We start from the raw sequence: 143,082 nt of genomic DNA on the forward strand, positions 1-143,082 counted from the left end.
TGTCCTGTCTTGGTCTAGCCACACCTCCCACCTCCAGCCACCTTCTTGCCACTCACTGTTGCCTCCTATGCCCAGACCACACCTTGGCCAAGGAACAAAAGAAAGCACCGCATCTGGAACATCTTTCCAGTGTGTATAGGGATCCCGTCACCTGCTGGGAAGTGGAGCCCAGGGGCCTGTGAGAGAGGAGACCAGCCTTTCTTTGCCAGTGACTTGCTGTGTGTCACCATGGACATTACCTTTTTGTGAATCAGAAGGAGAACATGGCTCTCAGAGGAGATAGTCCAAACAAGGCTTGTCCCACAAATTACCCTCCAGCTCCCCATCCCGGAGGCGGCCTCTAGAGGGCACTGCTGAAACCACTACACCTCAGAGACTGTAGTCACTAGAAGGAAACTCCACCCCACACATACACACTCACAAAAACACACAGAGCACTCCCTTGTCTCCACTTACCTTTCTCAAACATCCCTACCCCCAGGGTGAAGTCCAACTGCCTGTGGGATAACGGGCCCTCTCTGCTACTGATTGCAAAACAGCTTGTTCTTTCTTAATGCCGTTGAGGACACAATTCAGTTGGAATTACAACCAGATTTCCTGTGTGTGTGGTTGGAGAGAAGGAGGCGCCCCTGCAGGCTATAGAAGCTGGGGATCAGGAGGGGCAGTGACTCCTCAGACATGCCAATCGGACCCAGCACGTAGACCTTGTTCTCTGTCACCTTCAAATTTTAAAAACTAACTTTGAATTATACAAGCAACAGCTGGATATATTCTGTGTAAGATTAAAATATGACAGATTAAAGTTCCCTTTAGATGAGGTTGGAGCACCATCCCCAATTCCAGTCCCCTACCTTTATTCCTTATATACAAGCCCTGTTACCATTTTTTGTGTCTGTCCTTCCAAACCTTTTGCTTTATATTCATGCATATATATGGATCTGTGGGAAATATGTGGTTCTCTTTTTCCACATATATATGTACTTTTTTTTATTAATGGCATCACGCAATACACATTGTTCTCCAATGTGCTTCTTTCACTCAATAGCATGTCTTGGAGATCTACTCCTGTGGAGAGGACTTACTCATCATCCGGCAAGTCAATTTTGATTCATAGTGACTCCATGTGTTACAGAGTAAAACTACTACACTGGGTTTTTTTGTTTTTTTTTATTGTGCTTTTTTTTTTTTTTTAGGTAAAAGTTTGCAGAACAAATCAGTTTCTCCTTAAACAGTTAATACACAAATTGTTTTCGTGACCTTGGTTGCCATCCCCACGATGTGTCAACACCCTCCCCTTCTCCACCCTGGGTTCCCTGTTTCCATTCATCCAGTTTTCCTGTCCCTTCCTGCCTTTTCCTCTTTGCCTTTGGGCTGCTGTGCTCATTTAGTCTCGCATACATGATTGAAATACAAAGCGCGTTCCTCACGTGTGCTATTGTTTGCCCTATTGACCTGTCTAATCTTTGGCTGAAAGGTGAAGCTCAGGAGTGAATTAGGTACTGAGTTGAAAGAGTGTCCAGGGGTCATACTCATGGGGTTTCTCCAGTCTTTGTCAGACCAGCAAGTTTGGTCTTTCTTTTGTGAATTTGAATTTTGTCCTACATTTTTCTCCTGCCCTGTCTCCATAGGGTTTTCTTGGCTGTAATCATTATGGAAATAGATTGCCAGGCCTTTCTTACATGGCATTGCCGGGTGGGTTCAAATTGCCAACCTTTAGGTTAGTAGTCAAGTGTGAACTGTTTGCACCACCTAAGGACCTTCTTAGAGGACTAGCACATTCTTTTTAAATATTACCTAATGTTCCCTGGTTGGTCCATTGAGCTATACCTCCATCAAGTGGCAATTCCCCTATTGATGGATGTTGACTGAACACTGACAGTGTCTCCAAATTTTCACTATTGAAAACAATGCAGCTTATATTTTCAAGTATAAAATAAAGCACATAGGGGGCATAGTTATGGATACTTCCTAGACACAACCAAATACCTCACAGATTTGGCCTTCTGGGTTTGAGGGCTTAGGACCGCAGTCTCATGGGAGCAACTCAGTCAACTGGTATAATATAGTCCAAGACAATGTTCTTCATCCTAATTTGCTGAATAGCATCTGGGGTCTTAAATGGTTGCAAGTGGCCATCTAATATACAGCTATTGGTCTCTACTCATCTGGAGCAAAGAGAAAGAAGGAAACCAAAGACTCAAAGAATAAACTAGTCTACAAAACCAATAGTCTACTCAAACAATGATACCAACTTACCTTGATTCCAGAAGAACTAGATGGTGCCCAGCTACCACCACCAACCATTCAAACCAGGGACTCAATAGATGGTCACAAGTAGAATGGGAGAAAAATGTAGAACAAAACAAATTCCTAAAAAAAAAAAAAAAAAGACCAGACTTACTGGACCGGTAGAGACTAGATGAACCTCTGAGACTCTTACCTGGGGTATTCTTTTTTTTTAATTAACTTTTATTAAGCTTCAAGTAAACGTTTACAAATCCAATCAGTCTGTCACATATAAGTTTACATACATCTCACTCCCTACTCCCACTTGCTCTCCCCCTCTTGAGTCAGCCCTTTCAGTCTCTCCTTTCGTGACAATTTTGCCAGCTTCTCTCTCTCTCTATCCTCCCATCCCCCCTCCAGACAAGAGTTGCCAACACAATCTCCAGTGTCCACCTGATATAATTAGTTCACTCTTCATCAGCATCTCTCTCCCACCCGCTGACCAGTCCCTTTCATGCCTGATGAGTTGTCTTCGGGGATGGTTCCTGTCCTGTGCCAACAGAAGGTCTGGGGAGCATGGCCGCCGGGATTCCTCTAGTCTCAGTCAGACCATTAAGTTTGGTCTTTTTATGAGAATTTGGGGTCTGTATCCCACTGATCTCCTGCTCCCTCAGGGGTCCTGTGTTGTGCTCCCTGTCAGGGCAGTCATCAATTGTGGCCGGGCACCAACTAGTTCTTCTGGTCTCAGGATGATGTAGGTCTCTGGTTCATGTGGCCCTTTCTGTCTCTTGGGCTCTTAGTTGTCATGTGGCCTTGGTGTTCTTCATTTTCCTTTGCTCCAGGTGGGTTGAGACCAATTGATGTATCTTAGATGGCCGCTTGTTAGCATTTAAGACCCCAGACGCCACATTTCTAAGTGGGATGCAGAATGCCTGGGGTATTCTTTAACCTGGAACTTAAAACACCCCCAGAAGTCACCTTTCAGCAAAATGACTCATCGACACATAAAATAAATAGTATCACCCATGAGAACTGTGCTTCTCAAAATAATCTTCTGTGTGTTATGTGTGTGTGTTAGGTGTCATCGAATCAGTTCCTACTCATAGCGACCCTGTGTACAACAGAACAAAGCACTGCCTGGTCTTGTGCCACCCTCACAATTGTTGTTATGCTTGAGCCCGTTGTTGCAGCCACTGTGTCAATCCGTCTCATTGAGGGTCTTCCTCTTTTTCACTGACCCTTTACTTCACCAAGCATGATGTCCTTCTCCAGGGACTGGTCCCTCCTGATTACTTGTCCAAAGTATGTGAGACAATGTTTCGCCATCCTTGCTTCTTAGGAGCATTCTGGCTGTACTTCTTCCAAGACAGATTTGTTCATTCTTTCGGCAGCCCATGGTATATTCAATATTCTTCGCCAGACCATAATTCAAAGACATCAATTCTTCTTCAGTCTTCTTTATTCATTGCCCAGCTTCCACAAGAATATGAAGCAATTGAAAACACCTTGGCTTGGGTCAGGAGCACCTTAGTCTTTAAAGTGACGTCTTTGCCTTTTAACACTTTAAAGAGGTTTTTTGAAGCAGATTTGCCCAATGCAGTACATCGTTAGATTTCTTGATTGCTGCTTCCATGGGTGTTGATTGTGGATCCAAATAAAATGAAGTCACTGACAAATTCAATCTTTTCTCTGTTTATCATGATGTTGCTTACTGGTCCAGTTGTGAGGATTTTTGTTCCTTTATGTTGAGGTGCAATCCATACTGAAGGCTGTAGTCTTTGTTCTTCATCAGTAAGTCCTTCAAGTCCTCTTCACTTTCAGCAAGCAAGGTTGTGTCAACAGCATATCACATGTTTTTAATGAGTCTTCCACCAATCTTGATGCCCTGCTCTCCTTCTTATAGTCCAACTTCTCGGATTATTTGCCCAGCGTACAGATTGAATAAGTATGATGAAAGAATACAACTCTGACACACACCTTTCCTGACTTTAAATCACACAGTATCCCCTTGTTCTGTTTGAATGACTGCCTCTTGATCTATGTACAGGCTCCTCACGAGCATGATTAAGTGTTCTGGAATTCCCATTCTTTGCAATGTTATCCATAATTTGTCATGGTCCACACAGTCGAATGCCTTTGCAAAGTCAATAAAACACAGGTTAACATCTTTGTGGTATTCTCTGCTCTCAGCCAGGATCCATCTGACATCAGCAATAATACCCCTTGTTCCTTGCCCTCTTCTGAATCCAATTTGAATTTCTGGCAGTTCCCTGCCAATGTACTGCTACAACCAATTTTGAATGATCTTCAGCAAAATTTTTCTTGCATGTGATATGAATGATAATATTCAATAATTTCCACATTTGGTTGGATCACCTTTCTTTGGAATAGGCATAAATATGGATCTCTTCCACTCAGTTAACCAGGTAAGCTGTCTTCGAAATTTCTTGTCATAAATGAGTGAGCATTTCCAACGCTGCATCCATTTGTTGAAACATCTCAGTTGGTATTCTGTCAATTCCTGGAGTCTTGTTTTTTGCCAATGTCTTTAGTGCAGGTTGGACTTCTTCCTTCAGTACCATCGGTTCCTGATTGTATGCTGCCTCCTGAAATAATTGAATGTGACCAATTCTGTTTGGCACAGTGACTCTGTGTATTCCTTCCATCTTCTTTCAATGCTTCTTGCCATGTTCAGTATTTTGCCCATAGAATCCTTGACTATTACTACTCGAGGCTTAAATTTTTTCTTCAGTTCTTTCAGCTTGAGAAATATCAAGTGCGTTCTTCCCTTTTGTTTTTCTAACTCCAGGTCTTTGCACAGGTCTTTATAATACTTTAATTTGTTTTCTCGGGCCGCCCTTTGAAATCTCCCGTTCAGGTCTTTTACTTCAACATTTTTTCTGTTTGCTTTCACTACTCATTGTTCAAGAGCAAGTTTCAGAGTCTCTTCTGACATCTATTTTGGTCTTTTCTTTCTTTCCTGTCTTTTTAATGACTTCTTGCTTTCTTCATGTATGAGATCCTTGATGTCATTATACAACTCATCTTGTCTTCGGTCATTAATGTTCAACATGTCAAATCTATTCTTCAGATGGTCTCTAAATTCAGGTGGGACATACTCAAGGTCATACAAAACATAATATACAGCATGATCCAATTCATGCAAAACACAAGTATTTTATATGCATAGAAAATTCTGGGAGCAGGCACAAAAGTCTATTAACAGTGGTTGTCTCTGAGGATTGGAATCAAAAGGGCTAAGAGACTTTTCCTTTATGTTCAGCACCCTCTATTTGAATGTTTTACAATCAGAATACAATAACTTTATGATGAAAGAACTAATAATCTTCCCCTTCACCCCAATTCCCCAAAGTAGCAAATTTTGTCTCATTTTACCTAATTCATGGTTTTGGACTACATTTATATTGGTTTCTTAATATGAGGTTAACCACTAACAAAGACTGAAATGATAGAATTGACATATGTGGCTTTTGGAAGTAAGCGTTTCCTCTGTGGGAGCCTTGGGTAGTGTGGCTGATAAAAGACTAAGTATAGAATTTAAGTTTCAAATTACTTTCCCTTCTGCACTTGGAAGATATTGCTCCATTAACTTCGTTCATCCAGTATTGCTGTTAAGTTTTCTGTTACAAGGAGACTTTCAATTCCTGAAATACAGATATAACTCCTATTTCAAGCAAAGCAGAATTAACATGGGTTTCAGGATCCGTCTGCTAAACCTGACCCTGGAGATGTCATGGATGTGAGAGGGAAGTTGTTGGCCACCAGAAAACAGCAAGAACTCTGGGAAACCCCTAGGGAGGCAGAAGGAGACTGGGAACTGATCAGGAAAACAGAGTAAGAGGAGAGCCAGGTGCCTCCACAAGGGCTGGGAAACTTTCTAGTCGTGCCCTCCTCTCTGCACCACGTGGCCTTCATCACATAGGTGCCTATCCTATAATAACTGCAAAGCAGGAAAACAGCACCTCAAGGCCAATAGTAGTTTTGGGCAGGGATGTTATACAGCAGTGCTGGACTCTGGCCACGGTAAGTAGTGGAGCAACAGGTCCATTCCCCTGCCCCAAGGGCTATAATATTATGACCTACTGGAAGTTCTTGCATGGATGCGGGTACATGGAGATTCCCTAATGCATAAGATTCTCTGGTTAAGGACAGGGAGGAAATGGAAAGTGGATGGACCCAGATCATATTCTCAAAGTCTCTCCACTCTAGGGCTTGAGTTGTCCACCATCCTCACCTCCCCCATCTGCTCACCTCCCACACATTCCCCAAGTCAACAAGAGGGGCGCATGCTAGGGAATAGGCTTTCACCCTCCCAGACCCTGACCAAGTGGAATTTGTCCCAGGAAAGTAAGGTTAGTTTACCATTTGAAAATCAGTCAACAAAATTTGCCAAAACTAAGAAAAAATAATCATATGATTCCTCATTAAATTCAGAACATTTGACAAAATCCAACATCCTTTCCTGATTTAAAAAAAAAAAGTAACTACAACATACATGTACTAACTGTCTTAATGAGAAGATACTTTATTCTGTAAACCTTCATCTAAAGTACAATTAAAAAAAGAAGTAAAAACAACAAAACTCTATGCAAACAAAGAATAGAAGGGAACTTCTTCAGCTTGGTAAAGAACAACAAAAAAAAAAGAACAGCTACAAAAAAACATTGCTAACATCATACTTAACGGTGAAAGACTGAATGCTTTCCCCCTAAGATCAGGAGCAAGGCAAGAATGTTCACTCTTGCCATTTCAATTCAGATGGAGGTTGTACTGGAGGTTCTATCCAGTACAATGAGGCAAGAAAAAGAGATAAAAAAATCAAGATTTGAAAAGAAGAAGTAAAACTGTCTATTCATATATGACACTATCATACATGTAGACAATGTTAATGAATCTACAAAAAAAGTTACTAGAACTAATGAGTTAGCAAGGTTGCAGTATACAAGGTCAAAATACAAAATCATATCCTAGCAACAAACAAAAAGAAACTGATATTTAATATAATAATACTATTTACAATTGCATAAAAAATATGAAATACTAAGGAATCGATCTGACAAAAGATGTGCAAGACCTGTACTGGAAACTATAAAACATTACTAGGAAAAACTAAAGACATAAATAAATGGAGAAATACAATTTACTCACAGATCAGAAGACTCAATATTGTTAAGATGTCAATTCTCTCCAAGTTGATGGATAGATTCAATGTCATTCCAATCAAAATCCCAGTAGGGAGAGGTTCCAGTTTCAGGTGAGACAAAATAAGCACACTCCTCACTGTCTTTCCCAATGAATGCAGCTATAAACCCTGGGAAGAATGCAAGGAGCGTCTAGTTAAAGACTCTGGAAGCAAGCAAATTGAGGACAAAGAACATACATGAAGCACCAGTCATCCAGCAGTGAGTTTACCTTAATTTTTCCTTGGGCTCCCAGTAGAAAACTCTGTAGTTTGACTTGAGGACCAAGAAAGAGGTTTCCTAATGCTCTTCATCTTGACTGCATATATGATCAATTTCAGACTGCGGAAGCTGGTAAAAATCTTTAATTTCTTCATCTTTGGAATTAGTGGTTGGTGCATAAAATTTGAATAATAGTCTTATTAACTGGTCTTCCTTTCAGGCATATGGATATTATCCTATCACTGACTGTATCATATTTCAGGATCAGTCTTGAAATGTTCTTTTTGACAATGAATGTGACACTGTTCCTCTTCGGTTTGTCATTCCTGGCATAGTAGACCATTCTGATTCAAAATGGCCAATACCAGTCCACTTCAGCTCACTAATGCCTAGGCTATCGATCTTCAAGTGTTTCATTTCATGTTTGACAACTTCCAATTTTCCTTGATTCATACTTTGTACATTCCACCACCTGATTATTAATGGATGTTTGCTGCTGTTTCTTCTCATTTTGAGTCATGCCACATAAGCAAATGAAGGTCCTGAAAGCTTTGTTCCAGCCACGTCATTAAGGTTGACTCTGCTTTGAGGAGGCAGCTCTTCTCTGGTTGCATTTTGAGTGCCTTCCAATCTGAGGGGCTCATCTTCTGGCACTGTATCAGGCAGTGTTCTGCTGCTATCCATGAGATTTTCATTGGCCAATTTTTTCAGAAGTACATGACTAGGTCCTTCTTCCTAGTCTGTCTTAGTCTGGAAGCTCTGCTGAAACCCATACACCATGGGTGACGTTGCTGGTATTTGAAATACCAGTGGCATAGCTTCCAGCATCACAGCAACGTGCAAACAGCCACAATACAAAAAACTGACAGACAAGTGGTGGAGTTCATGTATGCTTAAATCAAATTAATGTTATTATGTAAAATGCCCTAGTTTTTTCAAGCAATGCCAATCTTCAGGGGCTGAAACAGGATTTGGCATTTTATTTCTATTTTGAATGTTTTGTTTTCTAAAGGGAAGTTTGAGTTGGAGCCTGTCTGGCAGGATTCCATACTTTTACCAAACCACCTGTCCTGGCAGAGACAGTGGAATCAAAAGTCAACTTCTTTACAACTGCACCCACTTTGTAAGCTCTGGCAGAAGATCTGATTTTCTTCCGTAGCCAAGCTCTACCCAGAAAACAATACTTGACACCCAAAAAGTAGGTGTATATATCCAAAAAGTGGGTACATATACCCAAAAAGGAAACCCTGATGGCGTGGTGGTTAAGTGCTATGGCTGCTAACCAAAAGGTTGGCACTTCAAATCCACCAGGCACTCCTTGGAAACTCTATGGGGCAGTTCTACTCTGTTCTATAGGGTTGCTGTGAGTCGAAATCGACTTGATGGCAATAGATTTTTTTTTTTTTGGATACCCAAAAACTTGGATGTCCCAGTTTCAGGAAAACTAGCAAATACTAAACAAGACCTAGAATTTCTTTGGGAAAAGAATATAAGGCAATGGCTTTGAGAGAGCCAAACTGTCATAGCATGACCTGCTTATCCAAAGATTATGGAAAGAGCATTGTCCATATGAGGCAATATGATGTGATGTTAAGTCCCCTACTTAACTCATTTGTTTTTGGTCAGGAGTCTAGATCCATGCTAAGATTTATCCAAACCCACTACCATAGCAATAGCTGTGAAGTTAGTCCTTCTTTATGGGAGACAGTTTATTACTGTATATACTTGAACTGCTAGAGACAGTCACAGTCCCCTGACAAGTAAATCTACCATGGCAATGAAATCAGAAAGCTATGAAACACAAAAATCTGAAAAATATTCTTCTGGAAGAAAGATCATGTAACTTAGTCCCTCACCAGAAAGAACAAGTGTTAGATGAACTGGAAAAAAAAAAGAGAGATATGATTGGGTCCACAGCTTGAGGGAAAGAAACATGGTTTTTCTACTAAAAGCTTTCCAACTGATGCAGGGACCGCTGCTTGGAAACTACTTTCTAAACTAACTGCAAAGGGATGGCTATAAACATTTCATCAACATATTATAATAAAATCCTCTAGGAAGCTGCCTTACCATCAAGGATAGAGAAAACCACAGATGCTGTGATTTCAGTTCTTCTCTTTCATTTTCTGTATTTTGTAATTTTCTCTAAAATCTAAGCTTTCATCTGATACCAAGAAGAAGGGATCTTTCTCTGATGGGAAGGTAATGCTGATGCTGTCAGCAGGTAACCTGGCGTGTCATTGCCTGTTAATGCAGTCTGCAGAAAACTGTCTCCAGATGAACAATGGCAGCAACACACTGACTTATTCAACAAAATGATGGTTGCTTTATAACATTCATTGAATGTGGACAGTGAACCTGGTGCAGTGCATGGCATGGAAGGGAACAGGCCTAGTCATCAAATCCCCACCTAAGTAAGACCAGCAGAGAAAGGAGGAGCCAAAACAACAACACGTTTTCATAGTGAGGAGACATTTGATTTGACAGTGGGCACAGATTTTTAACTGAACCAAAAATTAAAGTGAGGGACAGAAAGACGATTACGTAGGTTAAAGTTCTTAAGGACAGAGGCAGCCAACACAACTGAGGAGAGATGAACAAGCAGAACTTAACAAGAAAGCGAAGAAAATCAGATCTAACCTGATGAATTTCAGACAAGGCTGAAATAGAGGGAAAGAAGTCACTTTGTGAAAAGGTGAGACTTGAGAATTTTCTGTTAAGTGAAATTTAACTAAAATTACAAATGGAAAGGGAAGTTTGAAGGAAAAGAATAAAGAGGGGGAACTTACTAAGGCTATTCATTTTGCATGTGACCATCCTCTCAATAGGCCACATTTCAAAGGCCAGATGACTAATTTGGCTTGGGAATCTCCAAAAGCAGTTATTTTAGAGACTGGTCCAAGGTTTGCTTAGAGGAAGTAGTTTTAAAAGATTAAAAATGAGTGTTTACCCAGGACAGGAACCATTCCCGAAAACAACTCATCAGACATGAAAGGGACTGGACAGTGGGCAGGAGAGAGATGCTGATGAAGAGTGAGCTATTTGTACCAGGTGGACACTTGAGACTGTGTTGGCATCTCCTGTCTGGAGGGGGGATGGGAGGATAGAGAGAGTTGGAAGCTGGCAAAATTGTCACGAGAGACTGGAAGGGCTGACTCATTCGGGGGAGAGCAAGTGGGAGTGAGGAGTAAGGTGTATATAAACTTATATGTGACAGTTTGACTTGATTTGTAAACATTCACTTGAAGCTCAATAAAAGTCAATAATAAACCCCCCCAAAAAATGAGTGTTTAGAATATATATTGGAAATGCACATATATCCAATCTAAACATTTATTTTTTTTTAGAGTCAAATTTATTTTATTTTACTGTGCTTTAGGTAAGAGATTACAGAGCGAATAAATTTTTCATTCAAAAATTTATACACAAACTGTTTTGTGACATTGGTTGCAATCCCTGAAATATGTCAGCACTCTCCCCCTTTCCCTTTACACCACGGGTTCCTTCTCTCCAGTTCTCCTGTCCCTCCCTGTCTTCTCCTCTTTACTTTTGGGTGGGTGTTGCCCATTTGGTTTCATATATTTGATAGAACTATGAAGCATGTTACCCATGTGTGTTGTTTGTTTTATAGGCCTGTCTAATCTTTGGCTAAACGGTGGACTTTGAGAGTGGCTTCAGTTCTGAGTTAGCAGGGTGTCTGGGGGCCATGCTCCAAGGGATTCCTTCAGTCTTGGTTAGACCAGTAAGTCTGGTATTTTTTGTGTGTGCATTTGAATTTTGTTCTACATTTTTTTTCCCCACTGTGTCTGGGACCCTCTATTGTGATCCCTGTCAGAGTGTTCAGTGGTGGTAGCCAGGCACCATCTAGTTCTTCTGGGCTCAGCTGGATGGAGGCTGTGGTTTATATGGTCCATTAGTGCTTTGGACTAATATTTTCCTTGTGTCTTTGGTTTTCTTCATTCTTCTTTGCTCCAGATGGGATAGGACCAATGGATGTATCTTAGATGGCTGCTCAGAAGCTTTAAGACCCCAGATGCTACTCACCAAAGTAGGATGTAGAACATTTTCTTTGAGCACTATGTTATGCCAATTGAGCTAGATGTCTCCTGAGACCACGGCCCCCAGCCCTCAAACTTCTGTGATGTTGCCTTGGTCAAGTTGTGTTGACTTTCCCTATATTGTGTGTTGTCTTTCCCTTCATCAAAGTTAACACTTGTCTACTATCTAGTTAGTGATTTCCTCTTCCTACCTCTTCCCTCCCTCATAACCATCAATTTTTTTTTTCTGCATGTAAACCTTTTCTTGGGTTTTTAAATAGTGGTCTCATACAATATTTGTCCTTTTGTGACAGACTTATTTCACTCAGTATAAGGCTCTCCAGATTTATCCATGTTGTGAGATATTTTTCAGATGTATCATTGTTCTTTTTCATTTATCTGTTCACCTGTTGCTGGGCACTTAGGTTGTTTCCATCTTTTTTGCTGTTGTGAATAATGCTGCAATGAACATGGTTGTGCATGTATCTATTCCTGTGATGGCTCTTATTTCTCTAGGTTCTATTCCTAGGAGTGGAGTAGGATTGCTAGAGCTTATGGCATTTCTATTTCTTATTTTTGAAGGAGACACCATATCGTTTTCCATAGTGGTTGTACTGTTTTACATTCCCACCAGCAGTGCATAAGAGTTCCAATCTCCCCAGAACCTCTCTAACATTTATTATTTTCTGTTTCTTTTGTTAGAGCCAGTAATGTCAGGGTAAGATGGTGTCTCATTGTAGTTTTGATTTCCATTTCTCTCCTGTGTCTGTTAGCTACTTGAATGTCTTCTTTGGTGAAATGTCTGCTCATATCCTTTGCCCATTTTTTTATTGGATTATTTGTCTTTTTGTTGTTGAGATGCTGAAGTATTCTATAGACTTTAGAGATTAGACCCTTGCCAGATATATCATAGCCAAAAATTTTTCACAGTCCGTAGGTTCTCTTTTTACTCTCTTCGTGAAGTCTTCTGATGAGCATTAAGTGTTTAATTTTTAGGAGCTCCTATTTATCTAGTTTCTCTTCTGGTGTTTGTACATTGTTAGTTATGGTTTATATTGTATTTATGCCATGTATTAGGGCCTCTAGCATTGTCCCTATTTTTTCTTCCATGATCTTTATCATTTTAAGTTTTATATTTAGATCTTTGATCCATTTTGAGTTAGATTTTGTGTATAGTAGGAGGTATGAGTCCTGTTTCATTCTTTTACAGATAGAAATCCAGTTTTGGTAGCACTGTTTGTTAAAAAGACTGTCTTTTCTCCATTTGATGGACTTTGGTCCTTTGTCAAAGACAGTTTACCATAGATGGATAGATTTACATCTGGGTTTTGAAATCTATTCCATTGGTTTATGTGTCTGTTGTTGTACCAGTACCAGGCTGTTTTGACTACTGTGGCTATATAGTAGGTTCTGAGATCAGGTAGTGTGAGGCCTCCTACTTTCTTCTTTTTCTTCAATAATGCTTTGCTTATCTGGGGCTATGGTCCTTTCCATATAATGTTGGTGATTAGTTTTTCCTTCTCATTAAAGAATGCCATTGGATTGGAATTTGGATTGGGATTACATTGTATCTGTAGATCGCTTTGGGTAGAATTGACATTTTCACAATGTTGAGTCTTCCTATCCATGAGCATTGTATGTTTTTCCATTAATGTAGGACTCTTGGTTTCTTGCAATAGTGTTTTGTAGTTTTCTTTGTATAGTCTTTTATAGCCTGGTTAGATTTATTCCTATGTATTTTACCTTTTTAGGGGCTTTAAAAAAAAATTTTTTCTTTTTTTTTTTTTTTTTAGGGGCTATTTAAATGGTATTGTTTTCCTGATTTCCTTTTCTAAGTTCTCTTTGTTGGTGTATAGGAATCCAATTGGTTTTTGTATGTTGATCTTGTATCCCACTAATCTGCTGAAGCTTTCTATTAGTTCCAGTGGTTTTCTTGTGGAATCTTTGGGGTTCTCTATGTATAGGATCATATCATCTACGAATAGAGATGGTTTTACTGCTTCCTTCCCAATTTGGGTATTTTAATCTTTTATGGGTTCAATCCTGTGTGTTTATTCTAATCTAAACACTTATTTTCAATCCTTTATGTGTCTATACACACACACACACACACACACATACAACCATAGTAATTTCATGGTGATTGCTTTTGTATAAAACTAAGCATGTGTTGAATTGGAAAATGTTGGGTTATATATATATTTTTACAACATCAAGAGGCTAAATATGATGCTAATTTAAAATAATTTTTTATCAGTATTTGGCATGATCTATACCATTTTTTTTTTTTTTTTTTTTATACCATGCTCATCTTCAACTTCCTATTTCTTTTGGTCCTGGTGGAAAATCAAGTTTTTTTTTTTTTTTTTCCCATAGTTTACCTTCATTTGGTGAAATCTAAGCTTAGAAACAAAAAATATGCGGGTGTAGTCATGCAGAAATTGAGGTGGGACTGAAAAAAATGAACTCAATTGAAAAATTAAAGGGGAAACTTTGTGTGTGTGTGTATAAGCAAATCTTATTGTAGGACAACCACTTAAAATCTAAAATAAATAAACAGCTCATCAATTAGGATTATAAAGAATGTGCCCCCTCCCTGCTTTTTCTTAACAAAACCACACGCAAACCCCATAAATTCAAAAGGAAAAACCAGCAATATCTTACAAAAATATTTGAGGGATAATTCTATCTGATTCTCAATCAGAGATTTGTTGTTGTTGTTGTTGTTGGGTGCCATCAAGTTGGTTCCGACTCATAGTGACCCTATATACAACAGAACAAAACACTGCCTGGTCCTGCACCATCCTTATAATCGTTATTATGCTTGAGCCCATTGTTGCAGCCACTGTGTCAAGCCATCTCATTGAGGGTCTTCTGCTTTTCCGCTGACCCTGTACTTTGACAAACATGATGTCCTTCTCCAGGGACTGATCCCTCCTGGCAACACGTCCAAAGTATGTAAGACACAGTCTCGCCGTCCTTGCTTCTAAGGGGCATTCTGGTTGTACTTCTTCCAAGACAGATTTGTTCATTCTTTCGGTAGCCCATGGTATATTCAATATTCTTCACCAAGACCACAATTCAAAGACATCAGTTCTCCTGTGGTCTTCCTTATTCATTGTCCAGCTTTCACATGCATATGATGCGATTGAAAGTACCATGGCTTGGGTCAGGCGCACCTTAGTCTTCAAGGTGACATCTTTGCTGTTCAACACTTTAAGGAGGTCCTTTGCAGCAGATTTGCCCAGTGAAATGTGTCTTTTGATTTCTTGACTGCTGCTTCCATGGGTGTTGATTGTGGATCCAAGTAAAATGAAATCCTTGATACCTTTTATCTTTTCTCCATTTATCATGATGTGGCTTACTGGTCCAGTTGTGAGGATTTTTGTTTTCTTTATGTTGAGGTGTAATCCATACTGAAGGCTGTAGTCTTTGATCTTCACCAATAAGTGCTTCAAGTCCTCTTCACTTTCAGCAAGCAAGGTTGTGTCATCTGCATAACGCAGGTTGTTAATGAGTCTTTCTCCAATCCCGATGCCCTGTTCTTCTTCATATAGCCCAGCTTCTTGGATTATTTGTTCAGCATAAGGATTGAATAGGTATGTTGAAAGAATACAACCCTGCTGCACACCTTTCCTGACTTTAAACCAATCAGTATCTCCTTGTTCTGTCCAAATAACTGCCTCTTTATCTATGTACAGGTTCCTCATGACCACGATTAAGTGTTCTGAAATTCCCATTCTTCGCAGTGTTATCCATAGTTTGTTATGATCCACACAGTCGAATGCCTTTGCATAGTCAATAAAACACAGGTAAACATCTTTCTCGTATTCTCTGCTTTCAGCCAAGATCCATCTGACATCAGCAATGATGTCCCTGGTTCCACATCCTCTAAACAGGGATTAGGTTTTTTTTTTTTTCTTTTTTATCACAGTTCCTTGAATACAGAAGGCATATAAGTTTGTAATTTATTTAGCTTTCCAAGGATCAATAAGTCTTTTTAAAATCAGCCTGCACTGTTAAAACTCTTTATAAAATGTATTAGTGCACTTTCCTACCTAAGTACATTACACTAATTCATTATCTTTTATTCCTTACACTAATTAGCTTACAAACTAAGATGAAAGGCCTGGTGATCTAGTTCTAAAAATCAGCCAATGAAAATCTTATGGATCACAATAGTCCAGTGTGCATGGGGTCACCACGAGTCAGGGGCCAACTTGAGAGGAACTAACAACAATAAAAGTAAGGAATAGAATTGGGAATAAAAATTCAGATACTAATTAACCTCTTGCCACGGAGATTGCCAAACTAAAACAAGAGGGTATCTAAAGAAATCTGAACTGATTATTTTAAGCACATTCTCAGAAACTCCATCCCATAGCAATGAAGGCTAACAGCCATTCATTCTTAATATTCTATGCTTAGGGTCTCAAGACTTTGTTCAATAGCCTCAATAAATGTACAAAGATATCAAGAGCTAAAGATCAAAAAAGAAACATGAACATCAGACAAGGCTGCTGGAAGTGACACAAAACATCACATGGTAATGGTAATAATGGTGACACTGAGTGTTTATCCCTGCCGTTATTTCAAAGAGTTTCAAATGTTTTGCAGACATCTCTCACTAATCTTTATTAGGCCTTGGGAAGAAAACAGTTTTCCCCAAGAAGTACCGTCAGAGAGAAAGGACTCTTCCCAAAATCAATAAAAAGGAAAATATTTTTCCCTCTCTACCACCCCCCCCCCACACTTCTGACATCCACTGTATTGCACTTTTGACTGAAATGGCTTATAATACCACACAAGCGTTGAAAGCATAAATACGATAATTGACTTTGCTTCTAAAAGAGTTATAAGCTGTGTGTGTTTAATCATAACAGGGAACAGGTAAGTAGAAAAGATGAGGAAACCCATAATTATCTTTATCCCATTATCTCCCTATTTCAGGGTGAGATTTCAAATTGGTTAGGTCACCAGACGCTGAACGCAGACTTCCATACTGCAGAATATTAGCCTCTGAGATGGTCTTTACCTGAAAGGGACTTCAGGGCCATAAACAGTTGATAGGTGCTATTACTAAAACTCTTCTATTAGAGCTTGCTTCATTCTCACTTTGATCCAATATTCAGATGGAAACTCCGAGTCTCAGGGACTTGTAGGATAATTTCCAAGCAGGCTATAGAATCTTACTGGCTGAGCTTCAAAGAACTACATGCTAGAACCAGCACAGTACAGACTATAACGAACTGTATAAATTAGTCCCCTTTACAATCCTGAACTCCTTCCCTCCCAGACCTTAGAAACACGATTGCAAAGTTGTACACGAAGCATCACCATTTTGAACAATTGTTTAAGGGTAGCAGTACTTACATATGCCAAAATTTCAAAAAGGGGTGGTATTTAAGAGTGAGATATATGGTTCTAGGGTCATTCAGACTTTGAGAAGTAAAAACTTAGAGAGCAGCTGTTTTCTGCAAGTGATCATCTCAATGGTCACGGAAAGAAGCTAATGGATGGGCTTACCAATGTGGAGCAGCCACGTGTACAAAGGTCCAGGGAGGGCAAGTAATTCACCATGGCACAAGCAAGGCAGTAATAAGACTGAAGTTCCCAACCTAGAGCTTATACAATGTTAGTCGTTCTCTAAGCCACCAAGGCTACCTGTGCAACATTATGGCAACATTTAATCAGCCCTTTGGCTCTCAAAGTTTTTGAAGCTAAGCTTTGTCTCTTTAACTACATAAAAAATACAAGCAGCCTTGCTAAGTTGTTTTAGGCTAATATCAAATTTAATTCAAATAAGTTAACTGAGCCTAAATCAATAACCCTCACAATTAATAATATTTCTTACAGTAAGTAGGTGAATAAGGAGGTGCTTTTTTTAAGTCTAATTACTATTAATAATAATAGTACCTTATATTTACAATTTTCAAAGATTATTTCATTTCAGGGAGGCAGGCCATTTATTACTATTATTCCCATTTTTCTCATAGGGACACACATTCAAAGAGGTTAAACGGTTTTCCTTAAAGTCATAAACCTAAGAAGGATCAGAGTTGAGATTAAAATACAAATCTACTGAGATTTGGTATAAAATGATTTGAAATAATGTGATATATCATTATATCAAGGCTTTTCACTGTAGGATGTTACCACTCATTTTAGGAGGTCTTTTATGCCTCATCATTACATGTGAATACAGTGCAAAGAACACCCTTTGTTGAGCATTTTATATTCATTCATTTCATTGATGATAGAAATTATGTTCTTAGGTCAGTAGGTATCTAATTATTCATAAAGTCTGAAGATAATAAAGTAATTCTGCCCTGAAGGAGGCCAAGAAAAACTGATAATTAAAAAAAAAAAGTCCTCATCAACGAAGTAAAATTGCCTCCAAAACAACTGCCTAATCAGAGAACATTCGACCAGTGGCTTGAGTGAAACAGTATCTTCTCTCGCCCGTAAACTTTGCATAGTGATCTGACTCAGAGATGGGTTCCTGATCTCTTTTGGGCAGATCATACTCACCTTCATGATCACTGGATGTGTAATTGCACAAGGCAGCCATGAGAAATGTTTTTCAAATAATAAATAATCCAAAGATTCATTATCATTCGTAGACCCTCACAAAAGTCTTGAAAACCAGGTGAACCAGAAAGTAACATCTCCTGAATTTGATAAGCAGTAAAATAATTGCTAAACACCATGCAGAAAGATTAGCCTAGAAGTCAATGGGGTAATGTCTTAGGCTGGGTTCTCTAGAGAAACAAAACCTGTAAAGCATGTAAATATATATATTTATATCAAGGAAATGACTCATGGGACTGAAGAGGCTGGAACATCCCAAGTTTTTGGGTCCGGATAGAGGCCTCTCCTGATTCACATAGCCACAGGGGCTGGTGAACCCAAGTTTGGCAGGTCAGACAATAGGGCTTTTCCTCACAGCCTGCAAAGATTGATGAATCCCAAGATCAGCAGGCAAGATAGCAGGTAAGCTGCCAGCTCAAGTCCCAAGAACTGGAGGTCAGACAAACAGGAGCCAGCTGTAGCATCCAGAGGGAGCAAAAGCCCGAGAGCCTTGCTAGAAAGCCCACTTACAATTGATTCGGGCCACACCCCCAAGGAAACTCCCTTTCAACTGACTGGCTACTCACAACAGATTCAGTCACAGAAGTGATCACATTATATCACATCTCGTCATGGAAATGATCACATCTTCATGCGACTGCCAAACTACATCGTAATTGCCAAACCACTGAGAATTGTGGCCCAGCCAAGCTGACACATATCCTTAAGGCTCACAGATAACTAGTACTAATCCTCTTGAAACGGGACAGCCAAGTTGTGGGGTGTATGTACCCACTTTTTCGGTGCTAAGTACTATGGTTTCTGGGCAGAGTTTGGCTATGGAAAAAAATCAGCTTCTGGTAGAGCTTACAAGGCAGGTGTAATCATAAAGAACTTGATTTTTTATTCCATTGTCTCTGCCAGGACAAGTGGTTTGGCAGAGGTATAGAATCAGACTCCAACCCAAAGTTCAAACTGTGGTTGCTTGTGTGTGTGTGTGTTTTTAATAATTTTTATTGTGCTTTAAGTGAAAGTTTACAAATCAAGTCAGTCTCTCACACAAAAACCCATATACACCTTGCTACACACTCCCAATTACTCTCCCCCTAATGAGACAGCCCGCTCTCTCCCTCCACTCTTTTCGTGTCCATTTCACCAGCTTCTAGCCCCTTCCACCCTCTCATCTTCCGTCTAGGCAGGAGATGCCAACATAGTCTCAAGTGTCCACCTGATCCAAGAAGCTCACTCCTCACCAGCATCCCTCTCCAACCCATTGTCCAGTCCAATCCTTGTCTGAAGAGTTGGCTTTGGGAATGATTCCTGTCCTGGGACAACAGAAGGCCTGGGGGCCATGAGCGCTGGGGTCCCTCTAGTCTCAGTCAGACCATTAAGTCTGGGCTTATGAGAATTTGGGGTCTGCATCCCAATGCTCTCCTGCTCCCTCAGGGGTTCTCTGTTGTGTTCCCTGCCAGGGCAGTCATCGGTTGTAGCTGGGCACCATCTAGTTCTTCTGGTCTCGAGATGATGTAGTTGCTGGTTCATGTGGGCCTTTCTGTCTCTTGGGCTAGTAATCGCCTTGTGTCCTTGGTGTTCATTCTTCTTTGATCCAGGTGGGTTGAGACCAATTGATGCATCTTAGATGGCTGCTTGCTAGCATTTAAGACCCCAGATACCACTCTTTAAAGAGGGATACAGAATGTTTTCTTAATAGATTTTATTATGCCAATTGACTTAGATGTCCCCTGAAACAATGGTCCCCAGACCCCTGCCCCTGCTATGCTGGCCTTTGAAGCATTCAGTTTATTCAGGAAACTTCTTTGCTTTTGGTTTAGTCCAACTGTGCTGACCTCCCCTGTATTGTGTGCTGTCCTTCCCTTCACTTAAAGTAGTTCTTATCTACTATCTAATTAGTGAATGCCCCCTCCCACCCTCCCTCCCTCCCCCGTCTTGTAACCACGAAAGAATGCTTTCTTCTCAGTTTAAACTATTTCTCAAGTTCTTATAGTAGTGGTCTTATACAATATTTGTCCTTTTGCAACTGACTAATTTCACTCAGCATAATGCCTTCCAGGTTCCTCCATGTTATGAAATGTTTCACAGATTCCTCACTGTTCTTTATCGATGCGTAGTATTCCATTGTGTGAATATACCATAATTTATCTATTCATTCTTTGATGGGCACCTTGGTTGCTTCCATCTTTTTGCTATTGTAAACAGTGCTGCAATAAACACAGGTGTGCATATATCTGTTCGTGTAAACGCTCTTATTTCTCTAGGATATATTCCAAGGAGGGGGATTGCTGGATTGCATGGTAGTTCTATTTCTAGCTTTTTAAGAAAGTGCCAAATCGATTTCCAAAGTGGTTGTACCATTTTACATTCCCATCAGCAGTGTATAAGTGTTCCAATCTCTCCACAGCCTTTCCAACATTTATTATTTTGTGTTTTTTGGATTAATGCTAGTCTTGTTGGAGTGAGATGAAATCTCATTGTAGTTTTGATCTGCATTTCTCTAATGGCTAATGATCGTGAACATTTCCTCATATATCTGTAGCTACCTGAATGTCTTCTTTAGTGTCTATTCATGTCTTTTGCCCATTTTTTAATTGGGTTATTTGTCTTTCTGTAGTTGAGTTTTTGCAGTATCATGTAGATTTTAGAGATCAGACGCTGATCAGAAATGTCATAGCTAAAAACTTTTTCCCGATAGTCTTTTTACTGTTTTGGTGAAGTCTTTGGATGACCATAGGTGTTTGATTTTTAGGAGCTCCCAGTTATCTAGTTTTTCTTCTACATTCTTTATAATGTTTTGCATACTGTTTATGCCATGCTTTAGGGCTCCTAACGTTGTCCCTATTTTTTCTTCCATGATCTTTATCATTTTAGATTTTATATTTAGGTCTTTGATCCATTTTGAGTTAGTTTTTGTGCATGGTGTGAGGTATGGGTGTTGTTTCATTTTTTTGCAGATGGATATCCAGTTATGCCAGCACCATTTGTTAAAAAGACTGTCTTTTCCCCATTTAACTGTTTTGGGGTCTTTGTCAAATATCAGCTGCTCATATGTGGATGGATTTATGTCTGGATTCTCAATTCTGTTCCATTGGTCCATGTATCTCTTGTTGTACCAGTACCAAGCTTTTTTGACTACTGTGGCGGTATAATAAGTTCTAAAATCAGGTAAAGTAAGGCCTCCCACTTTGTTCTTCTTTTTCAGTAATGCCTTATTTATCCAGGGCCTCTTTCCCTTCCATATGAAATTGGTGATTTGTTTCTCCATCTCATTAAAGAATGTCCTTGGGATTTTGATCGGAATTGCATTAAACGTATAGATAACTTTTGGTAGAATAGACATTTTTATAATGTTTTTGATTGAAGCCTTCCTATCTGCAAGCAAGGTATGTTCTTCCACCTACGTAAGTCTCTTTTAGTGTCTTGCAGAAGTGTACTGTAGTTTTCTTGGTATAGGTCTTTTACATCTCTGGTAAGATTTATTCCGAAGTATTTTATCTTCTTGGAGGCTACTGTAAATTGCATTGATTTGGTGATTTCCTCTTCGATGTTCTTTTTGTTGGTGTAGAGGGACCCAATTGGTTTTTGTATGTTTATCTTGTATCCCGATACTCTGCTGAACTCTTCTGCTAGTTTCAGTAGTTTTCTGGAGGATTCCTTAGGGTTTTCTGTGTATAAGATCATGTCATCTGCAAATAGAGATACTTTTACTTTTTCCTTGCCAATCTGGATGCCCTTTATTTCTTTATCTGGCCTAATTGCTCTGGCTAGGACTTCCAGCACAATGTTGAAGAAGAGTGGTGATAATTCCCAATCTCAATGGGAATATTTTCAGTCTCTCTCCATTTAGGGTGATGTTGGCTGTTGGCTTTGTGTAAATGCCCTTTATTATGTTGAGGAATTTTCCTCCTATTCCTATTTTGCTGAAAGTCTTTATCATGAATGAATGTTGAACTTTGTCAAATGCCTTTTCTGCATCAGTTGATAAAATCATGTGATTCTTGTCTTTTGTTTTATTTATTTATTTATATGGTTAAAAAAAACAAAAAAATATATATGGTAGATTACATTAATTGTTCTTCTAATGTTAAACCACCCCTGCATACCTAGTATGAATTCCACTTGGTCATGGCGAATTATTTTTTTGATATGTTGTTGAATTCTATTGGCTAGAATGTTGTTGAGGATTTTTGCATCTACATTCATGAGGGATATAGGTCTATAATTTTCTTTTCTTGTGGTTTCTTTATCTGGTTTTGGTTATCAGGGATATGGTGGCTTCATAGAATGAGTTTAGTAGTATTCCATCCTTTTCTATGCTCTGAAATACCTTTAGTAGTGGTGGTGTTAACTCTCCTCTGAAAGTTTGGTAGAACTCTGCAGTGAAGCCATCCGGACAAGGGCTTTTTTTTTGTTGGGAGCTTTTTGATTACCTTTTCAATCTCTTCTTTTGTTATGGGTCTATTTAGTTGTTCTACCTCTGTGTTAGTTTAGGTAGGTAGTGTGTTTCTAGTAATTCATCCATTTCTTTTAGGTTTTCAAATTTGTTTGAGTATAGTTTTTCATAGTAATCTGATATGATTCTTTTAATTTCATTTGGGCCTATTGTAATATCGCCTATCTTATTTCTTATTTGGATTATTTGCTTCCTCTCCTGTTTTTCTTTTGTCAGTTTGGCCAGTGGTTTATCAATTTTGTTGAGTTTTTCAAAAAACTAGCTTTTGGTCTTGTTAATTCTTTCAATTGTTTTTCTATTTTCTATTTCATTTAGTTCAGCTCTAATTTTTATTATTTGTTTTCTTCTGGTGCCTGTGGGTTTCTTTTATTGCTCTCTTTCTATTTGTTCAAGTTGTAGGGATAATTCTTTGATTTTGGCCCTTTCTTCTTTTTGGATGTGTGCATTTATTGATACAAATTGGCCTCTGAGCACCTCTTTTGCTGTGTCCCAAAGGTTCTGGTAGGAAGTGTTTTCATTCTTATTGGATTCTATGAATTTCTTTGTTCCATCCTTAATGTCTTCTATAATCCAGTCTTTTTTGAGCAGGGTATTGTTCGGTTTCCAAGTGTTTGATTTCTTTTCTCTGCTTTTCCTGTTATTGATTTCCACTTTTATGGCCTTATGGTCAGAGAAGATGCTTTGTAATATTTCAATGTTTAGGATTCTGCTAAGGCTTGCTTTATGACCTAACATGTGGTCTATTCTAGAGAATGTTCCATGTGCACTAGAAAAGAAAGTATAGTTGGTTGCTGTTGGGTGGAGTGTTCTGTATATGTCTACGAGGTCAAGTTGGTTGATTGTGGCATTTAGATCTCCTGTGTCTTTATTGAGCTTCTTTCTGGATGTCCTGTCCTTCACCGAAAGTGGGGTGTTGAAGCCTCCTAGTATTATTGTGGAGCTGTCTATCTCACTTTTCAATGCTGATAGAGTTTGTTTTATGTATCTTGCAGCCCTGTCGCTGGGTGCATACATATTTTATATGCTTATATCTTCTTGGTGTATTGTCCCTTTAATCATTATATAATGTCATTCCTTATCCTTTCTGATGGATTTAACTTTGAAGTCCATTTTGTCAGAAATTAATATTGCCACTCCCGCTCTTTTTTGATTGATGTTTGCTTGATATATTTTTTTCCATCCTTTGAGTTTTAGTTTGTTTGTGTCTCTAAGTCTAAGGTATGTCTCTTGTAGGCAGCATATAGATGGATCCTGTTTTTTAATCCATCCTGCCACTCTCTGTCTCTTTATTGGTGCATTTAGTCCATTTACATTCAGGGTAATTATGGATAGGTATGAATTTATGGCTATCATCTTGACGTCTTTTTTTGTGTGTTGTTGACAGTTTCTTTTTCCCACTTGATTTTATGTGCTGAGTAGATTTTCTTTATATATTGTCCTTTCCTCATATTTGTTGTTGTTGATTTTGTTTCTGCTGAGTCTGCATTTTTCCCTTGTATTTTATTTTGATGAGTAGGATAGTTAGTCTCCTTTGTGGTTACCTTATTATTTACCCCTATTTTTCTAAATTTAAAACTAACTTTTATTTCTTTGTATCGCCGTATCTTCCTTTGCATATGGAAGATCTATGATTACATTTCTTAGTCCCTCTTTATTATTTTAATGTTGTCTTCTTTTATATAATAACATCGCTGTTACCCTGCATTGGGTGTCTTTTTTTTTTTTTTAATCTTGCTTTGTTTTTTTTTTTGGATTTCCCTGCCTGGGTTGACTTCTGGTTGCTCTGCCCAGTGTTCTAGTCTGGGTCGGTACCTGATATTATTGATTTTCTAACCAAAGAACTCCCTTTAGTATTTCCTGTAGTTTTCGTTTGGTTTTTATGAATTCCCTCAACTTGTGTTTATCTGGAAATGTCTTAATTTCACCTTCATATGTAAGAGACAGTTTTGATGGATATATGATTCTTGGCAGGCAATTTTTTTCCTTCACTTTTTTAAATATGTCATTCCATTGCCTTCTTGCCTGCCTGGTTTCTGCCAAGTAGTCCAAGCTTATTCTTATTGACTCTTCTTTGTAGGTGACTTTTTTTTTATCCCTCGCTGCTCTTATAATTGTCTCTTTATCTTTGGTTTTGGCAAGCTTGATTATAATATGTCTTGGTGACTTTCTTTTAAGATCTACCTTATGTGGAGTTCGATGAGCATCTTGGATAGATATCTTCTCATCTTTCACAATATCAGGGAAGTTTTCTGCCAACAAATCTTCAACAATTTTCTGTGTATTTTCTGTTATCTCTCCCTGTTCTGGTACTCCAATCACTTGTAGGTTTTTTCTCTTGATAGAGTCCCACATGATTCTTAAGGTTTCTTCCTTTTTTTATTTTTTTAACTGATTTTTCTTCAAATATATTAGTGCCAAGTGATTTATCTTTGAGTTCAGAAATTCTAGCTTCTGCTTGCTCAATTCTGCTCCTATGACTTTCTATTGAGTTATCTAATTGTGTAATTTTATTGTTAATCTTCTGAATTCCTGATAGCTGCTTATGGATTTTTCCAGCTTATTAAACTTTTCATTATGTGCCTGAATAATCTTTCTAATTTCTTCAGTTGCTTTATCTGTGTGTTCCTTGGCTTGTTCTATGTATTGCCTCATTTCCTTCCTGATGTCTTGAAGGGTTCTGTATATTAAACTTTTGTATTCTGCATCTGGTAATTCCAGGAATGCACTTTCATCTAGAAGATCCCTAGATTCTTTGTTTTGAGAGCCTGTCGAGGTGATCATGGTCTGTTTCTTTATCTGACTTGATATTGACTGTTGTCTCCGAGCCATCTATAAGTTATTGTATTAGTTTATGCTTGCTTACTGTGTCGTAGCTGCTTGCTTTGTTTTGTTTTGGTATACCCCTATGGGTTGCTTGAGTGAGCTAGCTTGATTATTTTCGCCTTTGGAGCTCTGACATCCTGTCCCCAGCTGGCTAGAGCTGTTATCATGTATATCAGTCTAGGAGTCCATTCAGTTTGCTTGTATGAATTCAGCTCAGGTTTCTAGGTAGCTGATATCAAGTGTGTGGTACAGGCTCTGTCCTACAGTCTTAGAGGGGCAGGGGTGACAGGCGTGTACACCAGTATCTGATTGCAGCAGGGGTGTCACGCTCTGAACAAGGCAGGGGGCTGAGAACCCACCCCCATGTGTCTCTGGGGAAAACGCGTCTCTGTTCCTTAGAGCATGCTGGTGGGTGGGTTCTGCAGAGGGACCATGGGCACTCAAAGTTTTTGGTTGTAAGGACTGGGAGGTAGCAGTTATCTCTGGACCCCTGTCGCGGGTGGCTGGGTGACCTGAGTGGAGCTACCAGTCCTTAGGTCCCTGATGTGGGTAGGTAAGGACCTTGTTTAATAGGCAAAGCAATGTCAAACATCAAACACCCACCTCTCCACCGCACAGCTGAAATGGTTGGAGTTTGCCAACAAGGGCCTATTCTCTGAAAATAGGCCCACACAGGTCCATGCAGAAGGGAAAGGTGCTGAAGGTCTACGGACGGTTTATGCCTGTACAGGAGCCGCTTCTGTCCTGAGCTCCCCTGGTTAATGGAGCTAGCAAATTATCTTTTCTCCCAACTTGCAAATTTTTTCCTTCCCTATGGCTGGGAGGATGGCTCTAGGTGCTCACCAGGGCCTATCTCAGACCCAGGGATTCAGCCACTGAAGCTGGCTTGGACGTGGGGGGACACGGTAAAATATACACAAGTACTTAGCTTTTGCCGAGAGTGCAGTTCTCCTCAGGTTCCGGAGGTGTGAGTGGGCTGTGTGGCTGGCTGCTTCTCCCTGAGGAAACTGTGGCTGAACGCTAGGAGCAGCCCGCTGCCACTACTGCTGTTGCCACTGCTCCAGGAATGGTGCCTGAGGGCTCCCCGCGACTCAGGTCCGATAACTCCTCTCCACTTCTGAATGGCCTCTTCCTACCCCTGCCCCTCAGTTCATCATCTAAGCTTGCCTTTGATGCTCAGGGCTCCCCACTTGTCACAAATATACTCGTTTCACTTGTTTTTTTTTTGGGTCTTTGTTGTAAAGAGGGCTCGCTGGAAGCGCCTATCTATTCTGCTATCTTGGCTCTGCCCACTTGTGTGTTTTTGTGGTGCTGGAAGGTATGCCACTGGTGTTTAAAATACCAGCAAGGCCACCCATGGTGGACCGGTTTCAATGGAGCTTCTAGACTAAGACAGACTGGGAAGACAGACCTAACTATCTAAAAAAAAAGCCTTTTTTCAACAACATAAACAGCAACTACACATGTGGACCTCGCTGTCTGTAATACACAGAAATCAAATGGACTACATCTGTGGAGACAGATGACAGGGAAGCTCAATATCATCAGTCAGAACAAGACCTGGAGCCAGCTGCAGAACTGACCATCAATTGTTTACAGACAAGTTCAAGATGGAGCTGAAGAAAATAAAAACAAGTCTATGAGAGCCAAACTATGACTTTGAGTATATCCCACTTGAGTCTAGAGATCATCTCAAGAACAGATTTGATGCACTGAACACTAACAACTGAAGACCAGATGAGTTGTGAGATGACGTCAAGGACATCATACAGGAAGAAAGCAATAGGTTATTAAAAAGACAGAAAAGGGAAAAAATTTAAAAGAGACCAAAATGGATGTCAAAAAAGACTCTGAAACTTGCTCTTGAAGGTAGAGTAGCTAAAGCGAAAGGAAGAAATGATGATGTAAAAGATCTGAACAGAAAATTTCAAAGGGCAGCTCAAGAAGACAAAGTAAAGTATTATAATGACATGTGCAAAGACCTGGAGTTAGAAAACCAAAAGGGAAGAACACTGTCAGCATCTCTCAAGGTGAAAGAAGTGAAGAAAAAAATTCAAGCCTCAAGTTGCAACATTGAGGGATTCTATGGGCAGAAATTTGACAACATGGGAAGCATCAAAAAAGATGGAAAGAATACACAGTCACTGTACTAAAAAGAATTGATTGATGTGCAGACATATGATCAAGAACTGATGATACTGAAGGAAGAAATCCAAGCTGCAGTGAAGGCACTGGCGAAAAGCAAGCCTCCAGGAACTGACGGAATACCAACTGATATGTTAAAACAAACAGATGCAATGCTGGAAGTGCTCATCTATGCCAAGAAATTTGGAAGACAGCTACCTGGCCAATCAACTGGAAGACATCCATATTCTTGCCCATTCCAAAGAGAGGTGACCCAACAGAATGCAGAAATTACCAAACAATATTAATATCACACACAAGTAAAATTATGGGGAAGATAATTAAAAAACGGTTGCAACAGTACTTCGACAGGGAACTGCCAGAAATTCAAACTGGGTTCAGAAGTGGATGTGGAACGAGGGATATCATTGCTGATAGAGATGGATCTTGGCTGAAAACAGAGAATACCACAAAGATGTGTACCTGTATTTTATTGACTATGTAAAGGCATACGACTGTGTGGATCATAACAAATTATGGGTAACATTGCAAAGAATGGGAATTCCAGAACACTTAATAATGCTCGTGAGGAACCTGTACATAGATCAAGAGGCAGCCTTGCAAACAGAACGAGGGTACACTGCAAGGTTTAAAATCAGTAAAGGTGCGCATCAGGGTTGTATCCTTTCACCATATTTATCCAATCTGTATGTTGAGCAAATAATCTGAGAAGTTGGACTACTTGAAGAAGAACAGGACATCAGGATTGGATTAAAACTCATTAATGACCTGTGATATGCAGATGACACAATCTTTCTTGCTGAAAGTGAAAAAGACTTGAAGCACTTACTGATGAAGATCAAAGACTACAACCTTCAGTATGGAATGCACCTCAACATAAAGAAAACAAAAATCCTCACAACTGGACCAATAAGCAACACCATGATAAACAGAGAAAATATTGAAGTTGTCAAGGATTTCGTTTTATTTGGATGCACAATCAACATCCATGGATGGAAGGAATGGTCAAGAAATCAAAAGGCGTATTGCATTGGGCAAATCTGCTGCAAAAGACCTCTTTAAAATGTTAAAAAGCAAAGATGTCACCTTGAGGGCTAAGGTGCACCTGGCCCAAGCCATTGTATTTTCAATCCCCTCATATGCATGTGGAAGCTGGACAATGAATAAGGAAGACTGAAAAAGAATTGATGTCTTTCAATTACAGTGTTGGAGAAGAATATTGAATATACCATGGACTGTTAGAAAAATGAACAAATCTGTCTCAGAAGAAGTACATTCAGAATGCTCCTTAGAATTGAGGTTGCTGAGACTTCCTCGTCTCACATACTTTGGTCATTTCGTCAGGAGGGACTAGTGCCTGGAGAAGGACATCATGCCTTGGTAAAGTAGAATGACACAGTGGCTGCAACGATGGGCTCAAACATAGCAATGACTGTGAGAATGGTGGAGGGCCGGGCAGCATTTCATTCTGTTATACATAGATAGGGTCACTATGGGTTGGAACAGACTAGACGGCACCTAACAGCATAACAACAGCAATGCTCTTCAGCTATGAACTGTATGCTTTTCACCAATATATTGAGTTCCTCTTTTTAGGATAATATTTAAAATAGTGTTTTGATGAAAGTTTATGTGTAAATTAGGTTCCCGTTTGACAATTTCTATACAAATCGTTCAACGACATTAGTTACATTTTTCACAACGTGTCAACGTTCTCTAATTTCTTTCGGGTCGTTTCATTTCCAGTAGTTCCCCTTCCCCCTTATCTTCTCATCTTTGCTTTAGAGTAAATGTTGACCTTTTGGTCTCATATAGATTTTTTTTTTTTTAGTAGAGCACCTACAGGTAATGATCTTTATTTTGACTGCAACTGTTATATTATGCTAAAAGGTGATCTCAGGGGATAGTTTCAGTGGAATGTTTAAAGCCTGTCTCAGGGTAGTGGTCTCAGGGAGTCCTCTGGTCTCAACTGGTCCAGTAAGTCTGGACTTTTTAAGAATTTGGGTTCAGTTCTGCTATACTGAGTTCGTTTTTAATGAGAATATATAATTTAAAAAATGTTTCACTATCTTGATTAGGATCTTTTTCATAGCTATTTGTTCTTGTTTCACAAATGTGATTCCTTCTTTGATCTCTCCAAGTATAATAAATAGTCATTCTTAAAGTTCTTTTCTTATGCTTTATTGACTCAGATGTATATTCATTCATTCAAGTTTGTCGTCTGTCTTGAACGGAGCTGGCTTTCCGCAAATGTTTGGTGAGGCTTAGTTGGGTCCTCACCTTAGTAGCTAAAAGTTCCTGTTGGACGGCTAGGTGGGATTGCTGCTGTAACTTGGAGGGTTTTCAGTGAGAGTGAGGTGGGGTACAATATGCTGCAATTTGGAGGCTCCTTTATTTTCACCTAGGCATTAATGCTTCTTGTTTGTGCCAGGTGTTGCCAACCATCTGAAGTACCACCTGGTCTCTGATCCAAGCTGCCACCCCCACTGTCCTCATCTAAAGGCAAATATCCCCATCTTTGCCCCTTGGTCCATGGGGAGAAAGAGAATGTGCAATGGTCAATCGACCTGGCTGCTCCCCCTTAGAAACCCAACTAATCAGAGGCCAGTACCCTCTGAGGTCTTTTCAGCTTTGTTTGCCCACCTCTAGGCATGGAGCAGGATGCAGCAGAAATCTCCTCAGTGTACCCTGCCCTGAGGTTTCCGAGTATGAGCTCCCATCTGTTTTCTGTCTTCTCTGGAATCATGTTTCTGGCCTACTGAGAATCTCCCTTGTTTTCAAGTGGAGCTATGTGTGGTGTTTATTCTGTTTTGCTTACATCTATTATACCTATGGGTTTGGTACAGGGGAAGAAAGATTGCAGTATGCATTCAATTCACCATATTGAAACAGGTGCCTTCTCTCTCACGTTTCCCCTTTCCCAGGTCTTTTTCTCTCTCCACTATTCTGCCCAAACTCCAGCCAGAGGCTCCTGCAACCAGGGGCTCAGGAAGCTGCTAAATCTTCTTCTTAGGAAAAGGAATTCAAGAGCTGCTTGGTCCTCTTGGTGTTGAATGGAGTTTGCCTCAGCTGCCCCTTGCATGTCACTTCTGGGTTCTGAAGTCGAATTCAAAGCCCAGCATGAGCCGTCCCTCCAAACAGTCCTTTGCCCCAGATAGAGTCCAGCATAGATTTTGTGAAAATAGACTTTATTATAATAAAAAGTCTTTTTAACAAATGCCCCCACCATTCCACACCCCTGGAGACCAGGGTGAAGGCAGGGGTTCAGTCAAACAATCTCCCACCATAGCGAAGGAAACATGCAGAGACACCCAGCCACAGGGTGAGGGTGGGGTGGTTAGGGTAAGGGTGGGGAACTACCTACCCCACTCTAAACAGGGAATGTATGAAAATAGCTTCATATGTCTGTCCTTCCCCACAGCCCCCGGACTCCAACAGAGGCCAGAAGAAAATGATGCAAAAGAGAACTTGAATCCAATGAGCAAAATAAGGCAAACCCAACTCCTGCTTTCTGCCCTGGGCCTTTGGGGTGGGAACACACAGGAGGCCCAGAAGCCAGGCTGGCAGGGAGGGGTGGAGCACTATGGGGCGGGGTTAGGCCCACTTTGGCATGGCCGTTCTCCTTTCCGGGCCTGTGTGGTGGAAGCAAGAAGGAGAAAGCTGGGCTGAGGCACTGAGTATGTACATATATACACGGATCTGCTCCTCCTGCCCGGTGGGGAAGTGGGGCTGGGGAGAATCCAGTGCAAACTTTCCTTCAAGGGAGGGAAGACATGATCAGGATAGCCAGAGCCATAAGAGGAAGGAGGCCCGTTCTCCCCCATGGCTCTCCACCCTGGGAATGGGAAGGGCCAAAGAAGGGCCCAGCATAGTGTGGTGGAGAAAGCACTAGACTAGGAGCCAGGAGACCTACGTCCAGTCCTGGCTCTGTGACTGAGGTCTAGAGACCTTGGCCAAGTTACTTCCTCTTTCAGGCCTCAGTTTCCCCTCCTGTAAGAGGAAGGTGCCCATCAAGAGGATCCATCCCTAAGGACCCATCAAACTCTGACCTTTACCAAGTCTCTGTGATTCCCATCCAAGTGTCAAAGTGTTAACTCTGAAGAACGGGAGGACTGGACCTTCTCTGCCCAGTTAGGGCAGATTTCTGGGGTCTCTGGGAGCCTTAGGGGGCCACTTCTGCCTGCAGGATGGGCCAGTTTCACTCCTTCTTCCCAGAGCCCAGTTTCCTGAGGAGCTGCTTCCCCTTGGAGAGGAGACCCCGCATCTTCTCATTCATACCCTGTGGCTCCTCCAGTTCAGTCCTGGAGAGGCTGCCAGGGCTGGAGGCACAAGGCCAGATTTGGAGTGCTGGGGACCCTGGTGTTGTACTGGTCCAGTCCTGGAATAGGAGAGAAAAGGGGCAAGGTCAGGGTCTGCTGGTTCCCTGAATCTTTTTCTCACCACCTCATGTGCCTGCAGGCTTCCACCGCCCAAAATCAGGCAGAGAGCCAGCGGACCCTCCCCCACCCCGCCACTGCCCCTACACAGAGCACAGACAGGGGAAATGGTGGGATAAGCCCAGGGAGCCCTGCACTGGGAGCTACCAGATGCAGTCTCCATTCTGCTTTCTGTTCACTTGTGACCCCAGGCAAGCCCCCTCCCTTCTCTGGGACTCACTACAGGGCACTGGCTGACAGCACACAAGAGTTCTCTGAGCCGGACTCTGGGGTCAGATGCCCCAACTTCCTGCATGTTCTCCCCATCCCAGCAAAGGGAGGCAAGGACAAGGACCGCTTAGAGGCAGCTGTGTCCCCTCCAGAGGAGGCAGTTCCAACAGCACCTCACAGGTGGTACCAAAAAGCAGCACTGCCCGGCCCCAGGGCCTTCAGGGAATGGAGGCAGTGCCCACTCTACTGGGAGACTGAGACAATGTCTCTCCCTGAATGGCCCCTGAGAGGACAGCAGGGAGCCTGGGACAGGAGGGGACTCATAGTCGGCCTCACCTGCACCACTCAGCCCCCACCACAAGCTCCGGAGACAGCCCATCCACCCTTCTCCTCCTTCAGAGCTCAATCTCCTACCAGCTCCATCTGCAGCCCTGAGCTGTTCCCTCAACCTCAGGCCCTCCCGAACAGTGACCGTTGGTGGCCTAAGGGCCAGGAAGGCCACCAGAAAGCCTCCCCCCACCAACATTCCCGTGTGAACTCCTGTGCCTGGCACACCCGTACCAGGCCCTGGCCAGCCTGCATGGCCTCCTCCTCTCCTCAAACTCTTGCTTGCCACCCAGAGAATGGCAGCCTCCCAACCAGAGCCAGCCACAGGGCCCAGACCAGAGGCAGGGAAATGGGTGCATAGCCTGGGGCCTACCTACCCCAAGACACTGGGTGCTGTAGCAGGGCCTGCCTACAAAGAGGTCTGTGCATCTACTGCCAACCAGCCATGGCTTTGGGTCAGGCTGGGAAGCCCCCAGATCCTTCCTACTGCCTCCCAGAGGTCCTTCCCTAGGATCCCCAGGAGAGAAGGGTTGTTGGGGAAACAAAAGGAGAGGCTCTCTGAGCCTGAGAAGAATGATTTGGGGTTATCTACGGGTTCCAATTATTCAAGCTCTCCCTTCTATCCCCCAAGCATAGAAAATTGAGAGTTGGTGGTCAAGTCAAACGTCTGATCACCCTACAAGGTCATGATGCAGAGACAAGCATGGGGAGATTATTATTATTACTGGTGACATTATAGAGTCATCTTTCTATCACCAATAATAATCACAATATTATAATACCATAGTCACATAATATGATAATACCACTGATGAGTCATAATATGTATGTCACGTAATATTCTATAAGCTGCATGTGTTACAGAATATGAAGAATCAGCTAACATGGACATCACATACTATGATGACTTATGTATTTCCACAACAACTGGTACTGCCCAGAGTAAAGGCAAGGCAAGGGAAGCGGAGAGAGGGTGGAGAATGATCCTATACCCAAATCTAGCTCCAGGCAAGACCTCCCCCTGCCACTCCCTGGGAGAAAACAGAACAGCCAGTTCAGCTCGGGTATCTGAGCCAGAGGAGCACTGTCTGATAGTGGTGAAGTGGGGAGTGGGAGGTTGCATGGGATGGAGGGGGGCCAGTCCCTCCACTTACACGTTGCTCTCTCTACATTTATCTATCTCCATCTAGCACTGGACTCTTCTCCTCCGCCTTCTCTGAGAACAGGGAACAAAAAGAGGAGATGGGTTACCAACACACCCGCCACTCTCCACTCAGTCACCCAGGTCACAGGTGCTTGTCCTCTTTGCACAGCTCTTGAATTTGGAACTAGTACAGGTGGAAGCCCAGAGTCTTCTGGTTAAGGCCTGGCCCCCTCACCCTCTCCCGGCCTTCTGAGGCTGGAGGCTTGATTTTACCCACCCACTCCAAGAAGAGGCAAGCTCTCAGAATGAGAACCTAGGAATTCAGGCCTTGCTGGGCCACTGGCTTTAAAAATCTGAGGCCGCAGAGGGGAGTGGCACCTGGGAGAGAGAGATGCAGCAAGGAGGGAGGGCCTGAAACAAGTACTATGTTTGGCTAAATGTCGGGGGGGGGCGGGGGGAGGCGGAGCCGAGAGGATCCTTTCCCACAGGGTGTCACCCTTCCCCTGCACTGCATTGGCCCAGGGTGTGGATAGTGGGGTTGATGGCTTGGAGCTTAGTGTTGCAGCCATCACCCCTCTGCAGATAGGGGCATGTAACCCAACTCCCAGCTACTGGGAGGGAGCTGCCCCTGCTGGTGACCTACTGGCCATAACTCAGCAGCTTCTCCCTCCGGGCAGTGTTCGCCTGTATTACCACCCTAGCTGTCCCCTCCCATGACACTGTCACAATCCATCACCACCCCAGCAGGGTAGGGACCACACTGTTGAGCAGGGAGCCCAGCTCCTCACTGACCTGGCTCTCGGCCGGGGCTGTCCCAGGCTCCCTGTCCAGGTTCCTCGCCTCAGGCCCAGGACCCTCCAGGAAGTTGGATGGAACAAGACCCCTTTGTCCATTCAGTTCCCCCTGGGGAGGTAATGCTGGTGAGATTAAGGCCGCACTCCCCCTCCTCCTGAGCCCTCCAGCCCTGCCCCATTGGCCCTAAAGCCCCTGAGGGACCATCGCTGTCAGGGGAAGTGACCTCATCTACCATACCAGGCTTTTGTCAGGAACCGTTGCCCACCCCCATCTTCTCCCAAAGCCCTCTGTGAGAGGGCTGGTGAGGCGGGGTGCAATGCACGCCCCGTGTTCTCACATAGTAGAAACCATCATCATCCATGCTCCCAAACACGGTAATGACGTCCCCTGCTTGGAAGGGCAGCTCTGCCTGTGGAGAGACCAAGGGCAGATGTCAGGCTGAGGAGGCCCAGTCTCCCCTTTGCATGGGCTCTGTCTGAGGATCCCACCTCCACATCCATGTTGGGAGAGTTCTCCCGGGGGTTGTAGTCAAACGCCGCCACCATGAGGCGGGGAGCTTTCAGGCCAGCAGAGGAGACTGGCTTGGGAGGGCCTGTGGGGGAAGGGAGAGAAGGCTCAGTATTCTCTCTAGACTTCACCCCATCCCACCCTGTCTTCTGCAGTGGAGGCCTGCTGACCCCCATTCACCGCCACCCCACTAATTGTAGCCCCTGGAGAGAGGCCAGAGGGGCTGCCCATCCCACCTCTTTGCCCAATCTTCTCTGCCCAGGGATGGCTCCTCACCTGTACAGGGTTGGGCAGGGCCTTCCAACTCAGCTGTGGGAAAGAGTGTGCTGTGAGCCCTGCCCCCCACTTTCCACCTCACCCCAGGCTGGGGTGGTGCAGGGCAGGCAGGGTGCTCACTGTCCCATAAAGGATATGTGGGGGAGGACACTCAGGGAGCACATAAGCCCAGTTTGGTGGTAAACTGAGGCCCAGGGAGGATAAGGACACGCTCAGGTTGAAGAAAATTTGCAGTCCAGGGCTCCTTGGAGCAGACGTCGCCTCCAACCACCCCTGATCCCCACCGGACTAAAGTCCCCCACTGGACGGGGGAAGTGGGTGAAGGTCCACCCTGATTCCCTTTACCTGCCCCAAACTCTGCATGCGTCCCCCAAGAGAGCCAAGCAGTGCAACCCTCACCCCCACCCAGCACACGTGCTCACAGGCACCAAGGGAGAGAAGAGTCTCATCTACCTTTCTTGGAGCGGCGCGGCTTTGGGGGAGGCCCAGCTGTGCGGGCTGTGGAATACACAAGGTGACTGTTCCCTGAACAGGAAAGCAAGTAGGTGTCAGAGAGAAACTGAGGCAGGGAGGTGGGGGTCAGGACAGTGACTCTGGGAGTCTCCTTAGGGCTGAGTCAGGTGTTTTAAGGGCATTCATCCCCCAACCCCAGCACAGGGCCTCCTCCTAACCTCCAGGACCTGAAATACGTGGGGAGCATCAGAGTGTTCTGAACACACCCATCTGTCCAAAGCAGACTTCCAAGCCACCTGGTGAGCCCACAGCAAGGCCACACTTGCCTTAGTCTCTGCAAGGCCCTGGAGGCTCTGCTGGGCCCTGGATAAATGAGGCACCCAACCACTCCACATCTACAAAGCCCTCAGCATGGGGTTGGGTTGGAACAGGGTGGTTGGAGGTGGGTGAGGGACAACAGCAGGTCATACCTGAGCCTTCAACAAGGACATCTGGGGACAAATAACTCTGCTCGAGCAGCTGCTGCCTCCCGGAATGGCTATCCACAGCCACCTCTGCCACCATGTTGCAGGGGATGTAGCCCATCCGGCCCCCACCTTCACCCTGATAGAAGCCATCAGCGTCCTTGTCCCCAAACACCTGGAGACAAAGACCAGTTGTCTTAGGAGGCCATTCCAGCTTTCTACCTGTGCCCCAAGGCCCTGAACACCAGCAGCACCACACTTGGGCCTGCAGAAAAATGGTCACCATTTGGTGGGCTGTGGAACAGAGAAAATAGGGGAGAACAGCAAAGAATGAAGCTTGGAGGGATAAAATAGAAAGAACCCTGTCCATATTATCATCGTCTGCTGTCTACACATCCACTCCCCCAGCCCACCCCAGACCATATCTCTCTAACCTCAAAGCAACAGCAAAAATCCTGCAATAGACACCTGCAGGAAGAGTAAAAACTAATGCTAACAGCAGCAAAAGGTTCTATTGTGCTGGCTGTGGGCCAGGAAGTTCAAGGGCTTTATGTATATGTTATCATTTAATCCTCAAACAACCCTATGAGGTAGGCACTGATATTGGCCCCATTTTACCAGTGAGGAAACTGAGGCAAACACGGGTTAGGTAATCTACACAAGGTTTCCCAGCTAAAGCGGCAGGACCAGGATTCCAAATCCATGTCACTTGGCTCTAGAAGCAGTACCCTCAACCATGACATTCTGATACCTCCAGGAAGAAAGAGGGGTGGAGGGAAGGTGACCAGCTGGATTTGGGAGCTGAGCCCAGGTCCTAAGTCAGTCACCTTCAGGATCTGCCCCTCCCGGAAGGGGAGCTCCTCTTCCCCAGCATCAGGGTTGGGTGACATTGACACAGGGTCGTAGTCAAAGAGAGCCACAAAGATCCTGACAGGTAGGTCCTGGTAGGCCAGCACCTCTTCTGGGGGGCTCCTTGGAGGGGCTGGAGAGAGAGGGCAGCACCTCAATGAGCTCTGGCCAAGGGGTCATGAAAGGCCCCTCATGCCTAGCCTAGTCCCCATTAGGTACTCACCCAGCTCACTGGAGACTGGCCTGGAGGCCCGGGCCCCTCTCTTTGGGGGGCCCCTTTGCCCAGAGCTGTCCTGCCCTCTGGGCTCCTCCATCTCTGTTGCCTGAAAAGAGAGGGCAACAGACAGCAGAAATGACACAGGGTCCCTCTGGTGGGCACGTCCACAGAAGCAGGGCTGCACCCGCTCCCCAACTCTGCCCCTCCAGCATAAGCAGTACAGCAGAGCAGGGACACAACACTCTTCTCTGGAGCCTTGGCCCCACCTCACTGGAGGCGTCAGTTGCCCCACGGGGCTGGGGTGGGGGGGCAGGCAGGCACCAAGTAGGTGAGTGCAGGAGAGGGGATTAAGCTTAGGTATCAGTTTGCCAAGGAGTATTTGCAAGGGGTGCCTTGTGTCAAAGTCAGGGTCGGTGACGTTGGACATGGCATCACAGTCAGTGTCCTGAAGATGTAACTAGCTAAGCTGAGGACAGTGCCACCCTGCCAGAGGGCAGGGGGCTGGCTGGCAGCAATTGGCAACTAGTTGCAACAGAATAATGTGCGTCACAGTTCTGTTCTGCAGAAGCAGCCAAGCAGTGGAATGTGGGTGGGAGGAGGCGGGTGAGGGACCCCAGAGGCCCTGCCCCACCTCTGCTGATGGAGGTGGCAGCGTGGAATGGGAGTGGCTCTGGTGGGCAGCAAGCAGGGCCACCGGGCAGCAGCAGGCAGGGGACTGCCCAGGGTGGGAGTGGGCACGGACCCGGGAGGGTGGCTCCTTGGCTCTGCCCGTTGCATTGCGACCTCTGCGCTCTGGCTCCCCTTTTTCCCAGGCCGGGAGGCGCAGGTAGGGGGTGGAGACCAAATTGGCCTTCAGAGGCCCCCTGGGCCGTCCTATGGACGCTGCACGCCAGGCCTCCCCCTCTCCGGGGTAGCAGGAGCTGGTGATGCTGATGCCCCCACTGTCCGCCTCCTGCTCGTCCTCAGAATCATACTCGATGCTGATTTCCAAGCACTTGGGGGCCAGGCAGCTGGCCAGGCCTGATTCTGGGGCCCGGCCACGGGAGCATCTCCGGGAAGGGGGCGGCCGCCCTCTCCCACCAGCCTCTGGTCCGGCCCTGGTCCCCTCGCTCACAGGGGGGCTGCCCCTCTCCCGGGTGGGGCCTGGTCGTCCAGAGGGCTGGGGCCCGCCATTGCCAAGAAGTCGGCTGCAGTGTTCACGGGGGTCTGGGGGCCGCCTGTGGCTTGGGGGCTTCTCTGGGGCACCACCTCCTCTCCTCCGGCTGCTTCCACCAACTAGTCCAGGCACGTCCTCCAGGCAGTCCCCGGTCCTGGAGAGCTCAGGAGACAAGGGGCACGGACCAGGTCCTCGGGGCCAAGAGCTGTCACAGCCTGGCCCCAGCAACACAGGCTCAGACAGGCTAGGGTCTTGGGAAAAATGGCCTGCCCCCATCTTCTTCTCCTCCTGTTGGTCCTCATCCTCCTCTTCCTCCTCCTCGGGGATGCTAAAGAGCTTCTTGCTGCAGAAGTGCTGGAGGGGCAGCTCTAGGATCTGCTCCAAGATCTCCTCGTCACTGTCAGTCTCACAGGAGGAATCGGGCTGGGGCTGGGGCTAGGGCAGGGGTGGGGAGCAGCAGGAAGAGAGGTCCTCAGGGAAGAGGAGAGAGGGCAGAAGTTGGGGGCAACTGCACACCCACTCTCAGCTTCCTCCAGGACTATCTCCCCATTCCTCCACAGTCCTTTTCCACTGCAGAAAAGGATCCAGAAGGAGAGGAGCTTGCCCAAAGTCTCACCAGGGCAGAGCCAGAGGAAGAATTAGGGGACCCACCCCAGGATCCGGCCCTGGGAGAGGACACACAGGGCGAAGGGCGTGCCTATAAGAGCAGTGAGCCTCCACAACTCAGAAGCTCCAAACACAAGGCTCCCTGTAACGTGTGCACTGCACCTGGCAGAGGAGGAGGATGCAGAAAAGGGCTCCCCCTCTCCCCTTTCTTCCCAGGAAGCCAGAGGCTGATCCCAGGCCACTTCACACCTGCTGCTTAGGACAAGTCCCAGACCACACACCTAGAATGTTGCTGGTGCTCAGTGGCGGCTGGAGCAACTGCTGACTCATAGGTGGAGGATCCCTGGACACTGAGGTCTAGGGCCTATCAGTCCCTCCCCACCCCATTACCTTGGCCCCATTCTCCCTGATGCTGTTGCCAGCAACCTGTTTCTGAAAGGAGCAAGGCCTAGAACCCAGTGTCTCCTCTTCCTCCTCCTCCTCCTCCTCCTCCTGGATGTCTGATAGGTCTGAGCTGCGGCCGTGGTCCACAAGAGAGTTCACCGGACGGGCCCCAAGCTCTGCTGGGTCCTCTCTCTGTAAGAGGCGGACAAGGGAGGCACCATGGGAGGGCCAGTGAGGGGCTCCGGGGGTCTAGGAAGGGTCAACCCCAGCCAGGAGGAAAGAGGGAAAGAGGGCATGCCCAGATGGGAGTGTGAGGATGGCAGGAGAGAGAGACCAAGAGGGTGGAAGTAAAAATGGAGAGAAACCTCGGAAGAAACACATGACAAAGAAACAGACACACAGCATAGTCCAGAGTGGAGGACAAGGGAAATGACAACCAGATTTTGGCAGCAGAAGGCAAGGAGGTGGCCCCAATTCTTGGAGGTGGCACTACGTCTCCCGAGCCTTGTACCTCGGCCCTGGCCGGAAGCCCGGACCCTGTGTCTCCTCGGCTGGCCTCAGTACATGGTGCCCACTGGGCCAGGGCTCTCTGGGTAGAGCAGGACAGCGGGTGGGCCTCTCCTGTGCGCCACTCAGCCTCTTCCTGAGCCAATTCGGGAGCCGCAGGGCCAGGGTCTCTCTCACCCACAGTTGGCTCACTGACCCTCCTCTCCTCCAAGGTGCTCAGCACGGCTACCCCGGCCTCCTCCTGCAATGGTAGGCTCTGAGGAGGGGCCCCAGGCCCTTCTCCCAGCCCCCATTGACACTTCCTGCCCCTCAGCCCGGGATACCTGGAAGCAAGATTCTGGAGGCTCCTCTTGGGATCCTTTTGATGCCTCCCTGGAAGGGCTTGCTGGGGGGGCTCCAGGGGGCTCTTGAGTTCCGTCGGGGACAGAGTGCCGGAGGGGAGAGCTGGGGTCTCCAGGCCCTGGGGAGGCTGGAGCTAAGGGTGGTCTGGCCTCTGATCCTGGTCGGGGTGATGGGCAGGGAACCCCCGCTGGCAGGCAGGCCAGAGCCAGGGCTGGGGCGATGGGGGCCGGGATAGAGTCGGCCGACTCGCCGTGGGTTGACATGGTGCGCACGGCCACCTCCTGGCATACCCGCAGCAGCTGCAGCTGGGACAACTCCACCAGCACACTGCCTGCCGTGGGCGAGGCCACCTCCATGATCTGCAATGAGGAGGGAGAAGTAGGCGGGAAAGGGTGACTGAGACGGCCAAGTGTGCAGACACAATGATAACAGGGCAGCTACCATTGTGTCATTACACCACTAGGCTAAGCCCTTTGCATGCCTTGTCTCATCTCAGTCTCCTGACTATGACTGGTGGGCGGTTTTTGAAGCCCAGTCATCTGATGACAAAGCCCATGTTCTTAGCCAATTTGCTATATAGTGCCCAAATGCCAGGGCTGGGCACCTCTGTGCCAGGCCATAGAGACTAGGCAAGGAGGGAGCCACATCCTGCTCCCAAGGAACAAGCGGGGTGTAGCAGCCGGGGTGTACCTTCTGCCCATCTGCATAGATGGCATAGCCTGTGACCCGGACACCGTTGGAGGAGCCTGCAACATCAATGGTGACTGGGAGCCAGCTGATGATCAGTATTCCAGGGGAGGGCCCCGGCTCGATCTGTACATCCAGGGGGGCATCAGGTGGGCCTGGGGAAGAAGGGGTATAAGGCCCATTAATGCAGGAGACCGTCCACCAGTGATACCAGCCCAATTTGCCATTTCTCTGAAAATGCAAAGAGCAAGTCTCCCCCTTCCACCATCACCCATTCCCCTAAGAGTATAGGCTGTGCACCCCCTGGCCTCCTCCCTCAGGGCTCTGGCCTGCACACCTGCTGGGAGAGTGGTGAACTGCAGGGTGGCAGCCCTCTGCTCCATCCTTTCCCAGCCTGGTTCCCAGGACCCTCGGGGTGGGAGCTGAGCCTCTACCCGGGCCTGGTAGGGTGTGCCGGGCCGCAGGTTGCAGAAGGTGGCCCAGTAGGTGCTGGGGCGGGCAGGTGGGCACTCTTCCCCGTTGAGGTAGATGGCATGGGCCAAGTTGCTATTACTGGGCACCCAGGTGATCTCTGCAGACGTGGCTGTCAGTCGATGGACCTGCAGCTGGCTAGGCCCCACCCCGGCCCTGGCGCCCACAGCCAGGCAACAACGCAGGGGGTCGGAGCTCCCCTGGCTAGTGAGGGCCCGGACAGAAACATGGAGGAGCCCAGCCTGCAGGTCCAGGTTCTCGAGCACGGCCTTGAGGGGTGCCCCTGGCCCCAGGGCCTGACGCAGCTCGCCGTTCACGCAGATATGGTAGGCATGGAGCTCCACTCGCTCAGGGGGCGGCTCCCAGGCCAGCACCATGCTGTGGGCCAGCTGCTTGAGGACCACCAGGCGGCGAGGGTAAGGCACAGCGGGGGGCTCACCGAGGCCGTCAGGTGAGGGGCTCGGGCTCAGTTCATCGCCTGCATCCTCCTCCTCTGGTCGGGGCTGGCTATGCCCCCCGCTGCTCTGGCCCCCACTGCTGCTGCCACCCCCACCTCCACTCAGGAAGCTGAGTTCAGGGCCAGAGCTCTGTGACAAATCAGCCAGCTCCGGAGGGAGGGTGGTCAGGAGGTCGTCATCAGACACACGCTCTACAAAATTTGAGGGGACCAGGCCCCTTCGGCCATCCATGAGCTCCCCTGGGCAGAGGGAGGGCAGGGGAGAACAGGGAGGTGGGGACAGAGAGGGGGTAGAGAAAAACCCAGCCATTAAATTCATTTAAGGAATCGTCAGTGGATGATCACAAATCATTTGATTCAAATCAACATTCATCTGTCAGTGCTTTTAAAGGACAAGAGCAGTCAAAATCTGGATTAGGGAGTTATTGTTATTTTTCATGGGTGTGATAATAAGGTATGACAAAGATATTGTGGCTATATAAGACCAAAAACAAACAAACCAGTTGCCATCGAGTCAATTCCAACTCATGGCGACCCCGTGTGTTACAAAGTAGAACTGCTCCATAGGGTTTTCAAGGCTGTGCCTTTTCAGAAGCAGGTTGCCAGGAATTTCTTCTGAGGTGCCTCTGGCTAGGTCTGACCTGCCAACCTTTGTTAGTAGTCAAGTGCTTAACTGTGCCACCCAGGGACTGCCTAACAGTGCCTCTTAAATTCTAATGTGCAAATGAATCAGCTGGAGATTTGTCAAAATGCAGACTCTAATTCAGTAGGTCTGGGAGACTTAGGAGCCCTGGTGGTATACAAAACCCAGTGCCAGTGGTATAGTGGTTAAGTATTTAGCTACTAACCAAGAGGTAGGCAGTTTGAATCCACCAGCTGCTCCCTGGAAACCCTATGGGGCAGTTCTACTCTGTCCTATAGAGTCACTATGAGTCGGAATCAACTCGACAGCAGTGGGTTTTTTGGTCGGATGCGGTTAAGATTCTGTGTTTCTAACAAACTCCCAGGTAATGATGATGCTACAAGGATGTGGGAGATACAACGATGTAGGAGGACGTCCACCTTCTAAGGAGATGCAGGTTGAAGTCTTTCTAGGTAAAACATCAAGATGTCTGCAACTTGCTTTCAAATCTTTTTTTTTTTTTAACTATATATGGATAAAGGAATTACGGCAAAATGGTAACAATTGTTGAATCTAGGTTATGGGTATATAGGTGTTTATTAGACTATTTTTTTCTGTATCTTCGAAAACTTTCATATTAAACATTTGGGAAAAAGGGAGCAGGCCAAAATGTGAAACCAAATTCTACTGACTGTGAAGCTCCCATGGTGGGCTTTACAGATCTGAGGAGTAGGAGGAGGAGCCCTTCAGCTTCCTTTGTGGAAGACAGACATCTACAAGGGAACGGGAGCGACTACCTTGTTGGGGTGAGGGAATGAATCTCTAGAGACGAAAAACGTGAGTGCCAGAGAAGAGTCACTCATGGGTTCTAGAAAGGATGGGGACCTACAGCAGGCCTCTGTCAGGAGTGTGACCTGGCAGCCAACTTAGGCTGCAACCACTGGTATGGGTTCTTACCTGGAGTCGGTTCCTCTGAAGAGTTGACAACAGAGTAGTTTAAGACATTTGTTGTAATTGTTTGAGGGATGTCAAGGAAGAAGGAAGCCGGCACACAGCGTGTCATGTCACAGTCAATTTGAGGGGAGGAAAAAAAATCCCAGGGAACAGCCAAGACAGGAAGCATGGCAGGGCTCAGGGCACAAAAGTGAGTCGAGGCAGGTCTTAGCTGTAGGAGTGCCTGGGAGCATCCCTGACAGTAATTGAGTTTTTTTTTTTTCCCCTCTCACTCTGCTTATGCCCGGAGAAGAAAGAAGTAAAGAATCTTGAGGAACAAAAAATAGGAACTCTGAATTAAGTACTATAAACACTGTACTGGGTTGAATGGTGGCCCCCAAAAGATACGTCCACATCCTAATCCCTGGAACTCATGAATGCGACCTTATTTGGGAAAAGGGCCTTTTTAGGTGTTATTAAGTAAAGGATCTCAAAATGAGATCATCTTGGATTATCTGGGTGCACCCTCAATCCAATGACAAGTCTCTTTCTAAGAGACACACAGAGGAGAGACACCAAGAGAATGAGAGGAGGCAATGCCACCACAGAGGCAGAGATTGGAGTGATGCAGCCACAAGCCAAGGAACACCTGGAGCACCTAGACGCTGAAAGAGACCCCAAAAAACCCAGTGCCATCAAGTCGATTCCAACTCTTAGCGACCCCATGGGACAGAGTAGAACTGCCCGATAGAGTTTCCAAGGAGCACCTGGCAGATTCAAACTGCCAACCTCTTGGTTAGCACCCAAAGCACTTAACCACTACGCCACCAGGGTTTCTACTGGAAGAGACAAGGAATGGAATCTCCCCTAGAGCCACTGGAGGGAGCATGGCCCTGCTGACACCTTGATTTTGCACTTGTGGCCTCCAGGACTGTGAAAGAATACTTTTCTGTTGTTTTAAACCACTCGGTTTGTGATGATTTGCTACAGCAACTCAGTCGCGTGAGATTAAGTGTCCACCGAAGAGTGTGAGATTAAAGGTGGGCACCTTGACGGTAAGCTGATCTACAGCCCTGTGCAGCTGAAGCTGGAGCCTGGCCAGTCCAGGTGCTATCAGACCGAGATGAAGCAGTCACTTAGCTAAATGTTGTTGAAGAATACGGCAAACAACACTCAATTGTCTACGTTCCTCTAAATCTATCCCAGAGTGTATAGTTCAGATTCTAGTAAATTATGGTTAGTTAATATTTATGTTTTGTTGCCTCCCTTCCAAAAATACTGGCTTTGCTTTTCACAAAAATAGCTTATTTTACCTGGGAGCTATATAATCTGGCTCTCTGTAGTCCACCTCTATGGGAGGTTAGCAATTCAGGCCACACAGCCAGAGCGGGTACCATCACCCCAGGTGGCTGTGCAAATAACCAGCGTAAACCCAGGGAAGAGGAGCTGAACAGATTCTGAAGGTCCAGCCTTACAAACTCAAAGCTTTCAGTGTTACAGACTTAGAGGCCTTTTCTAAATCCCACGCACAGGTATACACAAGTATACCCTGTCATCACCACCCCCATTCAGCCCTCGCCCTGCCCCTGTCCACATCTCATCCCAATCTCCACATAGTGCCACCCTCCCCTCTGCTGACCAATGGAGCCTGGTGCCCAGGCCAGGTCCACCCTGGGAGAGTCTTTTCTTCTGCATGCCCTACCCTGTTGCCCAGTCTCTGTAATGGGGCACGATCTAATGAACCTTCTGGCTCCCAGCTGAAACTAGAGAACTGCCCCGAAGCTCAGCCCCTGCCTGGGCCACCCTGACAGCTGCTAACCACTTGCAAACACCCTTTCCTGGGGTCTGGGCCCTGATTTCTCCTCTCCACACCTGACTGAAGCCCAGCATCAAATCTATGCTCCATGCTGACTTCGAGTGTCACTAAACACCACCATGCCCTGCCCGCAAGCACAAACAGAGTTAAGCCCAAATTCCCTGTGACACACTGTCATCATCTGAACTGTAAGTATGCCCTGTCCTGCCCTGCTTGGGGCCAGACCCACAGACAGCCTAGTTGCCTCCTTCCCTGGACTTCTTTCTTTCCCTTTCCCCACTAACTGCCGAGATCTCTGGATGCCTTTCAGCTGAATCTAAAAAATTATGGTGGGCTGAGCATGCTGGGGAGAGGGTATGAATGGATAGAGGTCTTTGAGAACACAGGCTTAAAGGTGAGGAAGGGACAGGATGACTTCACTACCTTCCTACCTTCAAAAAAGCCATCCTCGTCCATGTTGCCATAGATGTAGATATACTCGCCCGCAGTCAGCGGCAGCTCTGCCTCTGGATTCTCATTGGGGCCCTCAAAGGGGTTGTAGCTATTGAGGGAGGCAAGAGAATTAGGAAGACAGTGACTACATCCTACTTCCTTGTCCTGTCTTCTCTCGCCTACTGCACCAGGCCTTTACCGACACGTAGTTGTCCATCTTTAGCAAAGCAGAGCATTTACTGCACCACCTTGGCCCAACTAGGTTAAGAGAACATGTCTAACTGGGACCCCTATAGGCACCCCATCTCTATCACATGGTCCCCTCCCCCCACACATCCCAAGTGCTGGGGGCAAGGGTGAGGGGCCCACCTGTAGCGCGCTAGGAAGACCTGGATCCTGGATCCTCCCCGGGTGCCCTCTGGTGCTGCTGGGAACAGGGAAACACTGTCTGCCTCCAGCTCCTCCACCTCACTGGCTGTGTCCACCTGGGAGCAAACAGAAAAGGCTGGTTCTTCCCAGAGCCCAAGACCAAAGGCAAAACAGGTTGCCATGCCAAGCCAAAGGAGGAGCGGTTGCCTGGGAGGAGGGAAAGTGAGCATATGCGTACAAGGCCAATAACAAGGAACATGGGATGTCTCCTAATCAGTACTTGAGCCAGTAGAGCCTGGCGGAGCCCAGCTTCATGCCGTAGGAAGGGAGAGTTGGGTAACCTGGAACCCTCCTGGAGCCCTGGCCCCTACTGCCCCAAGCCAGCTGAGAGAAGGCCAGACCACAGCTGGTATGGGGAGTGGGTGTCCAGTGGCAGTGTGGTTCATCAAGGTGACGTGCAGTAAAGGAGCCCAACGGTAAAGAGCTGGAGGAGAAGGGGCAGAAGGGGTTGGAGAAGTCCCTGCCTCTAGCCCTGCAACAGTGCTTCTGTGGTTCAGCCCTGGAACTCGAAACTTCCTGTCCACTTGTCTGGCCCATGCCTGGGAGCACTCCTGCTTCTCTGACACTGGTTCAGATTTCTGGGGCCAGCCTGAGGAACAATCTTTTCTTCTCTGCCAAAGTCTGCGCCAAGGGGGCTGAAGGGTAGACAGAGACAGCCCTCCATGATGGAAGCCAGATCCAACATCACCATTCTATCACACAAGGGGGCAGTAGAGGCCCAGCGTTGCATTCTACCACCTTCAGCAAGGTAGGATAGCAGGGCTCCTCCTGATCTGCCCCTTCCACCCCGGAGTTTGGGAGGTAGAGAGAAGGACGAGATGACCAAAAGAACCTTGAGTGATGCTCTAGAACTTATAATAACAGCTGTTGTGTTATCAGTATCTACTGTGTCCCGTGCTAAATGACACACTTCCTTGTATTTTTTCGTGTTATTCTCACAACTTTACAAGGCAGGTTTTATTAGCTCCAATATTCTGATAAGGAAACTGAACCCCAGAAAGGATCAGGGACTTGCCTAAGACAAAGCTGGGATTTGAATCCTCAAACCTGTGCTCTTTCTCACAACCACCTGTTTCTGCTACAGACGGTCTTATGAACGGTCTTATGTGGATCCTGGTGCCAAAGTGTCTCCCTCCACCCAGCCCAAGACTCTAGGGCCTCTCTGGGCCCCGGAGGGGTGGGGCCATGTGGCCTCAAGGTGGGGCTTGCAGGCGGGCCCTGAAGAGCAGGGATGGGACACACTAGGAGGAATTTACGGTCCTTTTCTCCCCAGGTCTGTCTCCACTTCCCAATTTGGGATGCAACTCCTGAGGACCCCAGAAGATGTCAAGGCAGACCTCCTTTCTCCCTTCCCCCTTTCCCAAAGCAGGGCCAGAACCCCAAATTACCTCCTCACCAACACTGACCTCAGGCGTAGGGCAGGACTTGGGGCTGTTGTGGATAGTCTCTGAGCGAGAGGAGTCAGAGAGAGACTCTGCCTTCTTAGCTGTCCTTCGAGGGGTTCCAGCAAGGGTGGCAGAGGCAGGTTCGGAAGACTTTGGAGTACAGTGCCCTGGAGAGCCTGGTGGGAGGTCAAGGTCTAAAGAGAAGATGGCACGTGGGCTGGGGGTCTGTGGCCTGAGGAGGGACCAGGGAGACAGGGCGGAGCCTCTTGGGTACGAGAGTCAAGCCCTCCACAGCCAGGTTTCCTTGCAGGAAGGGAAATATTCAGGGAGGGGGCTCGCTAAGTGCCAGATATGTGTGATTTGCACACATGATTTCACATAACCCTCACAGCAGCTTGGCAAGGTTCACTTAATCATTCCTGCTTAGAGCTTAGGAAACTATGGCCTATCGACTGTAAATTCAGTGGAGCTGGGTCTACCAGGTCCAACTGATTCTCAAGCCCATCCTGCCTGCTACAGACTCCTAGTGTCCAACTCCCAGCTATGACCATACAGGTCTTGTTGGAAGGAGAGGAGCAGTGGCCTGAGGTGCCTGGGCCCAGACTCAGGGACAATCACCCTATTGGGTTCTACTTTTCCCCATCAGAGCCTGGTTCTAGTCAAACATGCCTCTAACTTTCTGTGTGACTTTGGGTGAGTTGCTAGCCTTCTCTGACCCTGAATCCCTGCTCTGTACAATGGGTGCCTACCTTTCCAAAAGCCTCAGGGCTGGAAATTCCAGGCCAATGTCACTGCGATTCACCTTACCTTTGGAGTCAGATCCCCTGCAGGGCTGGCAGGTGGAGCAGCAACAAGGGGGTGGCAAGCGGTCCCCAGGGGCACTGCAGCCCAGGGCAGAGGTGAGCAGATCCAAGGGCCCAGGGTGCAGGCGGAAGGCCTGGAGCTCCTGTGCCAAGAGGCTGAAGCGCTCAGTTTGACTGCGGCACTGCTCCTCAAGCTCTCGAACCCGGGCCTGGGCCAAGATTCACCGTGAGCCCAGAGCCTGGCAAAGGTGCCCAGTCCCAGCTCGTACCATCTCTACACAGCCCCACATAGGCTTCAGATTACAGGTACCCAACTCCCAGGCCTGGGGCCCAACCCTTGGCCTGGCTGCCCCTCTGCCCTTCATGGTGTCTGAACAGAGTGTGAAGCCCTGAGGCTGAGACACCTTCAGATCCAACCCTCCTCCAGAGCCAAGGCCTGCCTCAGACTCTGTACCCTCAGCTCCAGGCAGGCTGCACTTCTTCCAGCTGCTTTCTAGGCCAAAAGAGATGGCTCCCATCCCCATCACCACCACCAGTGTCACCTCGGGAATTTCTCAGCCCTATTGCTTTTCACCTTCCCACAGTCAATGACCCAAATCCCTGCTCTCAGGGAGGCAGGGCAAGAGACTCCACGGGGGATCTAGGGACACCTTTGTGACAGGAACAGGCCAATTCCCAAGAATTTTTCTCAAGTGTCAGGAGAGCCCCAACCCTGGCCAGTATTAGGAGAATCATGAGTTAGACTGGTGGTGAACTTCCTCATGGTCTGAATGGCTCGATCTTGGAGAAGGGAAGACCCCATGTCTGCCAGGAACAGTAGCAGATCTGGAACAAGGGGATGGCCTACGTGTCCTGTAGGGACCCAGGCCATCTAAGGATTTGCAGATCTGCCACCCTCCTCTGTTGGACATGACAGTTGGGACTGCTTGGGCCCTAAGGAAGGAGATGAAGTTCAGCCAGCCTGGAGAGGTACAGAGGAGGGGATACCCAGGGAGGTTGGGGGGCAGAGGGACAAGGAGGTTGTACCTGCATGGAATCCAAGGTAGACTGTGGCAGGAAAGGAAAGCACAGAGGAGAGGTGAGAACCCCTAGTCTGTAGGTCATTAACCCAGGGAGGGAAAAAAAGAGAGTGGGGCCTAAGTAGACCACATCCCCATCCAGCAGGCTCCCGGGACTAACTGAAAAGCTCCTAAATGGAAGGGTATTTTAGGGTAAAGGCAGCCTCTTGGGGGTGGGTTGTAATGGGAGACTGCTGCCAACAGGCTCAAGTGCGCCCTGCCCCCGCCATGTCCCAGCCATGCCCCAACCTGAGAAATAGGCCAATGGTGGAGGGGATTTTCTAGGTCCCGGAGGATTTAAGGGCCTCTCCTGAAACCTCACATGCTCCCACACACAAACACACACACAGTCCATTCCAGCTTTACCTAAAGTTCCCTGACTTTCCCCCAGGTAGTGGAGCTGTTGGTCATCTCCGGGGACCTACCTCCAGCAGCTGCACAGCCCCTTCATGTTCCCTCTTGGCTTCTGCCTGGGCCTATAGGTGGGAGGAGGCAAGATGCTGGAGGGGAAGGATGAGGAATGGGGGTGGGGTAGAGGAAGGGGTACGAGAGGGAGGGTAGGAGGAACAACGGAGAGAAAAAGGAAGGGGAAAAGAAAGAAGGGTAGAGGGAGAAGGGAAGGGGGACTGGGTACAGGAGAGGCTGAGAGGCTCTCCTCCCTGAATACCCACCCTTGACCAGACCTCAGGCCAGAAGGCAAGAGGGTCACGGACTGGTGCAGCCTGGTACTGTTTCTCTCTGTCTGGGACAGCCACCCTCCTGACTTGTCTCCTACCTCTCTGGATCCTTCTTCTCAGCTTCTTGGGCCTACTTTGCCTTATCTGTTCCTTGTGAATGTTAGGAGGTCCAGGGCATTGTGTTGGGCCCACTTTATACACTACACCCCACCCTCCATCAGGGTACTTAAGCCCAAAACCTCAGTGTTATCTTTGAGTCTTCCCTTTCCCTCAGAGAGGCGTGACAGAGCAGGGACTCAACTCTAATCCTACAGCGAGCCTTGCTGATTCTATCTCCAAAATATATTTCAACTCCACCTCCTTGTTCCCAACTCCATGGCCTGATCCTAGTCCAGAGAACCATTGTCTCCCCCCGGATCACTGCAGCAACAGCCTCCTAGCACCTGATCGCCCACCTTCATGCCAGCTCCCACATCCATATTCCACACTGCCCTCAAAGTGATCTTCTTAAATGATGAATAAAATCATGTTACTCCCCTTCTAACTGCTCACAGAACAAAATATCCAAATTATTCCCACGGCTTTTAAGCCCAACATGATCCAGCTCTTGCCAATTTCTTCTATTCGGTCCATCCCTTACTATATTCTAGCCGTACTATTCTCAGACACTCCAAGCTCTTTCATACCGCAGGGCATTTGTACTTCTATCCCCTCTTCCCGGAGTTCTCTTCCTCTAGGTCTCATGGGTGGCTCCTTCTTGCCCTGCAGGGATTAGCTCAACTGTCACCTCCTTAGAGAGGCCTTCTCTGACCATCTCTCTAAAGTGGCTCCTCGTACCATCTCAGTCACTCTCTGTCATATCACCCTGTTCATTTCCTCCACTGCACTTGTCAATGTCTGAAATTATCTCATTTCTGGATCCGATTATCTGCAGACTGGCCAAGAGCCTCGTCTTTGTTCATCACTGTCTTCCCAGTACTAGCACAGTGCCTGGCACACAACAGGTGCTCAGTAAATGCTTGTTGGGTGAGCAGATGACTAAGCTGGGGTCCAGCAGCCTACCACCCTTCCCTCACTCCTGCTCCCCACCCCCGGGAGGCCCTGTCTGCACCTGCTGCAGCCTCCGGACCTCCTCCTGCTTCTCCTGCAGGCTGAGCCGAGCCTGCTCATGCTCCACCTCCAGCTGCTGCCGCCGCTGGGCCACCTCCCGCATGTGCTGAAACACAAGACCCTGGGTCAAGACCAGAGCCTCCAATCCGCCATTCATGTAGAAGATCTAAGAGGAAGGAGCCTCAGACACTGTCTGTTCCAGATCCCCTCTAGAAAAAGGCAACTGAGGCTAGAGAAGGGAAAAGGCTAGACTAAAGTCTTACAACAAGCAGGTGGTGACACCACAAGTGGGCCTCAGACCTCATGGGTATATTCCACTGTTCCATTTTCTCCCTGTGCCAGGCAACAATACCCTCTCCCCCACCTGCACAGTCCCCTTACCTTCAGCACCTGCTCCAGGCTCTCCAGCTTGCTCTGCAGGCCCTGGCTCTTGCGAAGGGCCGAATCCCTCTCCTCTGTCACCCCCAGGAGCTGGCCCCTCAGCTCTGCATTCTCCCACTCCACCTGCAGGGGGAGAGTTGGCAGGGGTCTGGGTATGTGAACTTTGTCCCACCAGCTCCCTGGTTAGGGGAAATAGTATCCTTCAGATATTAGCCCAGTTCAGATGTGAAAGAATTCTCTCACTGGGGGCTGGGGCCCTGGCAGGAGGGCTGGTACCTGCTCCTTCTCTGTGGCTCTCCCACTGAGCTGAGAGTTCTCCTCCACAAGGCGGGCATTCTCATTCTGGGCTTCTCTCAGCTGCAGTTCCTGAGGGGGCAGAGGTGCTCTGGGGAGGGGCCATACACCCACACAGAGGACCCTGCCCACCAATACAAGACCCCTTTTTCCCCCTGGTCTGGAACCTGCATCAGACAGAAAGGGAGACCCCACAGAGTGAGAAGGAAAGTGCTTTCTTGGGGCAGGAGGGATGAAAGCAGAGCCCACCACCTGGCTGGCTTAGGAGAAGGAGGAGCTGGGCACTGGGCCCTCAGGAGCTCACCAACTCCTCACATCGCCTCTGCTTCTTCCGGGCTTCCTGCTCCAGGCTCTGGCATTTCTTCCGCTTCTTGCTGAGCTCTGACTCCTGTGCAGGTCAAAACCCAGCGGGTCAGGTGGAAGGGCCAATCTGCCCATTGCAGATCCCCTGCAGCCCTTGGCCTAGGCACTTACCAGCTGCTGCACCCTCTGTGGCTTCTCAGGGTCCCCTACGACCACCTGTGGGTTGTTCGCATCCTCCTGGGGCGTGGCCTGCAAATGCCCAGGGGTAGGGGGCTGGCACTGAGTATAGGACCCCAGGGCAGCCTGCCCCAGCCCAGCCTGTCCCTGGGAGGGTACCACCCCATCTCACACTCAGCAATGAGATCCCTGCCCACCCTCTGCCCACCCCCTCCCATCATCTTCAGTTGATGTGGAAGTGCAGAGGCTGGACCCCTGTGTCCCAAGTCATAAGCGCTTTGAGATCCTGGGACCCACGTGTGCCATGGGAAGCAGGTCCCTTATCCAGGCCAAAGCTTTCCCTTTTTAGCTTGCAGTGGCCAGCCCCGCTCTGCACTCGATAGATGTCCTAGGTGTCCTTCAGTGGCTGCCAGAAAATTCAGAGGCTGCCTAGGCCCAGGGGACGTGGAGGTGTTCCCAGAGCTGGGGTACTGAAGCACCCAAACCTGGGCCTGGCCTAGAGCAGCGCACCCCTGGCCAGATCCTCCTCCTGGCTTCCCCCAAGCCCACACTGTCCCACCTCCCATTTATCTGTGCACACTTTGAGGGGAGGACAGGTCTTGGTGTGGGGTACATCTCTCCTAGTGGGCCACGCAGAGGGGCAAAACCGGAGCAAGAAGCACCCCATACCCTGAGACCTTGGTCGCTGTGGGGGCCTTCCTTCCATCCCTCTTCCCAGAAGGGGGCGGACCTAGATGCCGCCCGCAGAGTGGACGGAGAGGAGCCAGACCCATAAGTTCTTAGGGTCCGCAGGGTGGTCCCAAGCCCTCGGGACAGGACCTGCCTAAGCCCCAGGCCCAGTGAGGGTCGCCCGTACCTGGAGCCGGGGCGGACGCACCGCCACCCCAAGGAGCTGGGGCGGGCCTGGCGGGCCGGGCCGGTGCAGAAAGGGGCTTCCCCGCGCTACTGCGCCGGCGGGAGGAGACGGCGCGGGCTGGGCCCGGGAAGGCTGCTAGGGCAACCGAGGATTTGCGGCCGGGCCGTACCACTGGTGGCACGGCAGGGGCGGCGGGGCCGGCCCGGAGGGGCGCAGGCCCGCAGAGGGCGGAACTCGGGATGCCCCAGGCGGGAGCGGCACAGGTAGGGTCGCAAGGAGGGGTGGAGGGGAACCTGACCCGGGTCCGGGCGAGCTCCCCAGCCCCTCGGAGTACGCATCCATCGCCAGGTCCTGGGGCTCTGAACGCGGTGCAAGGGGAGATTCCAGAGCCACCCCCGCCTCGGGTCTACACACACCCACACACCTGCCCAGGAGCCTGTGCTCACCTCTCCCGGGGCCCCGGGTGCGGGCGCACCTGCTGGGCCCCGGACAGCGGGGCCGGGGGGCCTGGGCGGCGGCGGCGGCTCCTGCTGGTTGCGCAGGGCGATCTGCCTCTGTAGCCGCAGCACCTCCCGCTGGGACTCGCGCAGGAGCCGGTCGAAGTTCCGCACGTGGAGCCACTGGGGGCCCTCCTGGGGTGGGGGAAGCAGAGTAGAGTCAGGCCTAGCTGCCGTCCACCCCACGCTATCCCCCCCACACCATCCCCCAGGAGAGCGCGCCCTCGGCCTTGCTTGAGGGGCTCGGATGCGCGGGAACAGGCATATCCTCACACGAATATATGTCCTCGCATGCATACATGCCTGGCCGTATGTGCGTACTTATACAGCCACATGCTTCCAGCCCATTTGCAGACATCCACAGGAATAGTAACTCATTTGCTGGGCACACACGGTGTGCCAGGCCCTGTGCGAAATGGCTTGTGAACATCCCTTCACACAAGTGTGAATAGTGTGGATTCAAACAGCCAAGCTCACTGGCCCACAGCCTCAAGCCTGGAGCACAGAAATTTCCAGGTCTGGGACTCCTGCATGGCTCCACCCCCTTCAGTTCAGGCTCCTGCACCCGACTCCCACCTGGGCCGTTGCCAGGGGAACCTACTTCCCAGCAGCCTCCACCTTCCCACTTCATTTGCATCTTATTAACATCTTGTCCACAACCCACACTTCGGGAAGGAAGGGAGGCAGGCAGGCAGGCAGGGAGGCAGGCAGGCAGGCAGGGAGGCAGGCAGGCAGGGAGGGAGGCAGGCAGGGAGGCAGGCAGGCGGCAGTGTGGAAGGCTGAGCTGAAAGTGGTGACCGGTGACCAGGGCCCTCTCGCACCTTGCCGGCCAGGGTGAGCCTGGCCTGCAGCTCCCTGCACTCCCGCTGCAGGGCGGCAATCTGCTTGTCCTTGGCCAGCAGGGCGCTGGCTGTCTCACTGAGGTCCCGGGCTCGCTGGCGGGCCAGGGCCTTCTGGCACGACTCCAGGCTGGCCCCCGGACGGGGCAAGGGGGCACTCACCTGGCCAGAGGAGGGGTGAACCTAACGGTCATCGCTGAAGGGCCGGAGCCCTTTGCCCCCTCCTCAGCTCCTCCCAAAAGTCCGGTTGGGAAGAAAACCTAAAAGCGTGGCCTCCTGCTTTCACCCTGTGTCTGGGGGCCTCAGTGGACTGGTGGCCTCATTTGACCCCATCCTGATAGTCCCCAGGGATGAAAGAGTTAACTTCACATCCTAGTTTAGGCCCAAAGCATGCTGCTAATTCCAGGCTGTCACCAGAATGGGTCTTCATCCCTGCCCCCACCAGCTCTGCACCCTGAGATGAGCTCAGCGGAGGCTGCAGCCAGCACCAGCACGTGGTAATCCAGAATTCTGCTCCCTGCCTGTTCTGAAGCCTCTCCTGCCAGCTCTTCCCTCCCTCCTGTAGCTCCAGAAAGCTTCAGCTTCCGAAACTGGCCAGCATTTGCCCTTCTTACACCTTGGCCCCTGGGTTCCTGCTTTCTTGGATGCTAAGAGTCTATGAGTCCTGAGCCACAGCCCCTCATGGTCACCCCTGGCTCTCCTCCTCCCTGGTCACCTAGCCCCTGTCCAGCGGCCTCCCAGCCTCACCACCCTCAGGTTAGTCTCCTGCAACTTCCGGGCCCTCTCCTCCAGGCGCTTGGCAATGACCGCCAGTTCAGCATTCTTCCTCTTCAGCCTCCGCACCTTCTCCTCCGTCTCGGGGAAGCTGCTCTTTCTCTAACAAGGGGTCAGGCAGAATTGAGGTACACATGGAAAGCACCCGCAGGCCCCATCCTAACTGCCCATCCCCTGGGCTACAGCCCTGGGCTCACAGCAGGTCCTCAGCAACCTAGGGCAGGGGTTCACCCTCTTGGGTCTTGGGATTATATCCCCTCCATGTGCCCCCCAGTTGGGGGGAAGTTCATGGGGTAGGGAGGGCACTGAGGCAGAGGACCTGGATGTCTGAGTCTGCCCTCCCCAGGCTCCAGCCAGGACTCAGGCCTCACTCTCTGAGCCTCACCAGCATCTGGTTTTCCTCCTTCAGGATGGCGCAGCGGTGTTGCAGCTCCCCCAAAGCCCTCAACAGCTCCAGATTGGGCCTATCCCCGAAGCCTGTGTTCAGCTTGGCCTGGCATGGAAAGCAGGGGGCACCCAGCCTTAGGAGCCCACCCTCTCAGTCATAGCCCTCCCTGTGGCAGCACTGCCCACCCACAGTCAGTGGGGCGCAGAGAGGCAGGAAGGTTCTCCCCCACGTCCCAGGCCTTCAGAGAGAAATATGAGGAGGCCTAGGAGAAGGGGCTGCTCAGTCCTCACCCTGGGGTCCTCCCTGCTATTCTCTGATTCTTCCCCCCATTATCCATCCTCTCCTCCTCCTGGAAATGCCAGCTCAAGCTCCCACTCCCACTTCTCCAGGTTTCTCATGGCCCCTGAGTCCCCTTCCCTTCCCAATGTCCTGGTCCCTCCATCTTCTGCAGGAGACTGCTCACACCCACCCCTAACCTGGCCCTCCCTTACTCAAACCTTGTTCAGTCCAACCCTGAGCCCACTTCCCTAAATCTGTTTCCTCTGGACTCTGATTCCACTGTATATCTCCACACACCTCCAGTGTCCTCAGCCCCCAAGGACAGACAGACAGGCTTATGGAGCAGACACAGACAGACAGACTGTCAAAGAGAGAGACACCAGGGTAGGGGGGTGGGAGGGAGACAGGGGCAGGGCCAGATGTAGACAGGCAAGACGGAGTCAGAATGACAGGCAGATGGCAAAAAAATGGAGCCACTGAGACTAGTTTCCAAAGAAAAGAAGACAGATAGTCACAGAGACAGACTTACAGACAGAGACAGGCCAAGAGGACAGGAGAGGTGGTTGTACATCCTGCACTGCCGTGTGCCCAGGCTGGAGGGCATGATGAGAGGCCCCCACCTCGCAGACCCTGCCTTCCATAGCCCTTACCTTAGAGGAAGCCTCTACCTCTTCATCTTCCAGCTTCGGGGGGCAGCTGGGTCCAGAGCTCTCTGCATGTTGCCGTGGGATGGGCAGCCCAGCCAATGTCCCTTCAGATTCAGTGCCCTCCACAGGCCCGGGGCTCTGGGCTCCCTCGGGCTCTGAGCTCTCTCCAGGCCTCGATTTTCCAACTTGCAGAGTGGCCGGAGTATCAGCAACGCTTGGGGCTGTGCTTCCAGGCTCGCCCCCCTGGCCTGGAATCCAGCTCTGCCAGACGGGCAGTGCCCATGGCTCCATGGCTCCAAGGTCCCCAGGCCGTGGGAGGGATGTCAGTTGCTCCATGGTACTGCCAAGGGGCCCCAGGACCTGAGCTGGGGGACATCACCCAGCCAAGTGGAGAGGCTGGCGAGGGTCATGCCAGGCCAGACCCTGTCCCCTCTGAGCCCTTGGTTTCACCGAAGCTCCATCCGAGGTTGGCTGAGCTCTCTTCCCTGCCCACGATGGGAGGCTGCAGAAGGAGTCGGGGCTGCAGGAGCTGGAGCCAGGGGTATGCAAGCTATGTTTGCTTGTGGCTGTATGAGTGAGTGGAGAAGGGAGGGTGTCCCTGTGGGGGTGGGGTGAATATGCAGAGGCCACCAACAGCAGCCCCTGGGCGAGGGTGATTGTGTGTGTCTCCAGGTCTGTCTGTGCAGGTCAGCGCTGCCTGTGTTTGGCGGACGAGCGTCCCCCCTTGTGTGTGGGGGGGGGGTGCCGTATGTCACTGTCTGTGCCTGTGTCAGAGTTACCAGTTGTTTCTGTGTGTGTGAGGGGATGTCTGTATTCCAGGGCTGTGGCAGCGTGCAATGCTGTCACTGGTTGTATCTGAGTGTGTCAGTGTTGTGCAGCTGTTGTGCATCGGTGTCACTGTGTGTCCATCAGTGTCTGTGAGTCTGGCCATCCATCACGCCCCCTCAGCCTGACTAGGGTCCGCAGGAGCTGCTGGGGGTGGTCCCCAGTGGTGCGCTGTGGTCCTTTATCTCCCCTCCTCTATCCGCTGCTGCTCGCTGGCTGGGCGGCCGGGCTGTCCTAAGGAGGCCTGGGTCGATGGGCTGCTTGCCTCATAGTCTCTGCCCTGCTGGACTGTGCTCTGGGGACTGCAGGGGTCCGCTACAGCCCAGGAACCCCGAGATGGTGGGCGCAGAGGAGGGCCGAGCATCAGAATGGGGGGCAAGCGGGGGAAGAGCCAGCCCTCCCTTCCCCCTCCTCCTCCCCTCCTTCCCACCAATAGGAAGTCGGCTGCTGGTTTCCATGGCGATGGCGATGGCGCTGGACTGGTGGGTTGGACCGGCTGACAGGGTCCGGACAGAGGGAAGAGCCAGCTCCTCACGGGATCCCGGCCCAGCGCCCCCTACGTGTGGCCTCCTACCCCTCATCCCCACAAGCCCTCACACCTCCCAGAGTGCAGAGGCAGGGTGGCTGCAGGCGGTCCGCCCCACATCCCAGGGCCCAACCCAAAATGAGGGACGATAAAGACAGGGGATGCCATGACAGACAGACAGACATCCAGCCATGAAAAAGAACAGGAGTAGAAAAGATATGATTCCAGATGAGACAAAGAGAGAGCTAGACAGAGAAATGAAGAGGATGAAAGCAGGAAGACAGAAGCAAAGAGGTGGAAATATACTGAGAGAATTGCTTCAGTTTCCTCCTGGCAGGCTGCATTTGGGGGTGACCTGACTGTCTCTGGCCGGCAGAGGAGACCACATGGCCTATTGGGCTGTCTTTTCCCCTGTCAGAGAGTTCATCTTCTGTCTAGCCATAGGCCTCCTTGCTGTGGGGAAATGGCTTTTTGGAACAAGAACCTGGGAACTTACCTGACCATAAGTTGACCTATATGTGGGTGCAGGAGCCTAGACAGAATTCCCAGAGACAGAGGTGTTGGGAGAGGTCGTGGGGAGATAGCCCCTCTCCTCTCTGAACCTGGACACTGTCCATCAGCAGACAAGCCAGCCTCAGCCAAGGTTGGGGCCCTCGTGTGGCGTCCCCAGGGAATAGCAGTGGCACTGAACCATAGGGCCCCTGACTGGGTTCCACCCCAGGCGGCAGCTGATGGAACTGTGGGTGATGCATAGGGAGAGGGTTACACCCTCACTTCCTTAAGGAAGTGTGTGGATCAATACGCACGCCACCACGAGATGTGTGTCACTGACGTTTCTGTTGAGGTATATGGGCATGCCATTATGTGCATGCATATATATGTATATATCTGTTGTTGCTGTTAGGTGCCATCGAGTCGGTCCCAACTCATAGCGACCCTATGCACAACAGAACGAAACACTGCCCGGTCCTGCACCATCCTCACAGTCATTGTTATGCTTGAGCTTATTGTTGCAGCCACTGTGTCAATCCACCTCGTTGAGGGTCTTCCTCTTTTCCGCTGACCCTGTACTCTGTCAAGCATGATGTCCTTCTCCAGGGACTGATCCCTCCTGCAACATGTCCAAAGTATGTAAGACACAGTCTCGCCATCCTTGCTTCTAAGGAGCATCCTGGTTGTACTTCTTCTAAGACAGATTTGTTTGTTCTTTTGGCAGTCCATGGTATATTCAATATTCTTCGCCAACACCACAATTCAAAGGAATCAATTCTTCTTCGGTCTTCCTTATTCATTGTCCAGCTTTCACATGCATATGATGCGATTGAAAATACCATGGCTTGGGTCAGGCGCACCTTAGTCTTCAGGGTGACATCTTTGCTCTTCAACACTTTAAAGAGGTATATATATATAGTATGCATTATAGGATACATATATTTATTTCTGTATATGTGTGAGGCCACTGTGTGTGTGTGTATATATATATGCCATTAGGTGTCTCTGGGTCTCATTGGGTGTATATGTAAGCATGTTTCTATGCGTGTGTCATTCCATATATGTCTATTTGCCAGTGTCTGTATATATGATGTTATATGTGTGTGAGGCTATCATTGTGTAAGTTTATAAATTACAGCATGCATGTCATGATATATATATGAATGACATTATATGTGTCATTGTATGTCATTAAACATATCAACACGACTGTATGAGTGTCATTGTGTATTGTATATCCTTGTGTGCATATATAACTATGTATTTTATATATATCATTATGTGTGAACGTGTCACTATGTGTATGTTTATACAGCCACTGTGTTTGTTGTGTGAATGTCACTATGTATATATTTGGATGTTCTGTGTGTGTCTGTTTATATGTATATATATATATCGTACATCCTTGCATGTACTGTTGAATATGTATGTGCCCTGGGTGTGTATATCCATGTGTCACTGTGTGACATGCCAGCCATGTCACTATACATGTGTACTAATGGCATACATGTATGGGGCCTCTGTATGTGAAGGCACACGTGTGCTGGGGTGAGCGGGTATACTTTGCATATTAGTGTCTGTGCCCTTGTCTATGTACAAGATGCTTTGTGTATGTGCTACAGTATGTTTTTGCCCAATTCTTATACTACCAAGAACCCCTAGACTTCCTTGGGTTAAAACTGAAGGCAAGCAGCCTTCAGTTTGGAGGGGTGGAGAGCAAGTGGAGGGCAGGGCAGGGACAGAGCTGAGGCAAAAGGTGGGAGGGCCCCTCATAACACTGCCCCTCTAGGTCCTGTCCCCTTTCCTCAGATGGCCACAAGGTCCTCCCCCCAGTGTTGTGAGACCTCTTCTGGTCTCATTTTAAAAAAAAAAAAAATTTTGTGTTCGAGAGGATTCCGACTCATGGCAACCCCAATGTGTTACAGAGTAGAACTGTTAAATAGAGTTTTCTTAGCTATAATCTTTAGGGAAGCATATTGACAGCTGGGTGAGTTCAAACCACCAACCTTTAGGTTAGTAGTCAAGGGCAAACCATATGCACCACCCAGGGACTTTTCTGGTCTCATACCCATTACCGTCGAGTCAATTCCAACTCATAGCGATGCTATGAGATAGAGTAGAACTGCCCTATAGGGTTTCCAAGGAGTGGCTGGTGGATTCGAACTGCCAACTTTTTGGTTAGCAGCCAAGCTCTTAACCACTGCATGTTCTTGGGAGAATGGGAGTGATTCTCCTCCCAGCCTCTCTGCGCCCTCATCCCATCCATGTACCTGGTACCCGCATGCATTCCCCCAACAACAGAATCTCAGACAAAAGAGAAACAGTCCATTCTTTATTAGTGTGGGGACCCTGCTGCCACCACCCATTGCCCTCCATCTACCCTCCTCTCCGGCCTCTTCCTCGTCCCAGCGTCTGTCCGCTTGCAGCTGGGCCCCCATTCCAGTCCTCTCCACAGCTGCAACAGGGGTCCACATGGTCCAGTCCTGCCCGCACCCTGCCCCCAGACTTCAGGGCAGCAGAGGAGCTGGTGTGGTGTGTCTCCTTTCTGGTTGGTGGGAACCAGCAAGAACAGCACCATGAGGGGCAGTGGCAGCCACTGGGGGTCAGGGAGGGTTGGTGCTCACCTGTCACACACAGTCCTGAGCATCGAGGATAGTGGCAGGCGGTGGCGGGCGGTGGCGTGGTCTCCGAAGCCCACAGTACACTCATCCATAAAGTAGGAAACACTACACCCTCCAGTGCTGTTAGTAGTGCTTTCTACTTTATGGGTGACTGCACTGTCTGTCTGTCCATCTGCGTGTACTCTTCAGGCCGCCCGCTACTCCTCCAGACTCCTGTTTCAAGAGCCCCCCCCCCACCCTCCCCGTGGCTTCCTAAGATCCCACCACCCTGCCCCTTGGCCCCATGGCCCCAGAGAGCCCGCCCTGGGCCTTGTGGGCGGTGACTCAGCATGGCGCCAGACCTTGCCTCCTCTACCTCCCTCCCCCACTTCCTCTTTGATTCCCTCTTCCCTTCCCCCTAAGGCTCCACCCCATCCCCCACTTTTGGGGACATTCAGGTACAGACCTCAGCTATTCTAGAGGCCTCACTGCAGTCCCCAGTTCTTTGACCCCCTGGATGGCCCCTCCTAGGCATACTGCCCGCCCTCCAGTGTCCAACCAAGGCAGCCACAGTCTCCTTCCCAAGGCCGGGTACCCGGCCTCCCCACCAGTCCACAGGCCTGGCTCTCCCACTGCCTGGCTGCTTCCCAGGCAGGACCCAAGGGTGTGGCAAAGGGGATGGTGGCCATGTTGGATAGAGGGAGACGCTTGGCACCTCTTTGCTGATACCACGTCCCACATTTCAGACTCTGACCTCCCTAAGTCACCCAACCCTACCCTCCGGCCCTCCTCCCACAGAGCCTCGGACACCTCTTTCTTCATTTGGGGGAGGAACAATTTCACCTTTTTTTTTTTTTGTCTAGAGAGAAGTCAAGAACCAGGAAGTCGAGACCCAGAAAGTCGAGGCCCAGGCTTTTGAGGAGCTGTCCCACCATAAAGATGGGTGGATATGGGGGTCATTCCATCTCTTTGCCTAGAGCTTTGCTAGTAAGCCTTGGCCCCCAAGCTCCTAACCCCCTCCCCTAAGCATCTCCACCCAGGGCCCATAACCCAAGTCCCTCCTCTGCTCTGAGGCCCAGAGTTGAGGAGCCCCGGCTGGGGTTGAAGTGAAGGTTCTGATCTTACCTGATGCCGCAGGGTTGAGGGGAGCAAGCCCTGTGCTCCAGGCTCTGAAGTGGGGTCCTCTTCAGGGCGGGCAGGGCTTATAACCCCGAGGCCACGTGGGCCAGATCTCAGGGCGCCCAACGGATTTGGAGCCCGCCCCCACACCGCAGCGCAGATTAGCGCGCCCCTCCCCTCCCTGGGGAGGAGGACAGACTGACAGGAAACCAAAGACAGGCCTGGGTATTGGCGGGAGGAGGCCCGAAGGGACCATCTCACACGTCCTAGGCAGGTGGCTTCCGGGCTCCCAGGCCTGCCCTTCCCCCCATGGCACCAGCTCTAGGGGTTGGTTCAAGAGTCTGGGACTGGCCCAGGGCATTGGAGGTAACCCCAGGAGACAGGGCCACTTGCCAGGGCCTTCTATGAGTGCTCAAAACATGGAGCCCTGAGTTCCAGCGGGAGAAAAGGCCCTCTCTCTAAGCCCCACCCCCACTGACCCCAGACCAAAAAACTCCCTTCGCTTCCGGACAACACTGACATTCAGACCAGGCCACAGCTCCTCTATACATGCCCCAGAGAGGCCACCAAGGTACAGAGGCAAGAAGTGGGGGTCCAGGCCAGCACACCACAGTACCCCTGCCCTCAGCACCCAGAGATCCACCCCTCCCCAGGCCCAGGAGACCCACCCATCCCTGAGCCACCCCACCCTGCAGGAGACCAGGCCTGGCCTGGAGGACACTTGGCACAGTATGGTGGTCAGACTTGGGCCAGGTGGGCCTGTTAGCACTAGACTGGGGTTTCTTGCTTCCCTCAGGGTCTGTAGGAACAGGAGGACAGGACAGAGCAGTGGTGAGGACAAAGATCCTAAGGCAGGTGGGTGCCGAGGGGGCAGGAGAGAAAGGGGGCTTGGAGGAATGAAGAGAAAGAAGCTCCACTCTGAGGGGAGGTTCTGGCGGCCACCGGATGTGGGCACGGGGCCCACCCACCTGCATGACACCCCCGCTTTCCCCATGGGGAAGGCAGGAAGCTGCCTAGCCCAGGGCCCCTGTGGGGAGGGGAACTGGGTGTGGGTCTGTGCAGGGGAGCTAGGACAGGCTGGGGCTCAGAGGTCCTTTTCCCCAGGGTTCGTGAAGCCCCTCAATGATGTTGCTTCTGCAATCAAAAGGAATGGGCTCGCGGGGAGGTCAGAGGGGTGAAAATCACCAGTGACTCCTTCCCAGAAGGCCATGAGGCCCTTTTCCATGTCCCCCATGAAGGGACAGGCCCACACAGACTTCAGGGCCCAGAAGAGGATTGGCAGGGAGAGCAGTGGGGAGGGAGGTTGCCCCACACTCTTCCCTTCAGAAAGGGGGCCATTAACCTGGAAAATTGTTATCTACCCCCAGACCCCTAAAATGAGACAGAGAAAGGGGGAACAGGACCTCCACCTTTACGGTCTGAAGAGAGAGTGGTGAGAAGGGCAGCCTGGTAGGGCCAACTGGTCAGAAAAGGGGCAGTGCTCCTTTAAGGGACCACCCCTGCCTCTGACCCTGGGTGGAGGGGAAGTGGCTGCCCAAGGAGATAAGAGGATAAGAATATCAAAGTTGTGCAGTAACCTAGGTTCCTAGACCCCCACCCTTTAGGGCCCCTCCTCCTAAGACATCTGCTCCCCCCCACCCCACTTAAGATGCCCCCATAGCCATCATCCCAGAGGTGGTCTGCCCAGCAAAGGAGAGTCACAGACTTGGAGCCAGAGGGCAAGGCTTCTGGGCCAGCTCTGCCATAGACCCCTTGGCATGTGAGCTGGGGCAAGTCAGGCCTGAGTGTCTTCATTACTCCAACAGTTTCCAGCCCATACCCTCTCCTGCCCTCAGTGGGGTGGTTGGTGTCCCTGCTCCCCTTCAACAACAGGGGATGGTTTTCCTCAGTCTGTCTTCAATGCCCAAGGCCAAAGACCACAACTGTTGTGTGTGTATTAGGAGAAAGACCAAGGCTCAGTCTCTTTATCCACAGAGTTTCTGAGGTCAAAGGTTTTGGAAGGGGCTGGAAATTTTTCTAGTTCCCCTCTGAGGCTGGGGTTGAAAAACAGTGGAACTGAGGAGGCCCAGCCACCAGGGGCTCATGGTCCCTGCATCCTGGACTATTCTCCAGGTCATGAGATGATTCCCAGCTCTGCTGGGCCTCAAATCAGGAGAAATAGGACAGGACCAGAGATGGATACAGGAACAAAACCAAGGGCAAGGAAGGGACACAGAAACAATAAGAACGATCAAGAGACAAGCTTCGTAAGAATGTGTGTATGCTGTGTGGGACATCTGTACACCTGGGTGTGGAACAGGGGTGCTGGACTAGAAGGCCTGGTCTAGGCTGGCACCACCACAGCTAGGGCCTGCATGACTGACTGACAGGTGCCTGAGGGCAGAAGCGGTGGATGCGTGGTGATACAGACACACACAGACCTGAATGCACGGACACGCAGGCTGCCCTGAGAGCCTCCAAAGATTCCCGATCTCCATTCCAGAAAGGTACAGCAGGCTGAGAGCCACACAGACACACTGTTGGGGACATGCCCAGCTCAGGCCTGCAGACATGTCTCGAGGAAGGCCTGCTGGGCATACTGGACACAGTACCTCCTCCCACGAGAGACACAGGAAGCCCTACTTGGGAACTGGGCTGGTGCCTGGGTGATTGGAAGGGCAGTGAGGGTGGGTTCAGAACACAGGTCCCTTGGTGAGAGAGGCCTGACTCACCCCTGCCGCAAAAGCTGTCTGTTGCCAGAGCCCCAAGGTATGAGAGAAACTAAACCCTTGATTATGGCTGAGAAGAGAGGTCTTGATGCTTCTCTTTGTGGAGGAGAGTTCAAGTCAACACTTCAAACTCCACCCCCATCGAGGTAGCTGCTGCTCCAGCCAGGCCCTCCCTGGACAATCTCAGCTCACTTGGACTCTGCTTTAAAATGTCCTCCAAGGTTTTTTCCAGTTCTGATATTCCAGAGATCTGATTCCCACTTAGAGGTGATGGGGGAAGGGTAGTAGGGGCCAGGATAAGGAGTAGGGGTGGAGGCAGCTGGCAGTAGAAAGAAGGTAGGAACAACCTTTCACCAGGTAAGAGGGGTGAGGCTGCTGGGATCTGGGCTCAGGACCCTTGAAAGCCCCAGACTCTCAATCCCTTACTCCCACCCCCACCTCACTGACCTCCAGGGCAGCCTACTTTGTGTGCCAAACTGAGGCTGTAGACAGGTAAAGGTGAGACTAGGGAGAAAAGGACATAGGACCTGTCCTGGGGCACTCTCCATCTGAAAAGTGAGGCGCAGATCCGTATGGGTGTGAGAGAGTGCCTTTGTACCTAAAGCTTCAGTTCTGATCGGGACTTCTGACTCCTACCTTGAGTGAGGCCTAACTCTGAGGGGTGAAGTGGAGCATACATACATACCCACCCACCTCTTATAAAGTTGTAACAAAAAGTACTCATTCATCCTGGGTGAGGCTGACAAGGCCCACGAGGCTGGACTTGTGGATGCTAGGGTGGCAACCTCAGAGTCACAGGGGGCCTATTACAGAAGGCTCCTGGAGGAAATGAATACAGATGGAGGAGGGTTTGGAAGGAGAGGGTGGAAGCCGAGTGGGCAGGGAGGAGAAAGGAGAAGTCGTCTTTAATATCCTAAAGCCTGCAACGGAGAGCAGGTCCAGAGGGTAGAGAGGCACATGAGGACAGAGAAAACCAAGGCTTCCCCTCCAGCTGCACGGGCCTGGGCCCTCAGCAGGCAGAGATGGCAGCTCAGATAACCTGCCTTGTGAAGAGACAACAAGAGAGAAGCCGCAGGACCTAACCACTTACAAACAGGAAGGCAAGAAGGTGGAGCAGGCCTGGCCTCCATGGAGCTGGGGTTGGGGGCTGGGGCAGGAGGGGAGGAAGGGAGGTGGTGGGGACAGGCCTGGACACAAAGAAGGGAAACTAAGCAGCAAGGGGCTCACCCCAGCATTACAAGATGTGGCTGATAACGCTGGTTGGAACTAGCAGCCCCAAATATTAGAAGCCTTCCTCACCTTCCCTGGAGGGGCGGCCAAGGGAAGCAAGTGGAGAAAGGAGGGTGCCTGAGAACGCAAGACAGCCCACGTCTCTGGAGGGGTCACCTCAGCACCTAGGCAGATCCCCTGAATCATCTGAGGGCTGTGGGGAGCACAAGTACAGCTGAGAAGCTCCAAGCAAAGAGAGTAGGCAAGCACTCAGGCCCTCAGCCCCTGCCTGCACAGCCCAGAAGTCCTCTGGGTTTAACTTCATGATCTCCTGTTCTCCTTTGTCTGGCAGTAGTCCTCCCAGAAGGCCAGCTCTACTCTGGAACGGGGCTCTGGATCAGCTCTCGTGGGATCCTAAGTACCCAAAGACATCTTAGCAGTAAAGTCAGGCAAGATTTTTGTTAGGTCCTGAGTCAGGAAATTGAGCTGCAAGCCCAGAGAGAAGTAGACAGCAGAAAGTTAGGGCCAAGTTCAGGGTTCTTTCCACAGCATCTAGGAAGAGGCAGGATAGGCTGGGGAGGGAAGAGGTGTAGGTGAGAGGAAGGAGAAGGTCACCCCGACCACTGCTGTGGGAGTGGCCAGTGAAGCTCAGCAGCATCCCAGGGGATCCTGGGAGCTTCTGTCTTTGCTGGGACCTCCTGAGGCTCGGAGCAGGGATATGAGAGAAAGCTCTTCCTAGCTCTCTCCACAAACAGCTGCCTTGTATAACTTGCATAGCTGCATCTGCTCCAGTTTTAACTGCTACACGTAACCTTTGTGTGTTCTGAGAGCTGGGACTGAGCAGGGAGTTCCTGCTTCGAACCCAACATAATCTCTCATCAACCCAACTTCTTACAGCCAACGTCAGGACAGAATCAGAAGACAGGAGACTAGGGGCCTAGTCCCTGCCCTGTGGCCATTTGCAGTGTAACTTTGAGCCAGTCTCTGAATACAACCCCTAGCCTTTGTTTCTTCATCTATAAAATTGGGGACAGGGTTCACCAAAGGACCTGCGTGTGCTCTAGAAAGCCCTCAGGAGCAGTGTGTGGCACCTGCCTGGAGACCTGGGAGGAGGAAGCAGCAGAGCCTATGTTCCAGGCCAGCTTAGTCATGGGCATCCCATGGGTTTTCCCAGGTGGCTCAAGAGCAGACCTCCCATAACTCAGAGAAGGCAAGGTGGCTGCGAAGAGAACTTTTGTAGGATCCTCCCCCTTACCTTGGCTGGGAACAAAGGGCGAGGGCCTAGGGGACTCCCAGGGACAGCTGGAAAAGCAGTGGGTGAGGGATGGGAAGAACAGAGGGCTCAGTGAGGACTGGTCTCTGACCACTCTGGGCTCCTTTCTTCATTCACTCCATTCACCTCTATGCTCTGCACATAGCAGGGGAGAGGGTGGTAGCCACCAAGGCACCTATAGAACTTTATAGAGCTTGTTCACATCTGAATCTCATTCGTTCATCATTCTGACCGAATGAGGTACCAACGGTGGTACCCCCATCTCAGAGATGAGGAACCAGAAACTCAGCAAGGTTGAGTTTCACCTTCCTGAAAATTGGGCCAACAATCTGCATCCTGTTCCTATCTCCAAGAGAGCTCAATTCATAGCGCCTCAAAAGGACCAGGTCTGGATGACCACAGGGAACCCAGCCTGTCTCTTCTCACAAACCAACTGGGGGAGGGGAGCTGGAAAGAACAGTGGGAGGGTCCCAGAGCAGACTTCCCTGCCCCAGGCATGTGGGTGGGGAGCAGAGGAGTCAAAATAGTCCTCAGAATCTCTCCAAACACCATGCCACCATAACCCCTTCCCTCAGAGCCTATTAAGCAGTCAGATGGGGGAGGGTGGGCCACGAAGACTGGGAGCCCCCAGCAGCAGCAGATCACAGCACTGGAGCCGTTAAAAAGTGACTCAACCAGAAAGTGTGTTTAAAGTGACGCCTGCCTGGGCCCCAGAGCTAAACCTCAAAAAGACGAAGTGAGAGAGACAGGCCTGCGGGGGCTGGGCTGGGGCGGGAGGCCTGGCCTGGAGCCGGCCTGGCCAAATAAGGGCAAATGCTCCCAGGCCGGCCAATGGGGAGCAGGCAGCTGCGTCATGGGGCTGTGGCTCCCAGAGAGGAAGGTGAGAGGCCTGGGGCAAAACGAGGTGGGGGGGTAGGGGGAGGAAGCCCAAGCCCTCTGAGAAGGGTTGGAGAGGGGCAGTGAAAGCACAGGAGGTGTTGAAGCCCTTGCCCCCAGAGCCCTCTGTGCTGAGAGACCCACCACCACCACTGGAGCCCCACTTGCAGACTGGGGCCCAAAGGGGCAGAAGGAAGACCCGAACTCCCTCACCCCTGCCCGAGTTAGGGCCCTAGCTCCCATCTGCCCCAGCAGAACTGAAGGAGGCCTTAAGGACAGCAATGTTGTGCAAGGGGAAAGGGCAGAGCCGAAACCCCAGTGCAGCCTTTGCCTGGCCACTGACCTTGGGCAAGTGATGTAACTACCACTCGATTTTCTCATCTGTGAAAGAGGAATAACAGTGCCTCACAGGGTGGCTCTAAGGACCAAATCCATAATGGAGGTGGCCAATTTTGAAGCTGGAAATTGCCATACAGATGTAATAGATTATTACTGTAGAAGCAAGAGTTGGAGGGCAGTTTCTCATGCACAGTCCTGTCTCCCGGTTGCTGTGAAGGATCCCTTTGCGAGGACACCATGTGGTTCATAATTATGGCTCTGGGGTCTACAATGGGGGAGGGAAGAAGTGGGGGCCAGAGGGAGCCTCCCAATCTAAACTTAGTCCCTCATGCTACAGAAGCAGAGCAGACAGATACCTGCTCTCCTCAGGCTCCCCAGAGATCTATCCACCTCAACCTCCTCATCTCCCCGCCCCATCTTCCCTGGCCTCAGCCTGACTTCAGACCAGGCCCCACCTTTCCGCCTCAGACTCCACCCCTCATCTCCCTGCTCCCCTGGGGTGCAGGGCTAAGGAAGCGAGTTTACTCAGCTGCCCAGAGAAAGTGCCTCAGCAGCCAGCACAGGATGGGGGTGGCTGCTGCCTCCTCCCCAGGCCTGAGATGGGTCCTTTGCCTCAGGCCTCCCCAGACCACAGGCCCAGGAGGAAGCCTGAGCAATGGCTGCCATCCCTTTCTCTCCGTGTTCTTCTTCTCCCTGTCAGGCATGGACTTGCATTTCCCCCTCTGCCTTCTGCTACTCAAGCCCCCAGGGATGAGGTGACAGTTAAACCCCCACTTCCGGCTAGTGGCCCCAGAGCGTTCACTTCCTTCCAGGTATTTTCCGGGATGGGGGAAGGGTCAAAAGGGTGGTAGTTGTTGGATTTGGGGGAGAAGGAACAAGGATTCCATTCTGGAGAGAAGCTGGGGTCCTCTTACACTCGCTCTGAAGGTGCTTCTTACCTTCCCTCAAGCTGTCTGTGTAGCATAAGAGCTCAGCTTGGTGGAAGAAGGGGGCACAGGCAGGAAGCAGGTAGGAGCACATAGGAGCTCTCAAAATGGGCCTGCCAGCTCCTTGACTTCTTACAGGGCCAGGCCTCCATCTGCCCAGGGAAGCCCACTGCTGTGGAATGAACCCCCAAGGAAAGCTCCTCGGGGTTCAAGTCATCTGTCCATGACACCACAATGACCGCCTTCCACCCCGAAAGGGAGTGTTGAGAGTGGGGGCAGTGCATAGGCCTAGAGGTTTTCCATCATATCTGTCAGAGGGTCTGTCATCTTCATGTCAGCAGCACAGGGCAGTCTTCTGCACCCTCAGTGCCGGCAGACAGAAAGAAGCATCTTTAGGCAAAAGGTGCTGAGCCAGCACTGTAGGACATACAAAGTCACAGTGACCCCCCTCTTCAGATCAGAGTGACCACTGTCACCAAACTTTCTGGGGCTCAGTTCTGTCACTCATAAAGTGACTCTCCCAGCCCTGGCATTCTATGGTCTGCCTTTACTCTTCCTACAGCCTCAACATTCTGGCCTCACCCTCCCACAGGTAAAGGCCTCTGAGTCCCAAGCCTCGGCAGGCAGCCATGTGCTTTTCTCTTGAATCTAAGCCTTACTGACTCACCCTGCAGCAATTTACATAAATATGGCTGTCTGTTTTCCTAGCTCAGAAGGCTAGAAGAGGGACAGCCACACATGAGCAGCAGAAGTGACAGCTGATGGGCTGACATGAAATCCAGGAGGTAGAAAAATAGTCAGCACCAGAACCATTTCACCACATGACATAAAATGGAGGTTTAGAACAATGGATACAGAAATAGAGTTTAGAACAATGACTTTGAAACAAGTAGAAGTTAAATTAAATTCAGAATCTTATGTCCAAATAGCAAGGAAGTATATAATACACAAATTTTACCAAATGAGAGACCAACCTTGGTGTTTGAAGGAGTGTTTCATTTTGGTATATTTATGTACTAGGGATGTCTACTGCCCAACAATGCTAGCGGAATGAAAGTCTTGCCACACACCAGGAATTTATCTAGAGGTGGACAACACTGGGTATTAATGACAATCCCTCACATATACTTGGTAATTTACAGCTCTCAAATCGCTTTTATCTGTTGTTGTTAGGTGCCATCGAGTTGGTTCTGACTCATAGCAACCCTATGTACAACATAATGAAACACTGCCCAGTCCTGCACCATCCTCCCAATCATTGCTGTTTGAGCCCATTGTTGCAGATAGTGTCAATTCATCTCGTTGAGAGTCTTCCTCTTTTTCGCTGACCCTCTACTTTACCAAGCACGATGCCTCCTGATAACACGTTGGAAGTATGGGAGATGAAGTCTCGCCATCCTCACTTCTAAGGAACGTTCTGGCTGTACTTCTTCCAAGCAGCAGACAAGAAATCAAAGATTGCATCTGGCAAATCTGCTGCAAAAGACCTCTTTAAACTGTTATAAAGCAAAGATGTCACCTTGAAGACTAAGGTGCTTTTATCTAAATTAATGTATTTGATTTTCACAACTACCCTAAGGCAAGGACCAGCAGCTGCATTTGTAAGCAAACTTTTTATTTGAAATATAACATACGAACAGAAAAGTGAACAAATTATAAGTGTATAACTCAGTGTATTTTCAGAAAGTGAGCCAACCCATGTAACCAGATCAGGAAATAGAATGTAATCAGCACCTTAGGTCCCTTCATGCCCTCTTTCACCCCCATCCTTCACCTGGGTAACCATGGACCTGACATTTAATACCATAGCTTTCTAAATTGCATTCTACAGAGAGGGAACTTAGAACTAAGGTAACTTGGAAATCACGGGGCTAGTGAGTGATGGAGGCAGGGACTCTGCCCCTAAAAAAAAAAAAAAAAAAAAAAATACATGTGTTTTTTATCACGCACATAAGTAGAGTGTCAATGTTCCAGTGGGATATGAAGATGCCACAACCAGGCTGCAGATGGAAAGGGTAAGGGGGAGCAGGGGTGGGAGAGGGAGGGGAGAAAAAAGCAGATGAAGAGGTTGGGAGCTGGGGGCACATGCAAGTGGGTGCCAAAGAGCTGCTGGAGTGGAATGGAAGATGCAGCCAGGTAGAAACTAGAGAAGGGCTGGATCAGTTTCCCAAACTTCTACACAGGGATCCTTGAGTGAATCTCAAGGATCTCCTCCCTGGGCCACTTCCGTTCGTTGCCTCCCTTTCTTAAGCTAATTTTAGACTTGAAGGCTAGAGATATAGGTGGTGGGAGTGGAGTGGTTGGTGGGGCTCACAAAGTGTAGAGACATGTAACTTTCACTCAACAGTAAGCTCATGGTTGTGTTTTATGTTTTCTGGTTTATGGGTGCCTAAAGGGAACAACCCTGCTGCAGTTGGGGTAACTGTCAGGAACAGTTCAGCAGCCCTCCACAGGGTATGGGCATGTATTCCTTGAGCTAGGGCTACTTAACTGTGGCCAAATCACTTTAACTCTTTGAGCCTCAGTCTCTTCATCACTAAATAAGGATGGTAACTATGACACAGAGGTTTTTTGAGGATCACATGAGATAATGGATGTGAAAGGTCCTTTGTCAACTGTAAAATGCTATTTAAATGAAAGGCATTACTGATAAACATTAACCGGGCTTCCAAAGTAAATTAATTAGTCTGTTCCTAAGCATTACCTGTCACACATGTACACACAGATCAGGTGTCTGGGAGGGGGCTTAGGAGGGAGCAGCAGATTGTAGACAAGACTGAGAGGAAAAAGGTAGTGGCCACACCAAGAAGAACAAGACCTCAGTCCCCAAACCTGGTGAACTCAAGATGTACCTGCGTTAGCCCATCTCCACTGTTCTTGGGGAAACTGCTCCCCAATGTCATGGATTGGATTGTGTCCTCCCAAAATGTGTCAATTTGGCTAGGCCATGATTCCCAGTATTGTGTGGTTGTCCTCCATGTTGTTATCTGATGTAATTGTCCCATGTGGTGTAAATCTTAATCTCTGCCTGTGGTTAATGAAGCAAGATTAAGTTATGTTACAGAGGATTGGGATGGGATGCAACACCCTTATGCAGGTCACAGTTCTGATCTGATGTAACAGGAGTTTTCTCTGGGGTGTAGCCTGCACCACCTTTTATCTTGTAAGAGATTAAAGAAGAGAGAAGCCAGCAGGAGGTGGGGGTGTGGTGGGGAAGGGGCTCCTACCACCAAGAAAGAAGAGCTGGGGGCAGAGCATGTCCTTTGGACCTGGGGTCCCTGCACTGAGAAATCCCTAGATCCAGGGGAAGATTGATGACAAGGACCTTCCCCCAGAGCGGACAGAGAAAGCCTTCCCCTGGAGCTGGTGCCCTCAATTCAGACTTCTAGCCTCCCAGAGTGTGAGAGATTACATTTCTGTTTGTTAAAACCATCCACTCGTGGTACTTCTGTTACAGCAGCACTAGATAACTAAGGCACCCTCTAAGCCCAGAACATTCTGACCCTTCCTTGTCAGCTTCTAATCCGTGCCTTGGGCTGGAGACTGCAATTCATTCACATGCTATTACTTACCCCCAGTTTTGGGAAAAGAGCCTCTAGACCCACATCTTGTGGCGGGTGGGGAGTGGCGTATGGGGAATAAGCAGGCAAGGGAAGGAACTGGGCCACTGCTCTGTTCTCTCACTTGAATCTGTCTTTACTGAACTAGGGAGAAACATGGCTCTACTGAAGGAGAAAACCCAGACTACGGAGCAACCAACCATAAGATACTGGGTAGATTCTGAACCTCAGCAGACAAAATGGGGCTGCGAATGAGCGGAACATAGCTCACAAAGGCTGCTGAATGCAGGGCAATACCAGCGCCTGAGAATCCCTCTCCACAACAGCACCACTCACTCCCACGGGGTCAGGAACCCATGGTCTCTGCCTCAGCTTCTTTGGAAATGGGACTCTGCACCTTATTGTCATTGCTCCAGTCTGGGCTACTGAGAGCCACCACATGGAGGTTCAAGGACCGGAGAAGGCAAGCTAATTCCGAAACAGCTCCTAGGTAGTGCCCATTTGGCACCCCGAGTCGGTGGAACCCAGATATCACTGCAACAGGCCACCCCTCCCCCACCACCACTGGTGCCGTCTTTCGCTTCCTGTGAGGCTGACAGTTAGGGCCCCAGCTCAGTGTGGGACTGAGGCAGCCTGAGTGTGGTTATTTGTGCACGGCTCCTCTTGCCTCCCCTCCCCCGCAACTGTTTCCATTCTCACCAAGCAGCCACGTCCGGGTCAGACACACAGGACAGCAGCTGGGGCTTTCCAAGGGACTTTTTGAGAAGGCCAGTGAAAGTTGGGTGTTGGCTGGAGAGCTCAGGCACTCTTGCTGAAACCCACTTCTTCCCTCCAGGATATAAGCTCCAGCCTGGTGGACAGTTTCCCAAGGTTTCTTTCAGATTGAAATTTAAACCTACCTTCTGGTGGTGCAGTGGTTAGGCAGTTCGAATCCACCAGCCGCTCCTTGGAAACCTCATGGGGCAGTTATACTCTGTCCGACAGGGTCACTATAAGTCAGAATCGACTTAACAGCAACACGTTGGTTTTTTTTTTAGCTTTCAACAGGAACCATCACCCAGGGAGCTCTTTCAGAGTTTGCTGAGCTGAGAAAATCCTTGAAACTCAGTTTGAAACTGGGGTTAACAGAGCTTAAAGGCACCAGAGAAAATGGTGCTGGTTTGAGGACCTATGAGCAGCAGCATTAGCAGCCTGGGCCAGTCGCAGCCTCCTTCCCATGGAAGGAGGTGAGGGGCACTAGAGTCAGCTGGTCTCTCTCCTTCCCACAGGTAACAAGAGAAACTGACTCACTAGCAACACCAGGTGGAAAAAAAGCCCTAGTGCAGGTACCTCTGCTAATGAGTCAGAGCTCACCCTGTTGTGGTTCTGAGCATATTTCCCCCGTACTATTTTGGCTGACTATATATCTATATCTATAGTCAGCCAAAATATATATACATGGAGAGAAAATGAATTTTACCTTTTCTAAGACAAATTTTGTCATAAACCTGAGGTAAATAAAAAATAGGGAGGGTATAATCATGCCCATTTTACAGATGGAAAACAAGAAACTTAGAGAAATCAAAATGGGCATACTAAGGATTTTGTGGAAACTTAAATGAGAATTTACAGTGGATTTAATTCCAAATTAAGTAACTCACTTTGGCCAATAATTTAACATCCCTAAGGCCACTACACAAACAAACCAGACCAAAACCCAGCATCCAACTAAGGGCCAATGGCCTCCAGTAAGGGAACTTGGGAATGTGGGTAAGCGGGAAGGGGGGTGCTACTACTGGCTAATGTATAGGAAGAGAAGTAAAAAGAAACCTGAGGAGGAGAAAAACTATTAGACGTGGTCAAGGGACAGAGGGCACTAAAAAGCCTTTGATTTCTTCAAGGGACACCTGCTGAGCCAGGTCTAGAGGGCAGAAAGGATGCAACTGCTCGACACCAGGCCTACCAGGCTGATGAGCTTACCTAGCTCAAGATGGCGACTTTCCAATAAGACCCAACACTAGAAGGCTCAGAGACTGGCAACGAGGAGCAGACCTCTGCTGCTCTGGGAAGGTCCTTACAGGGCAAGCAGTGATACTTCTGTGCCCAAGCAACAGAAAGGGAGAGGGAAGCAAGACATGTATCATGGGCTTAAGAACTTTTCTAGGGGCTCATGTTTATTGGCATTTGGCTCACAGAGTCCTGCCCATGGGCAAAGAAGCAGGCCTGGGCTGTGGGTAGGAAAACCAGCATCCTACTCCCTCCTCCAATCAGTCTCTGTTAATCCAACAACCCAAACCCCTGCTCCCTCCACCAGGAGTCCAACGGTAAAATGGTCCAAGGACCACTGTGCTGCTCTTTTAACAGTCTGCTGAGTCTCAGAGTTGGAAGGTTGGGGGGATTGGAAGTTCTGCTTGTTTAGCTCCACCAGGAAAAACAGGCAGAGGCAGGCGGTGGGACACAAAGACGCTGGCAATCCTGCATCTTGCTAGGTCTTTATAGCTGTGTCTCTGGATTTGTAGGCCACGCCTCGACTCTTCAGCTCCCGAACGATTCCTGTGGCAGAGAAAGAAACAGCTCTGTGAAGGAAGAAGATTCAGATGGATAAGAAAGGCTCCTCGGCTCCCACCTTGAGTGGGATGGGTGGGTGGGGGAGGGCTATAAGCAAACTGGAGCTTCTAGACCACTCATCAATAGTCCTCCTTGGTTGACTTGTTACCACTGAAGATTGCTGACCGCACGTGTCAGTTCTATTCTAGGCACTGCTGCTTGCTGACTGCCTGCTCAACAACCATTCCCTCTTTATTTGACAACAATCCTGGATTCTTATCTGGGGAACACCTCTTCCCCATCCAAATCCCACGCAAGTGCAGGGCAAACCATAACTTGGTAAGAATGAGAAGAAAAAGAAGGACACATCGTAGTCATCACAAGCAAGGATTCTGAAACCAGAATGCCTGGGTTCAAATTCTGGATCCTCACTTACTACCTGGATGACCCTGGGCAAATTATTGAACCTCTCTGTGCCTTAGTTCCCTGTGTAAAATGAAGAGCCTTATAGTGTGTGAGGACTGGCAGTGACTCAGAAAAAGAGCTTCTACAGTGGTTGGTACAGTAAATAAACACTGGCTGTTATTATGATTATTATTACCTTGGGGCAGACGACCAGTGACTGACACAGCATACACACCCGGCTTAAAGTTACCTGAGAGAGAAGAAAGGAGCCTGCAGTTAGAGTGGGTTAAGACTAAAGACCAAGTGGAAGTTTAAGCTAAAAATGAAAGAAATGTTGCAGCTCCAAGAGAAGAGTGATCACTTCTCTTGGAAGGGCACAGGATACTGCTTCCTTGCTTTCCTACAACCTCCTCTTTCCCACCCTGAGGCTACCCACCCCACTGTATTAAGAATCCCCCCACTGGACCTGAAGGATGGCAACAACCAGGCCAGGATATGGAGACACTTACTGACTCGCTGCCACTTGGAGACCCAGCTGTCCTCTGGACTCATCATTGCGATGATTCTATGGAAGGAAAAGTAAAGGAGAGTCAGCCTGAGCCTCCCCCTGCTACAGAAGAGGTAGGCCAAGGGAATTGCCCTCTTCACTCTTTCCGGCCAGCACCTGGGAGAGGAAACGTAGGAATAAGCCCAGTACCACCAAGTCTCTACTTGAAAGCTTTGTCCCTAATGTGCTGTGCAGCCTGAAGCACAAATGAAGTGCTCTCTCAGAATTTCATCAAAAAGATGAGACTTCAAAGGTTGAAATAAAAAACCCACTGCCATCGAGTTGATTCTGACTCATAGAGACACTATAGGATAGAGCAGAACTGCCCCATAAAGTTTCCAAGGAGCGCCTGGTGGATTCGCACTGCCGACCTTTTGCTTAGCAGCCATAGTACTTAACCACTATGCCACCAGGGTTTCCAAGGTTGACATAGTACATGAAAAGCAACCAGCACAGAGCCCAGTACACAGTACCTGCTAAACAAGCATCAGCTCTTCTTATGCTAATAGTGCTTTCCAGGGTAACTTTGATCCCAGAGTACTGGCAACAGCAAGGCTCCCCAAGGGCTAGAAGTTCACAACCTGAGTAAGACAGGTAAGCATCAAGTGCTTTCAGAAGCTACAGAAGTCATTTCTGCCATTCATTCATTCAATTGAATGCTTGCTGAATGCCTTTGTCAGTTGTTTTAGGCACTGACACTTGTTGACTGCCTGTTCAACACCCGTTCCTCCTTCTCGTAACAACAATCCTGGATTCTTACTTGGGGAGGCCCCCTTCCCTATCCAAATCCTACATTCTCAGCTGTGTGCTTTGAGTGGAAAGGACCCTACCTCCAGGGGTGGCAAGTAGGGTAACACCAGCCCCCTGGCCCTGCTGACTGATCTGGGATAGTATAAAATGGCATGGCGGACACAGCTGACCTCCTCTGACTTCACAAGGTGGGAGAAGCACCATCAGCATCAACAGCCCAAAGCTGGTTCCTATGAAGAGGAGGTCAGACTTACCACTACCCTCCAACCTTTTTACCATTTCTGACACCAGCTGTCCCTCCCATGGGGCTCAGTAATTTGTTGCAATGGCCACACAGAACTCACAGACCATACTCACAGCTACGGGGTTTATCAGGGAAGTACACAGGAGAAAGATGTGGAAGTCTGTTTCCTGTGGGGCAGCTCTACTCTGTCCTACAGGATCACTATGAGTCAGAAGAGACTTGATGGTAATGGGTTTGATTTTTTTTTTAAACAGGTTAAAATTCAGGATCAGGAAGGACTCAGGATACAGTTCTTTAATCAGGACAGCCTCTTCTCAGCCGGGCCTGCAGAGAGGCCTCTTTCCAGTCCTCAAACCCTCGGCCCTGGCCTCTGCCCTGCTCAGGCAAGGGTTACAAAGCTCTTTAGTTTTGCCAATAAGTGCCCCACACCACCAGTATGCCTCAGGTCAAAGGTGCTCAGCTCTCGCGCTCTGGGGGTCAGCAAGCCCAGCTCCACCAACAAGTGCCCAGAGGCACTTCACTCCACCAGCAAGCCACCTGCTGAAGGCACTCAGCTCTCTTGCTTTGTGGGTTGGCACACCCACTGTAACCACCTAGATCCATGGGCCAGGAAGCCCACTGCACCATCTCATGCTGGTCTCCTGGTTCTGCTGTAGCTGTCTCTCTGCCACTGCTTCTCGCTGTCTCCCGTCATCTCTGGTATTACAGCTCTCCGTCTCCTGGGTCTAGGAGGTTCTCAGCAAAGGGACCTCAGGTCCAAAGGACAAGCTCCGTTTGCATCTCTTCTTCTTCATGGTGGTTCAACCCCTGCCCCTCCCCCACTGCTGCCTCTGAGATGGCTCATTTTAAGCCCAATGGGATGGCAAAACTGACCAATCCCCTAGTTAAGGTTTCATACACCTCATTTGCAATGATCCCACCCCACCCCCAGGATGCACTGCACCTTATCTGCATTATTAGCAAACTATCCAATCCCCTTGGTGGGCCACAAGCACCTCATCTGCATAGTCCCACCCAGTCACTTGACAGGGGTTACAAGACCATGGTGAGAAATGCCACATTGCAGTTAGGCATGTATGCAAGCCATCCTCCTGGCTACAAGTACATTGCTTGAGTCACTCCCTTTGGTTAGAATGTCCTTTCTACTTCTCTCTCATCTCAACCTCCTCGAATACCCTGATGAATATGCTACCTCCACTTCTAAATGAGGTCATCTCTCCTCTGATGTCCTTTAGCACTTGATTTGTTCACTCTCTAAAGTTCAATACGCAAAGCTTTACACTAATTCTTCCTTACAAATAGGAATCTCATTGTGTAATTCTTGACATGTCTCACAGCAGTTGACACAGTTCTTTAACCACAGATGGGAGGCAGCACTGTAGACTGATTTAGTGTGTGGTCTCTAGCATCGCGCTGCTATAACTACTTTCAGGCTAAGTGACCTTGGGCAAATTGCAACTTCTCTGTACCTCAGTTTTCTCACCGGTAAAACAGGGATAACGATACAACAAGCATGGTGGTTTTATGAAGATCAAACTACATAATGCAGATTAACCACTTAGCACAGTGCCTACCAGTGCTAACTGCTATATATAGTCGCAATTATTATTAACATGTAGGTTCTAACTTCTCCCACTCGCTGCATGACTGAAGAAATCACAGCTACTCTAAGACTGTGAAGACACAGATTTCCTATCTGTTAAATAAAAGGGTTAGTCTAGATCTCTAATCTTCTATGAAGGTATGATTCTTCGTGCTCTATAAAACCTACTGTATGATGTAGGCATCCATCCATCATTAGTTATTACTACTTAGTTAAATTAATTTAATAGTCATTTGTTAATTACTATTACATCCCAGCCACGGGATACACTGGTAAACAACACAGAGGCAGTCCTAGCCTCAAGAAGCTCAATCCTGACAAGTTCCCAAGCCCATCCAGGTCAAGCAGAGGATAGAAAGTGGGAAACTTTGTTAAATGAAAGAATTCCATAGGAAAAACAAAAACAAACCAGTAATAAGAACACTGTACTATACCATTCAGTGCTAACAATGAATAAAACCTAAAATAACCTAAAAAGGTAAAAGAAACTTAATAGCACCTCCTTCCCCCAAAATATGGAGCCCTAGGGGCACAGTGCTGCTAATCGAAAGGTCAGCAGTTCGAACCACTAGCCACTCTGCGGCAGAAAGATGTGGCAGTCTGCTTCTATAAAGATTCCAAAACCAAAAACCAAACCCGTTGCCGTCAAGTCGATTCTGACTCATAGTGACCCTACAGGACAGAGTAGAACTGCTCCATATGGTTTCCGATAAGCGGGTGGTAGGTTAGAACTGCCAACCTTGGTTAGCAGCCAAGCTCTTCATCACTGCGCCATCAGGCCTCCTCTGTAAAGATTACAGCCTTGGAAACCCTATGGGGCAGTTCTCTGTCCTATAGGGTTGCTATGAGTTAGAATCTACTTGATGGCAGCGGGTTAACCCCCCAAAAAATACTGCCCTCTGGTTCCTTTCCTGGGGAAGTAAGTCCTGGCCACTTATGTTTCTCTCATTTTCACTTTTCCCACCAGACAATCTTGAAAAAAAACAAAACAAGAAAAGCTTTTCCCACAAAGTCTTAGAAATACCTAAAAGCATCAGCTTAAGGGCAATAATCTATCATTGCTGTACTTTAGCTTCCTCTCATTTTCAAAAAGGATCTTCATGCATTCAACAAACATTTACTAAGCACCTACCACTTTTCAAGCCCTGTGCTAGGTAGTGGTGCACAAGATAAACACAGTCACTATCATCAAGGAGCTGACAGTAAAGTGAAGCAACATGCAGTAAAAATATAATGAAAACAATATATACCATTTAAACTTTTCTACTAGTCATGTTTTAAGAAATACAGAGAAAAAGATAAAACATCAATATTTCATTTAACCCAATACATCCAAAATCCTACCATTTCAACTCAATTATTATCCAAAAAAAAAAAAAAACCCAAGACATTTTTCATTCTTTCTTTCATGCTGTCTTTTTATACTTACTGTATATCTCGAGTGTAAGCTTACATTTACATCATATGTGACTACTGTACTGGACAGTACATGACTAGTGGGAAGTGCTGCGTTAAGTACCTAGGACTGTGGTCTCAAAAGCCTGCCCCACCTTTACTTGCTGGGGGAGGGAAAAGGAATCCAGAAGTGAATGAAGGAATCTGAAGGGACTTACCCATCAAAGGAAGAGCTGGTGCAATCATATACCATCTCTCGGTTACCCTTCATTTGTAGGTATGCATCACAATTGTCACAGCCATCATATTCAAACTGATCTATAGTCTGGAAGGAAAACAAAGAGAAAGATGAGCATGAGTGAGGCTAAAAGGAAAGGTAGCTTTCTCAATATTTCTACCTGACTAACCTCTTGGTTCCCTAGGTTGACATTGTCCCATTAGGTCCCGTACCCACCACTTCCAAAACTCCATTCCTAAGCTCCACCCTCACACTCCTTCCCCTCTTGTTCCCAGTTCTGTTCTACTTATTTCCTACCCTAGAAACCCTGGTGGCATAGTGGTTAAGAGTTTGGCTGCTTCATTAGAGAAATGCAAAACTACAATGAGATTCCATCTCACTCCAACAAGGCTGGCATTAATCCAAAAAACACAAAACAATAAACTTTGGAGAGGTTGCAGAGAGACTGGAACACTTACACATTGCTGGTGGGAATGTAAAATGATACAACAACTTTGGAAATTGATTTGGTGCTTCCCTAAAAAGCTAGAAATAAAACTACCATACGATCCAGCAATCCCAGTCCTTGGAATATATCCTAGAGAAATAAGAGCCTTTACACAAATAAATAGATGCACGCCCATGTTCACTGCAGCACTGTTTACAACAGCAAAAAGACAGAAGCAACCAAGGTGCCCATCAATGAATGAATGGACAAATAAATTATGTATACTAACACAACAGAATGCTATGTATCGATAAAGAACAACGATGAATCCGTGAAACATTTCATAACATGGAGGAATGTGGAAGGCATTACGCTGAGTGAAATTAGTCAGCTGCAAAAGGACAAATATTGTAAGTGACCACTATCATAAGAACTCAAAAAATAGTTTAAACAGAAAAGAAAATATTCTTTGATGGTTACGAGAGTGGGGAGGGAGGGAGGGAGGGAGGGAGGGAGGGAGAGGGGTTTATGTACACAAGAACTAATTCAGGTGAAAGAAGGACAACACAAAATACAGGAGAGGTCAGCACAACTGGACTAAACCAAAAGCAAAGTAGTTTCCTGAATAAACTGAGCACTTAGAAGGCCAGCATAGCAGGGGCAGGGTTTTGGGGACCATGGTTTCAGGGGACATCTCAGTCAACTGGCATAATAAAATCTATTAAGAAAACATTCTGCATCCCACTTTGGAGAGTGGAGTCTGGGATCTTAAACGCTAGCAAGTGGCCATCTAAGATGCATCAATTGGTCTCAACCCACCTGGAGCAAAGGAGAATAAAGAACACCAAAGACACAAGGTAATTATGAGCCCAAAACACAGAAATGGCCACATAAACCAGAGACTACATTAGCCTGAGACCAGAAGAACTAGATGGTGCCCGGCTACAACCGATGACTGCCCTGACAAGGAACGCAACAGGGAAATCCTGAGGAAGCAGGAGAGCAGTGGGATGCAGACCTCAAGTCTTGTAAAAAGACCAGACTTAATGGTCTGACTGAGACTAGAAGACCTGATTCTTGTAAAAAGACCAGACTTAATGGTCTGACTGAGACTAGAAGGACCCCAGACCTTCTGTTAGCCCAAGACAGGAACCATTCCCAAAGCCAACTCTTCAGACAGGGATTGGGCTGGACTATGGGAAGAAAACGATACTGCTGAAGAGTCAGCTTCTTGGATCAAGTAGACACATGAGACTATGTGGGCAGCTCCTGTCTGGAGAGATGAGAGGGCAGAGGGGGTCAGAAGCTGGCCAAATGGACACAAAAATAGAGAGTGGAGGGAAGAAGTATGCTATCTCATTAGAGCCAGAGCAACTAGGAGTATATAGCAAGGTGTACATCAGTTTTGGTATGAGAAACTGACTTGGTTTGTGGACTTTCACTTAAAGCATAATAAAAATTAAAAAAAAAAAAAAAAAAAGAGTTTGGCTGCTAACCATAAAGTCGACAGTTCGAATCCATCAGACGCTCCTTGGAAACCCTATGGGGTAGTTCTACTCTGTGCTACAGAGTTACTGTGAGTCGGAATTGACTCGACGGCAACGGGGTTTTTTTTTTTTTTTTAATTCCCTACCCTACTGTCCTCACGGTTAGGCATGCTCTCCGACTACTCCCTCAGCTGCAGATCCCCCGCTGTCTTCGGCTCCAATTAAGCTCACTGAACGTCTCTTAAAGGCTAGGCCTGTGCTAAGAGCTGAGGATTCAAAAGTATTTAAGGCCGCTGTGCCTTTGGCAGAGCCCTGGTGGCGCAGTGGTTAAGAGCTCAGCTGCTAACCAAAAGATCGGCAGTTCGAATTCACCAGCCGCTCCGTGGAAACGCTATGCGGCAGTTCTACTCTGTCCTACAGGGTCGCTATGAGTCGGAATCGACTCGACGGCAACGGGTTTGGTTTTGGTTTTATGCCCTTGAGTGCAAGACCTGCACGCGTTCCTAGCAACGTAAACAATGGCCTTCTTCGGCTTCCCAATTTCCCAGCCACCTCCCGGGGTCCTCGACCTTACTTTTCTCTTCACCGTACCTCAGCCTCGTTCCAGTCATCCTCTTTCCCCCAGCCTAGTTACCATGTTACCCCAGCCTAGTTACCTTGACCAGCGAACACAGCAAACAAGCCCGCAGATGCCGCAGGTCCTTCGGCACCGTCTCCAAGGCCATCTTCTTCGAAGGGAAGAACAGCAACGACTGATTCCGCCAAGGCCTCCTCACTCGCAGGAAGTAAACAGCGAACTACCCAGAATGCCCAGCACTTCTGGCGCTGCGTGCCGCAAACTTCCTCTTCCGGCGTTTGAGGCCGCCGACCCAGCCCTCTCCCCCCGCTTTCGGAGATGGTCTCTCCCGCCTGGGAGGCGGGGCCAGCCCGGAGTCACCTGGGCCGGCGCGCGCTCCCGCCACCTGGGCGGGCGCGAGAGCGAGGGCGAGGGCGAGGGCGAGGGCGAGGCTGAGGCGGCCATTGGGCCGGTCGGCGGGACATGTGGGGGAGGGGCGGGCGGCGCGGCTGGCGCCTGCGCGAGATCCCGCCGGCGCGGGCCATTTGATCTAGGCCGCTGGCACCAGGCCTCCGGTCCCCTTACAAGGATCCTAGATGATAGCCGAGATTCTTTTTGTCTTGCCGTTTCAAAAGCGCAGGGTAGAGAGGCCACTGTCTCCTGGATTATCTCCGCAGAGACCGAAAACAAACCCAGGCACGGCCCCAGCCCTACTGCCTAACTGGGAGAGCGCTTTAGGGTTTCCGTTTGCCCTTCACGGGAAGCCTGGCCTGCAAGCGGCCAGCAGGGAAAAAAATGCATATTTAATTCTTTTAAAAGTTTTTTAGGTACCTTTACCCTTTCCAGCTGATAAGTTATACTTTGTGGGCCTTTTAGGGTTTAGACACAGTTCCTTTGCTTCAGAACATGGGCAGGGGATTAGGTGTCCTATCCTTTTTTTTCCGTTTTACCGTAGAGGAAGCTAAATGCCTTGCTTTCTGGTTAAAACTGGGCACCAGTTAACTACGTCCTTTACTAAGAAGAGAAAGCCGAAGGGGAAAATGTGCTTTGTGAAGAAGAGAGCAAAGGCCTTTCCTGGCTTTGTAGAATTCTCTTGATCCTCACAGTAGTACTGTGCAAAGGCAGAGCCCCAATCATTCATATTTATCGGAATTGGAACTTCGGGGTGCAAATAGTTTCAGGTCCTTGTGTGTTCTATCAACCCAACTAGGCCTTGTAATTGAAACAGTTTCCCTCAAGGCCAGTCCTGCCTCTTGTTACCAATTCCATGCTGTGTTCAGATGGTCTCTGACTGGGGTTTGGATGTTCTCTTATCGTTGAATAATAACTTTCCACTTTGGAATGTTTTCACTCTCTGGCATCTTATGTGAGGCCTACAACAATTCTGTGAAGTAGGCCCATTTTATGGATGGAAAACTGAGCGATAGAGTGCTTGCCCAAGGTCACAAAATAACTCACTGAAGCATTGTACGTGCAAAGTAAATGGTACAATAATAATAACAAAGATCGCTAACAACTGAAGCACGAAGAGAATCCAGTTATGTTTTCTCCCCCTCTTGTCTCACTAAGCCATGCCAAGCCATGTCTGTTGCCAAGCCCACCACTCCAAGCTATCTTTTTGTAAATCAGAGTCTAGCCCCTGATATCAGAAATAATTTATTTCTGTCAATGTAGAAGGAAATGAAGTTGTTACCCTGAATGACAGTTGTTAACAGAACAAAACCACGAGACCAGATTGTATTTGTGGATAAATATATTAGCAAATAAATACATTTCTCAATGTAGTGCCTGATTCAAGCGTCTTTCTGTCTGGTTCAGATATAAATACCCATGTGGGTGCCTAGGTGCTAGTCTCCCCACTGACTTTGAGGAGAGAAAGTTCCCAGGTAAGGCCCCTGTGCCCACTATGCCCCCACATTCACATTCCAAATGGGATAATGCCTGAGGGGCCAGCAATGACCAGGCTGTCCTGGAGTGAATGTCACCCTAGGGAGACCCCTCAGTCCTTGCCCACTTGGGTACCAGCTGCCCAGGCCAGACTTCCTGCTCCAGCTCCACTCTCACATGCACCTGCTCCCTGTGGGTCCCTAACTATATGGCTTATACTAGGGAGATAGGCCTCTGGGCCCTCCAAAACCAAGGGCCACACTTTGCTTTTCCTTTGTTCTCCCCTGCTCCTTCTTGTCCTTCCTGCTCAGCTGTAATTCTGCCTTTTCTACCTTCATTCCATCCTCCTTCTTTCCAGATGAAGTCCCTCAGAAATCTTCTACTGTCTACCTGCTTTGGGACTTTGAGACAGGAGATCTCCAAGGAGAGTCATTCCCTTCCCACCCCAACCCCACCTGCAGCCTCCTGAGGAACTGGAGCTGCAGGGTGACAAGGAAGTCTGAAGATCCGAGGCTTCATTCCAGGTTCCTCAAGACACCACCTCACGACAGAACACAATGCCCTGGCTTCCCTCTGACTTAATACAGTGGATCTGACAATTTAAGGACAAGGGGGAAAAATCCTCCCTTATGCACCAGGGAGGAACTGCCTGGAGAAGCTGCAGAGACCCTCCCTTTTCAGGGCTCAGGGCTCACCTATGCTCCTGATCCTTTTTCAAAGAAGGAAAATGATAGAGCTGGGGTTGTCCCTGATGCAGTTCCCCCAACAAGAGCCTCTCCAAGGAGGGCCAAGGCAGGTGTCCAGGGCTCAGCTGAAGAAGGGGTTGAGAAAGGTCATGCAGTCAGCTGGACCTGCTTGGTTGGTATGAACATGAAGCCTGGGATGATGGAGACCTGGGGGGCTGGGGGAGGGAGCAGCACCTTTGTAACACCCTAGCTTCCCATACCTGGCTTCCTGCCCTCAAAATACATACTTTTCAAGGGAGCCAGTCCACACAGTGCACAGGCAGTAGCTGCTTGCCTGGCTGGATTCAGACTTGCTGCTCTGGGATGTGCTCTGCAGACAAGGGGGAAACTATCGCCCCATAGCTGAGAGCAGGAAACAGCACCTCCTGCCACCCACCACAACCACTCCTCTTCCGCTGGTTCCAGGAAGTATGGCAAAAAGGGGTGTTTGCTGAGGTCCTTTCTTCTCCCAGGAGCAAGACTCTGCCTGGTAGGGCCCTGAGTCATCCAGAGCACTGTCTTGGTTGGAGCCAGGTCTGAACATCTCACACGGCCTGTTCACACAGCACCTCAAGCTCCTCCTCCTCCGAGCCTGCATTCAGAGAGAGAGGAGGAAAGAGAACAGTGAGGGTCAGGCTAGGCTCTTGCTTCTCCCATCTGTAGGACTGTATGGCTGGGAGGCACCCACAAAGAAGGAAAGGATGATTAGATTGAAAGCTGAGAGGGACCCCAGTTGGGACACGGGAGAAAAACACAAATCTAGAGAAAGGGAAACATATGTAGCAACCGATGTGTTCCTAATACTTACTATACATTCATTCGTCCAATAAATATTGAGCATTTACTGTGCATCTGGCCTAATACCCCCTACCAAAAAAAAAAAAAAATTCAAACAAAAAAAAACCATTGCCATCAAGTCTGCTACCATGTGGCAAGTAGAAGTCCAAGAAGATTAAACAGGGAGCTAACAACCTCGTACGAGAGAAGGTGTGCATGCAAATAGCCATTACACCAGGGAGACAGGGCCGGGGTCCTAAGGGACACATCGAGGAAGGGGAGAGATCATGTCCAACTGGAGCAATCAGGAAAGGCTTTCTGGAATTGGGGATAAATGAGCTGGGCCTGCAGGAATAGGTAAGAATTAGGTTTATGGGACTGAGGGAACGCAGCAGGATATTCTGAGCTGAAGGAACTGCAAGAAGAGCTTACCCAGTTTGGCTATAGGATAGGGTAGAGTAAGTGGAGAGGTATAGTAGAAAATAAGGTTGGGAAGGAACACTGGGGCTAGCTGGTGCTGGGGCCTTGAAGGTCAAGCCTGGTTGGATTTTTCCTTACTGTGGACAAAACAGAACAGTTGAAGCTTTCTGGCCAGTCGATTGTGACGAAGAGGACATGGCAGCAGCAGGAGAGTAGGGGAGCAGAGTAAATGTACTGCACAATTTTCTGGTCACAAAACTCAATGTGCAGTCCCCAGCCTTCATACCCTGTTAAAGGGAGGGGAAGAGCTAGGTAGTTGCTGCATTGGTGTTTAAGATACACCTAAGACAGTGGCAGAGGCCGTGAGTGCTGGGGTAGGGGAGAATGTGGTAGAGATAAGCAGAGAAGTAGTTAACAGAAACTGGCACTGATTGGATGTAAGGAGCAGGGAAAAAGGAAGTGTTGTAACTAGTTCTGAGCTTGAGAGACAGGGCAGGTAGTGGTCTGGACCTGGAAATACACACAATAGGGCTCAGCTGGAATCTCATGATTCCATGGCCAAAGCTTGCAGATACAAGACTCTATGGAAGCGATTATCTTCCTACACTGTTTGCATGCCTGTCTGTCTCCCCAGTCTCCTCATTGGCAAATTCCATATATTTTCATCTCTGTATACTCTAAGCTTAGCCCAGAACCTAGCACATAGCAAGCATACAATAAATGTAATAAATGCAGAAGGAGGAAAGGAAGGAGAGGGGAAATGAATGAATGATGGCATCTCTCAAGTTCTGCCTGTAGGATTCCTAGACCATGAGGCCTTATATTTTAGCACCTTTCGGTGCCCTTTTGGGGTGGAGGGGTCTTCCTTGTAATGCTGTAGGCAGAGTTGTGTCATCCACATAATGGGAGAAGATGGGAAAGAAGTAAGAGGTGAAGGGCTCTGGAAGGGGAAGAGGAGTATTTGGGCAAATAAATAAAGGTTGAGAATTCAAATTATCATCATTGGGACACGGGAAACCTGGGGTGGAAAGGGGGAGTGTGCTGTCACATTTTAGGGATTGCAACTAGTGTCATATAACAATATGTGTATAAATATTTGTATGAGAAATTAACTCAAGCCATAAACTTTCACCTAAAGCACAAATATATATATGTATATATATAGCATATGTATCACCACTGGTTGTAATAGAGCAACAGGGATACACTGGGCCCCCAAGAAAATGAGGTTGGTTTTATTAACAAGAGGGAGGGAAGCCTTCCTGTTCCCTGTCCCAGAGGAACAGGAGAAGGCCTGAGGACCTGCAGGGCTACAGGGAGTCACCTGTGATGTCTCTCTCTCTGTATCATTCACATAGTTCTTCTCATATGGCCTAGTATTATGGTTGTCTGCAATGATTTCTTCTATAAGATCATGCTTTCCTCAAGGGCAAAGGACACTTCTCGGCTTTCTTTGAATTTGGAGCTAATATTGAGCTGTACACACTGGTATGGCTGTACCAATTGTCAAAATGTTGACACACATCCATTTGAGCTGCTCCAACCACCCCAAGTGCCTCTCTGAAGCCCCATCCATGCTAGTACCTCCCCTGGGACCTCCCTATGATCTGGCAACTAAATGGGTAACACTTGGCAGAGCTGGGGTGCTGTGCCAGTTTTTCAATAATCTGAATGTCACCCCTGTTGTATCCTTCTCAGCTTCTGTCAACGCCTTGTTGGTTGACTTCACCTGTCCTAAAATACGCAGCTTCTCTTAGTCTCCTCTCCCCTTGACACCTACTTCCCATGAAAACTCACCAGGCTGGGCTGGCAGCACCTGGCAGTGTGGGTAAGGGCATGGCCTGCCCTCTGTGGTGCCAGGACTCCATTCGGAAGACCCCTCCTCAGGTGGGTGTGGCCCCAGGGGCAGGCGTGGAGTCAGACACAACCACACTGGCTGTGAACTTGAGTAATGGGGGGCTGGGGTTTCTGGTAGAAGCCTCCTATCCAGGCCCGAAGGTCCAAAGATCAATGGGTGGGCCTCTGGGGACCAAGGATATGCCAGCCTGGGGCCATAGTGGGGAAACATCCGGCAACCTGGGTGCGCAGTCAAGTCCTGGGGCTGAGAGACTGGGGTGGGCTCTGAGGGACCCCCCCGCCGTTTCCTCTGTGGGTGTCGGGCAGGGTGGCTGGATTTCTGCAAGCTTAAAAGGCTGCTGGGAATGGAGCTGGGGCTGGAGGCTTCAGCTGGGCCAGGGGCTGGCTCTGTTATGGCCTTAGGCCGTTGTGGGCTGGGCAGCTGCCCTGAAGGAGCTGGTGAGGTGGATCTGGCAGCTTGCTCATCAGGGGAAGTTGGCTCCAGCTGGAGCTGTGTCCGAGGAACACCAGGCCTGGACTGGGGGTGCCCAGTTTCTGGGCCAGCCTTCCTGCCATGCCACTGGAACCGCTTTTTGTAGTGGTGGTGCCGGTGGCGGTGGTAGTGGATATGGCTAGAGACCTGGGTTTCTCCTGAGGGCACCACTGAGTCCAAGGACCGGGGACGAGAGGCCACACTGACATGTGGCTCCTCCTTCTGGGGCTCCCCTTCAGGGCTGCAGTAGACCAAGGGGTCAAAGTCACTGCTCAGGGAGCTGCGGAAGGTAGAACTGCTGCCATGGACACCCTGCAGGCTGATGTCCGTGCAGTTGACCACTGAGTCACTGGAGGAGCCGTGACAGGGCCCCGAGCTAGAGTCACTGGCTGGCCCATCCGCCAGGTAGCCGCTGCGTTCTGTACAGTAGCTTTCCCCAGACCCGCTGCTGTCGTGAGGCCTGGCCCGGCGTGGGGGCACTGGGCAAGCAGCAGGGTGCTGTGAGGTACACCTGAGCCGGCTCAGCCCCCAGCCCTGCGCATAGGGGAGCTGGGCCATAGCCAGGCACTGCTGCTCTCCTACAGGCCGGGGATGTGCTCCTCTGGGGAGGCGGTGGTGCCGAGGACCTGAGCCTGGCTCTTGGGATGGCAGGAAGGGACCAGGTCGTGGGGGCCGAACCACCGAGCTGCTCCGTGAAGGGCCCAGCAGGTAAGCAGCAGGGAAGTGATAGTGGGCGTGACCCGGATGCTGGCGAATGAGGTGGAGTCTCCGGCCCGGTTCCTGGTAGGGTCGAGAGGGTCCCAAGGGCTGGGAAAATGAATCGCCCTCTGGAAAAAAGAACCAAGAGCATGGGTGTCTGACCACAAATCTATGGAGGATGCATTCAGAAAGGTTAGCTAATAGCTAACCTATTTGATCCTGTGTGGCCTATGAGGTCAGTCAGAGTTTGGGGGACCAAGGACATCCCTACCCTGCATGTATGTGCCCTGGGACTCCCTTCCTCCCTCCCTCCAGCCAAGTCTGTCTATCCTGGGAGTTCTGCTATATGTGTCAATTTCTGTACTACCATCAGCCATTTGGGGCTCTTTCACTCAGGGCCACTGCTAGGCCATACTGCACATTTAGGTGAATTAGAAAAAGGTTCTCTTCCCTCAAGACAGTTCACTTTCATCTTTTAGAAAATTGTCAGAGTGATTTTATCTTCTAATATTTACTGCCAGGAAATTGGAATAATAAACATGGCAAATACCCCAAATTTAGAATCAACAAAGCTATCATAAAAATACAAATAATTAAAAAAAAACCACGATGTCTGATCACAGTGTGAATGGCTCCCCTCTCGGATGAGGCACTCTTGAACAATATACAACTTAAACAATGACAGTGGCAGGTCTGCTTTCTCCTCAGCTTCAAGCGAGAAGCCCTTTCCCAGACAGAAGCCATGTTCTCAACCCATCTGCCTGTCCATAGGGAAGTCTTTGGCCCACCTCCTACCTACGATGTTGAACATGCAGAGAGGGCAGGTCCGATGCTGATGCAGCCAGGGGTCCACGCAGGTACGGTGGAACTCATGAAGACAGGAAATGACCCGTAGCTCCTGGAGAAAACAAGGGGGTCCAAAAAAAAGGTATCTGTAGCTAGAGGAGTAGCCAGGAACCAGGATATCCCCCTGACACCCCTTGGCCTTTCCCTCTTGCTATAACCTACTTGTAGTAGGCCTCATGGTAGAATAGCAATGATATAGGCTTTGATATCAAGCGGGCCTAGATTTTGCCAGTTACCAATATGACCCTTGGCAAGTTTTTTTTCTTTCTTTAAAATTTTTTATTGTGCTTTAAGTAAAAGTTTACAGTTCAAGTCAGTTTCTCATACAAAAATTTATAAACATATTTTTATGTGACCCTAGTTGCTCTCCCTGTAATGTGACAGCACACTCCTCCTTTACACCCCGGGTTTCCCTTGTCCATTCAACCAGCTCCTGTCTCTTTTTGCCTTCTCATCTCTCCTGGGCAAGCTTTTTAACAGACAGTTTTCTGCCTGTAAAACGAGGATAAAAAACGAATCTCCCCCACCCCGCACTGTCATGAGGCTAACATGAGATAATGCATCTAAAGCACCCACTGCTGAGCCTGCTCATGGTAAACCCTCATCAAATAACAAACGGTTCTCTTTCTCTAACCCAACCCAGTGCCTTCCAGGACAATTACTAAAGCCTCAGGGCTCTCCCCTACCTCTGCCCCACGCAGGATACATAGGATATGAAGGCAGGCAGGACAACCACACCAGCCCTAAGTGTCCCCTCCTAAAGCTGCATTCATCCTCTCCATCCAGCCTGGTCATGGAGGTGAACCACAAGTCCTGCCTTACCTGTCCCTCAGAGAACTCCTCCAGGCAGATGGCACACATGGGGGCTGAGCTGCAGCTGCTACCTGAGTCCGGCCATTCAGCCCGGGCCCTCTTGCAGCTGGCTCGGTACCTCCTGGTAGCCAGTTGGCTGATGGCCCAGGCTGTTCGCTGCTGAAGGGGCTCCTGGGAAGAGGGATAGGGCTTAGAATAGGGCAAAGCCTCCTCTGCCCTCACCCTGGAGCCCAGCTTGTACTTGGTTCCCAGGCACCCATTTAGATCACATGGCCAACTAACCACCCCTGGGAGTTTGTCCCACTGGAGCACATGCATGGCTTTACCAACCAGGCCAAGCCCTCCCACCCCATCCCGAGCTTATACCATTATGCTTTCCTGCCCTTGACGACTGATAAGAGAAACTTTTCATTCAACTGCCTGTTTGACATCTCAACTTGGATGTCTAATAGGCAGGTCAAACTTGCCATGTCCAAAACTAAACTCCTGATTCCATTAACCACCCCCAAACACACACCTGTCCACCCCAGTCTTCCCCTTTCCAATAAATGGCAATTCCATTTTAATTGAAAGTGAAAGTTTATAAATGAAGTCAGTCTCTCACACAACAACTTAGTACTATGTACTCCTAGCTGCTCTCCCCCTAATGAGACAGCACCCTCCTCCTCTGCAACCTGTTTTTCCCGTGTCCATTCAACCAGCTCCTGTCCCCCTCTGCCTTCCCATCTCACCTTCAGACAGGAGTTGCCCATATAGTCTCATATGTCTACTTTAGCCAAGAAACTCACTCCTCACCAGTATCATTTTCTGTCTTATAGTCTAGTCCAATCCCTGTCTGAAGAGTTGGCTTCAGGAATGGTTCCAGTCTTGGGCTAACAAAGGGTCTGGGGACCATGGCCTCCGGGGTCCCTCTAGTCTCAGTCAGACCATTAAGTCTTCAGACCAAAAATCTTGATGTCATCCTCCACTCCTTTCTCTCATACCCAATGATTAGTAAACCTTTTGGCTTTGCCTTCAAAATATACCCAGAATCTATTTCTCACCACCTTTACTGTTACCGGAAACCCTGGTGGCATAGTAGTTAAGTGCTATGGCTGCTAACCAAAGGGTCAGCAGTTCGAATCCGCCAGGCGCTCCTTGGAAACTCTATGGGGCAGTTCTACTCTGTCCTATAGGGTCGCTGTGAGTCAGAATCGACTCGACGGCACTGGGTTTGGTTTTTTTGGGTTTTGGGTTACCACCCTAATCCAAGCTACCATTACTATCACCTGGATTCCTATATTAGCCTCCTATCTTGTTTCTCTCTTCCCACCCTTGCCTCCTTGTAGCCCATTTTCTTTACAGAGGCAAGAGTGATCGTGGTCAAACTCAAGTCAGACCATGTCATGCCTTCTACTCAAAGCCCTCCAATGGCTCCCACTTTGCCCAGAGTAAAAAACAAAGTCCTGACAATGGCCTGAAGAGTTGGATACAACTTGGCTGCATGAGCTCTCCATTCTCATCTCCTATTCTGTCCTTCTTCTCACTCTATCCCAATCATACGGCTTCTTGCTGCTCCTCAATGGCATCAGGCACACTTCTGCCTCCAGGCCTTTGCGTTTACTCTTCTCCCTGCTTCTACTACTTTCTCCCCAGAGATTTGCACAGATCACTCCCTCACCTAGTTGGAATCTTTGCTCTGATGTCATCTTCTCAATGAGGGCTTGCCTTTAAAAATCCTGTTCCCCTTGTACTTCCTCTCCCCTTTCCTATTTTATTTCTCTCCCTAGCACATACCACTATTTGAAATACTATATATTTTACTTATTTGTTTTGTTTATTGTGTGTCTCATCCTACTATAATAAAAGCTCCTTGAGGGTAGGGATTTTTGTCCCTTTTAATTGCTGCTATATCCTCAACACCTAGAGGAATGCCTGGCACAAAATAGGAACTCGGTATGTTTGTTGAATGAATGAACAAATGAGCAAGCCTATGGGGAGAGGCTGCTGGAAATCAACCCAGACATATGCGGGAGTATTTGCAGGTAAACTGTTTTGTGAGCATAAAGGCGCCTTCCTTTGTCACTTCCCCTTTCTGCTCCTACCCTCCCACAGACATACACACATGCACCTCCACGGGGAGCCCACACTGCTCACCGGCCTGCTGTGGTGGGGGCGGCACCGGATGCGCAGCACTGAAGCCAGGATGACCACAAAGATGGTGCCTACCACAGTCAGGAGGATCCATACATCATAATCTGGCTAGGGGAGCAAGCAGACAGGAAAAAGGGTCATAGCTCTGGAAGGAGCTGGGCCAATTTGGGAGGGAAAACAGGAGCCCAGGAGACACACAGAGAGCTGGAGATCTTCTTGGGTTTTCCAGCTGGGGAGCTGTGGTGGAGATGAATCTGGGATAGGGTTAGGTGACCCCTCTCTGCCCAGAAGCACTCATAGGAGAGAGCTCTCCAGATGTTGGCTGTTGGAAATGCTATCTGAAAACCCATGTGCTTGGGAAAAAGGGGGAAGGGACTTCTCTGCAGGTGGGAGTTACCCACTGAGCAGCTGAGTGAGTGGAGAAGCACCAGCTAGGGTTCAGGGCCAGGGTTTCATTCTGTCTCTGCTACTCCATGCCAGCAAGCCACAGAGCCGAAAATAACATTAGAACTCATCTGGCCTAATCTGTTTTGAGGCGCACAGCTGGATTTCTGAAGGAGCTCTCCCTTTCTCTCATGGGACAAGAGGATTACTAAGGTCTCCTCAGCTCCAGGCGTCTAAGGGCTTTGGGTGGGAGTTTCCATGGGACAAAGGTGGGAGTGAGTGTGGGTGCTGGGGAGGGTCTGGAGATCTGCTGTGCTTACCCAGGCCGGGGGCTCCTTCAGCTCAATTCTCACGTGGGCCTTCCGGTTCTTGTACACAAACTCCATCAGCTTCTCAGCATCATTGCCCCAGATCAACACCACTGGCCAAGTCAACCCCAGGGGCTGCTGCAGCTGCAGGAGGGACAGTGTCCAGAGAGGCTGCTGTGTCCTGACTTCTCCTTCCCCATTAACTTCACTTTCCTCTACCCTGCTCCCCGCCCCCCCGCCCCAACATCCCAAGGTTCCTGGGTACCTGTTCAGCAGCAGCTCGGTCCTCAGTGATGTCAAAGAGAACAGCACTGGCTCCTCTCTCGCCTGCCATCCGGGCCTGCAGGGACACAGCAGAGGTTTGGCTGGGGACAGGGAAGAAGACAGCTCATCCATGCCCCAGCCTCGCCCCCACACACACCCACCCCTTCCTGGGACTTTTCACACATGGGAACTCTGTACACTCACATATATACATGCAAGGGGTCAGCAGGACTAGGATCCCCCTGTCCTGCCCCCGAGCTCACCAAGGTCCCATTGTCTTCAAAGAACAACATTCAGTCCTTCATTTTGTAATGGCACAAACCTTTAACAAGGGTTTTCTGGGTGCCAGGTGGTGGACTAAATTCTGGGGCCAAAGAAAATAAGAACAGTCCCTGACGTCAGGGTTCCATCAGTCTGCATTGGCTAAGAGAAGTGAGAACAGAGAGTAGGGAGAGACCAGCACCCCCCCAGGGAACGGAGAGTGACCAGTCCCCGGAACAGAGAGGCAGAGGAAGAGAGCTCCTTCAGAATAGAGCTGGGCTTTCCAAGGGCGAGCCCTGTCTGACAAGAGGAGTCTGTGGTGCTTCCCCCCAGCTCAGGCTAAGTTCCAGGAGCCTGGGACACTGCTCTCACCCAAGGCCTCCATGGCAGAGCCCAGCTTCAGCCCATCTCATTGGTAGCCTCTCCCTGCATGCTCTAATTGGCCAACGTTTTCTCCAGCTCCGGTCGTAACTTAAAGGAGTCCCTGTGCAGTGCTTTATCTCTTTATCATCTCCATTAGTATGGCACTAGACACACAGGTAGGGAGGGACTACAGATGCTGTTCCCACAAGGACACAACTGTGTACCAGGGGCCAGAAGGCAGAGAGGCTGCAAGTAGAGCAGGCTTGGGGAAGCAGAATGTAATCAGGCTGAACAGATAGCAGAGCCAGGAGAAAATAAAAAGCAGGAATCTAGGGATATGTGTGTGGGGTTAAAAAAAGGGAGATAAGAGCTGTGGGTGGGGTGGAGCCCAGTGGGCAATGACCAACGGACAAAGAGGTGAGTGAGCTACTCGCTGCCTAGTGCTGTCCCCTCACCCAGCGGCCACTCTCCAGCCTTCCTCTCTAGAGCAAAGGCTCACACCCTCAGAGCCACTACTGAGTCTTCGGGCCTTCCTGCTGGTGGTGAAGGAGTTAATCCTGCTGCCAGTAGTGGTGGCAGGAAGAGGAGCCAATGTTGGCTTACTCACACTCTCAGCGCTTTGATCCCTGTGTCCCAGGAAGAGCCTGTTGGGGCAGGCCAGGGAGTGGCTCCCTGCTCCCGCTCCCACTCCCTTGGGTGAGTTGTGGCTAGGGGGCCCCTCAGAACCCACTGCCCTGGGTTGGCAGTGGAGACCTTCTAGTGGAGCCCCATTTTGATCAGGAAAGTAACTTTTCTTTTCCCTCTCTCCCTCCCCTAGGAGCGGGGCTGGGCCCCCTACCTTCACCCAGGCTCAGCTCAGGCCCAGGGCTTACCAGGCTAACTGGAAATTCACAGGACTCCAGAATGGAATTGAAGAGACTGAGAGGTTACAGCCTCCATCCTCCCCACCACCACTTCCTCCCACGAAGTCTACCCCACCTAGGCCATCCCAGGCAGATGGAGGCTCTCCAATCGTCAGAGCCCTCCAAGTAGGGGTATAGGAGCAGTAGCAGGGGAAAAGGAGAGGAGAATCCAACAAGTCATCTCATAGTCTGGGGATTTTGCTGAAGGGGTATGGGAGACCATCCCAGTGGTCCCTGGATTGGGACTCCTGGGTCCTCCAGTCACCAGGACCTCGGGTTTCCTATGCCCCTGAACAAGACCCTGGATCCAGCCTAGCCTGGAAGAGTAGGAGGGGAGGACAAAGCCTTCCTTCTCTGTAGAGTTTCTTACTTCCCCACCCTTTGAAGGATTGGGGTAGGAACAGTGGAAAGTAATTACTGTGACATCCAAACACCCCAGTCCATTACAGCCCATAATTATAAAGTTGTAAAAGTGATCAAAGGGCCCAGAGTGTTGGCCAACAGGGGAAAACAAACAGGACTTTCAGACAGTGGATGCCTGCAGCCAGAATTCTAGGAATAAAAAGTAAGATTTGGGGACAGATGGCAGCCAATCTGGAGCTATCCATGCCTCCTGCCCACCTGCACTCAAGGAACAGGGAGGGAGGGAGAGAAAGAAGTACTCCAGGGACTGGAATCTCCAAGACTGGAAGGCAAAGAGAGGGTGGGCAGGCATTCAAGATGCGAAGACTGGGGTTTTAGAAAGATCCAGAGACCTCCTTTTTTGGGGGCTGTAAAGAATCAGCCAGCCCTCTAGGGGCAGCAAACAAATCTGTAGGCTGGCCTCTGGCAACATGAGGTATTACAGAGAGAGCAGGGAAAGTGAGCTAAAAATCCAGCCTCTGACTTTCTGGACTCACAAGTCAGCTGTTGCACTCTCCTGGTCCTTAATTTTTCCTCCCCAGGCTACAACGATAGTCTCTCTGTATTTCCTGCTCATTAAACATTTTTTTTTTAAAACATTTACTTAGCACCTACTGTGCCCAGGGCACCATGCCTGGGAAGTCCAGGCCCTCCAGAACAGCTCATAATCTATCATTATGCTGATAACAATATTCTAGGGTACAAATGAATGGCACAGACTAATAGTTTCCAAACCTTTTTTTTTTCCAGCTCAGAAAGCCTTTTACTCTACTCTACTCCTCGCCAGACACACTAAATCTGACACAAATCAGATAAAAGATAAAAGTGAGACAGCTCAGGTTGTAGTGGGGTTGGGCACAGGAAGGCTCCTTAGCCTCCCCCACCTCTGAGGCACCTCCATGAAGCCTAGGCTTAGAAGGGTGGAAAGCATTGGCAAAGACCCTAACTGCTGGGGGTGTGCCCGGAGGGAGGGATTTCTGCTCCTACTGGGCTAGCTGGGCTAAACCAGTCAGGAAAGATTCAGTAGAAGAGGTGATGTTCATTAGCGCTTGAAAGCAAGGGGAGAAGTGGTGTAGCTTTTATTGAGATCCACTCTGCTCAGATGGCCTGGGTTTGAATCCTGACTCCGCTACCAACTATTAGCTGTGAGACTCCAGGCAAGTCACTTAACTTCTTTGTGTCTCAGTTTACGTTTTTGTAAACTGGGAGTAAATAATAGGACCTACTTCATAAGGTTGTTGTGAGGACTACATAAATTAATCCATTCAAAGTGCTTATAACATTGCTTGGCTTGCTGTCAGTAAGTTGTACACCTGTAAAAAGTTGAATTGGCATAAGTTGTGTGATAGACATGTTTATAACAATGGCAGAAAAAAAAAAGAGAGCTGTTGAGGCTGCTTGTGTACAACTAAACACTTTGTGGGATTTGGTTGCTTGGTTTGGAGGTTAGGGTTATGGTTTCATGGGACATCCCAGTTAATTGGCCTAATAACATGTTTAGTACTTCTGTTCTACCTCCTAGTTTGCTGCACAGTGCTTGGGTCTTAAAAGCTTGCAAGTGGCCATCCAAGGCATAACAATTGGTCTCTATTCAGTTGGAACAACAGAGGAAGAAAGAGAGTCAGGAATAGGAGGTGGATATGGGATGTGTGGTTAATTGCCTTCATGAACAACTACCTCCTTTGCCGTGAGACCAGAAGAACTGGATGGTGCCTGGCTACCATTACTAAACATTTGATCAAAGATTCCATAGAAGAATCCTAATCCAAAGGGGGGAAATATAGAACAGAATTTCAAATTCTCATAGGCTCTAGACTGTCTGGAGCCATGGAGGCTTGATGAGCCCCCAAAACTATTGCCCTGAGATAATCTTTAAATCTTAAAACAAAAATATCCCCTGAAGTCTTCTTAAAACCAAACAGTAGTTTAGCTTTTTTAGTAAAGAATGTCTGCCTTAAGCAGACATTTTTAAGATCTATCTATATAGGATCAAATTGACAACAGCAACTCGAAAGATAGGAACCTTAGGGAGCAGTGAGTTTATGCTAATGGGGGAGCAACAACTCAGAGAAGGAGAGAATAGTTGCACAACTCAAAGGATGTAATCAGTGTCACCAAATTGTACATATAGAAATTGGTGTATGTTCTGCTGTGTATATTCTCAACAACAAAATAAACTTATTTAAAAAAAAAGTGCTTGGCACATAGTAAAAAAAAAAGTGTTCCTTAAATATTAGTTATTATATCAGCTGTTACTATGTGCCTTGCATACATGATTTCACTTACTCCTCACAACATCTCTACAAGGCAGTTGCTAGCCCTGTTTTTGGGTTGGGGAAACTGAGGCTCAGAGAGACTGAATAACTTGTCACATAGCTGATAAGAGGTAGAGGCAAGATTCCCACCCAAGACTTTGGCCTCTAGAGTGCCTGCTCTTAACTACCGGGTAGTGGTCTCCAGATAAGAGGCAGGCCTTGTACCCATCTGCTTGGTTCGGGAGCCGGCTCCTTTCACCAGGCACAAGGTCACTGCACTAGTATAGGTATGAGGTGATAAGGGCCTGGCTTATCACAAGGATGGCTGTGGAGCTGCAAAGAAAGAAAAAGAAACCGATTTTGGTCACAAGACGGGGTGGTAAGAAGCCCTGGTGGTGCGGTAGTTAAGTGCTTGGCTGCTAACCAAAAGGTCAGTGGTTTGAAACTACCAGCGGTTCCACAGGAAAAAGATGCGGCAGTCTGCTTCTGTAGAGTTTTACAGTTTGGGAAACCCTATGGGGTCACTATGAGTTGGAATCAAATCGACAGCAGTGGGTTTTTGGCTTAGATTGGGTGGTGGTGACAAGGATGGAGGAATCTGAAAGAATCATGGTGTAGGTTTCAGGGAAGATCAAGTGAGTTAACAAATGGGAAAAAAAAAAAAAAACTTGTAGCACAGGAAGACAACGCCAATGATGATGACAACAGTGATAATTCCAACCATTTATTGAGAGATTGCTATGTGCTTGGCATACGACTGAGACCTTTCATCTGTATTGTTTCATTAAATCCTCATAACTGTCTTAGGATGTAAGTCTCATTGTGATTCCCCTTTTACAGAAGAGGGAATGGAGGCTCAGAGAGGTTAGCTGAAATGGCCCTGGTCACACTGAGTGTCAGTGGAGGAGGCAGGCTTCAAACCCAGGGCTGTCTGGCTTGAAGGCCCCAGCTCTGTTAGTGCTGATGGCATTCAGACACTAATGGGAAAAGCCAGAACAGATCTGGTTGAAGGTCAGGGTTAGGTCAATGGTTTTCAAATTTTTCCCCACCAAAGACCCTCACCTTTTCCCTCCAACCTCTCATGGCCCCTATTCTACCAAATTGTATTTGTAACACACAATTCATTTTCTTAGGAAATAACTTGTATTAGCACATCGAACTGACAGAATTCCCATCAAAAGCAGAGAAGATGGGTATTTTAGTCAGGCCTGTGGGACTTCTGAAATATTGGAAGTAGCTCACATTATTACCTGGTGAGACCTATGAGACCTCCTCTGGGCCAGGAGCTACTTGGTTAGGTCGAAAGATAAACCTGAGAGAAGCCTAGGGCCTGGCCATTTGGAAGCCACTGTGAGCTTGGGGGAGAACAATTCCCAGAACAATGGGGGAAGAAGCCAGGCAAGAAGGGAGAGGCCCAGGTACGAGTGCATGGGGAGGAAGCATGGGCATAGACAAGAACTTCTGAAGAATTTGATGGGGAAAGAAAAGAGGGCCACAGGGCAGTAGTCAGTGTACTTCTTCTAAACTTCTAATGGGCTGTTTTAGCCCAGGTGCTGTTAGGCCCTTCATATACATTATTTGATCCTCACAATAATCACTGGGGTAGGAAATAAAAGTCCCGTTTAATGATGATGGAAACAAAGGCTAAGTATCTCAAAGGGCACTGACCACACGTTTCTTGCTTCGCAGTGCTTGTGTACATATCTCATCTCTCCTACAGGAGTGTGGTCTCCTGAAGGGCGAGAAAAAAACCTATATGGTCACGTTCTTATAGTTCACCCAGTGTTCACATGTACGTGAAGTCATGCACTGCTGCAAAGGAATAGCAGAGCGTCCCTGAACCTTTCCCCCATCACACACACACCACAGACACACACACTACACTCATACCACACTCACATACACACACCACACACACACACTACACTCATACCACTCACATACATACACACACACAGTCAAACACACACTAGCAGGGCAGAGCAGGGACTGCGCACTCATTCACCCATTGAATAAATGAACGATGTGTCCCATATTTTGAAAAGCAAAGGGAAGGAAATCTCCAGAAGCAGGGAAGCTTCAGCCTAACAAAATCCTGCTGCTAGTAAGGACACTTGCAGCACCTCAGAGATGCCACACTTTCCAGCACCTCCATCCTGGTCCCCACTTCCCACCTCCCCTGAGGTCCCCTTCTGCATCAGCATGGCCAGGCTGGGAGAATATCTTCATCTACCTGTGGCCACCACATTCAGAATCTTGCCCACATCCCTGCTTGCCGTGGGATCAGGACCCTGAAAAAACTGAGTGGGAGGATAAGAGCCCATGCTGTTTCCTGGAGGCTCATTTGCCCATTTCCTCAGCCCCCAAGAGGATCAGAAAATCTCCAAGGGATCTGAACCTGAGTATAATAAGCAGGCACACAGGTTGGGAGTGTCACTCCCTTTTCACCACTCCTGGGTGCAGGGGCACTGTGACCCAATTCAAGGCCCACCACCCCTGCAGGGACTGGTGCCCTCACCAGCTGGCCCCCCCCTCTCCTCACCCTGTCCCAGAAGTACACCTCTCTGTGCCACATACAATCTGACGACACTGCAGCTTATATCACCAAAAGAACATTTTCACATATGTTAAGCTTTCCCAGCTACAATGGGAGGCAACCTGCTAGAGAGTTTTAAAAGCTAGGTTTTAGAATTGGACAGGGCTGGGCTCAAATCTCAGCTCCACTAGCTGTGTCACCCTGGCAAGTTACTTAATCTTTCTGCTCCTCATTTGCCTCATATGTCACATGGCGAATAATAATGTCTAGCTTTCCTGGCTGTTGTGGAAAAATAAATGAGGTAATATAGTCTGTCACACATTCCACCTGGTAAGTGGTAAGCACACAGAAAACAGTAGCTATTATTATTGGTTAAAGCAAGATGCAAATGTTTACAGGGCCTGAGCAGTGATGTAAATGAGGCAAGTGGACCGGGTAGGGAGCATGGCAGATGATAGCATGTCTGTGTAAAGGTGGCAGCTGCCGTCCTGCTCCTGTCAATCACTGCCCTGCAGAAATGTGGAGCCAGCTCTACCACAGTCTCTGACTTTTCTTCCAGAGAAGCTGGAAATCTGGATTTTTATACGATATTTTCCAATTTTTTAAAGTGGCAATTAGCTTACATTTTGAATACCATTATAAGTAAAGTCTAGATAAAAAGCAGCTCATGGGCCACCAGTTTGCAATCTCAGAGGAAGAGGGTGAACTTTTTAAGGGTAAGGGCAGTGGCTTCTGTTTCTGCTGTCCTTGTACACAGCTCAGTGAATATTTCTGAAAGACGGGAGACCCCACCAACTGACCTCCTTTTGCTCTGGTGCTAGGCAGGGGAAGGGGCTTAGGAACGCCTAATGAGGGGGATGCCCTGGATGAAATACATAAGGTTCTGCTGGTTGTACTCTTTTAAAGAACTATCTATATAACTATCTGTATAACTAACTACAAATCAAACTGACAACAGCAACTCGAAAGGTTAGATAGGAAGCTTAGAGGGCAGTGAGCTTATGTTAATGGTGGAGGAACAACTTGGAAAAGGAGGGTGAGAATGGTTGCACAACTTAAAGAATGTACTAACTGTCACAGAATTGTACATGTAGAAGTTATTGAATTGGTGTATGTCTTGGTCTATGTGTGTATATATACATATTTAAAGCTCTGTTTAAATATCAAAAAAAAAAAAAAGGATCTGCTGGTAGATCTTTGGTGGTGAAAGAACAGAGGCGTGAATTCCACCTTGCTCAGCCCAGGCATGGGACAGGAAAACTGGAGTGAGTCAGACCTGTCACTCACAGGGGACAAGGTGGTAAAGAGCACAGGTGCCTTTCACAGCCAGAGCTAGGGAAAGTTCAGAGCATGTGCAGAAGGGGTCAAGGGGGAATCTACCTTGCTAGCCAGTGACAGGCAGGGGCGGGGGGCCCGTCGGGGACTTTCCAGCTTGACAATGCTGATGAACCCGGGCTCCAAATTGTCATCATCACTGGCGTTGCACAGGTACAGGGGGTGGGACTGCAGAGAGACAAAAAGAGAACTTGGGTTAGGGAGGCTCAGGGAGCAAAAGGAGGGAGCTGAGTGCCAAGCACTTCCATGCTATGCTGGGCAGGTGCCAGGCAGGCTCCTGGGTGCCATGAAAGAATATGCCTAATCAGTGCATTGCCTCAAAGTAAGCTAGTCACCATTCCCTGTCCTTTCAGTGGTTCTGGCACCAAGGATACAGGGAGGTAGCGGCCTAAATGAAGAGCCTGCTGCAAAGCAGCTCCAGCAACCCTCAAGCCCTGGTTTTCCAAACTGGCCAATGCAGAGGGCTCCTCTCCAGGCTTCAGCATCTCTCACCTCCTGAGCCTTCTACCTGCTCCCAAAACCTCTGGCTAAGAGAATAGCCATGTATTCCTGTATCAGTGCCTTCAGAATCTTATCCTTCCTCTCCTTGCTTCTGGGGGGATGCTGGTGCCTCTTGCCTCCTTGGGATGCCCCCAGCTGGCATCTGCCTACAGATTCCTATCTCCTATGTAGCTTAAGCCTTCTCACTCAGTGTTGCCTTGGCCCTCTCAATACCCCCCTGTGCTTCTGCCCTCTGCCCATGCTGGGATTAAGCAGGGTGGTGACAGAGGAAAGAGGTTATTCTGGGATGAGATGTGGCTAAGACTGAAGCCTTGAGCCAAGTGATTCCTAGGAGCTCACCCTGTCCGTAGGAAGGACGCAGTGGGGACACAGCCAGTTCAGCTCATCTTCTCTGGCCTAGCAGAGATCTGAGGGTATGGCAGGTTCAGGCCAATACGCTATGCCTCTATGCCCATCTGGTGCTGAGCAATGGGTAAAGTGGAAGTGGACCCAACAAGAGCTAACACGACCCATGGGTCCCCTTCCGCTATCACCAAAGAGATGGAGCAGCCCTGCTATACACTCTCTTCTCATTAAAGACGATTCTAATACTCATTTGAATTTTCCCCGAATAAAATGTCCGAGTGCTGTGAGAACAAAGTATGATTTACTTTGATAATTCTATGGGCCAGGGACCCCAATGTATCCTGTCAAGAAAGGGGACTTCCTACTAGACAGTTGCCCATGCTTCCCTCTCCACTGCTGCTGAAGTCTCAGGGACCTATACAAAGAACCATGAGAGAAACGAGAGAGAACCTTGAACTTATGAAGATGGTTATGAGAATGATAAAGGCAATGATGAATTTAAAAGCACAACCATTTTTTTCTTTAAATTTTATTTTGTTGTTGTTGAGAATATACACAGCAAAACATATACCAATTCAACAGTTTCTACATGTACCATTTAGTGACATTGATTATATTCTTCGAGTTGTGCAACCATTCTCACCCTCCTTTTTTGAGTTGTTTCTCCCTCATTAACATAAACTCACTGCCCCCTAAGGTTCCCATTCAATCTTCTGAGTTGCTGTTGTCAATTTGATCCTATATAGATAGTTCTTAAAAGAACATAATGCTCAAGGCAGATGTTTTTTACCACTTAAGCTAAACTATTGTTTGGTTTTAAGATTTCAGGGGGATATTTTTGGTTTAAGATTCAAAGATTATCCCATGGCAATAGTTTGGGGGTTCATCCAGCCTCCGTGGCTCCAGAAAGTCTAGAGCCCATGAGAATTTGAAATTCTATTCTGCATTTCCCCCTTTTGATCATGATTCTTCTATGGAATCTTTGATCAAAATGCTTAGTAATGGTAGCCGGGCACCATCCAGCTCTGCTGGTCTCATGGCTAGGAGGTGGTTGTTCATGGAGGCAAAATCCTCCTCCTTTATTCCTGACTCTCTTTCTTCCTCTGTTGTTCCAACTGAATAGAGAACAATTGTTGTGCCTTGGATGGCCACTTGCAAGCTTTTAAGACTCCAGGCACTATGCAGCAAATTAAGAGGTAGAACAGAAGCACTAAACACGTTATTAGGCCAGTTAACTGTGATGTCCCATGAAACTATGACCCTAAACCTCCAAATCAAGGAATCAAATTCCATGAGGTATTTGGTTGTACATAGCAGTGCCAGTAGCTTTTTTTTGGTCATTGTAAACATATCTACATCACATAACTTACACCAATTCAACTTTTCATAAGTGTACAACTTATAGGCAGCAATGACAATAATTGGCTGAAAATTACAACCACTTTTTGAAGGCACTTTCAGGCTGTTTCACTGTAGCACTGCAGTTCCTTGAACATAGTAGGTTCTCAATAAATATGCACTACCTTGCTTTGAATTATATCCTTATGAATAAAAATCTTTGGTCAGGGGATATTGAAATGGAAGGGAGTTCCATTCTTGCTCCCAGAATACAAGGACCACAAGTTAGGTGGTGACTGAAATTTAGCGTATACCCCTTGCCCCCAAGAAAGGCTGGTGTGCAAGGTTGCAGGCTTGTCTCCCTCAGTGGAGCTGTGGCCCCTGTCTCAACAAGCCCCATTTGTCTGCCAATCTGTTAATCCATCTAACCATGCATCCTTTCATTTATTCATTCTCCCACCAATGAAGGCCCACTTGGTGCCAGACATTGTACAATGCACTGAGAAGTCAAGGATGGATACGACAGGCTCCCTTCCTTAAAGGAGAAACACATCGTACTGTGATGTTGTGATGCAGGTTTGTTCAAAGGTCTATGGGAGGGCATGAGAAGGGGTGATTAACATTCCTAGCTGGGAGGGCAGAGAAGTTTTCATATGAGGTGACTTTAGAACTTCTTTGGAAGCCTAATAGGTATGTGTTCACCCAGTGGACCAAAAAAGTGTGAAAGGGCTTTCCTGGCAGAGGAAGCAAGCTGTGCCAAGGTGTAGAGGCACGGGGCTGGGAGGAACTACAGGCAGTTTGGTCTAGTGTGAAAGAGAAGGAAGGGGATGAAGTTGGCAAGGCCTGCAGGAGTCAGGCCATGTAGGAGGAATGACAGATTTGCATTTCAGAAGGACCCCTCTGGGACTACAGAGGACACTCTGGTGAGGGGTCAAAAGTCAGCTGCACCAACAGAACAAAAGATGTGAGACCTTCCTTCAAGGACAAATTGCAGCCCTGAAGTCCACTGCTTCGCTTGTTCCCTATGCTGTACCCTGGGGTCCAGCTTTCTCATAATGACTCCAAGACACCTCTCATTGCCCAGAAGGTCAATTGGGGGAGGGGGAAAGTCACTTTGGAGAGAGGAGTAGCTTTTAGAGAAGGATTCCCACCCAGGCCTTAGTGCCCAGACCTTAGCAGGTGGAACAAATGTCAATAGATAGTTGTGCTATATTGTAGGATGCCTCAGATGCGGTAGAGGGAAAAAAATCAGTGACAAAGTCACCAGACTTCCCCTGGTCCTGAACTAAGTACTATGGAAGGGAGAAGGGGAAGAACCTAACCATTAGTAAATGCATGCCAGGCACCGTGCTAGGGGCTTTCATCTTATTTCTCTACTAGGTAGGTGTTATCATCCCCATTTAAAGAAGAAAGCTTGAGACTTAAGAATTCAAGGTTACATAAGGTTAGAACCCAGCTCTGTCTGACTCCATCCCCTTAAGAGTCATGTAACTCCAAATGAACAGAGTTAACTCTCCATTGTCCATCCTAATGATGATGATGATGGTGATAAAAGTAAACACCATGGCCCAGTGATAGTTCTAAACACTTTTGTGTATTAACTCTTTTCACCTTTACAACAACCCTAGAGGTAGAAATGATTTCCCCCATTTGAAAGATGAGAAAACTGAGGCACTGAGAGGCTAAGTAGAATGCCCAAGATTACATACTAGTAAGTAGCAAAGATCAGCAGAAATGTAAAGAAGTAGTCCCCTGTTGCTATTGAGTCAATTTCAACTCATAGCAACCCTATAGGACAGAGTAGAACTGCCCCACAGAGTTCCAAGGAGCAGTCGGTGGATTCAAACTGTTGACCTTTTGGTTAGCAGCCGAGCTCTTAACCACTGCCCCACTAGGGCTCCATAAAGAAGTAGTAGGATAAGATTTTTTAAAAAGCACACAACTTCCACTTGGCTTTGAGAACATGAAACCTTCCCTCAACCTGTGCTCAGAAAAATTTACTTTCCTAATTATACGTTTCTGAAGCATCAGGGCTGAAACATGAGTCCCTGAATTGGTGGTGACCTTGACGAATCTGTGCTAGGCCCTCTTTTCTTTTCATTCTATATGTTCTCCCTGGGTAACCTCAGCCAAAGTTTCCATGTAGATGCTGTTGATTATACATATGCAGCTTAGTCCTCTTGTAAACTCCGGATCCGTATGTCCAACAGGCTCCTGAATGTTTCTACCTAAAGAACTGTAAACGAGACACTTCAAATTCAGCATGTCCAAAATTGAACTAATCATTTTATCCCCCACAAAAGGTCATTCAAACCAAGACTCTGTTCATTACTTATCAAGGCAGTGCTCATCTTCTAACAGTGTTAGTCTTCTTTGGGGTGTACCACAGAGGCTGTCTTTGCCCCCTCATACAGGGAATTTTCAGCTGGAAAGGAGCTCCTTGAGAAGAAAACAGACCCAAGTGTATCTGCTTCCCTTGGGCCACAAGGTCTCCTAATAACAAAGATGCAAACATGATTTCCACATTGGGGCACCTGTCTGCTCAGTGACACCAGGAGACAGCCAAGAGAAACCAAGCAGGAAGTGGAGCTGCGGAATGGCTGAAAGCCCAATACACCTGTGGCAGGAGGGCTCATATAACTTGGTGTTGTATCTTCCTAAAACACCAGGAGTTGGGAGGACCCTGTCCGGAAACTGCCATGAGAAACAAGAGGAGCTTGCTCTCAGGGTCCAGGGCATCCTGGCTCAGAACTCTGCTTTGCACACACACATTTCATACCCCTAGGTAAAGATGTGGACTGTCGCTTGGTAGTGAGCATTGTATCTCATTTTCTTGAGTCCGTTCTTTATCTCTCTGTCCTTCCTTTAACTTGTTTTCTTGTTTTGTTTTTCTGCCTTCTCAAAACAGACGTAGGTTCAAATTATGACTCTATCACTTCTTACCTGTGTGACCTTGGGCAAGTTACTTAATTTTCTGAGCCTCGTACTTCTTATCTTCAGAATGCAGACAAAAAGTTCTTCTGATTATCATGAAGACTTGAGATAAAGGCTATGAGTACCTAGCACAAAGCCTGATACTCTTAGTAAGTGCTCATTAAATGGTACCTGTTTTTATGGTTGCATCTGTAGTAATAAAATCCTTTCTTATTCCTGGAAGGGGCAAAGCCCTTTCTGACTCCTTCCTCCCGTGATGATCATCAACAGTGGCTCTGAATGCCAGCATTCCACAAGGTGCAGTCTGGGACAGCTCATTACCCACGGTCACTTCCCTCCTGTGCTCAGTCCTCTAAACCCCACTGAACAAGCTCTTCCAGTTCTCAGCCCGCCTCCTTCCCATGAAGAAGGCCATGTGATCTCATTACCTCCTCACAAAGGGCATTCCAGGGCTCAACTGAGCCCCGAACTTAATGCTGGTCTTACTTTATCCACGACATCTCCTCCTCTTGGGGTGTGTGCTTTTGCAAGCAATTCTCCTGTTTCCCAGCCACCTCCTCCCCCACCTCTGCTGCAATAATCTCTTTAGTTCTCTGGCTCCACATGCAGACCTTCACCCAGGCCTTGGACAGGAAACTTTACTGCCTGCTACAATTTTGCCTTTGTAATCAGGAACATTGGCCGGGCATCAAAGGCACTCTTTTCCCCATTTCCTCTTTTCAGATTTTATAATCATCCTCTCCTGTGTAACCTCCATTACCTGAACTTAGAACTACCTGACTTTTATCTCAGGCAGCAGGACACACCAGCATCATAAAGCAAAGCTTCTGAGAGAAAAGACAGATTGGCCTGAAGTTGCTGGCTTCCTCCTTCCAGCACAAGAATAACCTTCACTGAGGCCCATTTGATCACCTTGCCTTTTATTTAAGGAAGTCTGTGCTCACATCTGGAACCCTGGCAGTGCAGTGGTTAAGAGCTCGGCTGCTAACCTAAAGGTCAGCAGTTTGAATCCACCAGGTGCTCCTTGGAAACCCTATGGGGCAGTTCTACTCTGTCCTACAGGGTTGCTATGAGTCGGAATCAACTTGACAGTAAGGAGTTTGATTTTTTTGTTTTATGCTCATTCTAATGGTGATTGTGTTTAGGCTGGTATTTAGAAACTTTTAGGCCTAATTCCCACCCTGACCATGACCTGTTGCTATCTCTTTGGGGCGTCTGAGTTTCCTAGTGAAGTTAGGAGGCTGGGCAGCTGTCAAGAGGATTTTTTTTCCTTAATTTGTTTTGTTTTTATTATTTTTACAAGGAAAATATATCACTGCTTAATTGTGTAATTTTTCAGGTACAAAGGAAAATAAAGTTGGTGGAGAGAGAGACATATAACCTGAGGCCAACTGACAGAATTGAACTTGCAGAGGACGACAGAGTTCTCCAGTGTTTCTTATTTGATCCAGAAAATCTTCCCAGGGAGATAGGGGTGCTGGTGAGCAAGAGAGCTGTCCAAAGAACTCAAATGATGTGCCAGAATCCAATTGAAAGCAGGGTGGCTAAGTCTGAGGAAAAGCTGAGCTAATCAAAAGTCCAGTTTGGGACTCTGCATATAGTAGGTCCTTAGTATTTGGTGAAAGGATGAATAAAACTCTATTTGAATCCAGTGGCCATAGAGTTTAAAAGATAAGAGATGTGAATTGCTAACAGCTGAACCTGGTTCGTACCTGTAAGGAATCTTCAAAACTTGCTTCTTACAGATAAGTGGGACTCAAGTTATAGACTGCTTATGGCTACACTAGTTAAGGGAGGTGGAGGCAAAAATCCAGGTCCCCTAAATTCAACCCCAGAACTCTACCCCACCATGCTGCTTCCAGGTAAACACGCTAGAGAAGCGATCTGTGTGGTATAACAAACATTAGCCAAGTGTTATAACACATGGGATTGTGGTAGAAGGCCTCAGAATCCCCATCTCTAGAATTTCCAAACTTGAATCATTCTTAACTAAAGACAGAAACAGACTTTCTCCCTCTAGGCACAAGCTCTTTCTGTCTACCAGCCTCAGCTTCCTTCTTCTCCCCTATGGCTTATCTCATCTCTTCTCTGAGCCACAACAAAGGCAGCCAGACCCAGAAGCTGCTCAGAGATTCTTTCCCAGTGAACAGTCCATGTTTCTTTAGGAAGAGAAAGGTGTGTCCTGAAATCAGAAGACACAGAATCTTAGACCCAAATAATGGCCATTCAGCCAGACTACCATTCCCTTACTCCCTCAGTTCACATTAAAGACTTCATTTTTCAATTTTAAAATTCACCTGTCTTCATCTCAGGCCATGTCCAAGCTCCATGATGTAACTGGGCATTTTTGCCCTAAAATGACCCCCATGGTGGGGTTTTCCTGACCCCATACTCTGCCTGGCACCTTTGGTGGCTCACTAGGTCATAAGCAGGGCCATATGCAGGGAGAAGAAAGGGAGGAGAAAGACAAAGGAAGAGCTGTCTGAGTTGCTTTTGAAATAAGTTGTTATCAGAGAAGAAAGGTTATTTGGCAATAACTAGATAGGGAGCAGAAAATCTCAGCCACACAAGGGGTAGAGATTTTGTTCCATTATATTCCCACAGAGAAATAGGTTTTGTCCTGATTCAGCCCAGAACGAACTCTAATTACAGGCTCACTGGGAAGCTACTCATGAAGTTAGAAGCAAAGTAGAGGGAGCCCAACAAATATTTCAGTACATCAGGCCCTTTGGAAGGAAGGCTATAAAATATGATACCAAGTTCTGAGACCCACAAAGGTTAAGACCTTAGAAGACACCCCAATCCTTTGGTTTGGACTCCTTTCTTCTTACCAGGTAAGGAACTTCGGCCTTGGCCATCCAAGAATCCTATGAAGAGGTCTTGAAAGTTCAGCTAAGTTCTGCCACTCAGTTAGTGAACACTGTTCCAGAGAGATCCTGACGCCTTCACTCATCTCCACCCTAGAGGACGTGCCCCTTCAGGCCCCTCATTTAGCTAGGTCGTGGTTAAGAGTTCAGTTGCTAATCAAAAGGTTGGCAGTTTGAATCCAACAGCAGCTCCTTGGAAACCCTGTGAGGCAGTTCTACTCTGTCCTATAAGGTTGCTATGAGTCAGAATAGGCTCAACAATGACAACAGGTCCTTTCTAGGAGTCCCTGGGTGGCGTAAAGGTTTGGTTTAGTTGGGGTTTGTTGCCCAAAGAGGCCCTCTGCAGGAAGGCTGAGGTCTTGGCACAGGTGGCAGAATTGCTAAGGGTAATACCTACTCCCCACATATCCAGGATAAGGATCTGAGGAGGCTTTGGCCAAGGCCCATCTGAGGCCAGGCCTTAACTCTTACCACAGTGAAGTAGTTAACTGAACTTTCACACTTAACCTAATGTGCTATTTGCAAACAGCCTTGACCCAGTCTACTTTGTGATTTGGCTGTTCTTGGTCCAGCCAAACTCATGCCAGAGATGGTAGGAATTTAGAAACCTGCTGGAAGCCAGTGGTGTTTGTTTTTAAGTAATTATTTAGGTTAAGATTTTAATGCTTAAAAGACCAAAGACTAAAATTAGGTAGTCCTTGTGAAAAAAGATAAAAGAAATGAAACTTGAGGAAACCAGATTATTTATTTAAATATGCCAGAGGCCCATCCAGTCTACCAACAGAGCTAGTCAAGTATTGCTAAGTTTGAGAATTTCAATGCATGCATGTAGGATGGCTTAGTTAAACTGGTTATGTCACATGTACTCCATGTCTTTCAGGCCTAGTCTCCTGCTCAGAGACTGTAGGGATTTAAAGTTGCCCTGCAAACTCTGCTCCATACTGCTGTCTTCCAGGACTGGCTGGCCCTGATGCTTATAAGTCCTTTAAGGGCAGATATTGTATCCAAATAGGCCAGCTTAACTAAGTCTTCTATGCTTAAGTTTTAATTGTCACACTGTGAGTAGACATTGGGTGAAGCTATGGGGTTTGCTTTGTTGATCCCAGTCCTGAGCTCCTGGGCAATAGCATACAATATTACATTTGCATTGAGAAGTGGAGAAAATATGGAAGATGTGCCTGTGTTTCAATAAAGAAACAATAGAGGAGACATATGGGTAGTTGCACTTAGAAATTACAACAGGAGGGTAAGGACAAAATTATTCAAGCCACCAGCCAACTCAGATGCCCAGAGTCTCTCCTCATAAGCCAATGTGGGGATGAGACCAGGCCAAGGAGGCTTCTGTTCTGAAGAGGCAGCAGCCAGGAGAGGCTTGTATTGGAGACAGCCCAAGTGCCTCGGCCTGACTGCTGACAGCACTTTGACCACAGCTCTGAACCCCTGTCCATGGGGTGGCCCTGGGGAAGAGGCCTGCTTTGGGGGGACTGTTTAATGATTCGCCAGCAAAGAACAAGGCAAATAGACTGCTGGCAGCTGCCTGGATGCAACAGGAGAGTAGATTTTTATTCCCACCCACGGTGTAGCCTTCCAGGCAGGGGATAAAAGAAAAAGTGGGAGATGGTGTTGTGAAAGGCTGGGAGGGATTGTCATTTTGGGCTCAGCATTTCACTGTGTCTGTATGGATGGTGCCTGGATATCTTGGCATTGGTGTCATTTGATATTTCCATCCTCTAAACATTTAGTAATTCCTAACAGCAGCATCTCTTGAGCTCCTAGAAACTAAAGACTAAAATATGTAAGTGGCTCCTTATGGCAGAATTTTAGTTACTAAAGAGAATGAAACAGAAAAACACTGTCCTTGCCCTTAAGAAGTCTTTTACAAAGACTAGACTTAGACTAGAAGGACCCTGGAGGTCATAATCCCCAGACCTTCTGTTAGCCCAAGACAAGAACCATTCCCAAAGCCAACTCTTCAGACAGGGATTGGACTGGACTATAAGATAGAAAATGATACTGGTGAGGAGTGAACTTCTTGGATCAAGTAGACACATGAGACTATGTGGGGAGCTCCTGTCTGAAGGGGAGATGAGAAGGCAGAGGGGGACAGAAGCTGGCTGAATGGACATGGAAATAAATGGTGGAGAGAAGGAGCATGCTGTCTCATTAGGGGGAGAGCAACTAGGAGTATACAGCAAGGTGTATATATATTTTTTGTATGAGAGGCTAACTTGATTTGTAAACTTTCACTTAAAGCACAATAAAAAAATTTTTTTTTAAGTATTTTACAGAAAATATGAGATGGGAAAGTAGTTTCTTTCTCAAATTCCCTTTTTTTCCCTCCCTCTTCCCATGTACCTTTTCCTTTCTTCTTGGCTCTACAGAGAACAAAAGTGGTATCTCTCCTACCCCTGTCAGACAGAGACTGCAAGATCTTCAGTCCTATAGCTCTGTACCTCTTCTTGCCCTCTATCCCCAGCCCAGCCCAAACTGGGGCCTTCTCTAATCCTCTGACTAGTCCTCAATCCCCAAGAATTCAGTACTTTCCTCCATATATTCCCCTAAACCCATCTAGTCAGAATTCTTAAATGACACTACCTCTTTTTCTGGTTGTATCTGTTAATGTTCCACCAGGACCCACCCTCTTACCCACTTCCTCCAGCAGAATGCCTGCTTCTTAGTAGATGTTCAATAAAATATCAGTTCTTTCCTCCTTCCTACAAAGTAGTTCCTGAGCCCTTGAAGTCAGGGACTAGGTCTTATTCATCACACAGCATAATGCCAAGCCTACAGTAGAAGTTAAGAAAAAAATGCATGTTGAATCCTCTGTTTTAATAAACAGATGAGATAAAATAAATTTGGTGGTTGCCTTGTCATTTGATCAGGATATGTATTTTTTCAGATTCCTGATTTCTCTTCAGAGATCTTCTGTATACAGTCATGCATCGTGTATGTCCACGATATGTTCTGTGAAACAGGACTTTGTGTGATTTGGACGTTGTTCGAACATGCCTAAATCACGAGCAACAGCATTCACTGATTTTCTACCTTCGTGTTAATAACCTTTTGTTTCACTTCCAGATCAATACTTCTCCTTTGCCTCTTGCTGCTGTTATCACTAGCACTGGTTTTGCTGCATTTGGGAGTCATGATGCATTCCATGGTAATATTTTCAAAAGAAAATTAAACAGACAGAGAACGCTACAACACTCAAGAGATGTGTGATACACAAGATTGGATGCCAGTGCCTATGAGTCGAAACATACACTGCTAAATGGTAAACTTTTTAAGTAGGGAAAGTTCACACTAAAATAATGGTAAAAAGTACAGTATAGCACATACATAAGCCAGTAACACAGGCGTTATGACTATCAAGACATATGTATTATAGGTTATATATGTACTGTACCATTATATGCCTGGCAGTGCAATCGCTTTGTATCCAAGGGACATGAGATACATGTGTTGCACATGGGAAGCTGTTGTGTTCCCTACGTCTGGTTATGTTGGCTACATCTCATTCTCCAATCTGTATTTCCAAACTCTATTATAACCTCATGGCACCACAGACATATATGTAGTTGGACATTGCCTGAAGGACATTATGCAGTGTATGACTGTACTCTCCGTAAGCTTAAGTTTTAAAGTCAGCTCTACAGTATTTTGACCTCTTAGCAAGGAAAAGCTCTCTTCCTTCCTTGTTACTGTCATGCCTAAATCTCTTTGTATAACCCTGATCAAAATTCACTTCTTTCAGGAAAAACTTCCTGTTTAATAACCCCTCCAGTTACTCTTTTACCGTCTCCCCTCAGTATCAGTGTACTGAATCAAACATAATCCCTAATGGTGGAGGCAAAACCAAAAAAGGCAATGGTTCCTGCTCTCAGGAAATGAAAATTTGATGGTAGGTGTATCGCACATGCACACATATGCATACACATGCACACATATGAGCGTCTTAAGGATACCTGTCAAACAATGTACAAGAGAATGCAAATTCATAGAGTAAAACATAAAAATAATCAGGAGGATGTGGAGAAGTAAATGGGGAGACTAACTTGCTCTTGCTGTATTGCTTTGCAAGAGTTCTCTTGTCATTTTGGGCCCCTTAGTCTATCTCCTGGATTTGATGGCAATCTCTCTCAGGGCAGGAGTCATTTGGAGTCTATTGTAATTTTTTTCTTTTTATCCTTGTCATACTGACTCAAAGAAATTCTTCTCCCCCATTGGCTTTAGGGTTGGCTGAGTGAATTTCATTTTCCACCAAGACTTTATGAAGACTTGGTCCAGTGAACTGCATGGAAAAGTTCTGGAAAAGCTCAGAATTGATTCACTCCAAAAAGTATTCCACATTTTTCTTAATAGGTCTTTTTTTTTTTTTTTTTTAGTAGAATGAGTGATGAATTACATTTCTTGTCCCTGTCCTTCACATCATGAAAAGATGAGGTGTCTGTAGCCCAAGCTTTAAAGACTTCAGTCGAGGAGCTATGAGCCATTTGATACCATCACCCTTCCTTTGTTTCAGCTTCCCAGCAGCTTGATCAGCTTTCCAGTCTAGTCCCTGTCCCTGAGGATGTAGGCCACCTCACGCCAAAGAAGGTTGTATGTTCAAATATTCCAAACATCCCCTGACTTGCTCTCTGTGAACTATGAGGTCTTTGTTGCTTCCTAATTGCCCAAACCTCTTTATTTTTCTTGCTAAGCACAGGTGGTAAGAGATACAAGAAGATTATTAAAGTGCTGATAAATGGCAGAGGAATCTTCTCTATTATCAAGTTGGCTCTGCTGAATAGAAGTTCCTGTTTGCATTTGTCAGGAGATTCCGGGAGATGCCATCACCCGACTGAGTGGGTAAGGAAAGTACTTAGAGAGTTAGGGAAGGAAGCCAAATTCCTGGGTTGAGAGTTCACAGGGCAATGAGGATCAATAGCAGCACTTTTGATTTGTACACTGTTATCAAGGTACAAAGCAACACTACCCTTTGTCCTTTTTATTTTTACTCTTGCTAATGGAACTCTTCACCCTAAATTAAGACTATTATTCAGCTTTGATGTCGCATTCTATATTAACAAAGTGCTTTATAATCCCTCATTAGCTATTTTATTCTCCCTTAATTAGCACCACCCATTTTACAAATTAGGTAACTGAAGCTTGAAGAGACAATGCAATTCATATTGTGCTGGCGACCAGGAATCCTGAATTCTGGCCATGGATTTCATGTACTAAATCTAATGAAGGGAGACTTGAAGGACCACAGGAGGAAGCACGGAGGAAAGGGACAGAGGCGCTGAAATTACAAGAGCCTTCCTGGGAACTATACTTCCAGCGATTTAGGGCAAGACTTCAAAATTTTACTTTATTTTTCTAGCAGTAAAATTGAGAGCTCTCACTAGCTGAAACAAAAAATATGTCCACCAAACACATCTTTATCAGGCAAAACAGTTCTCTTGATTGCCTGATTTCCTCCATAACGGAGTTGAAAGCAGAGAGAAAAAGGATGTGTTTGAACTTAATGGCACCAGTTGTTTCCTAAGAAAAGGGATTGATGCTAAAGCAGACAAGTATCCCTAAATTACTTTTGACCTGTTGAATACCCATTCTTGACACTCTTCTCCTTTGTCCTTCATCACATAATGCTATTCCAGCTATTCTGCTTCTCTGACTATCCCTCTTTGTTTCCTTTTTCCCTTTCTTCTCTGCTTCCCCCTCTCATTTAAATATATGTGTTCCCTAAGGGTATATTCTCTGATCTCTTTCTGAGGTTATTATTCCAATACCATCAGTGATGATTCCCAAATTTGTCTCTACAGTGAAACTTACCTCCACTTCAAAATGCCTGTTAGACATTATTCCTTTTTAGTCCTACTGGCACCCCAAACTCAAAAATACCAAACCTAAGTTATCATCTTCTCCCTGAACTCCACTCTAAACCAATAACCCCTCTTAACTTTTCCATTTCTGTTAATGGCACCACCATTTTCCTAGAGACTTAGGCTGAGCACCTCAGAGTCATTATGATTCCTCCTCCCTATATCCAATCACTTAAACCCATCTTCAGAAATCTATGTCTCTGGAATCTGAATCATTACAATAGACTTCTAACTAGTCTCCAGTCTCTCCTTATTCTAAAGCTCTCTATCACTGCAAATTAATCTTCCTAAATACAGCACTAATGACATCATTATCCTGTTCAAATACCATCAATGGCTCTCCACTACCTTCTGAATTAAATTCAAACTTCTTAGACTGTTGAATCAAGACCTCAGTGCTCTGCACTGACTTTGGAATCAGACAGCTTAGTTTCACAGTTCAACTCTGCCACTTACAAGCTGTGACTACGAGTGGGTAAGCTAATATCTCTGAGCCTTTGTTTTCTTATGGTAAAAAAAAATGCGGATACCACCACTCACCCAAGAAGAGACTAAATGAAATAACATAAAGTACCCAACCCAGTGCCGTCAAGTCGATTCTGACTCAGCGACCCTCTAGGACAGAGTAGAACTGCCCCACAGAGTTTCCAAGGAGCGCCTGGCACATTCGAACTGCCGACCCTTCGGTGGACAGCTGTAGCACCTAACCACTACACCACCAGGGTTTCCACGTACATAGTAGGCACTCAATAAGTATTAGTTCCTTCCCCCTTCTCCTCAACCTTTTCAGCTTCTCTCCTCAGGCAATCACTTTTCTCCTAAATGCATTGCTTATCCAAACCAAATTGCATTACTTAGTATTCTCACATTCTTTTGGAATGCCTACTACTCCTATCTTGTGACTTACTAAAATCCTACCTATTCATCAAGGGCAGGTTTATATGCTACCTCTTTCATGAATAATCTCATCTTCATCTTAAATGCCTCAAACGTCTTTTATGTATCTATGGTATGGCACTTTTTACCTTCTGCCTTACATTTTTACCTACTGAATTGAGGGCAGAGATTTCTTCATATCCCACATAGCACAGTGTCCTAACATAACAGGCAATCAATAAATGTGCACTGAATTAATACTGAAAGCTTGAGCCTTTGGGCTCCCAAGCGTCTATTTATTTGTGATTCATACTTCACACTGAGCACTCTTTAGAAACAATTTCTGGAGGGATATCAGAATTTCAAATAAGTTTAACAGAGAAGCTGAGTCAGTCTAGGATTAAGTTCGGTCCTAGTTCAGCTAGCAGGAATTGTCTAGACTCTGTTCCTGCTTGAGATATCATAATTTAACAGCCTACATATGCCAAGGAAACTCATTTGAATATAGTTATAAGCGAACATATTTGTTTTAGGAATGGGCAAGCAAAAATGCATGATATCTACAAAAATCAATCTCTATTAGGTTGACGATGACAATGGCTTCACTGACAGAGGAGATCCAAAAAGCCTCTTGGTTTCATAGGTTCTGAATGTGGCTCAGCTAAGAGGTAACTATACCTTACTCTGGCTTTCATCCAATACATTTCCTCTTGGTCCAGTTGGCAAATGGGTAATTATATGACATCAGCCACCATGGAGTGGCTGGAACATAACGTGGCTTCATAGCACCATATAATGTGGCACCAAGTTTCTGAATCACCAACCACCAGTGCATCGACTCTTCCCCCCACCACTCACCACCCCCCCATAAAAAACATTTTATCTGATATTGCTGTTGACACAGTGACTATGCTTAGGTCCTGGCACTTTCCTTTTCTTCTTCTTAGTGTTTGTTCGGGTGGGTACCTCTGTGCAGATGCCTATAAATGAGTTCTTATGGGGCAGGAGTAATCACCCAGTCATCAGCCATGCTTTTGCCTTTAGGTAGGCTTACCTCAGAAAGTGGCAGCATATCTAATTGCTAAGCTAATACTGACCTGAAATGTTTCAGAGGCTAAACCCCCTTCGTAATGAAATATCTATAACTAGTGGAGTTGCTGTTTGTCAGTGAGTTGATTCTTAGCCTGGGCATTATCAGCCTGTTTCTGGAGCCATCTTACTCCCTAGAATAACAACTGCTGCAGTTACCCCTCTAAACCCTTTGTAACAGGGAAGATCATTTGTTCCTGAGTGTTCCTTGTCAAGACATAGGGAGTCACCTGATGTGACTAACATGCTGGATGGGGACACATGGAGACTTTCCCCACGGGTATATGAGAATGGGCCTGCCATATGCCCTTTTAATTAGAAAATACTTAATGATCACCTTCTTCCCAAAATTATGTTAGATCCTGCCCACGAGTTAGTCTTACTGAGGAGCTAACACATACACTTATACAATGGTACATTGTTAAGCACCACATTATGTGGGCTTTGTGGAGGCGATGTATCTTAAGATAACCCTCAAAAAGGATAGGATTTGAATAGGAGAAAAATAACCACTAAGTAAACACTTTGCTGGTCCACTGGTATCTGTTAAATGGATTTCTGGAGCTGTCTAGTTATGGCCTTGAGAAAAAATGTGGGAAAGGTGAGAGTATAAGTAGGGTTGTTGATCAATTTCTCTCAAGTCTTCAAGGCATAGGGAGGAGAAATGGATCTTAAATAATCCTGGAGTATTTGGACACATCATTAGGAAGGACCAATCGCTAGAAAAGGGCATCATCTTTGGTAAAGTAGAGGGTCAGCGAAAATGAGGGAAACCCTCAGTGAGATGGATTGACACAGTAGCCACAACAATGGACTCAAACACACCAATGATCATGAAGATGGCACGGGACTGAGCAATGTTTTGTTCTGTTATACATAAGGTCACTCTCAATGGCAACTAACAAGAACAAAATATGAAGAAACAATAAGACTTGTCTGACTGAAATATATGTTTGCACAGATAGTCTGGGCAGCTGAGGTAGGGTTAAATTATGAAGGCCACTGAATGCCAAGTAAGAGAGTTATCTATCATATGTAGAAAAAAGAAATCCTTCTAAGTTCTTGAACAAGGTAATCTCGTGATGAAAACAGCATTTTAAGCAGAACAATTTAGTAGCAGAGTAAAGGCTATAGGGGAATGAAGAGAAAGCTGGTGGTAGGAAAACCTGTTAGAGAGGTGTTCTAGTAATCTAGGACTGGCATGATGAGAGCTTGAACTCTGGTGATAACAGTTAAAAGTAGAAGGGATGAATCACAGAAATTACAAAGGAAGTGTTGAAAGTACTTGCTGACAGATTGGATAATAGGGATGAGGGAAAGGGAGGTGTTCTAAACCTGGAGAATTGGGGAAAAGATATTGCATTAACCAAAAGGGGAAAACTGGAAAAAGAAGTCGGCCTTGATCAAGGAAAATTTAATTCAGTTTTAGGGGTGCTGAATTTGCAATGAACATTTAAATCCTACAGGCATTTGAGTGGCGTTTGAGTGTAAAGACAGGGCTGGAGGTATAAATTTGCCAAAAAAAAATTTGTCAAAGAGTGTATATTTCTTCAGAAATAGTGCTATTGATGTAGTATTTTAAACATTAATTTTAATACATGAAAACACTTAGAAAAAGTTTAAATGCCTGCATAAATGGAACATATTAAAAGTGTAGTTTGCGGTTCTTGGTTCACTTGGGATGGTCCTGCTAAAATAAATCCAGAAGGAATGACACTCTGTAGTCTGCCATACCGGAGTGAAACTCAAATCATTTTTCTAAAATTAATGTACAATCTACGAGGTTTTGTAGCTCAGGGACGTGGAAAGTAAAAAAAAAATGGGAATCTCTAAAGCAAGACAACCTTGAGCTCTTCTCTTTGTGGGTGACTTAGAAACTAATCAAGAAAAAAAAGAGCATTGGTTTTATTCTTCCTATGTCATATTGTTAGTTCTGTAGCCCAGCTAATAGCTTTGCCAAAAGCATATTCCCACCTGACAATCTGCTGCTTGAAAATACCAAGAAGCCCTTGCCCTGTGCCTGTATGACAGATCTAGCTTCTAGGCCACCAGCTAGAGGGCCCTGACCAGTGAGTTGCACTTAATCTCTGCAAACAAGACAAAATCTCCTATAACCAACTGTTCACTTTCAGACACTAAAGTCACAACCACTTCAACTCTGGGTGGATGCTCTGGTCATGTAAAGGTAGGTGACACCTTTTAAAGTCATCATGGTTATAAAGTAGGTAGTAAACTCAAGAAAGTGTTTCTCAAAATGTGGTCCTTAGACCAGCAATATCAACACCACCTGGGAAGTTCTTAGAAATGAAAAAATTTCAGGCCTGAATCAGAACCTCTCAGGGTTGTTGGTGTTAGGTGCCATCAAGTCAGTTCCAACTCACAGCAACTCCACAGGACAGAGTAGAACTGTCCCATATGGTTTCCAAGGTGTGGCTGGTAGATTTGAACTGCTAACCCTTTGGTTAGCAACTGAGCTCTTAACCACTATGCCACCAGAGCTCCTCTCTGGGTGTAGGGCCCAGCAATCTGTGTTTTAACAAGACTTCTAGGACTGATTCTGACATACACTAAAGTTTTTGAGCCACTGATCTAGAGGGACCAAAACAATTCTAGACAGTATCCTTACTTCACGTAGAAGGAAAGAAATCCATGGTAGGAAGTCAAAATCCAAGACTGATCATTTTCCAAAAGACAGAATATATCCAGGTAGAAGAGCAGTGGCTTTCTCCATTATATGTCCCTACCATATTAAACCTATATATGACCTCAAAATTAACCAGGGCATTGGATTGGGTAGATCAGAGAGCTTACCTCAAAGCTTCTTTGTACAAGTACCTTATCCTCTGTTTCTACAATTCTACTATATAAATATGATCTAACTCATGCTTTCAAATAACCACTCTCCTGTTTACTACGAACAAATAACAATGCTGGGCAAATGGTAAAGAAACTTGATTTTGTTTGCTTTACTGCCTGTGTTCTTCTAAAGAATCTTTTTTTTTTTTTTTTTTTTAAGATTGAGCTGCTTTTTCCATGAAGTATGGGAGAGTATTCGTTGTCTAAGGTTAAAAAAAGGATATACTAAAGTGCTCTGCTCGCCCTCGGCAACTCGGAAAGCCAGAGCAGGGCACACGGTGGAATGCAATGTTGCACATCCTCAAGCTATGCCTCCTCTTTTATCTTATCCATGCTCCTCCAAAGCTACATTTAGAATCAGCAACGAAAGCCTGGATGGTGGGAAAGAGGCAAACTCCAAATCCAAAATGTGTACAGGGAATGAAAACGTTACCCCAAAAGCTGCGCAAAATGGAAAATGAGACAAAGCAAATATGAAGCATGACATCGGAGCTTTCTAACTAATAAGTTATGAGGACCCCAGTCAAGTTAATTACATAGGACAGTCCCATTTTTTTTTTTTTTTCCTGGAAGAATGTCTCACGGCTCTATCATTTTCCTTCAGTTGAATAGAGCAGGAAAAATGGTTTGGTAAAGGAAAAGAGTCTAACTGCTTTACACGTGGGATTCTGGTATAAGGGGTAAAACCCGGGACTCTGATGCTCATCGTGAATATTGGTGAGTATAGGATTTCATTTCACTTGTTTATTTAAAACCAGTGGCCTAATCTAAATTCCTGGAAACCCTGGTGATGTAGTGGTTAAGTGCTACAGCTGCTAACCAAAGGGCTGGTAGTTCAAATCTGCCAGGTGCTCCTTGGAAACTCTATGGGGCAGTTCTACTCTGGCCTATAGGGTCGCTATGAGTCGGAATCGACTCAATGGCATCGGGTTTAATCTAAATTCTGCTCCTGTGCTATCTGGTACTAAATGAACCAACTGCTTCAGCAACAGTAGTCTTAAAATCAACCCGAGCATCTTTAAAAATATTCACCAGAAAAGGGTCTCCTGCAATTAAGATGCTTAGGATAAGTTGTGCTTGGTTCTCCTGCTCCATCTTTTAATACCAGAATACTCAATGGGAAGGAGGGTCTCATAACTCCACCACTGCAAAGTTCTAACCCATCTAAAAAATTCTAAAAGAAGCCTAATGATTTCATTTACTAAGTGCCTGGAACACTCAATATGCGCCTAGCAAAATTAGCAATTTAATGAAAAGGCAAAAGAAAATGGATAACATGAGAGAAAAGAAGTTTTAAAAAAAAGGTACTGAAAACAAGTTTCATAGTACTGGAAAGGAGCTTCCCTGATCACCCCTGTCCACACTGCGGTTCTCTCTCCTTACTCTGAACTCCTGTAATAACTCATTGTATACCTTATTTGACACTTAATATAACCTCGTACAAATAATCTGAGAAGCTGGACTATATAAAGAAGAGCTGGGCATCAGGATTGGAGGGAGACTCATTAACGACCTGTGTTATGCAGCTGACACAACCCTGATTGCTGAAAGTGAAGAGGACTTGAAGCACTTATTGATGAAGATCAAAGACCACAGCCTTCAGTATGGATTACACCTCAACATAATGAAAACAAAAATCTTCACAACTGGACCAACAAGCCATATCATGATAAATGGAGAAAAAATAGAAGTTGTCAAGGATTTCATTTTACTTGGATCCACAATCAACAGCCATGGAAGCAGCAGTCAAGAAATCAAATGACGCATTGCATTGGGTAAACCTGCTGCAAAGGACCTCTTTAAAGTGTTGTGAAAAGCAAAGATGTCACCTTGAAGACCAGGGTGCACCTGACCCAAGCCATGGTATTTTCAATCACTTCATATGCATGTGAAAGCTGGACAATGAATAAGGAAGACCAAAGAAGAATTGACGCCTTTGAATTGTGGTGTTGGCGAAGAATATTGAGTATACCATGGACCGCCAAAAGTACGAACAAATCTGTCTCAGAAGAAGTAGAGCCCGAATGCTCCTTAGAAGCACACGGAAGGTGAGACTGTGTCTTACATACTTTGGACATGTTGTCAGGAGGGATCAGTCCCTGGAGACGGACATGATGCTTGGTAAAGTACAGGGTCAGCAGAAAAGAGGAAGACCCTCAACAAGATGGATTGACACAGTGGCTACAACAATGGGCTCAAGCGTAACAATGATTCTAAGGATGGTGCAGGACCAGGCAGTGTTTCGGTCTGTGGAACACAGGGTCACTATGAGTTGAAACCGACTCCACGGCACTTAACAACCACAAAATAACCTCTTACAGTGGTACTTACCTTTAATATATATCCAGTATTATCTTAAGGTCTCACTGAGCATCCTGAGGGCAGGAATGCTTGTTATGTTGTGCTCCTTTGGGCTCTTTCCAGGACTCACCATTGTGCTTTGCACGTAGGGCCTGATAACACTGAGTAACTGTTAAGCTAACTGGGGACAGGGGATACACTGAGGACCAAGCTTAGAGAGAGAGAAGCAGTTTCAAGTAAAGGGGCAAAATGAAAGGATGAGTGGTGAGGTTGTAAAGCTCTCTGAACATGGGTATGAGTAGGAAAATTCAGCTGAAAAATGAAATTTCCAATTCCAGATGACAATTCCTTCTCCATCGCTTATTCCTGGTCAGGCCTCCTCCCACCCCCCATGTCCCCTTTTTTTCCTTTTCGGCATCAGCCAGCTGCAGAACAAAAGGAAACTAATGATTTGGTTATTGCTCCTGCACTTAAAGTTGGAAAGTCAGTCATTCAGGGCAGGTTTTGTTGTTGCGTCCCTGTTTGTGTCTTGGGGTTTGGTCTGCACACACATCACCATGGCTCCAATGACCAGCAGTGGGGGCCAATGCTGGATGCCTGGCTTCTGAGCAAGAGAGATGAAAGGCTTCTTCTAATGTAATAACTGACGGCCTCTCAGTGCTGTTTGAACTGTTTACAGACTGAGTTAACGATTACAGGCAATGTGTATTTTGGCCAGGTGCCCAAAATTCTTACCCACCCGTCAGATATTATCAAAGAGCCCTTCCATGCCTGGCTGGAGTCCTTCCAAAGCACCTCACAGAGATGCCGACACAAAAGGAGGAGTGTTCAGAATGTGCTCCCTCTCTCCTGAGCCCAGAGCAAGAAAGTCAGAATATCAGCCAGGAATTAGGTGCTGAGGGGGCTGAGTTTCCAGGACTGGTGAAAGGGTCAAGGTCAGCACTGGGGCCAGGAGAACCAGATTCCTTTCTGAGCAGTTTAGGAGGTGTAGGTAAAGAGTCTTCACAGCTGCCAGCTAGAAGATAATGGGGTAGGGAAACAAGACTTCTGAGAAGAAGCAGAAATCTATACTACGACATGATACAGCAGCCCCTAGGACACCAGATCTGGGAGAATGGGCTCATTATCATGGGGCCACAGACAGAGGAGAGAGAAAAGTATATTGTGTTTGTCCAGGGCAAAGAACAAGTTGAAAAAGAAGATCAACTCAGGACAGGATAGAATGAGACTTCAAAAATGATAGTAAATAAAGTTAGGAGGAGCTAAGAAGACACCTCTTTCTTGGGGTGAGTCCCAACAGGCTGGATGTCATCTGTTTGAGCATTATCAAAATGTTTTTCACACAAATGCTTAAAAATTACTAAGCATTAATTATGATACATAATAGGAAACGGGCAAGTTAGTGACAGAAAAATAGAATTATCACCAGTAACGCTGGAAAAGCTTTCTGGAGACAGCAAATATTGAAGAGCACTCAAGTGAGGAAACACTGAGTCCAGTTATTATTTAATTATAGGTAAACTTACAGACTCCAAAGAAGACAGTAGAGTTTTTGCTATTTATTAAATACCTATTGACCTCTGCTACATTGGAAAGCGGAATAAATGACAGCCCCTACGACTAAGACCTATAAATCTAAAATAAACATAAAAATAAATATGTAAGATAGGTGCACACTCATGGCAAGACTATTATCATTACAGTAACTTTCTCAAAGGTGAATACTTTTCTTCAAAATCAACCAAAAAAATAATTAACCCAATGCCGTTGAGTCAATTCCAACTCATAGCGACCTTATAGGACAGAGTAGAACTGCCCCATACATAGGTTTCCAAGGCTGTAAATCTTTATGGAAGCAGACTGCCACATCTTTCTCCTGCAGAGCGGCTAATGGGTCCAAACCGCCAATCTCTGGATCAGCAGCCAAGCACTTAACCACTGTGTCACCAGGGCTCCTTTATAAAATCTAAGGATTTCCATACGTGGCCTGATACTGAGGGAAAAGAAATCATATAACCTATTGCAAAATGCTCTCACAAGAAAATATGGGGAGAGTGGATTACAACTCATGCTCTTTTATCCACGTATGAATATAATCATCATCATTACATTGTTTCCTTGAATTTCCTTTGCAGCTTCAATTGAATATGGTTGTTTTACTCTCCTGTCCTAACTTGCTGGGTAATGTTGCTATTATGGAGCAGCTGGTGGCCTAACCTGTGTAGTGGGGGATGGGCCCTCATATTAAAAGACTGTGCTTCAAGCTATCTACCTTGAGGAGATGAACTTAACATTGCTATTTTGATTACAGTGTAGGTCAGAAAACGGACTTACTTGATTTTTAGTTTTTCTTGTAACACTTTATATTTTCTACAACAGACCATAACCCACATGCATTTATTTGCACAATGGGCTGAGCAGAAGCACAATTGGATATTGTTGGGTTGCTTCAGAAAAGCACTTCCGACATTCCCTAGACTTCTATCTACTGGGGATACTCTTCTCTCCTAGGGAAAGATGAGAATTCAGTTTGATTTTTAGACTATAAACAGAAATTTTGGTTGGGCTGGAATTGTAGAAAGAATAATGAAAGAGTCAATGCTCAGCTTGAGGGGTAAAATTACAAAAGGAAACCTTATATCAGTTGGTGGAGAATTTTAGGAAAAAATTTCAGCTAATCCCTTAGAATTCGGCCCTATATTCTTTCAGAAAATCGCCTCAAAAAAGGGAAGAGAATGTCTCTAGCCTCTCTGTATAGACGGCTATCAAATGACTTGATGCAAACAGAATGAATAAAAACAATGCCTTGAATATTGTACAAACACAGAGGAATAATTTAGAAAGTTATTAGGGAAATAGAAGAAATCAAGTGTGATATCACTGCAGTTCTGAAATATGCAGAAACAAAATAGTTTAACAATCTTCCTCCCATAGCGTGGGTAAGAGTTTACCTGGACTACTTACTATCCACTGCCTAGAGGCCTTACTTTGTAAATACACAAGAAATTCAAAGAAGGCCAACAAAAGGACAGAAGGATTCACAGGGAAGGGCAAGGGCCACCTAGATGAATACTTCAGAGGATAACAACAGGATGGGTATAGCGTAATAGTCACCTCTCCAGTGTCTGGGCTGTTGCAGATGCATTGGTTCCATTGAAACATCAGGTATGTCTTTGAACTTTAGGACTCTTGGGGGGTAAAAAAAAAAAAAACAGCCCCCTTTCATACTCCCAACTCCTCTTATTTTCAGGGTTGTGAAAATCTATGAAGGCACAATGGTTCAGCTATTTTACAAATATTCCACCTTATCTGGAGAGCTAAAACTCTATCACAGGGTTCTCCAAAGTGGGGCATGGTGCTATGCAGGCAAGTATATCAAGAGGAAAGCAAAGTTTCTTATCAGTTTTTCATACAATAGGTTTGTTTGGACAGATTGACAATATATGGAAAATAGATAAGAAACACTAATTTTCTTCTACACGAGATTACTACTACAACCTCTTTCTGCCTTCAGTACCTAGCAATATTGTTGTTGTTAGGTGCCTCTGAGTCGATTCCAACTCATAGTGACACTAGGTATAACAGAATGAAACACTGCCTGGTCCCTCGCCACCCTCACAATCATTGCTATGTTTCAACCCATTGTTGCAGACACTGTGTCAATCTATCTCACTGAGGGTCTTCCTCTTTTTCACTGACCCTCTACTTCACCAAGCATGATGTCCTTCTCCAGGGACTGGTCCCTCCTAATAACATGTCCAAAGTATGTGAGACAAGTCTCGCCATCCTTGCTTCTAAGGAGCATTCTGGCTGTACTTCTCCCAAGACAGATTTGTTCGTTCTTTCAGCAGTCTGTGGTATATTCAGTATTCTTCACCAACACCATAATTCAAAGGCATCAATTCTTCAGTCTTCCTTATTCATTGCCCAGCTTTTGCATGCCTATGAGACAATTGAAAACACCATGGGTTGGGTCAGGCACACCTTAGCCCTCAAAGTGACATCTTTGATTTTCAACACTTTAAAGAGGTCTTCCACAGCAGATTTGCCCAGTGCAATAACATCATTTGATTTATTGACTGCTGCTTCCATGGGTGTTGATTGTGGATCTAAGCAAAACGAAATCCTTTATAACTTCAATATTTTCTTCATCTATCGTGGTGTTGCTTATTGGTCCAGTTGTGAGGATTTTTGTTTTCTTTATGTTGAAGTGTAATCCATCGTGAAGGCTGTAGTCTTTGATCTTCATCAATAAGTGCTTCAAGTCCACTTCGCTTTCAGCAAACAAAGTTGTGTCATCTGCATATTGCAGGTTGTTAATGAGTTTTCCTCTAATTCTGGTGCCATGTTCTTCTTCATATAGTCCAACTTCTAGGAATATTTGCTCAGCATACAAATTGAATGAGTATGGTGAAAGGATACAATCCTGATGCACAACTTTGTGATTTTAAACCACACAGTATCCCCTTGTTCTGCTTGAACGACTGCCTCTTGGTCTATGTACAGGTTCTGCAGGAGCACAATTAAGTGTTTTGGAATTTCCATTCTTCACAACATTATCCATAATTTGTTATGATCCATACACTGAATATCTTTGCATAGTCAACAAAACACAGGTAAACATCTTTGTGGTATTCTCTGCTTTCAGCCAAGATCCATCCTACATCAGCAATGATATCCCTTGTTCTACATCCTTTTCTGAATCCGGCTTGAATTTCTGCCAGCTCCTTGTCAAAGTACTGTTGCAACTGTTTTTGAATTATCTTTAGCATAAGTTTACTTGTGTGTGATATTAATGATATTGTTCGATAATTTCCACACTCCGTTGGATCACCTTTCTTTGAAATAGGCACATAATGTGGATGTCTATCAGTTGGTTGGCCAGACAGCTGTCTTCCAAATTTCTTGACATAGACGAGTGAGCACTTCCAGCATTGCATCCATTTAAAACATCTCAATTGGCATTCCATCAATTCCTGGAGCCCTGTTTTTTACCAATGCCTTCAGTGTAGCTTAGATCTCTTTCTTCAGCACCATTACTTCTTGATCATATGCTACTTCCTAAAATGGTTTAATGTCAACCAATTCTTTTTGGTACAGTGACTCTGTGTATTGCTTTCATCTTCTTTTGATGCTTCCCACATTGTTCAATTTTTTGCCCATAATATCCTTCAATATTGCAACTTGAGGCTTGGATTTTTTCTTCAATTCTTTCAGCTTGAAAAATGCAGAGCGTGTTCTTCCCTTTTCGTTTCTAACATCAGGTCTTTACACATTTCATTGTAATACTTTGTCTTCTCGAATCACCTTTTGAAATCCGTTCAGCTCTTTTGCTTCATTATTTCTTCCATTTGCTCTAGATATTCTACATTCAAGAGCAAGTTTCAGAGTCTCTTCTGACATCCATTTTGGTCTTTTTTTTCCTATGCTTTTAATGACCTTTTGCTTTCTTCATGTATGATGCCCTCGATGTCATCCCACAACTTGTCTGGTCTTCAGTTATTAACGTTCAATGCGTCTGCAGTGCAGTGAATTACATAATATGGCCCTTCTAGCTATAGTTTTTGTGACTCTCACACAATGATTGGGTGGGAATATGCAAATAAAGTGTATAGAATCTGTGATGGCTAAGGTAATGCGTCAACTTGGCTGGGCCATGATTTTCAGTGATTTGAGAGTTAGTTATGTAATGATGTAATTGGCAGTTATGTAATGATGTAGTTACCGTCCATTTTGTGATCTAATTATCCTCCATTCTGTGATGTGTTGTAAATTCTAGCCTCTATGCCTGTGGTTATGGTACCACTTCAGAGTGAGTTGTCCATTATGCTAATGAGACAGGATTGGGGTAGGATGTATCTTGAGTCACTGCCTTACTAGAGGGTGTGACTCAAGTCACCACCCTTACCCCAGTCACCACCCTTACTACCCTTATTCAAGTCACACCCTTACATGAGTCACACCTTTTATCTTACAAGAGATAAAAGAAGGGACAAGTGAGCCGGGAGGCAGGGACAGGGGGTCTACTACCACCAAGAAGTAGAGTTAGAAGTGGGGCACGTCCTTTAGACCCAAGATCCCTGTGCTGAGGACCTCTTAGACCCCGGAGAAAGAAAGCTGTAACACCGAAGATGGCATAAGATGTACAGAAGTGGTAGCAAGCATGGCAGAGAACTGGCAGCAGCAGAACCAGAAGTCCATCACGAGACTGTATGGTGGGCTTCCTGGCCCACAGAGTGAGATGGCTACAGTGGTTGTGCCAAGCCATGGAGTGAGAGAGCTGAGCAACTTTGGGCAGGAGGCTTCCTGGCAGAGTGGGGTGCCTCTAGGCATTTGTTGGCAGACCTAGGTTTGCTGATCCACGGTGTGAGAGCTGAGTGCCTTTGGGTTGAGGCTTACTGGCAGAGTGGGGTGCCCCAAGGCATTTATTGGTGGAGCTAAAGAGATCCGTAACACTTGCTAGAGCAGGGCAGAGGCTAGGCTGAGGAGCCGAGATGTCGAGGGGCTGAGGCTGGAGAGAGAGGCCTATCTGCAGGCATGGCTGAGAAGAGACTATCCTAATCAAAGAACTGTATCCTGAGTTGTTTCTGATCCTCAATTGTAATCTGCTACTTCCCTAATCAACTCCATAATCATGAGTATTGTCTGTGAGTTCTGTGTGGTCACTGCAATGAATTATGAAATCCAGCAGAGAAGCAGACAGTGCTGTGGGAGGGACAGCTAGTGTCAGAACTGGAAAAAGGTTGGAAAGAGGAGGTATGTCTGACATCTGCCTCAAAGGAATCAGCCTTAGGCTGTTAAGACTGATAAGGATTCTTCTCTCTTCCCCTCCTGAAGTTAGGAGGTCTGATGATACCTCCACGCCATTTTTACATCATGAAATCTATTCCTGAGATGGTCTTTAAATTTAGGTGGGATATACTCAAGGTTGTACTTTGGCTCTCATGGACTTGTTTTAATTTTCTTCAGCTTCAACTTGAACTTGCATATGAACAATTGATGGTCTGTTCTGCAGTCGTCCCCCAGCCTTGTTCTGACCAATGATATTCAGCTTTTCCATTATCTCTTTCCACAAATGTAGTCTATTTGATTCGTGTATTCCAGGGGGCAAGGTCCATGTGTATAGTCACCATTTGTGTTATTGAAAAAGGTATTTCCAATGATTAAGTCATTGGTCTTGCAAAATTCTATCATACAATCTCCCGCCTTGTTTCTATCACCAAGGCCATATTTTCCAGCCCCTGATTCTTCTTTGTTTCCAACTTTTGCATTCCAATTACCAGTAATTATCAATGCATCTTGATTGCATGTTTGATCAATTTCAGACTGCAGAAGTTGGTAAAAATCTTCAGTTTTTCACCTCTGGCACTAATAGTTGCTGCCTAAATTTGAATATTTATCATGTTAATGTGTACTGAATGTGACACTGTCTTCAATTTGTTGTGTCCGGCATAGCAGACCATATGATTACCTGATGAAAAACAGCCAATACCAGTCCATTTCAGCTCACCAATCAATGCCTAGAATATCCATCTTTATGCATGCCATTTCATTTTTGATGACTTCCAATCTTCCTAGACTCATGCTTCAGACATTCCACATTCCAGTTATTAATAGATGTTTCCAGCTGTTTCTTCCCAATTTGAGTCATGCCACATCAGCAAACGAAGGTCCTGCAAGCTTTACTCCATCCACATCATTAAGATCGCCTCTACTTTGAGGAGGCAGCTCTTCCTCAGTCATATTTTGAGGGCCTTCCAACCTAAGGGACTCATCTTCCAGCACTATATCAATGTTCCACTGATATCCATAATGTTTTCACTGGCCCATTTTTTCAGAAGTAGATGGTCAATTCCTTCTTCCCTGTCTGTCTTAGTCTGGAAGTTCAGCTGAAACTCAGACAATGTTCTGATGATATCCATAATGTTTTCACTGGCCCATATTTTCAGAAGTAGATGGTCAGTTCCTTCTTCCCTGTCTGTCTTAGTCTGGAAGCTCAGCTGAAACCTGTCCACCCATGGGTGACCCTGCTGGTATTTGAAATACTGGTGGAGAGCTTCCAGCATTACACACAAGCCACCACAGTACAACAAACTGACAGATAAGTGGTGGCCTAGCAAAACTAGCAAATATTAAACAGGATCTAAAATTCCTCTGGGGAAAAAATATAAGGCAATGGCTTTGAGAGAGCCAAACTGTTTGTCATAGCATGCCCTAGTTATCCAAAGATTATGGAAGAACATTGTTCATATGAGGCAATATGATGTGATGTTTAAGTCCTCTACTTAACACATTTGTTTTTGCTCAGGAGTCTAGATCCATGCTAAGATGTATCCAAACCCACTACCATAGCAATAGCTGTGAAGTTAGTCCTTCTTTATGGGAGACAGTTTATTACTGTATACACTTGAACTGCTAGAGACAGTCACAGTCCCCTGACAAGTAAATCTACCATGGCAATGAAATCAGAAAGCTATGAAACACAAAAATCTGAAAAATATTCTTCTGGAAGAAAGATCATGTAACTTAGTCCCTCAGCAGAAAGATCAAGTGTTAGATGAACTGGAAAAAAAGAGAGAGAGATGATTGGGTCCACAGCTTGAGGGAAAGAAACATGGTTTTTCTACTAAAAGCTTTCCAACTGATGCAGGGACCGCTGCTTGGAAACTACTTTCTAAACTAACTGCAAAGGGATGGCTATAAACATTTCATCAACATATTATAATAAAATCCTCTAGGAAGCTGCCTTACCATTAAGGATAGAGAAAACCACAGATGCTGTGATTTCAGTTCTTCTCTTTCATTTTCTGTATTTTGTAATTTTCTCTAAAATCTAAGCTTTCATTTGATACCAAGAAGAAGGGATCTTTCTCTGATGGGAAGGTTATGCTGATGCTGTCAGCATGCAACCTGGCATGCTGTTGCCTGTTAATGCAGTCTGCAGAAAACTGTCTCCAGATGAACAATGGCTGCAACACACTGACTTATTCAACAAAATGATGGTTGCTTTATAACATTCATTGAATGTGGACAGTGAACCTGGTGCGGTGGAAGGGAACAGGCCTAGTCATCAAATTCCCACCTAAGTAAGACCAACAGAGAAAGGAGGAGCCAAAACAACAACACGTTTTCATAGTGAGGAGACATTTGATTTGACAGTGGGCACAGATTTTTAACTGATCCAAAAATTAAAGTGAGGGACAGAAAGACGATTACGTAGGTTAAAGTTCTTAAGGACAGAGGCAGCCAACACAACTGAGGAGAGATGAACAAGCAGAACTTAACAGGAGAGCGAACAAAATCAGATCTAACCTGATGAATTTCAGACAAGGCTGAAATAGAGGGAAAAAGTCACTTCGTGAAGAGGCAAGACTTGAGAGTTTTCTGCTAAGTGAAATTTAGCTAAAATTACAAACGGAAAGGGAGCTTGAAGAAAAATAAAGAGGGGAAACTGTACTAAGGCTATTCATTTTACATGTGACCATCTTAATAGGTCAAATTTCAAAGACCAGGTGATTCATTTGGCTTCAGGATCTCCAAAAGCAGTTATCTTAGCGACTATATTTTTACAGCAAAAAACAAAATATGACTCTAACTAAACCAAAAGCAAAGAAGTTTCCTGAATAAATTGAACGCTTCAAAGGCCAGCGTAGCAGGGGTGAGGGTTTGGGGACCATGGTTTCAGGGGACATCTAAGTTAATTGGCACAATAAAATCTATTAACATTCTGCATCCCACTTTGGAGAGTGGCATCTGGGGTCTTAAACGCTAGCAAGTGGCCATCTAAGATGCATCAATTGATCTCAACCTACCTGGAGCAAAGGAGAACGAAGAACACCAAAGACACAAGGTAATTATGAGCCCAAGAGACAAAAAAGATCACATAAACCAGAGACTACATCAGCCTGAGACCAGAAGAACTAGATGGTGCCTGGCCACAACCTATGACTGCCCTGACAGGCAACACAACAGAGAATCCCTGAGGGAGCAGGAGAGCAGTGGGAGGCAGACTCCAAATTCTCGTAAAAAGACCAGACTTAATGGTCAGACTGGGACTAGAAGGACCCCCGAGATCATGGTCCCCAGACCTTCTGTTAGCCCAAGATAGGAACCATTCCCGAAGCCAACTTTTCAGACAGGGATGGGACTAGAATATGGGATGGATAATGATACTGGTGAAGAACGAGCTTCTTGGATCAAGTAGACACATGAGACTATGTTGGCAATTCCTGTTTGGAGGGGAGATGAGAGGGCAGAGGGGGCCAGAAGCTGCCCAAATGGACAAGAGGAAAGAAAGTAGAGGGAAGGACTGTGCTAACTCATTAGCGGGAGAGCAATTAGGAGTGTATAGCAAGGTGTATGTAAATTTTCGTATGAGAGACTGACCTGATTTGTAAACTTTCACTTAAAGCATGATAAAAATTATTTTAAAAAAAAGCAAAATAATTTGAAAAAAAAATTTACTCTAAAGTAATTGATAATGGTTGGCATGATCTATGCCACTCTCATCTTCAACTTCCTATTTCTTTTGGCTCTGATGGAAAGGTTAAAGTTTTGTTTTGTTTTGTTTTCTAGTTTGCCTACATTTGGTGAAAGTTAAGCTTAGAAATAAAAAAAATATGTGGGTACAGGCAGGCAAAATTGGGGTGGAACTAAAAGAAATAAACTCGGTTGAAAAACTAGAGGGGAAAAAATATGTGTGTGTGCATAAGCAAACTTTATTATAGGATAACCACTTAAAATCTACAACAAATTAACAATTTATCAACTAGGATTATCAATTATGTGCCCCCCCCCACCTTTTAAAACAAAACAATACATAAACCCCATAAACGCAAAAGGAAAAACCAGCAACATTTAAAAAAAAAAATTGAGGGATAATTCTACCAGATTCTCAAATACAGCTGCCAATCAGGGAATAGAATATTCTAATTAGCACAGGCCCTTGAATGGAAAAGGCATATAATAAAAGTCTGTGTTTTATTTAGCCTTCCAAGAACCAACAAGTCTTTTTATATTCAACCTGTACTTTTAAAACTCTTTATAAAATGTATTAGTGTACTTTCCTGCCTAAATACATTACCCTGAACATAATTTAGCCTCTATTTGGTATCTTATAATACTACAAGGATATAATTACAGTCATTTTCAGCATGAAATAGTTTACATACTTAAGTATAGGAGATTGGGCTGAACTTAAGAGTGTCCCTAATAAGCCCTTATTATTATTTTTTTTAGATTCTTTATATCTGCTTCTTTCTTTTAATTTATATCTAGTGCAGAAACATAGGGCAGAAAAAATTCTGCTTAAGGTCGTTTTTATTCTATTTGACAAATTTTTTCCGATAAAACTCTGGTTCTGGTTCAGTGGTAGAATTCTCGCCCTTCATGAAGGAGAACCAGGTTAGATCCCCAGCCAATGCATCTCACGCACAGTCAACACTGGTCTGTCAGTGGAATCTTGAGTATTGCTGTGATGCTGACCAAGTTTTAGCAGAAGGTCCAGACTAAAACAGACTAAGACGAAAGGCCTAGTGATCTACTTCTGAAAATCAGCCAATGAAAATCCTACAGTTCACAACGGTCCAATGGTTCACAACAGTCCAATGGTTCACAACAGTCCAATGTGTATCGGGTTGCCATGAGTTGGGGGCCGACTTGACAGCGACTAACAACAATAAAAGTAAGGCATGGAATTGGAAATAAAAACTCAGATACTAATTAACATTCTTGCTACCGAGATTGCCAAACTAAAACAACAGGGTATCTAAAGGAAAAAACCTGAGCTGTTTAAGCACATTCTCAGAAACTCCATGCCATAGAAGTGAAGGCTAACATCATTCATTCTTAACAGTCTGTGTTTAGGATCTCAAGACTTTGTCCAATAGCCTCAATAAATGTATAAAGATATCAAGAGCTAAAGGTCAAAAAAAGAACCATGAACATCAGACAAGGCCGCTGGAAGTGACCCAAAACATCACATGCTGCGCTTTCCTTTTTAATGGTAATAACAGTGACACTGAGTTTTTATCCCTGCCTTTATTTCAAAGAGTTTCAAATGCTTTGCAGACATCTCTCACTAATCTTTATTAGGCCTTGGGAAGAAAACAGTTTTCCCCAAGAAGTACCTTTCCTTTTCAATAAAAAGGAAAATATTTTCCCCTCTCTACCATACCCATCCCCTCCTCCACACACATACTTCTCCTGATGCTCACTGTGCTGCACTTTTGACTGAAATGGGTTATAATACCACAAAAGTGTTGAAAAGATGAATACGGTAATTGAGTTTGCTTCTAAAAGAGTTATAAGCTGTGTGTGTTTAATCGTAACAGGCAATGGGTAAGTAGAAAAGATGAGGAAACCCATAATTATCTTTATCCCATTATTTACCCATTTTAGGGGGAGATTTCAAATTGGTTAAGTTACTGAACACTGAACACAGACTTCCATGCTGCAGAATATTAGTCTCTGAGATGGTCTTTATCTGAAAGGGACTTCAGGGCCATAAACAGTTGATAGGTGCTATGACTAAAACTCCTCTATTAGTGCTTGCTTCATTCTCATTTTGATCCAATACTCCTCAGATGGGAACTGGGAGTCTCAGGGACTTGTGGGATGATTTCCAAGTAGCTATAGAACCTTATCTGCTGTGCTTCAAAGAACTACCTGCTGGGACCAGCACAGTACAGAGTAAAATGAACTGGGTAAATTGGTTCCCTTTACAATCCTGAACTCCTTCCCTCACAGCACTTAGAAACACAGTTGCAAATTGTTTAAGGGTAGCAGTACTTACATTCGCCAAAATTTCAAAAAGGGGTGGTATTTAAGAGTGAGATATGTGGTTCTAGGGTCCCTCAGACTTTGAGAAGTAAAAACTTAGAAAGCAGCTCTTTTATGTTCAGTGATCATCTCAATGATCATGGAAGGAAGCTAATGGATGGCCTTACCAATGGTAGAGCAGCCACGTGTACAAAAGTCCAGGGCGGCACAAGCAAGGCAGTAATAAGACTGAAGTTCCCACCCGAGAGCTTATACAATGTTAGTCATTCTCTAAGCCAAGGAGGCTACTTGTGCAACATTATGGCAACATTTAATCAGCCCTTTGGCTCTCAAAGTTTTTGAAGCTAAGCTTTGTGTCTTTAGCTACATAAAAAATACAAATAGCCTTGCTAAGTTGTTTTAGGCTAATCCACTCCACGGCACTGGGTAATGTCAAATTAAATTCAAATAGGTTAACTGAGCCTAAATCAATAACCCTCACACTTAATATTTCTTAAAGTAGGCGAATAAGGAGGAGTTCAAGTCTAATTACTATCGATACTAATAAAGACTTATATTTACAATTTTCAAAGATCATTCTCATATATTATCTCATTTCAGGTAGGCAGGCCATTTATTACAATTATCCCCATTTTACACGAGAGGACACAGGATCAAAGAGGCTAAGCAGTTTTCCTTTAAGTCATAAAGCTAAGAAGGATCAGAGCTGAAATTAAAATGCAAGTTTACTGACAGCTCTTTTCACTGTAGGATGTTTCCACTCATTTTACCCCAGTGCCGTCGAGTCGATTCCACTCATTTTAGAAGGTCTTTTATGCCTTATTTTCACATCATATCATTACATGTGAATACTGTGCAAAGAGCACCCTTTGGTGGGCATAACATATACAATTATTTGATTGGTGATAGAAATTATGTTCTTAGGCCAGCAAACCTCCAATTATACACACAGTCTGAAGATAATGAACTAATTCTGCCCCGAAGGAACCCAAGGAAAATTGGTCATTCAAAAAAAAAAAGAAGTCCTCTTCAAGGTAGTAAAATTGCCTCCATAACAACTGCCTAATCAGAGAACATTCATCCAGTGGCTGGAGTTAATAGTAGTTTCTCACCCCTGGAAACTTTGCATAGTGGTCTGACTCAGAGATGGGTTCCTGATCTCTTTTGGGCAGATCATACTCACCTTCGTGATCACTAGATGCATAATTGCACAAGGCAGCCATAAGAAATGTTTTTCAAATAATAAATTATCAAATGATTTGCTATCATCCATAGAACCTCACAACAGTCTTGAAAACCAAGTGAACCAGAGAGTAACATCTGCATTTGATAAGCAGTAAAATAATCATTGAATGCCATGCAGAAAGGTTAGCCTAGAAGTCAATGGGAGAACTAGTACTAGTCCTTCTGAAACTGGGACAGCCAAGTTTTAGGGTGTATGTACTCATTTTTTGGGTGCGAAGTGCTATGGCTTCTGGGTAGAGTTTGACTATGGGAGAACATCAAATCTTCTGGCAGAGCTTACAAAGCAGGTGCAGTCATAAAAGTTGACTTTTGATTCCATTGTCTCTGCTAGGACAGGTGGTTTCATAGATGTATGGAACCCTGCCAGACAGGCTCCAACTTAAACTTCCCTATAGAAAACAAAACAATAAAAAGAGAGACAAAACGCCAAATCCTGTTTCATACCCTGAAGATTGTTGTTGCTTGAAAAACAAGGGCATTTTATATAATAGTATTAATTTGGTTCAAACATATATCAACTCAGGAGATACAAGATTACAAATATTAAAGGTCAGTTGCAGGTTGGGCTCTTCTCCTACAGTTCAAGACCCTATTCCCCTATATAAGAACCCTGGTGGTGCAGTGGTTAAGTGCTCAGCTGCTAACCAAAAGGGCGGTGGTTCGAACCCACCCAGCTGCTCCATGGGAGAAAGATGGCAGTCTGCTTCCGTAAAGATTGCAGCTCTGGGAACCCTATGGGGCAATCTTACTCTGTCCTATAGGGTCACTATGAGTGGGAAGTGACTCAACAGGAATGGGTAGTCCCCTATATAAACTAAATGAACACTCTAACATTTCTGCAACCTTTACTTGTATATTCCTAGTGTTAAACAAAAAAAAAAAACTGTGATTTAATATCTGCATGGGAGTAACATGGGTAAGTTAGCACTGCTGAGTGGAATAAAAATCTTTGGTAGATCTTGCCTACCTTGCAGATGCTGCCTTATCTTTATAATACAACCTGGCATGTTCAAAATTTTCCGAGAACGGTCATTTGGATACTATGAAAGGGACTGTCTTTCACTTGAAAACTATAGCATATTCAGAGTAAAGTAAAAATATAAAGGATTGTTTGTGGTGGCAAAGACAGACAAGTGAAATTTTTACCAGGTTTGTCTTCAGGACAAGCATTTGTGATTGATGATGGAGGCTCTTGACCACAAGGATACCACAAGAAGGCGATGAGGATGAGTGCTCAGAGAATCCTTGTGGGGGCACTGCAGCTGCCACTATTGGAAATTCTGAGCATTTTTGGTGTTCTTGGAATTCTATTTCCAACCACTACTTTGTGGTCACGATGAAGGGATAGGAAGAGATTGGAAGTCTTCTGGAGCAAATACTCTCTTCTGTTCATAACCACAGAGCCAAGATTAAAATAACAAGAATGTACTTTGCCCAGGGCATAATTCTGCCTGAATCTGTCCTATCCATTATGTCATATTTCTTGTTTTTGTTGTTGTTAATCTGTTCAAGGAAGGAAAGCTAGATAATCTATAAATGGGTTCCAGAAAGCTTGGAAAAATTCATGAATTCAGGGAGTATTTAAGAGAGAGTCAACCTCTGAGATCAATGCCCTATAAACATCCCAAAGTACAAGAAACAGAAAATTAAATGAATCATTGTTCTAGAATGTAATCAATGCCCCTGAATTGTACACGTAGAAAGTATTGATGTATGCTGTGGTATGTAGGTATATTCTCAGCCAACAACAGCAACAACAAAATTTTATTAAACACAAAATAATGAATCATTGTTCTTACCTAGAAAATAATTTCTTATAGTTTCAATTCTTCTTAAATGATAAATGGTCTATTCAGGTCCCAGAGATTAGGCTGTGAAGCTACTACTTAATGTGGTTGCGCCTCTTTATGCTTGACTGAATCAAACAGTTTAAATCCAAAAGTAAGTAAGTCCTTCCTTCATTTACCTGCCAAGACCTAAATTCAGGCCCTCAGGGTGATGAGGTTTTCCTTTGTGGGAGAAAATGATATCATCAACACCTCAGAGACAGTAGGGAATGCAGGGAATGTGGCCCCTAACATTAGGTGATATCATCAATTGCCCTGGGAGAAGCCCCAAATTCCCAAGAGTTGAAGCACTGAAGGTTAAGTTTTGCTGTTGTTGTTTCAAGTTTATCAATAGTGTTTGATGTAGCTATCAAGTTTTAGGAGGGCTGGTGGGGTGGGGAAGCTCTTCATATAAGTCTGCCACTTAAGAACCAAGCATGAGTTAAGTCCAGATAGAGCTACTCAACTCATTTGTATCTTACTGGGGCACATCCAACCAAGGAAGAATAGGGACAGTTATATTAGGCGCTCTCTCCCAACTCTCAAATGAGTATATTCTTTGGGGGACTTGCTAATGTTGCAAGTTTGCATTCAAAATAAATGCTAAGCACTCACATAATCCCCCAGTCTCATCCAAACTTTCTTTGATGTCCAACAACTAAAGACAAGGATCTTTGATTATAAAACAATTTCTTTGGTTGGAAGAAAATTCTTTGCAGGGCGTGAACAGCAGGAGAAAGAAAAGGTTTTTCTGAAGTGCAAACTAGTTGGAAACCCCCTGGGGAAAGAATCTGATTCCCAGACTTTCAGAGGAGCGGGCCTGCCTGTACAAGCTGCCTCTGCTGAAGGCCTCTAAGAAGGAGCTTTTGTGTCTACTGTATGGCCCTCAGCAACAGCACGGCAGCCCTTCTCCCTTTTTTGTGCCAGCGGAAGTTTTCCAACTCTGAAAATACACAATGCAGAAAGTCACGGTTTAATAACAAGGCATAGTTACTAATCAGATGGCCCCATTTCCACTCTTCCCAGATGCCTCCAGATGCTTACATACCTCCAGACTAGTGCTGTATTCCCTTAGCACGTGAACACCTATCAGCAGCTCTGAAATCTTATTTCTAGTGTAATTATCTAGTTTATCTCAAATAATTCAACTTCACAAAGTATTTTAGGATTAGATGCATTAATTATTCATGACTCTGCAGCGGTCTTGTCACTCTTCTTTCACTGCTATGACCCAGACTGGCTCTAGGTTATCTCTGGCTATTCCAGGCCTTTCCAAAGGTTCAGGTGCACTAAGGTGTAGGTTAGTGATTGAATTCAGTATAGTTTGGTCACTGGAATAGCCTTTGATAAAGGACTTAGAATCCACGATCTACTACAGATATTTTAAAATATGAATACGTATCCAAAGAAAGTTTTTTTGTGTGTTAGCTGGAAAGTCTGATGCTGAGTCTGACACTTAGTTCTGCTACCACTTTGTTACATAACTTTAAGTAACTTGGTCAGATTTTTTTGTACCACTTACCAGATAAATCTTATCTCAGGGAAAAGAAATAACAGGCAAGTCACCTGACTTTTTAGTATAGTAACAACTAACACTGCGTTATTCCTAGAATAGGCAAAGATTCTAAAAGTTTAGAACTGGAAAGGACCTAAAAGATTATTGAATCACCCCACCAACCCCACCCCAAAAGATGAAAGGTTAGGTGACTTGTTTAGTCACCTTTTAAATGATCATAAAGCAACTATGGACTTTTCATACACCCAAAGGGAGCAACTAAATAATATCTAACAATGACAAAAAATATATAATGCAACAGTTTACTAACTTTAGAGCTGGTAATAACCTAACGTTGTCACAGCAGACATGTACATTTTTCTTGAGTTAGTCTCAATGTCCCTGCATATTATACTAAACCAACACATTCTAGAGAACAGGAATAACATGTACTTTATTACTGACTAACGTCAATAATGAGAAAAACAACTTGGTATTAGAAATGAATCTTGCTAAATAGAGATAATATTCAAATCCTCTTCACCTTCTATATCAAGTATCTACACGGTTTGTGAGGAACTAAAATTGAGCTATCAAGTTTATCAATTCAAATGGAACTTCCAATATGTTGAATTCTTCTCTTAAAAACTAAAATTTCACTCTTCAGACATGGATTGGACTGGACAATGGGTTGGAGAGGGATGCTGGTGAGGAGTGAGCTTCTTGGATCAGGTGGATGCTTGAGACTATGTTGGCATCTCCTCCCTGAAGGGGAGATAAGAGGGTGGAGGGTGTTAGAAGCTGGGGAAATGGACACGAAAAGAGAGAGTAGAGGGACAGAGTGGGCTGTCTCATTAAAAAAAAAAATAGTAATTGGGAGTGTGTAGCAAGGTGTATATGGGTTTTTGTGTGAGAGACTGACTTGATTTGTAAACTTTCACTTAAAACACAATAAAAATTATTTAAAAAACCTAAATTTTCTGTTTTAACTTTACAATTTAACAGGAACTTCTTGCACATTTTAGGAAGTCAGTGTACAATTTAAAAAGAAAGCCATGGTGTCTAGTCATTTGGACTTCTAAAGGAAATGCTACAGATGGGGATATTATAACCCGTATTTAGATGATAACGGTGAAATTTAGAAGGTAGGACTGTTTTGGTTGTAGCTGTCCTCTAGCTCTAAGCTACTTGAAGTTGTCTGGTACTTTAACAGTTTTTGTTTGTTTGTTTTTTCTTCAGCCAGAGGGGAGTTTGAAACAGAATTACCACAATCATTTGAATGACTCCTGAGAAAAGGAAAACTGGCTCTCTAATGCAGTTATGCCTGTGCCACTCATTTCGCATTCATCACATACTGCCTCTGTTTTATCTCCTCAGTAGAACTAGGCTAAGGTGTTGTTCTTTGTATCCTTCCAGTAACTTAAGCACAGTATTTGATACACCCGTAACTTGTGGCCGATGAGTCGATTCCGACTCATAGCAACCCTACAGGACAGAGGAGAGCTGCCCTGCAGGGTTTCTAAGGAGCAGCTGGTTGATTCTAACTACTGATCTTTTGGTTAGCAACCGTAGCACTTAACCACTACACAGTAGACACTTAGTAAACAGTTGCTGACTGAGTGATAGCTTCCATTTTCTCCTCTCCACTCTTTCAGTATCATGAGGTAGAGGTAGTGTAGCCACATTATAAGACACCCAGAGAATCCAGTGCAGCCTCTGCAACCGGAACAATTCTCGGCCTAGACGTCATAAAGAGCCTCTATTGCACTTGGTATACCGTGATTCTACGGCAAAATAAATGACATATGCACC

General features: G+C 46.5%; 3 protein-coding genes across 6 annotated transcripts; all 3 read right to left on the reverse strand.

Moving 5' to 3' along the window:
- Window positions 1-21,591: 21,591 nt before the first annotated feature.
- Window positions 21,592-63,826, reverse strand: TSPOAP1 (TSPO associated protein 1). Of its 4 annotated transcripts, XM_064271295.1 has the most exons (33): window positions 62,249-62,889; window positions 56,684-59,418; window positions 55,752-55,859; window positions 55,340-55,468; window positions 54,575-54,754; window positions 53,703-53,888; window positions 52,395-52,472; window positions 52,225-52,308; window positions 51,903-51,992; window positions 51,627-51,749; window positions 51,247-51,351; window positions 49,884-49,934; window positions 49,427-49,447; window positions 48,405-48,609; window positions 47,619-47,791; window positions 46,153-46,268; window positions 45,783-45,892; window positions 41,390-42,220; window positions 41,056-41,207; window positions 40,347-40,724; window positions 40,028-40,264; window positions 39,523-39,708; window positions 38,113-38,955; window positions 37,377-37,476; window positions 37,132-37,286; window positions 36,311-36,479; window positions 35,841-35,912; window positions 35,388-35,420; window positions 35,093-35,196; window positions 34,942-35,013; window positions 34,602-34,712; window positions 33,820-33,881; window positions 31,955-32,070 (listed from the first exon to the last, which is right to left on the reverse strand). In XM_064271295.1, the coding sequence occupies exons 2-32, from the start codon at window positions 57,014-57,016 to the stop codon at window positions 33,852-33,854; spliced, it is 5,565 nt and encodes a 1,854-aa protein (XP_064127365.1). In that variant the 5' UTR covers window positions 57,017-59,418; window positions 62,249-62,889; the 3' UTR covers window positions 31,955-32,070; window positions 33,820-33,851. The 4 variants fall into 4 exon arrangements, 3 of the variants coding, with proteins under 3 accessions (XP_064127363.1, XP_064127365.1, XP_064127364.1); XM_064271294.1 differs by lacking the exons at window positions 49,427-49,447; window positions 54,575-54,754; window positions 55,340-55,468; ... (1 more) ...; window positions 56,684-59,418; window positions 62,249-62,889 and having other exon boundaries at window positions 38,113-38,961; window positions 39,559-39,708; window positions 53,703-54,377; XM_064271293.1 differs by lacking the exons at window positions 33,820-33,881; window positions 49,427-49,447; window positions 54,575-54,754; ... (2 more) ...; window positions 56,684-59,418; window positions 62,249-62,889 and having other exon boundaries at window positions 21,592-32,070; window positions 38,113-38,961; window positions 39,559-39,708; window positions 53,703-54,377.
- Window positions 63,827-75,265: 11,439 nt separating this feature from the next.
- Window positions 75,266-83,545, reverse strand: SUPT4H1 (SPT4 homolog, DSIF elongation factor subunit). The gene is made up of 5 exons (XM_003414596.4): window positions 83,412-83,545; window positions 80,822-80,928; window positions 76,574-76,629; window positions 76,261-76,314; window positions 75,266-75,665 (listed from the first exon to the last, which is right to left on the reverse strand). Exons 1-5 carry the CDS (start codon window positions 83,478-83,480, stop codon window positions 75,598-75,600), a joined length of 354 nt encoding a protein of 117 aa, XP_003414644.1. The 5' UTR covers window positions 83,481-83,545; the 3' UTR covers window positions 75,266-75,597.
- Window positions 83,546-86,468: 2,923 nt separating this feature from the next.
- RNF43 (ring finger protein 43) lies at window positions 86,469-95,037 on the reverse strand. The gene is given in 8 exon segments (XM_064270330.1): window positions 86,469-86,515; window positions 88,665-88,707; window positions 88,709-90,276; window positions 90,944-91,046; window positions 91,817-91,978; window positions 93,944-94,048; window positions 94,645-94,776; window positions 94,898-95,037. Coding segments are annotated over 8 exon segments (2,229 nt in total). The 5' UTR covers window positions 94,967-95,037.
- Window positions 95,038-143,082: the final 48,045 nt, after the last annotated feature.

This window comes from Loxodonta africana, chromosome 18 (assembly GCF_030014295.1).
Source record: "Loxodonta africana isolate mLoxAfr1 chromosome 18, mLoxAfr1.hap2, whole genome shotgun sequence".
In the NCBI taxonomy this organism is placed as follows: Eukaryota; Metazoa; Chordata; class Mammalia; order Proboscidea; family Elephantidae; genus Loxodonta; species Loxodonta africana.

Coding starts and splice junctions, on each gene's coding strand:
- TSPOAP1 (XM_064271295.1), bottom strand. CDS start 57,016: ATGGAGCAACTGACATCCCTCCCACGGCCTGGGGACCTTGGAGCCATG. Junction 55,469..55,751: donor AGGAGGAAAACCAGATGCTG/GTGAGGCTCAGA, acceptor ACCCCTTGTTAG/AGAAAGAGCAGCTTCCCCGA. Junction 51,993..52,224: donor AGAGGCGATGTGAGGAGTTG/GTGAGCTCCTGA, acceptor CTGCCCCCTCAG/GAACTGCAGCTGAGAGAAGC.
- SUPT4H1 (XM_003414596.4), bottom strand. CDS start 83,480: ATGGCCTTGGAGACGGTGCCGAAGGACCTGCGGCATCTGCGGGCTTGT. Junction 80,929..83,411: donor TGCTGTGTTCGCTGGTCAAG/GTAACTAGGCTG, acceptor TTTTCCTTCCAG/ACTATAGATCAGTTTGAATA. Junction 76,315..76,573: donor CTCCAAGTGGCAGCGAGTCA/GTAAGTGTCTCC, acceptor CTTCTCTCTCAG/GTAACTTTAAGCCGGGTGTG.